Source organism: Dipodomys spectabilis, unplaced genomic scaffold (assembly GCF_019054845.1).
Source record: "Dipodomys spectabilis isolate Male_0828 unplaced genomic scaffold, ASM1905484v1 ptg000297l, whole genome shotgun sequence".
Lineage (NCBI taxonomy): Eukaryota > Metazoa > Chordata > Mammalia > Rodentia > Heteromyidae > Dipodomys > Dipodomys spectabilis.
The window spans coordinates 19,655,076-19,799,254 of record NW_024870974.1 but is presented as its reverse complement, the minus strand read 5'-3'; the positions used below and the strand labels follow the sequence as shown (position 1 = coordinate 19,799,254).

Genomic DNA, 144,179 nt, shown 5'->3' with positions numbered 1-144,179 from the left:
GGATAGATGAGATCTCTGTTGAAGAACATGGACTTCTCTACCATGCATTAGACCAAGCAGATGATTCCTGAAATGTCAGAGGAAAACCAAGGCCAACCAGTCTTGTCTTCAGCAGCCCTGGGAGAACCTCTCCACACCCAAGGACGAAGATGGTCCATTCCAAAAAGGACTCATTCACCCACTTACTCATTTCATGGACTATTTATTGAGGCCCGACTCTGAGCTAGTAGGCCCTGAACTAGATTCCTAAGGGCAGAAAAGAATACACAGAGTGGGTATTTTCAGCTTTGACTTCCTGAAAGGCAGGTTTTAAAAAGTGAATTCTTCTCTTGCATGGATAAACCACAAAGCTGACCTGTGCGTCCTGCTGTCTATATTTAACCCATGTACATTTTGAGAGGTTGAACTATGGGTATGATTTCCTGAACACTTGAAGAAAAACAGCACGAGGTTATAATTGTAGACTGGGAAGATGGAACCTACTTCTTTAAAATAAGATATCTGTTGGGATTCCTTGTTTGTCTATTTCTATAGTCCTAGTGATTAACAAAACAGTCTTCAAGATGGTATATTTTCCACTGTGAATTCTATTTGTACCTCCTAAGGTAACATTCAACTTGCTCTATCTCTTGAATTATTGGCTTTGGGCTCTTACATGTTCATCTTGGAGCCCAGGAAGATAATCTGGATTTTCTCTGAGAACACAGGAAGAACTAGAACTCGGTGAGCTAGAAGTGTTTCTAGAAGAATGATATTCTATATGAGCAATTAAAAAAATCAGGCTATTTTTCATAATGGAGTACTGTATTCTCTTCTAAATCCTAGACAAGGGAATTGCATTGATTGAATTTGATCCCAGGTAACGAAATTTTCCAACTTGGAAATTTCATGTTTGTATAATGAGTTTACTAAGAAAATAATAGCTTTGTGTTTATTTACCAGGGGCCAAAAGCCAAAGTTTAGAACAACAGGCTCGCCTTGCAACAGCTCTGGCTCTATTCATGAAGAAGGTGAGGCCGGAGGCCAGCAGGGAGAAAAGAAACATTGCATTACACGTGAGCATGACCTAGTGGCTGCTTCGCTGAGTGCATTGGCAGTGGGAAGAGACAGGCTATTTGTCTGTTTTCCACGTGTCAGGTTAAGTGACGTGTGTGTAGGAAGGATCAGCACCCTAGGAAGAAAATGTAAGCCCAGGGAAGACATTCTGGACCTCCCCATCTGAAGCAGTTGGGATACACCACCGCTGTCATGAGCCTGTACCCATCAAAAACACTTCTTTGCAGAAGTAAACAGAATGTTCTTACTGATTCGTCACAAGGAACCAAAAATGATAAACTTGGGCTCATACTGGCTCCCAGATACTGAAGGGAGTTTATTTAGACTGGGAGACACTCAGCAGAGTTACCATGCTAAGCATTGATGGCTATGCATCAGGGCACCACTGGCTCGTGGGCAGTCACACCACCGAGCAACGTTATCGTGAGATTTGCCCTTCTGAGAATTAGAACATGCTGTCTTACATTTTACATTGCGCAAGGGAGCACTTCTGCATTTTTCTGACATGACTTCTGGTACTTACCGACATTTTCATTAACTTCAACTACATTACAAACCTTCTGAAGCATCTTTAAACTCTCAAGGGCCAGCACTTCATCTTAATCATGTGGCCTCCTTGACCGCTCACATTCAGCGTCCACACCATATGACAAAACGCAATATTCCCTCTCCAGAAGTGGAAGCGCAGTACATTTCCCTATGATTTGGTTTGAGCAATTCTAGAGAGAAAAAAATGAGGCAATATATACTAAAGTTATCGTTCCACTTAAATAGAAATTAAAAAGTTGGTCTCAAATGCCCAAGGTGAATACTGTTGCATTAATTTAATTGGCATATTATCACCACCAAGTTTGTCTATGTACGTTTACATAATTGGTGGGTCGTATTCCACCAGTTAAGCCACAAACTGGTAAAAAAAATATTAATTATCATATTTCTGATTAGAAGTAAAAGTAGCAGTATTGAAAACACCCATGATCAAGTAAAATTAAACAAAGGGGGTTTGGAGAAGTGTGGAGCGCAGAGGCCTGGGTTTTACTTTGTACTTAGGTACAAAGTTGCTATTTTGTTTCTGAACTCTCCCTCCTATTCTGCATAATCTGCAGTAGTCTGTTAAGACTAATTTTGCTGCAAGAACAGAGGAATGCAACTCAAGTTAATTCAAAGAAGTACTTTTCTAACTAGAGTGTGAGTGTGCTGCTAGGCAGGCTTTAGCGTTGCCTTTGGCTCTAGGGTATTCATGAACATGATTAGAGCTGATTCTCACTCTCCATCATTGGGGTCAGGTTCGTCTTTGGCCCATCTTCCTCCCTGCACCCCAATAGCTGCTTGTGTCTCAGGACACACACATGCATCTGTCTCACATTGTAAGTAGAATCCTTGCCTGGGAAGGCCAGAGATGCTGTGGGGACCAATAGTGTTCCTGCACCTGCACCTGCACCTGGCGGGGAGTGGAAAAATTTGACTTTCCCCAAAGTCTGCCAAAGGAGTATAGGAGGAAAATGCAGCGATGAGTAGACAAACATTACCTCTTGGTAGAAAAAGTCTCTTTGCATGTGCTTTGATCAACCCAAGTCCTTTGAGGATCAGCCCTTACTAGAAACCTATTATCTTGGTTTGCGGATGACTCCAAAGAGATAACAAGTGATCAGAGAGGAAGACAAGAACAACCATCATTTCAATAACTGAATTTATTTCTGAAAGTAAGTAAATCAGAATCAAATAAATATGGAAAGATATTGAAGATGAGGGCCAAAAGCCATACATAATTTGGGTATGTTAATACAGCTGGTCTAAGTACAATGGCACTGAGCCCCTACATGCCACAGGGCATAATCTCAACCTTTCGTATTCTCCCACCTCCATCAAGGCCTCCCCAGATTTTTCTGGAATCTCAATACTGAGAAGCAGACTGTCAGCTAAGTTGGCCAAGGGGCACTGGACATGATTTCTTCCTTTGTTCTGGTCTGGTTACCAGACCCTCTGCTCATTATGGCAAGAAGCCGCTGGCCCGCAGGGCTCAGGCACCCCACACCCAAAGACAAGACAGAGCTCTTGTCTTATCACCTGGGCTCCAAAACAAGGATGCACCAACATACCCAAAGTGAGCCGCTTATAAAAATAATTCCTTAGTATCTGCCCATTTAGTAATGGGCACTCCACTTTATTCCAAGGGGGACACAAATACCGCCACATGCCATGTCCTCCTCCCAAGAGCCCCCCACCTCTGCCTCTGGCAACCAAGTCTTCATCCATCTCAAGACACAGGAGGAGACAAAGAGAGGGACACTGACAGTGTATGGACGCACAGATGTTTCCACAAACTGACCACTTAGCCTTAATCCAATGTCTGATGCACCAAAAGGCCTTCGTGCTACCCACTGGATAAATGATAACTTAATAGTGCTAACGAGCAAATGAACAATGACTGGAAATACAAAGGAATAGGTATTTAAAGACTGACAGGCTACTGCAATAGTTTAGAAGCACTACACAAAGACATCCACAGGAGGGATTTGGGATGTAGCTCAGTGATGAGGTGTTTAGCATGTATGATGTCCTGAGTTCAATTCTCAGACTATACAAACAAAACACCAGCTTTGGGAAACATTTCTGAGAGAGAGTCATCTGATATTTTCAAATGGATTGACTTCTTGAAACTTTCCAGAAGAGTGTAGGTAGGGAAAAAGTAGTGCCGCACAGAAGAGTAGTAAAGGCTTGTGTTGTGGTGGCGGCGGTGACCTTAGTTTCGTTTTTGTTTGTTTTTACTAGTTCTGACCTTCTTCAATCCTGAGCTTCTTGGTCCTCATTCAGAACATTTACAGGTCAGCTGGGTGGAATCTGAAGAGACTCTAGGAAACTTTGGAAGTCTTCAGGACAGCAAAGGTTCCACATATCTGGAAAAGAACCCATGAGAAGGAGGAAATCAGTCACAGCAAAAGGACTGAAGTATGGCTCGAGTGGTCCAGTGCCTGTAAACAAAAGGCCCAGAGTTTAGTCTCTAGTACTTAAAAAATAAAAGTAGTTGAGGTTTTCAGAGAAAGGCACTTTACTTATCCACCCTTTTCTTCTCTAGTACAAATCTCTTTTAACCTTCAGAATAACCCTTAAGCTCCAAATTGAGACTGCAGAGCAAGTAAAGGAGTTGGAAGGTGTCTGCCACCATTGAGTATGGGCTGAGAGCCATCCACAGATGAGTGTGAGATACGTACTTCACTTCCTCAGAGCAGAATGAGCTCTGAGCTCAGTCTAACTTGGGAATTGGGGGGAATGCTGAAGGATGTGAATGTGCATCAGAGAAACACATTCTGATTTGCAGTGACCACAGAGACAGAAACTCCTAAGGTCACAAGAACCTTCTTGAGCAAGGCAAACATTTCCAGAATTGTACAAAACTAAAATTCCATCATATACCTGCTCAGGACTTCTCTCTTTTTTTTTTTTTTGCAAGACTACAATCTTCTCTGTGCTTCTCCATTCTTTGTGGTGCCTTTCAAAGTACCCAGAGTAGATATTTTCTAGGAAAAGAGAAAGCAAAACTTCCAGGTAGCTGTGCATCCCTGGAAACACGAGCATAGAGCATGATTCTGGTTTGTTCAGAAGATCCCTTGTGCATTTTGGAGCTAGGAGCAGAGATCCCAGTGGTTCAACCGTTTGACCCTCAGACCCAGAGGCAGGCTCTCTGAGTAGCTCAGGATGAAAACATCCTTGCTGCATTATGGTCTGCCATGTTCCAAAGGAGAGACCTTGTTCACTTGGGTCCTAACTCCACACTGGCAATACACATATCTGCTTCCAAGTGGGAAAATGTGAATATAACCTGGCCACAGAGCTGAGGTCTGACTTTGACCTCCATCTGCTACAAAATGATTCATTCGGCCATGTGCCTCAATTGGAGTTAGAAGGCAAACGTACTGAAGAGAAAAAAAAATTAAGTAAGAATTTTAAAAGAGAATCAAACAACCATAACAGGATAAATAATCCTGAATCACAAATGAGAACACTCCCATTGGCAAAAACACAAAGGTAATATTTTCTCTAGAATGACTAGTCGTACAGAAATGTGGTCTCCAATCTCAGACACAACCAGCTCACTCTCCCCCTTTCTTTTCCACTTCATCTTCTTGCATTAGCCAAACAAAAATTGAGAAGTAAAAAAATAGTGAAGTTAGTTGGTTTAGGCCCGGCACTTTCTCATCAGTTGACTAACCCCTTGGCTTAACCAAGCAGGGCAGCATCATTTCCTTGTCTTTCATCACCTTCACAATCCCACTGCCACTGAGGAGCTAATTCTATTCTGTTTTTCATTTTGTCACAGTGCAAGAAGCTGGTGCACTGAGGGCACATTAATTTCATCCTGGGACTTCAGGGGTTTTGTACTGCACAGAGGCAGGCTGCTGTTCAAAATGCTCTTTTATTTATTTTTTTTAATGTGTGTCAGAACACTTTAACTTCAACCGCTCTGCTAAGAGGCTGTTGTTTTAGTTCAAAGTGTACACAAAAGAGAGGATCACCACGTATGAACTAATATTTGCTTAACTGTCTTCATTCCCCGGGTGTCCTGAAACCCGAGTGCCCTGTCTCCCTTGCTCCAGCAGTCATGACGGTAAGGGAAGAAAAACGGTGTTGTTTCTAAGCCCAGCACATGCCAAGGAGTCCAGTATTTGGCCTAGAATTTCTCACAGCCCTGTGTTAACCCATCCCTCCACTTTCCTCCTAAGTGAGGCCACAGGGGCAGGCAGCAAAGGCTAAAGGGTGGCCTGGGGGTGAGCTCAGGTGAGATCCCTGCCACCCAGACTCTGCTCTACAGTCCAAACGCCAGAGCCTTCTCTTTCTGTAATAACTTGGAAATAAGTACAGTTAAACAGAAAACAAGCACCATCAAAAGAGACCTGGGAGGGGGAAGGGAAAGGGGAAGAGGGGAAGGGAGGGGAAGAGCAGTGGCGAGGAAAGTGAAGGAGAAGGAAGAGGAGGAGAGAGAAGTGAAGGGAGAGAAGAGGAGAAAGGTGAAGAGAAGAGAAGAAAAAGGGAAGAGGAAGGGAGAAGAGAGGGGAGGGAGGACAGGGGAAAAGGAGGAAGGAGAAGGGAAAAATAGAAAAACTGTCTTAAAGAGAAGATGATATGGAGGTGTGGTTTAGTGCTAGAAATGAGGCCCTGGGTTCAATGGGAAGGAAGAAAAGAAGGGAGGGAGGGAGGGAAGGGAGAAAAGGGAGGGATAGAAGGGAAAAAAAGGGAGGGAGGGGGAGGCAGGGAGAAAGGGAGGGAGGAAGGGAGGAAAAGATTGCCATCTGGGGGGTGCACAAGGTCTCCTACTTGCTATGCAAGCACACTACCATTTGAGCCTCAACCCCAGCCCGGTCAGCCATCTTTGGCAGTAGCTGCCTGCCTGCTTCCTAGGGTGGCACCCACATTGTTCAGCATTCAATCCCAACGTTGGCCTATGACTTTAGGCTGCAACACAGAGCAGCAGTATGAACACAAGTCACACGAGGAAGAACATCCCAGTTCCTTGACCATTCCTGCAGCTCTGCATCTGAAGACTTAAGTGCCCTCCATCACTCTTGCAGCCTTCCTCTTCCCCTTCCCTTGGTTCCTCCCTTCTCCCTCTTCAGGCTCCAGGACCCAGTCTGTGAGTTACTGAGGGGGAAGGGAGACATCCTGGTTACTTCTTCACTCCTCCTCGCCTGCCAGCCCCCTCCCCCTTCTTGAGTTCTCTGTTGCCTTGGTTCACTGACAGTGGCCTCCTCAATACTTGATCTCATAGGAGCCTCACAGGTTCAATACCAGCACTCTCATGATCACTTTGCCATTTTGTCCATTTCAGGAATGTCTTCTTAGGCTGGTTGCAGTCCCCAAAGATCCAATGCCACATCTTCTTCCTACACTTCTCCCTCACTTTTGCAATGCGTGGGTATATTTGGTCTCCAGAGACTCAACCTTTCCTTAGCATTATGACACAATAAAGCTCCCTTTGCAAGATGGGTTCTCAACATTTAGCATGGAGAGAGGTAGGGCATGTCCTATTTACCTTCGCAGTTTCACGCCAGCCATCTCTTTTGGAGCCCTGGGCATTATTGTAGAGCAGAGCCAGGAAGTACAAAGCCTCGCTCCACTTCTGCGTGGAGAGCCGGGCAGGACTGCAGCATGCTCTGTTCTTCAGGGGAGCTAAGCCTGTGGTCTCTGCTGCAGGCCAGATTTCTGGAGGCACCAGGCCTCCCCAGGGAATGGAGCCTAGAACTATAGTTGGGCATCGTGGAGTATAAGTGTTTTACTGTCCTGCCCTGAAGCTCTTTTGGATTTCTTCCCTTGACAGACCCCCCTTTCTCCCCCCCAGTCGTCTCCCCACTCAGTCAACATCAGAGCTGTCTCTGGCTGGGGCCTCTGGGCAGTAAATAGGGACATTGTAATGGAAAGGTCTCTCGCTTGTTGTTATTGCTTCTTGCTGCAGGTGGCAGGCAGGTTCCTGTGGGAGGCTCTAGGCGGGGCCTGAGCTTTGCCAGGGCCTATCTTACCAGCTTTCATGGTCTTTCTTTGCCTCAGGCTCCTGCTTGGTTGCTGCAAACGTTAAGAGTGCCATTTCTGCAACAAAGAATTTCCTTCACACTCCCTAGCAGGTTTGGTAAAACTCCATTACTTTAATGTGTCTTTTCTGCATTAGGAATTCTTTCCAAAAGGAACTACACCACAGATACGATTGGATGGTGTGCAACATCAGGCTTTTTTTAAAAAAATATTTTACTTTTTCTCATTTCTTTTTATTCCATAAGCATTCAAATACTTGCAAAACCTCCAGCATATGAGCCCTGACCCTTGTTCTGGTCCATGCTTGGGCTCTCACAGGCTGTGACTATTCTACCACTTGAGCCACAGTTCCACTTCCAGATTTTTAGTGGTTAATTGGAGATAAGAGTCTTATGGACTTTTCTGCCTGGGCTGACTTTGAACCGTGACCCTTAGATATCAGCCTCCTGAATAACTAGGATTACTGGTGTGAGCCACTGGTACCCAGCTCTTTTTGAAAACTACACTTGCATGAGGAGAGGAATGGACAAGGAGTCAAAAGAATAGCATTCAATTTTGTTTCTGGCTGGTTAATTCTCTTCTTTGGAGAAAGAATTTCTCAGAAACAAACCAAACATAAATTTTATTTTAGAATGATCTCAACATAAAAGCCACTGAAGTATTTGCTTTGGTCACCCAGATATGTACTGCCTTATTAATTCAATAATGTAATGAAGGTACTGTTTATTACACTGTTTATTATTATTTGCAGATGTATACAAAAGTTCAGGCAAAGGTCTCAGCAAGACACCAGCAAAACAGAATTATGGGTAGAGATTTTCACTGAATCCAACTACTAGCTTCCCAGGAAAGGACTTCCCTTGATGACGAACTCACCTAATCTCAGTCGCCCAAACTTCCATCACAGTATTTTAAAATTTAAGGCATCATAGCCACCAGCATCATTTTTTCCTTAATAGCTCCTCTAGCCACGATTATACATATCTAGGCCGCTGCTAATTTCAGTAGGATAAAACAAAACCATAGGACAACTACACATGCTCCAAACCTCCCTTGCTAATGAAAGTAGCTCTGTGTGTGTGTGTGTGTGTGTGTGCATGTGTGTGTGTGCACGCACGCGCACATACATGCAGGCATATTTCTCCTGACCTATCCACTTCATGAAACTCCAATCCAGACCTTTGCTGTAGTACTATAATGGTCCATAAAATGTGCCACTATCCACAGAGGCTGATTTCACAGATTTAAGTTGCTAGCAATCATACATAAACTATAACAAATATGAATGACTTAACCATTTTTGCATTTTGGAATACAATTTTCCCTGCTTGGACAAGACAGGTCTAGAACAACATGCCCTTCTTCCAGATAGACACTTCAGCTTGCGAGGCACAGACTAAAGGCCAATGGGTTCTAATACAATAATGTAAAGGCTTGAGCCTTTACATTCCTTACCTATTTCTAGTAGCCTACTCCTGAGTGACCATCAAAGGTCGTATATCTTTCATTACACCTCCGTTTCACAACCAGAATGCAGTTTCTGTGCATATGAAATAGGCTCACAGGTTAACAGGGCTTTGTCTGATGCTTGCCTTGTGTTCAGCTGCTCAGACTTACCTATCTATTCTCTCTGCAGAGAAAGTGCTTGTGATCACTAGCAGGACTCCTAGTAGAGAGAGAAACTCCATCTCAGATGGTGAAAAACCACCAAATCTCATTAGCATCTTTAGAGACCAAGCTGAAGACTCCACCTCCTCAGCCAACCACAACCCCTAGGAGGGTTATTTCATGGTGGTGGTGATGGCTTGTCTTCATCAAGGTCTCCTGGTCCTCATAAAAGGTTTGCACCAATGTCACAACCAAACCCATTATTTTGTACAATAAGCCTGCTTTAATAAGAAAATTAAAAAGAAGAGGGTGGGTGTCATTGCTCAAATGGTAGAGTGCTTGCCTGGCATGTAAAAGGCCCTGGATTCAATCCTCAAGACCCCCTCCTCCCACAAAAGTAAATAAATGAATAAATGAATAAATAAAAATGCTTCATTCTTCTAGAAAGAAGCAGAGCCAGGCCACCTGGACAGTAGACATGCCTCTCAGACTCCTTAACTGTGAAGAAGAATAACAGACCCGCCTCACAGGTTATTGGCAAGAGTGAAAGAGCTGATACCTTCATAAACTCATCACTCCTCTTTGCAGAAAGGATAGTCCAAACCCTTTAACAGGTCTCTTACATCCTTACTCACTGTCCAGATTCATCCCACCCCACCTCTCTGAAACTCTCAGCTTTGCTCTCCTGAATTTCATTCCTTTCCTTGAACTACTTTTCTAGTGGTTTATTTATTCATTTATATTTATGGCAATACTGGGACTTGAACTCAGAGCCTATTACTTGGCTTGCTTATTAGCCAAATACGCTCTCAGTAAACCACACCCCAGCCCTGCTTCTTACTGATTATTTTGTAAATAGAGTCTAGCAAGTTTTCTGCCTAGGCTGGCCTTGTATCTCCATCTTCTAGGTATTCACCTCCTGTGTAGCCAGGATTACAAGCCTAAATCCTGGCACCCAATTGATCACCACTCTTCTCAATGCATACTCTTTTCTTACTCTTTTCCTCCCTGATTTGTGACTTTGCTTGCATAATTATTTAAGCCTTAGATTTTTCCTCAGTTCTTCCAAGATCTGCCTCTCCCCAGCCAGATCCTAGAACACTGGGAACTTTACATGTAAAAGCACTCATTTATTCACTTAGCAAATATTTATTAAGCACTTGGATTCTGGGTAGAGTGAATGAGAAGTATAAGGTCTTTGCTCTCATTCTTCATTAGGGAGAAGGAAAATGTTAGCCAATGAGCAGACAGAAGTCTAGATAAGACAGGTTCACAACCCTTCCTCAGGACCATTGGGAGTAGATGTATTTTGAAATTGCAATTTTTTATTTTTATTTTTTTTTAGAAAAGTATTACTACAGTAAACACTGTAGTACTACAATGTTCATACTGTCTGTTAAACCCACAGGGTATGAGACAGTCTCCCATAGTCAAACACATTAATGGATCTGCAGTAAAATACATAAATATTCATAATAAATTGAATAAATAAAGGTTATAGCCTCACACCATTTGGTGCTAATTAGCTTGTGCCAAAATGATTGAGGAGAAAATTTTTGGTTTTCAGAAGTGTTTGGATTTGGGGATTGTGGGCGAGGATGATGGGGTACAGAAAGGCTGTGGGGGGAACATGTCTTGCTATTGGGGGATCTGGGAAATCCCTTTTACAAAGTAAGGAAGGAGCAGAGCTCTGAAATCTGTGGTGAGTTTGCTATGTAAAAGTAGGGTTGCTACGAGGTGGCGAATCCTCCAGGCAAGGCCCTTGTACTACTTTTCTAGAAAAGTCCTGAACTTCGAAACCCATCTAGTCACGGTGACTTTTTCTGCTGAAGGACTGTAAACCCAACCCATCCTAAATTTCTGCTGTTTACTCAATAGTACCTTATTTATTGGTTGGCATCCCAAGCAATAATGTATTCTTTTTCTGACCCTTACCTTTGATCTTAGGCTGATAACTGGTTCACTGGTTCACTGTTGCTTTGTGTTCCCAGTGTGGACAGGTACCTTGAACCAGATTCATACTCCAAAACAACATCTGCTGAGATAAATATAATGGAGCAGTAAAACAAACTGAAGTTGCTAATTATTTGGGGTTTAACTCAGGGGAGACAAATAAGGAGTGAGATCAAGGTCTTCTTAAAGCTGGAGGTCTGTAACTTGCCTGCTGTATTTTGTCCACTGATGGTGGGTGCCACTGGTGCTTGCCCATGCTCCCCAGCAAAACCTGTGGACCAGCACAGCCTATCCACCGGCAGACGGCTGGAAAGCAAGGCCTTGCTCTGGGCTCTCGGCCAGGGGGGCAATAAGCAATGTTGGCTGAAGAGCAGAGCAGCTGCTGAGATGCAGTCATAACTCATAGTCCTGCCCAGTGAGAAATGAGCCCGCTTCCCCCCCAGGCAGCCCACGCCCTTCTCCCTTTCCCAGCCTGCTGAGCTTCCTTTTGGGCCAAAGCACCGAAACCACCCAGCCTGCCCAGCAGTGGGAAGACGCTGTTGTTCCTTCAACATATACGTGCCAATCCTTACATCAGAGACGGAGCCTCCATCGGTGGACCACCTTCCTGGAACCATCCAGAGTTGCTCAGTGCTTCCTCTCACACAGTTCATGTTGAGTCTTTCTGATGCTCTAATTCTTTCAAGTCTCTTCTGAAAACCCTGTGGTATGACAGATATGTACATTAGAACACTGGGGGCTGAAAGAGACATGGAAAGGTAATTTATGTCAAATCTATTTCAGACACTGACACATTTAAACAAGGTGTTGAAGATTAGACTCTACCACCTGTAACCTATATTGCTTTAAACCCTGGGGAAAGAAATTCCATGACCTTTCCTAATAACCCGTGTTATTGATAATGATGAGGCTTTGGCTTCATTAAAAAAAATAACTCCAAGAGTTTAAAAAGTTATAAAGGGCTGTGTTAAGGAATTAATGTTACATGGAAGTAAAGTCATAGTATTTAAGTTATTTTGTGTTCCTGGCTACAAATGTCTTCAAGATGATTGGTATTGGAGTCTGAAAACAAAATGATGAGGGTATGGCTCAAACTAAAAAATCATGAAGCTTATTGTTTTGTTTAAAAACAAAATACTTGTTACAATTTCTATCCTCCTGCCCTACAAACATACACACCTGTGTCTCAAGTTATGTTAATAGCACACTTGCTTCATGGGCTAGCTCATGGTATCCATAGCATTATGTGTAGGTTTTCGTCAGAGTCAATAGATATCATTCCTCTTCCTGTCTTAAACTCACAGTTTTGGGTTCTCTTCTTCCAGGGAGTTTGCTAAGCCATGTTTCAGGTTCCTCTTCAGAAAGTTTATTTCCAGTCCTGGAGCTTAAACTCAGGCCTGGGCACTGTCTCCAAGCTTCTTTTTGCTCAAGGCTAGTGCTCTACCACTTGAGACACTTTTTCTGTTTATGTGGTACTGAGGAATGGAACCCAGGGCTTCATGCATGCTAGGCAAGCACTCTACGACTAAGCCACATTCCCAGCCCTTAAAAAAATATCCTTATGGAAGAAAAATTAAATGGGCATGTATATATCTATGAAGCAGAGTCACTGTTCCTCTTTCTTTGAATGATGGCTATAATCCAAACTATGAAAAAGTCAACATCCAAAAGCCCAGAAAATAACAAATGGCTGGTTGAGACTTGTGTCACAGAGTGAGGGGCTATAGAACCCTGTGCAGAGGACTCGCAGTGAAGGAGGGTGCAGTCACTGCCACCAGTCAGCCCTCTTCAGCCAGACCGAGGTCTACGCCGCCCTCTCCCTCTCCAGCAGCCTGTGAAGGGACAAAGCTGAAGCCTGACAGTGCTCTGCGGGGATGGAGAAGAGACCACATATTCACATGAGCGTAAGGACCTGAGAAAAGTATCATCAAGAAGGCGGCATTTTAACTTAGTCTTGAAAGATCTTAAACATTTTAGTATCCTTCTGATGACTTAGAAAGAAAGAGCAAAGACTCAAGACATGCTGAAGTCTGGAAAGATGTTTACCAGAAGACCACGAGCCCGATTTACCATGTTATCATCCTCAACCACTCCACCCTCTGAGGTACTCCTATGCCTGCTGGACACTAGATCAGACATCATATCCAGATAGAGCCAAGCCCAAAGAAGATGAGGGACCGCCTGATTCATTGAAAACTAAGGCCGTCAGCAGCATTGATTTCCTCTGGCAGTATCTCCAGTGGCCAGGGGACCAGATCTAGTTTCCTGAGCCAGCTTCTTTCATAAAGGGTTCCAGGGTTAGATTAGCCTGTCCAGGGGGCAGTCACCACAATGTATAATAGTTAGGAACTAAATAGGTAGTTCCTAAATGGTTAGGAACTAAATAGGTTGGACTAGGCCTTCTCAATAAAAAAGAACACCTCCGATAAAATCAAAGAACCAAGATACCTGGTGTGAAAATGAGAATTTGAATACAAATAAGACTCTGAAAAAAAAAATAGAAAGAGGAGGTAAGGATGGAAGAGGAAAAACATAGTCAAAGCTATCATTTATCCAGTCTCTTGTGACCCCAAATTTACACAGATCGTATTTCATTCTGTGAGAGATGCTATTGCTTTCAGTTTACAGATGACAAAAGTAAAACTGATGGAGAATGTCCAAGTTCACAAAGCTAATAATTAGTGGAATTTGGATTTAACTGCAACTCAATTTTGATTCTACAACTTGTATTTCAAGGGACATAGAAGTCTAAGTAAGCTGAGAACAGAAAACATGGGGAGAAAGCACTGAATAAATCAAGTAAGGAGGTCATTGGGCCTGGTTTGTGGAGGAATTTAATAGCAAAGCAAGGAGTTTGGGCTTTACTCTGTGGCTAACGGAGATAAAGAGATAAATGAACATCTTTGAGTAAAGAAAATCCAGACTAGAAGTGTGACGTGCTTCAGAGGGAGTGTGCCGTAAGTGATTTGTAGGATGGATTATGATGCAAAATCTGACAACCGAATGACCTAAGAGGCTGTGGCACCAATCTGAAAAATCATAACAAAGACTTGAATTAAGTTAATGACAGTGGGGTTAGGGGAAAATAAAAGATGAATTTGTAGGAATCTGGCAACTGAAACCTAGGATATGGGGGATTAGTGAAAGGCAGGGATGGAGTGACTCAGAACTTTGAAGTCTTGGAAGCTGCACCAATGGTGGCATTATCCACATTTGACAGAACATCAAGGGGACTGTATAGATTGGGCAAGGACAGGCAGGGCATTGTTACTTTTTAAAATCTGTCCTTGACAGACTCAACTTTCCAGGTTCTAACCTGAACATTTAAAACAAGAGAGCACAGACCAAAGTTAGGAAGAGCAAGAAAAGAAACGCCAACACCCTAGTTTTCATTTATGTTTTTAATTTCCCTTTTCTTAGTTCTTTCATTGTATGGCAACTCTTCTATCAAAACAGGGAGCAAAAGGAAAATGAACTCCAAGACATGGAAACAAAAGGGTTTTTTTGGTTGTTGTTGTTTTCAGTGTTTTTTTTTTTTTCTTTTTCTCATGGTCCCCTGTTGTCACTGTATTTGATTTGATTTTGGTACCTTGTGTCTGGCATATACATTTATCTGAATTAGGGAAGGGAAGGAGAACAGCAAAATGGTGAGACAAAGGACAAAGGGTGAACCAATGCAATAGCGATACTCACAAGACAATATGTTGGAAATGAACTGTACAACTTGGGGGAGTCTACAGGGGAGTGGAAGTGGGAGAAAAATGAGGGAGGGGATAGCAAGTTTGACTATTTTACATATGTAACTATAACCCCTCTGTACATCACCTGGACAATAAAAGTTAAAAAATGAAACTAAATGTTTCCAGACAGTGGAATTAACTTTAAAAAGTGGAGCAAGTGTGGAATTTCACATGCATTTTCCTAGCATTTGGGAGGCTCAAGGCAACTGTGTTACAGAGGGAGAACTTGTTTCAGAAACACCCCTCCCCCAAATAAAAAGGAATAAAGTATTCAGAGAAGATAGAATTTCAATAAGTCCATTTTGCTATTTATGAATAAAAGTTTTGACAGCAGAAGGAATTTGCTTACGGAAACCTGAGATTCACAAAAATAAGTCAGTAACAATCACATGATAGGCAAAAATGTTTTCTTTCTTTCAAAACAGTTGATCCTAAAAGGCCCTTTTCGAAATTTTTTTCTGTGCTACTTTTTTTTCCCTATTTTTTTTTTAAATTAAATTTACCATATTTAAATATTTGTATGAAGAGGGTTCATCTTAACATGTTAACTTCTGAGTATCATGCATCTTGACCATTGTTCCATGATTGAGGAACACCCTCCCAACAGTAGGACAGCTCAAAGTTCCCTTTAGTAGCTCCTAGTTCTCTTAAGCAAAGCCCTACATGTCATGACTAGGTTCCCTAAGACTCAATTCAACTCGCTGGCCTGCTCAGTTTGGCCGTTGTGGGGGAAATCTACTTCAAAGTTCACCTCTGTTGGCACAATGGAGTCACAGGACTGAAATCCACCCCTCCCTGGCTGGCTACTTGCAGTAACTAGAGGTCATTCTCAGGGCCTGTCCTGTGGCCCCCTTTGGCAGTTCACAACACCTCTGCTTTCAGTCCAGGCCAGTCAGGGGGCATCTTTATGGCTCCTCCTTTTATTGCCAGCCAAGAAAACTCTTTGTTTTTACAGAACTCATGTAATTAGATTGGGCCCACCCAGATAATCCCTATTTTACCATCAACTGATCAATAACCTTAATTACAGCTTCCAAATCCCTTTGTCATGTGAAATAACATAATTACAAGAAAAAAAAGGCACTGCCATCTCAGAATTCTGTCTACATAACACGTTGTGTTATAGCTACTAATATCTAATTTCAGCTGGTATTTGCATTCTTGTTTTTAATGGCGCTGATAAATTCTGAACAACTTAGTCTGTTTATTTATTCTCTAATAACTTTCTCTGTCTTCAGGGAAAGATATTGTCATGTTGAGTGCATTTTATACACATGTATTCTATAATTAGGTTTAATAATATGTTCTACTTCTACAAAGTATCATCAAAAGCTCAAAGTTTACAAGCACTAATTACACCCCAGTGTATTGGGGGGGGGGGGGCTGGCTACTCTGCTTCACACAGGAGAATATTAAGATTCAAAGAACTTGAAACTTAATCCCTAAATCACCCAGTTAGCAGTGAAAAAAGAAGAGCTGAAGTCCAGTGGCGTTTCTTCCTCTGCCCAACTGCTGCCTGTTGGGTGTCTCAGTTGACAACTGAGATCTCCAAACCAGGGAAGTGGAGGAGGCAGGCATGGTCACCCAAGCTCTGCCATGAAATTCTCATTTGACAAGTGATAAAAATGAGGTTCAGCTAGACATGGTGATGCAAGATTATAATCCCAGGATTGCAATCTGTAAATGCGGGAGGATCCTAAAGTCAAGGCCCGCCTGACTGTATGATGAGATCCTATGTCGAAACAAAGCAAATGAATTTGTGGTTCAGTGAAGTGGGGTGGCTTAAACTTTATTCCAGCATGAGCTTGGAGATAAGCCAGGTATGGGGTGCCCAGAGCACAGCCTTTCCCAGGATCTGGCAACCTGGGTTTCTCCTGTCTATTCCCCACTGCCTCCCTGGTGATAAGAGGAGGAAGTAGAAATTAATGATCAAGATGTTGCCATCGATTGTAAATATGAGTCTTGGGTTTGGGGTGGGAAAGGGAGAAATGGCTTTGAAATGAAGGTCAAATGTATACTCATCCAATGCACTTCTAGAGATCTAAGCAGACATGCTGTCTCGTGCCTACCCATGTCACAGAGGGTAACAAGCCCTTTCTCCATCAAATGTGGCTGCACTTGCAAAGAGAAGTTGATCCTACTTTTCCGCTTCCCCCTTTTGGCTTCTCTTAAAATCCTTTTGTAATTTCAGAGTTCTGCATACTTTCCCTATTTTGAATTTCCAGATCCTGGTCTCCAAGTGAAATCCATGAAAGGCAAGAAAAAAAAATGGAAAGGCCAGAAACTTCTGAAGTTTTATGAGTTTATCAGTCTCTTTACTTTTTGTTGTTGTTTACAATTCTTTGCTAAAAGGAATAGTGATTGATTATAAGATACATTATATATTTCTTCTTTTTGTTTTTTGTCGGTCGTGGGGCTTGAACTCTAGGCCTGGGCGCTATCCTTCAGCTCTTCAGCTCAAGGCGAGCTCTCTACCACTTGAGCCACAGCACCACTTCTGGTTTTCTAGTGGTTTACTGGAGATAAAGAGTCTCACGGACTTTCCTGCCCTGTCTGGCTTTGAACCGTGATCCTCAGATCTCAGCCTCCTGAGTAGCTAGGGTTATAGGTGTGAGCCACTGGCACCTGGCTTACATTGTATACTTCTAATATTATCTTTCTCAAATAAGAAAGTATCTCTTCCTATTGAAGATAATTTTTGACAGCACACACTCACTTGCTCTTGCAGTGGAGAAGCGGCAGTGGGGTCATGGGGTAACTACGTTCTCCTGTCAAAGGATGCTCAATACTCAATCCAGAAAATTGTAAAGCAGCACGGAAATGGCAAACTTTGCAGGTTTTCTTTGTGTGTGCCTGAAATCTTAAAATGACCGTGACATTTCTTTTTTGCGTGTGTGATGCCTTAAAAATTTTTTTAAACTATATTTAAGTAGTTGCATAAAGAACATACCATTGAACAAAGCAGTTTATAAGTATAGTGCATTCTGATCATTATTGCTTCTTTCATTTCTTGAATGGAGTTTTGTGGCTTCCCTTTACACTCACAAATCATGGTCTACAGTTATGATCAGCTCAGCATTAAGACTGTAAATGCTCTATGTTAATTCAGAATAATTATGACACTCAACCATTTCATCTAAGGGGAAGAAATGCTTAGAATTTCCTTCACAACTTTCAAAGTCATTGTACATTTCCTCTACAAAGGTTTTCCCAAGACATACGATTAGTGGCATCTAATTGTTCAGCTATTCCTTAACGGCATCTCTACTATAGTTTACATGCTTCTGTTGGTTCATATGGTGTAACTCTTGAAAAACAGCAAAAAAAGGCAGTCATAAATAATATTCAATGTTGGTAGGTGAAAATGGAACTAGAAAACAAGTCTCATGGAATTTCCTGCCCAGACTGGTTTTGAACCACGATCCTCAGTTCTCAGCCTCCTGAGTAAAGAATTGTTTTTTATAAGTTGAAAGAGTATAGTTCAAAATAATAATAAAAAATGTAGTATAAAAATAATAGAAATGTAGTATAGTGACTCCATGAACCAGTAACATAGTCATTATCAAATATCATGTTCCGTGCATCAATTATGGGCCATATTTTTATATGGCCGGCAGCACAGGGGGCTCATCTGCACCAGCACTACCACAAACCCATGAGCATTGCCTTGCACTGTCACCTTTGGATGGCTAGATCATCACTAGGCTATAAGAATTTTAATTTTGGGCCATGACAATTTTATGGGACCAACATCATGACTGTTATAGAATGGCCTACAACCATGGCAATGAGCAAACTCCCACAATAAGAAGTGATGTGTGTAGACCTGAGAACTACAATGCTGAGCATAACAGCCAAACACTGCTGTTATAACTACTGCATAAAAATAACTACTGCATAAAATCTTGTATATAAATTAAACAAGGAAAATTGGCTTATGGTGTCACAAGTCAATATGATAGTTATCTTTTTAGTGGGACAGGAAAATAATGACTGGGAGATACACAAGAAGGATTTCTGGAATGCTGGTATGTTAGTCTTTGAAAGACTATTAAGCTATACGCTTGAGATTTCTGCATGCATTTTGTGCTTCAATAAAAAGCTTCCTTAAATATATGTATATATATCATCATTTAGTGACATGTACTGAAAAGAGACTTAAATGATTTTCTTACAACAGCATACACATGATGTATGAAGGAAATTATGGCACAGGCTTCCAACCTGGCAGAAAAATGAGTCTCTTTTTTTTCTCTTTCAAGCAGGCACTTCATATTACATCAAGTACAAATTGTTAATGGTGGAATTTCTCTTGGACAGAGGAAGGAGGGGAAAAAAATCAAGAATTCCTCATTCTAGAGGAATGTGATGGCTAGACTAGGTTTAGGAAGCTTGAATTATCCCTTCCAGGTCTTACAATGCACAGTTTTGCAGAAAGCATCATAAATTCTCATTAAAAAAATAAGATTAATGAGATAGCCTGTAGATGTTTTAGAATGATGAGATAAAAGCCAAAGACTTGTCCTAGAGACGAATTCCTGAAAAAATATAAGCCTAGATTGAAAAGCATTCCAGTGTAGTAGCTAGTACAGTCCTTGTGGCCATTTCCCCTTCTCTGATTCATGGGCCTGCCTATAACCTTCAAGAGACATTATTATTTTTAGGGTGAGCTCCCATATGCTATGTTATTTCACAAAGTTGTGCTGGCAAGTTCATGGGATGGCACACCATCAAACAAAGGTTTGTAGGATGGTAGGATGGACCTACACCACACATCCACACTCCAGTTCTGTCTGCTCTGGACCAAGTCAAAACATATGCAATGCCTCCCCGCGCCCCCTACATCTACAGAGCAGCAGACAAGCTTCTGGCCAATATAGTTTTCCTCTGGTACTGCAGGGACTCCAAGTGAAATATGAAACACACTAGGTGAAAATCTTTGATATTTTTGCATTTGGCATGCTTATGAAATATGATGCATGTGAAGTCAAAATACTTAAGAAGAGAGATTTTTATGGAATGTCTCTTACTTAAGTGTGTTTGCCAAAATAAACACAGTATATTTCATGTCCAGCTTCATGCCCTACTTAATAACCGTTGTCCCTGTTATAATTAAAAGTCAGCAAAAGTTTGGGCAGTAATTTCTCAATGTCCTGAGTTTTAAGTTATGATTTTGAAGATTCATTTTAACATATATGCTGGCTGGGGATGTAGCTCAGTAATAGAGCACTCACCCAACAGTCACAAAGCCCTGGGTTCAAAATTCAGAGCACCACAAATAAATAAAATAAAATGTACATGTCAATAGCAAATATAAAAATGTCAAAATATATAAAACATAAAGATGCAAACCATAACGATCATATATAGGGAGCTAATAAACAAATTTCTATTTACATAGATATAAATTTCTAAAGAAAAAATATCCTTAAGAAGTTATAATAGCCAGGCACTGGTGCTCACACCTCTGTAATCATCTACTCAGGAGGCTGAGACCTGAGGATCACGGTTCAAAGCCAGCCTGCACAGGAAAGTCCGGGAGACTTTTATCTCCAATTAACTACCAGAAAACCAGAAGTAGCACTGTGGCTCAAGAAGTAGAATGCTCGCCTTGAGCTGAAGAACTCAGGGACAGCACCCAGGCCCAGAGTTCAAGCTCCAAAAAAAAAAGAAGTTATAATATAGTATGTTAGCATATACTTCCTCTAAATAGCTGTCAAACAAAACCAGTAGAAAGTTATGTAACTGAATTTTTCAAAGGAACCAGACAATGTATGATTATATCAAGTAACATTCTAGGGAATATATACGTAATTTATCTATTAAGAGCTTACATTTCCTTTTCTTGTAAATTCTATGAACCTGATAACATGAAAAGGAAGTAACTCTCAAAATGAGTTCAAATATTAGGAATAGAAATATGTAAATCATTTAATATATACAAAGGGAGTTTTTCCTCATGTCAAAAATTGTTTTTAAGACCATTTTAACTGAAAAGGAAGTAACTTTAAGAGAAAGTAGCCATCAAAATGAGTTTGAATACTAAGAATAAAAATATATAAAACACTTAACATATATAAAAAATGTTTTCTTATGTCAGAAGAGTCTTGCATTTGTTTTGTTTTGTCACTGGGGTTTGAACTCAGGGTTTCATACCTGCTTGGAAGGCATTCTAGCACTTGAGCCATGCCCATAGCCCTCTTTGCTTTAGTTTCTTTCCAGATAGGGTCTCTTTCTTTTTGTCTATACTGGCTTTACACAAGGATCCTGCCATCTCTGCCTTCTACATGTTGAGGATTACAGATGTGTACCATCATGGCAGCTTATTTTTTTTGAGATATGGTTTTACTAACATTTTGCAGGATTGCCACTCAAATCATGATCTATGTCCACCTCTTAAATATCTAGAAGTATAGGCATAATCCACCAAATCTGGTTCCAGAAAATGTTCACAAAAGTGTCTTTATATAAGAAAATGATATATTATTTAAGTTGAAATACTAGGTTTCCTTGGACCTTAGTTAAAAATTGTGTTACATGAAAAGATGCTCATGTATTTCATTACTGTCCCGTAGGTCACAAAAAGCTGAAAGCAATCTTTGGGAAAAGAGAAATAAATGAGACGCTAAAACTTTAAGCTGGAGAAACTAGCTTATCTATACCAGCTAATAAGAGTAGACACATTCCTAATGTATGTAATGGCAAAAAAAGAGAGAGACAAATAAAAATAAGATAGAAATAACCTCAGAAAGTCAGTACAACTTAAAGAATTAGAATAACACAAATGAAACCCACCCACACTGAGATTATACTATACTCCCACTGGAATAGCTAAAGCAAAGAAGGCTGACCAGTAAGTGTTGACAAATATAAAGAGAAACTGAAATACATTGCTGGTGGGAATGAAACCCAGAACTATCTTATATGTGCACTAATCACATGACCCAGTAATTCACACCTAAGGTTTTACCTAAGATGATGAAAGTTTATGTCCACATAAAAACTTGTGCATAGGAGTTCATGGCAGGTCTGCTTGTACTCAGCACATCTGCATGAATCCCCAACAGGTAAATGGATGAACTATGACAAACCAATGTATCCATATAATTAAACCTTACTCGGCAATAACAAATGTCTGATTATATCAAACAACATGGGCTAAGGTCCTCATATGACACTACGTGAAAAAGAGCCAGACACAAAAGAACAGATACTATATAATCTCACTTACATTAAAAAAAACTCTAAAAATAACAAATTAATCTACAATGACAGGAAACATTACTGTTTTGTCTAGAGCAAATGTGACTGATTAGAAAGGGAAAAGGAATAGAATTTGGCGGGGTGAAGGAAAATATACTACACCTTGATTATAAGAGTAGTTGTAAGCTGCACACCAGTAGCTCATGCCTGTAATCCTAGCGACTCAGGAGGCTGAGATCTGAGGATCATAGTTTGAAGCCACCCTGAACAGGAAAGTCTGTGAGACTCTTATTTCCAATTAACCACCAGAAAACTGGAAGTGGTGCTGTGGCTCAAGTGATAGAGCACTAGCCTTGAGCTGAAGAGCTCAGGGACAGCACCCAGGTCCAGAGTTCAAGCCCCACAACCATTAAAACAAAAAAAGTCACCTTAAGCCTAGCCCAATTTGGATTTCACCTCTTCCTACCTATGGAGCCCACAGACTTACAATCACCTTCACCTTGAACAAGGCCCAGCCTCCCACCACCACAACCAAGCTTTTCAACCAGCCACTTTTACATGTCTGACCATTGTCCATGCTGAGAAAAAAATGACAACATGAGTGGGAGAGTCTTCACCCTACACAATCTGCCTACCTTAAGAAAACAGCTGTGAGTGTAACCAAAATATTACTTTTACTACCAATGGAAGAAACAATTACAACAGTTATTTATCTACTTTGTTACTATATGCTTTTCTTTCTATAGTACTTGCAGCCCTTTTCCCAATATGCCATTTCATTGAAAGTTATCATATACATTTGTTTTCTTTTTCCTCTTACAATAAAATATAAGCACACAAAGGTAGTAATCTTTGATTTGTTCACTGACATAGTCCCAGTCTGTAGTCTGTAACTGTGTCATAGTAGTAGCTGATATAATTCCATTACATTAGCTTTCTGTATCATTCAATGGATAGAGGCCATGGCTACTCAAATGAGTTAACTAACATTACTGAATAAACTGAAGGCAATGGTCCTACCTGACTACTGGACTGCTTCATAAATTAAATGGGATGGTGTGGTTCAGGTACTTAGAACACATTGCCTGGCATAAAGAGAGAACACACTATTAGCTAGAAACACAAAGAACACAAGCAAAGTTGAACCCTGTTAAGAAGGACAAACTCAAATCAAGCATTTCTTCCTTCCAGTGGTCCTTCGGTCTTTATTTCTCTTCTCGCTTCACAAACCCATTCTTATGAGCTAATGCCTTGTGATGGGGTGAAAAGCTGACGGTTCTCAAATCCTGGTTAGGCTTTCCATAGTTCTTTCTTCTACAGTCTTAGTGAGAGCGAGTCACAATTCTAACAGGGTCTGAATCATATCCTGGCTCAACTTGAAGACTGGCCTCCATTTGAACATTGAAAAAGATTAAGATTACTTACTTTCCTGAATGCTAGCTTACAAAGGAAATTTCAGATAAGAAATGGCATGGAGCATTCTTTCTACTACATATATATTTAATATATAAAATAATATATAAATCGCATAAAATAATATGTATTTAATATATAAACTTGGTACTTCCCTTAATTGGGAGTGGATGTGAGGATAGAAGAAGAAAAAAAATTGCAAAACAATATGGGTTGTACAATCATAGTGAAAAAGGCAACAGCCCAAATGGGGGAGTCATAAACTCCCACTAATGCTTGAAGCAAAAATAAATAAAAGAAATAAACAACAACAAAAGCCACCATTGTGCTTAGAAAGTATCAAAAGGAAAACAGAAGTCTTTGGTATTGTGTGGATACAATATAAAGGGCTCAAGTTAGCCAGAAGAAAAGTAATTAAATCATACAGCTACTCCAGAACCTGCCCGGTGGCGGCAAGATTAAATTTTCTCTTCGCATATTAAAGCACCCTGAGGAAAAGAAAACAATGAGGACCGAGTCCTGCAAAGTTCACGAGCTGTTAGTATTCCTTCCAAGTTTAAATGGATAGATGGCTCCCGGTCCATTTAATGGAGAAATGGAATGGCCCTTCTTTTCAATGAGCTAAGTGTAAATTAACCTGAAAGAAGCAATTTCGTCTTGTCAGTGTGCTGCTAATTTAAACTAGATGACCGCCCCCCCCTGCCCCACGCCACGCAGGGTCCACCCCCCCCCCCCGCCCCACGGGGTGCGCCCCTCGCCACGCAAGGTCCAGCCCACGCCACGCAGGGTCCGGCCCACGCCACGCAGGGTCCAGCCCACGCCACGCAGGGTCCGCCCCACACCACGCAGGGTGCGGCCCACGCCACGCAGGGTCCAGCCCACGCCACGCAGGGTCCTCCCCACGCAGGGTCCAGCCCACGCCACGCAGGGTGCGGCCCACGCAGGGTGCGGCCCACGCCACGCAGGGTGCGGCCCAGGCCACGCAGGGTCCTCCCCACGCAGGGTGCGGCCCACGCCACGCAGGGTCCTCCCCACGCAGGGTCCGGCCCACGCCACGCAGGGTGCGGCCCACGCAGGGTGCGGCCCACGCAGGGTGCGGCCCACGCCACGCAGGGTCCGGCCCACGCCACGCAGGGTGCGGCCCACGCAGGGTCCAGCCCACGCCACGCAGGGTCTGCCCCACGCAGGGTCCAGCCCACACCACGCAGGGTCCTCCCCACGCAGGGTCCGGCCCACGCCACGCAGGGTGCGGCCCACGCAGGGTGCGGCCCACGCCACGCAGGGTGCGGCCCAGGCCACGCAGGGTCCTCCCCATGCAGGGTCCAGCCCACGCCACGCAGGGTCCTCCCCACGCAGGGTGCGGCCCACGCCACGCAGGGTCCTCCCCACGCAGGGTGCGGCCCACGCCACGCAGGGTCCAGCCCACGCCACGCAGGGTCCTCCCCACGCAGGGTGCGGCCCACGCCACGCAGGGTCCTCCCCACGCAGGGTCCAGCCCACGCCACGCAGGGTGCGGCCCACGCCACGCAGGGTCCTCCCCATGCAGGGTCCAGCCCATGCCACGCAGGGTCCGGGCCACGCCACGCAGGCAGAGCTGGCCCTGGGCCAGTGGGCATTCCCCGCCACACTGAAGTAAGGAGGTCGGGTCTGGCCGGCGCCATCTTGGCCACGGGGCGGATGGTAGGGTCGGCCATCTTGTCTCTGCGCTGGAGGAAGGAAACGCCCGCCTCCCAGGTGATGGGCGGACCCGGAACCCGGGAGGCAGGGGCGGGCACTTGGCTGATAGGTTACTGAATCTGTCAGTCCCAGGGCCTGGGGCTGGGAATTTCCGGTGGGCCCGCCCCCTGCGCTGAGCCTGTTTAGGCCGGGACCAGCACAGGCGCCATTGCGCCCTGCCACGCGTGTCTCCGTGATCGTGTCCTGTGTCCTGTCTGCTGGCTAGGCTCCGGTCGCCATGGCGTCCCGATGCAGCGCTCCATCGGAGCTGAACTGGTTCGTTGGTATTGTCTTTGTTCTTTCTTCCCTGTCTGGTTGTTTCCTAACCGCGTTAAGTGACGCTGGGGCCGCAGGTCTCTGTAACGGCGCGCGGCCTGCAGCCCGCTACCCGATACTAAAGACTCCAGTACTCCATCTTCCCAAGTTACTACCTTACCACAACAGGAAGGACGCAGAGCAGCCCGGGACACACGGAGAAGGGGAGGCGCGAGCCCTCGGAGCGCGCGGGCCCTGAGCGCCGGCCTGGGGATCCCGGACTCCTCCCGTCTGGCTGTCCGTAGGGCTCCCTCCTCCCATCGGGCTCAAGCGCCACTTGCCCATCCTCCCCTCGGGGAAGCCGCCCTGCTGGCGTCTCAGCTCTGTTGGGTCTGGTGTGTTTAGGTGGAGTTGCGATGCTAAGCTCCAGAGGAGACCACAGGCCGCAGGGATCTCCCCTGAGGAAGACAGACCGGGCAGCTCGGTGGAGGAGAAGCGCTCCGAACTCGGGCTTGGCCCATGCAGAAGAACTTGAATTCAGGGTGATTCGCATTTGACTCCCAATTAACGATTTTCTTATCTCCTTTCAAACACAGTTGTCCCTTTACATGGACGCTTATAAATTGGTTTCAACGGCAATTCTAAGAAAGAGCATAAAATGCTGAGTACAGGAAGCGTTGGCCGCATACAATACCACCTTTTCAAGTTTAAAAAATAATCATCATGTGCAGGACTCTAGTAGCTCACTCTTAACATCCTAATTATACAGGAGGCTGAGACCCAGTGGATCATGATTTGAAGCCAAGTCGGGCAGAAAAATGTCTAAGAGACTCCATCTCTAATGAACCAGCAAAATGCCAGTCTGGAGGCATGCCCTAGTGGTAAAGCACCAGTCATGTACAAGAAAGCCACATAAGGCTCTGAGTTCAAACCCCAGTACCAGCACCAAAAAGGAAAAAAAAAAGTGTAGCAAGCTTCTTACAAGTTATCCATCCATCATTCTTTATCAGTCAAATAAGTTTTCAGTAAAATAGGGATCCACATCATTGGTTTTCATGTTACTGGTTTTTATCGCAGAACGGGGAATAGAGGATTATTTTGATTTGTGTTTCCTTGGGAGTGTTTTGCATTTTCTATACTGAGGCCATATTTCTTTTGTAATCAGAAAATAAAATTAATAACTATTAGCAAAATAAGTTTATTGACATTATGCTATGGAGTGTTAGGTAGTACCATTATTCTTTCTGAGAAAAACCATAATTTCCTTTCAGAAGGAAAAACAAAAGTTTATAGAAGAATTATATAACCAAACTCTGGTCAGCATCTCACTGAAAGAATTCTCTTCCAATATCTTTTATGACCCCAACTATTAATTCAGCACATTTGCATGTTCTCTGCTCTGGGTGGCAAATTAATTTCCTCCACTGACTTCCAGGGCGTTCTGTGGGTGGACAGGGCTTCTGGCGAGAGGAACCAGTCCGGCCTGGGAGGCCATCAGCATCTTCCTAATTCTTTTCATTGTTTGCATAGCACAGAAATATGATTTATTTTGGCCAAGAAAGCATTTGTTTATTAAATTCTTAAAATGTTGGTGGCCTTCAATTATGGAGGACTTCGTTTAGAAGAAAACACATGCTGGGGGTTGGCAGAGCCCAAAACATTTAAAATACTAAAAGGGATAGCGATCAAAAGCACTTGATGTCTAATGTACTGCATGAGGACAGCAGTCAATGAAATTGTGTTGTGTGCGAGATTTTGGTTAAACAACTACTGTTTCACTGCTGCCCTCCTGCAATGAGGTTGGAAGTGAGGAGAGCCATGGTAACATGTCATGACAGGGTCCATGTCTCCATCTCCGTGACTCAGACCTCAAACAGGCACAATAAAACACACTCCAGAACAAGTAGTCACATTTGTCTCAGATTCAGTCAGGTCACTTGTCCCACTTGAGATGTGCACACGTTTGTTACTTATTTCGTTATTGCTGCTGAGGATGTTTGTAAATGGCAGTCTATTAAAAAGTATTCTACATATTCACAATATAATTTTTTAAAAGGCCTCAACTTCCCTTGGGAACTTCTGATTTATTCCTATTCACCCTGACACTCCTGGTGTGCAGAACAATGTAAAACCAGATGCAAGCTGTCATCCACTAATGAATGAATGAGAATAAAACCATGAGATCCTTCTGTTTTTTTTTTTTTTTTTGGGGGAGGGGGGTCTGGTCGTGGGGCCTGAACTCTGGGCCTGGGCGCTGTCCCTCAGCTCTTCAGCTCCAGGCGAGCGCTCTACCACTTGAGCCACAGCGCCACTTCTGGCTTTTTTCTTTTTGCTTATGTGGTGCTGAGGAATTGAACGCAGGGCCTCATGCATGCAAGGCAAGCGCTCTACCACTGAGCCACCTTCCCAGCCCCTCCTTCTGGTTTCATAATGTTTCACCAACTCCATAAGGAACAATGAAGGATCAATGAGCATTATTTCTCTGAATTTATGATATAATAATTTGTCCTCTAAAAATTCCATAGTCACTTTTCTTTATGGGAACTGACACCTACCTAAATAGAAGGTGCAAAATGGTATCAGCTAAGAAAGTGTTAACATTAAGGGGCTCTGAGCCACTCATAATACACAATGCCAAGGTTGACTCACTTCTCCAGATTCTCACTAATACATACTATTAACTAAGTAATATGTTATGGAATGGAATTATATGCCCCAAAACATGTATAGCCACCACAGTGCAACTTCATTATAAAAGTATTAGAGTTATAGAGACAGGACAGGAACTGATGGCTCACTACTCATGATGCTAACTACTCATGAGGCTGAAATCGAGAGGAACATGATTTGAAGCCAGTCTGGGCAGAAGAGTTGGTGAGACTTCCTCTCCAATAAGCAAAATGCCAGGCTACCTAATGAAAATGCCATGGTCACCATACTTAGGACCATGAAGTGAAATCTCATAGTGCTCTTAATAACATTGCTTCAAAGATTAGTTAAGGACATTTTTATATACCTTTAGTCATTTTTAAACGTTCTTAGGAAGGAGGTGTTTCAGTCCTTTGCCCATTTTTTAACTGGTGTGGCTCAAGTGGCACAGTACCAGTTGTGATTTTTTTTTTTTTTGGCCCTCCACGTGGCTGGGAAAGGCCTGGGAAAGAGAGAGCTGGGAAAGAGAGTGCTGGGAAAGAGAGAAAGAGAGACCCAGTTGTGATTTGTTTAAGCTAAATAATAATTCTGTCCTGTGAGTTTAAGCCTCAGTATTCCCCCCCCCCCCACCTTTCCAAAGGTAGACAGAATAACACAAATAACACATTGGTGGCACATACCTTAATCCCAGCATCAAGAGGAAACAAATTCCCCTTCAGACGGAAGGGGCTGAAGTGAGAGGATTACTAGATGGTAGTGGGCCTGAGTTACATAGTAAGACCTTGTTGTTTGTTTGTTTTTTTAAAGAAGGCAGAGGAAGGAGGGGGGGATAAGAAGGAAGAGAGGGAGGGAAGAAGAGAAGGTGAAAGGAAGGGGGTGAGGGGGGAGGGAAAAGGAAAGGGAAGAAAAGGGAAAAAGACAAGAAGAAGAAAAAGAAAAAAATTCTTTTTCAGGTGGGTCACTGATAATCTGTACAGGTGATACTGCTTTATCCTGCAACTTCACAAACTTATTGATCTGAACCAGTGTTTGTGGAACCTGTAGTTGCCTACATACAGGATCATGTCATCTGCAAATAGAAATTATTTTACTTTTTCTTTCAATTTGGCTTCTTTTTTTGTTTCTTTTTCCTATCTGGTTGCTCTGGTGACTATTTCCAATACTGTGAGGAATAAAAGTGATGCGAGCAGCCATCCCTACCTTGTATTGGGTCTTCATGGAAATGTTTTTAGTTGTTCTACATCAATTATGATGGTAGGTATAGTTTTGTTTTAATAAATGAGCTTTTGTGCTAAAGAGCATTCCTTGTGTGTCTAAATGCTGAGAGTTCTTTTCAAGAAAGCATGGTGAGCTTTGTCAAATGCTTTTTCTGCCTCAATTGAGAAGATTATGTAGATTTTATCTTTCATTCTGATGATAGGGAACATCATATTGATTTATTGGCATTTGTTAAACCAGAGTTGTTTGCCAGTGCCGGATCCCACTTGGCTATGATATAGAATCTTCATGATGTGTTCAATTCAGTTTGCTAATATTTTACTAAGGATTTTTGTGTCAACATTTGCCAGATATTAACATATTTAAATTGAACAATATACTACTGAAAAGCCAGTGGGTCAAAGAAGAAATCAAAGGAGAAATTAAAAGATACCTTGAGACAAATAACCATGAAAACACAATGTTACTAAACCCATGGGATGTAACAAAAATCCTAGGGAAACATTTTCATAACTGTCTACATTAAAAAGAAAAATAACCAAAACAAACAGCCTAACATTTTGACTCAAGAAGCTAGAAAAAGAAAAAAACTAACCCCAAATTTAGCAGAAGGAACTAATAAAGATCAGAACAGAAATAGAGAATAGAAAAACCATAAACAGTATCAATAAAACTGGCTCTTTGAAAAAGAAAACAAATCAACAAACCATAATCAGACTAAGAAAAAAGAAAGAGAAGACTCAAAGTCAGAAATAACAGAGGAGCCATTACAACAGATGCCTCAGAAATAAAGAGAATCCTAAGAGACTATTATAACATTATTTGACAACACACTATAATCAGGAGGAAGTGGATAAATATCCACCTATTAAGATTATATTGGGAAGAACTAGGAAGCTTGAAAAGACCAACTATGAAGAAACTGAAGAAGCATTTCAAAATTTTACAACAACCAAAAACAACAGAGCTCGGACCACATGACTTGATTAGCACCAATTTCTTAAACTCTTCCTTCCCCCAAAAATAGAGCTAGAGGGAATATTTCCAAACATGTTTTATAAGATTAGTACCACCTTGATACCTGAGACAAAGACAAAAAATTCCAAATAATACAAATCCTATAGTTCATATATTTTACAAGTCATTTTGCATTATTATGTTAACATTTTGTAAGATGTATATATGGGTCTATAAGCCTTCTTATTCCTCAAATTAAAACCATAATTTTAGCTGGGTGCTGGTGGCTTGTGTCTATAATCCTAGCTAATCAGGAGGCTGAAACCTGAGGATCATGGTTAGAAGCCAGCTTAGGCAGGACTCTTCTCTTCAATTAACCATCAGAAAATCAGAAGTGGAATTGTGCTTCAAGTGGTAGAGTGCTAGCCTTGAGCAAAAGCATTGTATCCAGGCTCAGAGTTCAGGTCTCAGGATCAGCACACACACACACACACACACACACACACACACACACACACACATAATTTTTAAAAAGTTCAAAATACTTTCAAAAGTGCTGTACTGAGAGGGTCTGACATGTTCAACCTTGGTTGTCTTTTTGCGTACATAGTAAAGAACACTGATGAAATGACTTCTCAAAACTTCAGTTTTGGATTATGCAGGTTTACTCTGAAGTTTAGAGGCCACACATTCTATCAAGGCTGGAGAATGTGCCCATCTTGTCGGTTAGCCAACTACACTTTTGAAACTATCTGAATCGAGTGGTTAAATCACATATCCAAGAATTACTTTCAGTTACAGTGAATAGGGATAAAGAGCCACTTTTTTTTTTTCAATAGCTTCTTACTATTAACCAAATCTTGGTTTTTCAGATGTACTATTTCTGGCATATTCTGTGGACAATTTAAAAAGCCACTAGCCCACCTTGCTCCTTGGCCAACAGGGAACTCATTTGGCTCTGGCCAGTTATTCTACAGCTAGCAGGTACCAAGGGTGTTGAATTTTCCAGACCCTGTGCTAATACTGAGAACACAGTGTAAGATCATCTCAGGCCTACCTACAACCTAAGAGGAATCAACAAGAACAATAGTACCATGGAGACATGAATAATACTTTGAATTCCACAAGAGAGAGACTTAGTCTTGACTTGGGTTGAAGGAAAGGCTTTCTGGAGGAAGTTGTGTGTAATTTAAAATCTAATAGCAGTTGTGTTCCAATATTGGTCTTCCTTTGATTCCCCAGTGGAAACATTTTATCTGGATACATACATATTCTGAATAAAGACTCTCTATCTTCAGTTAAATTAAGTCAAATAATTAATGTTTAACAAATGAAATATGAAGAGGAACTCATGGTGCTTCCAAATTGTACTGTCATCTTCCCTTTCCTGATTTTCTGCTGTCAGGATTGCAGTTGTGGTAAGACATGCTGGACCAAGGCTATTGGCCACGTCTGTATTGATACATAGCTCTATGGCTTACTAACTATATGACCATGGGCCCTTTTCTTCCTTTCACTGAGGTTTTGTTTCTTATTTAGAATATGTATTGATATCACTGTTGTGGTTAGAGGTGATACTAGGTGCAGAATAATTATCACTACATCTACCAGGAATAAAGGCTTGAATCTCGCTTTTCCTGTTGGCTTTTCACTAGAGAAGCTGGCCTTTCCCAAAAATAATGGACCAAATAGATTCAAAGACTGGAAAGAAATGTCACATAGGATGCTAACAAGAGAAAGCTCTTTGAAGAAACAAAACTATGTAATTCTAGGTAGCATAACACAAGAGAAATTGAGACACGACACTCCACTATGTTCCCTGTTGGCCTAAGAGAAGTGGGCTGGTGGCTTTTTAAGTTGTCTACGGAGTATGTCAGAAATAGTACACCTGAAAAATCAAGATTTGGTTAATAGAAGCTACTGAAAAAAAAATCGCTCTCTGTCCCTATTCACTATAATTCACTGAGGAAAAGCTCGTTGTAGACAGAAGTAAAGCTGACTACCACTGATAGAATGCTTCCCTGAAATGAAAAAATATGATCTCAAGTTGCCCCTGAGGAAGTACTAAATTGACCTTCATCCTTCCACAAAATCAACACATGTTAAAAAACTCTCTCTCAACTGAGTATAGCTCTGTTTGGAGACTATCATGACTCCAGTGGTAGTCTTGGCTTCATGCACAGGATCTGTGACTTTTTCAAGATGGAAACTTCTTCTCAGGAAGTTTCTTAGTCTTCTTAAGCCTTTTTAAAAAAACCAGTAAACAATGAGCATGTGACGATTAAGATAGAATTCTTTTTCATAGGAAAACAAAATACATCTCAGTGTGCTTTAGATTTCTACTCATAAGAAAAGAACCCTTGATGTCTTTCTTTACCCTTTAATAAAAAGGAAAATATATTCTGTCTTAAAGGACATGGAGCCCTGAGTTCCATTTGACTAATAACTATTCAAATATACTTGAAATACATGTTTTTCTGATATTTTAAGTAGATAATCGCCTCATAGCTAAGGAAAACAAATGCAAACACCAATGGTTGAATCAAGTGAAACTTATGGTCACAAGAAATACAAATAGATTTTAACATAAGAAAGCATTCCCTTATATTCAACATGTATTCTAAGCTTACGTATATAAAAATACCTGTACTGTCTATAAAATACCCAGGTGTTTGCAACCATTAACAAGTGAAAATGCTTGCAGAACCCCAAGGCCTTGGCCAGGGCATAAAATTTAGACCAGGTTCCAATAACAACAACAACAAAAGAGAACCAAGAATTCCTGTATTAGTATGCTACATAGTTTGAAAATAAAAGAATATATGCAATTGATGAATTTTAGAATAAGGGAGACTTGTGATCTTGAATTGCACCATTACAAATAATTGCTCATTGTATTATGTTCTATTAAATAAGATATATTGTTGCCTTAAATTTAAGCATTCCTTTAACCCAAATATTTTACTGCTAAGGTTTTGTCTTAATCTGTCAGAAAAGTCTTTCAGAAATGTAATTTGTCTCCTTCTAGACTAAGTAGGTAAATACTATTTCAAAATAACATTTAAGGGTCTTACAATAAAGATTTTTTTAAAATAATATAACATGTTCTTCAATGTTTTCTAAATGATGCTTGAAATATTTAGTTTACAACAGTTAAGTGATCATATATTTAGGTTTAATCTAACTGAATTGGTTTGCTTATCTCTCATAATTTAAAGAAGTGTTTTGCCAGCCTGTCAAGTTGCCAAAATCACACACATCTTAGACTCTTTGAAGATTAAGTGTATCTTGATTAAAGTAGCTTGCATTGAATAAGTAAGTCTTGATATTTTATACTACTCTTGAATTTAAAACATCTAGAATTAAAACATTTTTCATTCAAGCATAAGTAAAGACGTGTTTTGGCGGTTCAATTTAGTTGCCACACATTTAGTTAAATAATAAAAACACGTATTCATTGAGGACTTAAACTTTCCTACAGGGTGGTCTTGATATGAGTCAAGCCAAGAAATTAATTCTTAGTTTCCAAAACACCTAACACTTACAAAAGTAATTCTATAGGTGTGTGGGCTTCAATTCTGTGAATTTCTCATATCTTCCATATTGTATTAATTGTTCAGAGTTAAGCATTATTCTGTAAGGCTGAGATAGAGTTAATTTAATTGACATAGTTGTGACCACTCTGTTCATGAAGTAATGTCATGATGCAGGCTGTTTTCCATTATTTTATAATTAAGGACCATTCCTGCACACCCACTGTCCCATTAGCTCACCCTTCCAATTCCATGAAAAGAAAATGGATTTGTAAATCATAGCGATGCAGCAGATTCACATATTATAGGAAATCAACATTTTCTAAAGAAAATATTTAGCATATGCTGTAAAAATCACTTAGATTACGTAATGACCACTAAAGAAGGCTATTTCTTTTCATGTAATATGGACCAACAAGATGCCATACGAGAAGACAAACTTTAAGCTATTTTGAGAAATCCACCCAAGCAATTCGTGTTGCAGGCACCAGGGGCTCCAGCCCAGCCCAGCCCAGCTCCCTCGTGGATGGACTCGAATGTGCAGAGAGCAAATCAGTTAAGTGGGGGCATCCACAGAGCCTTGGGGAGATCAAGCTACATGGACAGAGACTATAGTGACGATGGCAGCTCACAGTATCTGCAGATGATGGAATTTTCCATTGTGATTGACTCATGATTCAGGACCAATTGTAGCCATTTAGCAAATGTACTTATCTGTAAGAAATTCTCATAGATGCCATCTACCAGCTGGTATTGATGTTCTAGGAGTTTTACCTCTAACAATTTTTTGAGTTAAATAAACACAATATGTATAACACAATGAGACAAATATTTCAGTCTTCTTTGTGATGAATTAGTTACAAAATAGCTTTCATAGTTGTAATGAATTATAAGTGGCTTAAATATAAATGGAAGATAAATCAGTTATAGAGTTTATATGAATTAAAGTGTAATTGCATTCACATAGTAAATTTAAGAGAATATAGTATGAGAATGAGTCTTGAGGACAATACAACCTAAGTAAATGTGCCACTGATGGACTTAGTCATTGCCTCTTAACCTGTGTCCTTCTCCTAAGTTCCTTTCCCTGGGCTCAGCACATGGGCCTTCACCTTGAGCAGAGAACATTACCATTGCAGGTGGGCCAAAGACTTCTCAGGATGCTCAGGTTCTGGATGGCAGACATGTCATTGCTGTTAGAAAACACCTGCTTCTGCCTGCCCATCAGCAGTTCATCAGTTCCTTCCTCCATTCTCATCAATGCCAAGACCACATTTTTTGCAACAGCTCTACCCTGAGAAGAATACAATTTCAGAAAATTCAAAAACACTTATAAATGGAAATATTGTCTTTCCTATAGAGTTTGGATTTTATTCTGGACTGAAAATTCCATGGAAGGATTCCTGCAAGAAAGTCACATAAAATGACAGGTGGTAGTGGGTACAATGGAGTAGAGTCAAGGAAATAAGTATGGAAACAGCAAGAAGTTGTTATAATAAGTCTGGTAAGAGATGTCAGATCCTTAATTATGTACCTATTATGTACCTAGACAATGATTACCAATAGCAGTTGAAATCATTGTATGCAAGGTTCTAGCAATCTTTGTGATGACTAGATTAACAAAATAGTACAAAAAGACTCAAAATCTTATTACAAAAAGAAACAGCCATATACTACACATTTCCTTGTATGGCGTAGAAATTACCAACAAAACACGAAAAATTTCAAAATATGTTTTCAAAATATACAGAAATGGAGAAACAGTTTAAAGACACAGAGTAAATCCACAATGTAAAGCATTCTACAGAGCAGTGACCTAATTTGTTCAGCAAATAAATGGAAGTGAAAATGAGTGGGGAAATTCTCCAAACTAAAGAACCAAGGAAAGTGTTGTCAACCAAATGCGTGTGTGGTCTCACTTAGTTCTGGATATGAACTGAGTGTAACCGAATATTAAAAAAAAGAAAAGAAAACCAAGGAAATGTAAACACTTACTGGAAATATGAACACGGTTTTCAGAAATCGTATTTTATTATGGTAAAGATTTTGGGTCTATGTGTTTGAAAATCTTTATTTGAACAAGAATATCCAAATGTTGGCAACTGGTGAAACTGAGTGACCAGTACATTTTGTTATATTTAAGTTCATCTGCAATAAAAAGTTTAAATGTTGGATGAAAGAAGTAATAGCTGAGAGAACATGAAGAGATGAATGATTTCAGCAATAGTTAGGAAGTATGACAGATAGGACGTAACAGCCAGTCATCTGTAATGTGCAGTGAAGATGGTTCCGAAATCTACGAATTGATGAGTAGAATCCTGAAAATGCTTCTCAGATGCAGAAGGTGCATGTGAAGAGACAGATTTAGAAGTGAGATGACAGGCTCAGTTTGGGGTTTGCTGAGTTTGAATACTCTTGGCTATTTAAGCAGAGATGTCGAACTGAAGTATAAAAACACATATAAAGATTTAAAGAGGAAGTAGAGAGCGAGAAATCACATCCAAATGCACAGAAAAAACCTGTTAAGATTGGAGCTGACAAAAGAAGGAAAGACAAAATTAAGGGAGGATAAACTGATCAGTAGTGTCGATGAAAGAAGAAAAAGAGTTTCAGGAAAAACATGATCTCCAGTTTCAGCAAAAAGCATCATCTCCAGTTTTATAAAAATAACTAGCAATCGATTCCAGTTCAGGACTGCCAGACAAGGCCATGAATGAATCCACTACTTCTTGTTCTTGGGATCCTAATTATCTCTCAGTACAAAGAGGAAGGGGTAAATACAGAGTAGGGAAAAGAACAGGAGGGAGTTTGCCCGTGGACGAACTGCTTCCACTTCTTCCTAAAGGTGGAAAGCAAATGGGTAAGTCCAGTGCAATGGTGCACAACAGAGAACACGGCCCCAACCAAACATGGAGCACCCAAAGCCAGAAGGGAAGCATTCCTCCTTTCAGGACTGGAGATAGGCCAGGGAGGAAGGCTAATACTCACCTGTCAGTGTGATGGGAGACATAACCTGGCAGATGCCTGAAAAAAGGGAGCATTTATTGACAATATGACATGGCTTTCATAAATTTAGAAAATAAAGAGTGATCAGCCATTATTATCTGTGTTTAAAAAAAAAAAATGTAGAGCTGGGTGCCGGTGGCTCACACCTGTAATCCTAGCTACTCAGGAGGCTGAGATCTGAGGATCGAGGTTTAAAGCCAGCCCTGGCAGGAAACTCCATGAGACTCTTATCTCCAATAAACCACTAGAAAACCAGAAGTGGCGCTGTGGCTCAAACGGTAGAGCACTTGCCTTGAGCTGAAGATTGCAGAGACAGTGCCAAGTCCAGCTTCTTGCCATGACGACTACTTCTTCTTCTTCCTCCTCCTCCTCCTCTTCCTCCTCCTTCTCCCCCTTCCTCTCTGGTTCTCTGACACACAGTTCATTATCCAATTCCTTATATTTAATTCACTTTTTTGTAACAATGAACAGCTCATTTCTGATAATACTTCTGGCCAAAAACCATCTCACTCAGTAAGAGCTTAGGTCTATAACAGAGCTCATGGGATACTACGGACTGGGCCTACGCTACCTCTTTGCTTCATTCCTGTCATTTTCTCAGTAGGCTCTGCTCTGTCATGCAGGCCTCTTTGCTAATCCTTGAACATACCAAGTGTGCTTACCTCATTCCCTTTGGCTGGCTCTTCCTATGCTTACAGATAGCTGCGTGCACATGGCTTGTTGCTTGAGGAGGTGTGCCTAAAGATCCTCTCAGCAGACACCTGCCCAGACAAAGTCGATAAAATGTGATTTCCTTCACCCCTGTTCCCTCTTTCCCCATGATTCCTTTTCTCACCATCTGGCACATTCTGTATCAATTTGCCAATCTTTAGAACAAGTGTTTGTTTGCTCCCTTCTGTGTTCCTAGTCCTCAGAGCACACAGGTGCTAACTTTCAAAAGAAAGAATATAGATAAAGTCACAGTTGTTATCTATGTATCTATAGAAAATTTATAAAAGATCTATCTACTATATCTATACCTACTTTTCTGTCTCTATTATCTCCCTATTTTATATATCTATCAGCTATCTATCCATCCATCTCCCCTTTGACCTAATGAATTGGCTCTCCTCTATGGGATTACACTGTAGTCCAAGTTCAGGAGACCTGAACCTAGGTACACTTTCAATTGTGCCTTCCCTTCTATTTAACAAAGATTTAGAATGCAAACATTCCTTCCACTTTAAGCCTTCAAAAAGTGTCACATCAAACAAGGTCAGCCAGTCAGCAGCATTTATTGAGAGGTTGATCACTGTAACCACACAAGACTGACCTAGACTCAGCTGGGGTGTAATTCTTAACTCCTACTGACATTCAGTTCACACCTACTAAAGTCTGATGGTTTTCCAAAATGCACAAAGGAAAATCAATGTAACACATACATGCTTGCTAAATAAGATGCAGTGGTCAGAGGCCTCTCCAAAGGAGAATAATGGTTAGAGGAGATTGTGTTAAGCCAAGATTTAAAGAAAGAGGCAAAGATGGATGGGGATGGAGTAGGAAAGAAGAAAGAGTACTTACAAAAGCAAATGACATTTAAATGACAACTGACTTCATTAGCTACCTGCAGTTCATAAACTACAAAACTATGAATTTGACCTCTGATCTCTCTTTTGTCCCTTTAGGTACTTGATTCTATGCCCTCTCTTGAATGTATAGAAATCTGTTCTGAACTCAAATACTTCTATACCTTGAATGGCAGGTGGAGTCACTTCATAAACTCTCCTGTGATTTTCTCTAGGGACTTGCTTCAGTCACTTAATCTGAAGTGGAGGTGTTTTGTTACTCTCTACCTTGGCAAATCTTTCATGGTCATGATCATAATTTATCACATAAATTGATTTGTGACCTTCTCAGGTGTCTTCCTTATCAGATTAACTATCTGGAGACGGGATTGGTACCATTTTCCTTACTGTTTACAATTATTGCTCAGCACCATGACCAACACTCTATAATCTACTGAAATGGAATTCAATAGTACATATTCTGGGAAGGCTATATATATATATACATATACATATATATATGTATATATGGTGTATATATATATATATATATATATATATATATATATATATGGTGTCAAAACCCCAAATAGCTTTATTTTAAACCTTTACCAAATTTGAATTGCCCTAAATTCTTTTACTTTTTAAAGCTGTCCTACTTTTAATGTATAGAAATATATAACCATCTTACTATATATACACACGTTTACTCACATAAATAACTCCCATAAACGGTGATATTTTTAGCTTTACCTAGGAGGTTAATTTCAACTTATATCAAACACTGCATCTTTGATCATTTGTTCATGAGGATCATTCATTCATTCACCCGAAGCCAGGCAAACAACTCTCCTTAGCTCCGGTGGGTGGGGTGGTGCTGTAGGGCTTGTCTACAGTGAAATGAGTACAGCAGTGACCTCTGGTGCAGCTCTATTCTTGCCAAAAGCTTGCAATTCGCTTCTCCAGAAGAGTCTGACCAGACTAGGGTCCCATCTTCTGACCCCTTCTGGAAGTCCGGCTAAGGATGACTTTCACATCCAAGCGAGGGGACGGCCCGGGTCCCCAGTGGCAGTCTCCAAGGGAAAGTCCCAGGGTTCATCCTAGGAAATGATCCAGCGCCCATTCTTGACTCCTAAGAAACTATACTGTTGAGCTAGCTGCGTGTGCTTTCCTGTTTCCTTTGCGGAAGTTGGTGTGCTGGGTAGCGCTGCTCTTCAGAAATTCTATCCATGGTGTTAGGTTCACGCGTGGGCCAAGGCTTTCACGAGGAAGGCAGGCGCACTACGAATGCGCATGTGCTGAAAGAGGATTTTACACGGATCTTTACTTGGGGTAAAGGACACAGCTGATGGGGGGGTGACTAGTGGGGAACACTTCAGACTGGGTTCTGGGGGTCGCGAATCAGAGGCGACCGTGTAAGTGGCTGGAGCCTGGGAATCCAGCTCCGGATCCACGTGTGCTCGGCGGTAGCGCCCTCGGTGATTTACCGTGGAAGTGGCCCGGGCAGGAGGAGCTGTGGCCAGGGTCCGGGGCCCTGCGCCCTGCGGTGACACAAACACCCCGGCAGGCAGTTCTTCCCAGATACTCTTTAAACACCAAATCCATCAATAGTAAATATGAAGTAAAACCTCAGCCACGCGCCCGAGCCCGGGACCCGGGTCTGGAACGTGGGGGTGGGGTGGGGGGGCCGCGCCCGCACCCCGACCGTGCGCAGGGGGTCGGCCGCGCCCGGGGCTCGGACGGCCGCGGGGTGTGCGCGGGCACCGACCGCGCGGGCAGCTCCGGCGACCGGGCAGCACCTCCGTGCGCACACCCGGGAGATGCACCGTGGACGCTGACGGCTCCCGGATTCTCCCAGCAGCCCCCCCCCCCCCCACGGCAGGGACAGGTGTCCGCGGGCGCGGCTCGGCCCCAGGGCGGAGGTGGGGTTCTCCAAGGAGGCGCCGGAGCCCCGCAACCCTCCGGGAGGCGGACTGGGGAGGGGGGACCTGCTACCCCGAACCCCCAACGCTCCCCCAGCCCCGCACGCGCACGGTGGTGTTCGGGCAGCCCCACGCCGGCTCGCGCCGCTCGGGGTCCGCCCGCAACCCGCCCCCCGGGCTGAGGATCAGGTCCTGGGGGACCCTTCCCTCCTCACCTCGGGCAACCCCGCTCTCCCCCGGTCTCCGGGCCGGGATCTCCGGATCGCGCCCCCCCGCCCCGCCTCGGGCTTGGCCCTGCCGGGAGGGAGAGCCGGGCCGGGGACACCCCCGACGGGGCGCGCGGGGGGCGAGGCGCGCGCCCCCGCCCTTCCCTCCTCCCACCTCCCTCCCCCCCAGCCCGGGCGGGGGCGCGCGGGAAGCGGTGACGTCACGGGGCGCGCGGTGGCGGCGCCTCCCCGCGCGCTGGTTAAAAAGAAGAAGAGAAGAGCGGACGAAACATGAGAGCCGCGCGCGGAGCCGCGCCGCCCGCCCAGGACCCCGCGGCGTCTCCCGCAGCATCTCCCGCGGCGCCCCGCGCGGCGTCTCCTCCAGCATCTCCCGCATCTCCCGCGTGCGCCCCGCCGCCGCCGCCGCCGCCACCGCCGCCCCTTCGGTGCCTGCTACCGTCTCACCTAACCGCTCCCGGTCCCGGGACCAGGGGACCTCTATGAGCCGCGGCTCCCCGTCTCCTTCCTCCGCCGCCCCCGCCGCCCCCCGCCTCCCGGCGGCCGCGCCGAGCCCCTGACCCCCGCGGCCACCCGACCCCGCCGCGCGCCGTGTCCCGCGCACACCCCGCGCCGCCCCGCCGCCGCCGCCGCCGCCCGGGGGTCCCGCGGCCGCCCGCGGGGGTCCCCCCGCGCCCGCGCGCGGACCATGCTGAAGATGCTCTCGTTCAAGCTGCTGCTGCTGGCCGTGGCGCTGGGCTTCTTCGAGGGGGAGGCCAAGTTCGGAGAGCGGGGCGAGGCGGCCGCCGCGCGGCGGAGGCGCTGTCTGAGCGGCGGCCCCCCGAGGCGCCTGAAGCGGCGGGAGCGGCGGCTGCTGGCCCAGCTGGAGCCGCTGGCGGGCGGCGGCGGCGACGTGCTGTGCGGCGGCTTCTACCCGCGCCTGTCCTGCTGCCTGCTCGCCGACAGCCGGGGCCTGGGCCGCCTGGAGAACAAGGTAGGCGCGGGCCGGGCCCGCGGGGCCGCTCCCCCGGGGCGCGCGCGCGCGCGGCTCCGCTCGCTCGTCGGGGCGGCCCGGCTCCCACCTCCCGGCCGTGCGCCCCGGGGTGCGGGCGGAGGCGCCGGCGGCCGCGGCCCCCCGCGGGCGAGCGGGGCTGCTGGATCGCTCATCCTGATGAGGAAAAGAGAGGCGGGCGCCTCCGCGCGGGGCGCTGGGCCGCGTGGGACCCGCGCCCCCGGGGGGCTGCGGCTCCTGCGCGCGCGGGCCGGGCGCAGGAGGGGCCCGCGGGGCGGCAGGGGGCGTCGCACCCCGCTGGGGGACCCCTTGCCCCCTCGGCCCGAGGGGGGTCCCCACGCCCCTCAGCACCCAAGACCGGGTCGCTCGCTCCCCCGTCGGGCTGCAGCGCCGTGGGGTCCGGCTGTCCGCGCCGGCCAGCCGGCCAGGGCCCGGCGTCGGGGCGGGGCGGGGGGAGGACGGCGAGTCCCCCCGGGGTGCGCACCGTGCGGGGTGCGGGTGCGGCACCGCTCTGCGGGGTGTGTGTGCGCGCCTGCGCGCGTGTTCACAATCAAACCATCAGGTGTCCCGGCCCCCCCCCCCCCCTTCTCCCCATTTTAGGTTTCTTGGGACGTTGCAGTTGTCAAAGACCTGAGAGACTTGGAAAACTTGTGCTCCAGTCTGGCCGGCCCAGGCACTAAAAAAATACCCGGCTGAATCTAATTTTTATGCTCAGTTCACGGTAGATTTCCCTCCATTCTCATGTAAACAGCTCCGACGAATCAACATATGTGTCTGGGTGGTATCTCACTTTGTTTTGTAACAAAAAGCCATATTGCATCATTTAATTTGCTCAAGTCATGCAAATAGGGAAAAAAATCAATAGGACAAAAAGGGGTCGACTTCTCCTCCTCCCCACTAAACTGCTGCCCACACACGGAGCCCTGTTGCTTATGGCAAAAGAATAACAACAACACCATTGTATTTGTTAGTGGGTTCTCTACTGGGTGAAGCTAGAGAACGTCGTCCTCTTTCAATCCCCGGCTCTGTCCAAATGTCCATGCCTCTTGAGGGAGCGTTTGTCCAGCTCGCTCTATTCCCAGATGAGTGAGAACTGTCTTGCCACAGGGCTTCGGCTGCAACTCACCCTTTATTCTTACCATATGCAGCCGCCGCTGTGAGACCCGGGAACGGATACTAAAAGCGTTGTATTCCAAACAATGTCATTAAGCGCCAGGATTCTAATTGAATTAAGTTACAAAGCCAGCTACATTCAGATTTCTTAAAGGTTTTTCCCAGGAGCCCCCCAAGAACCCGGAAATTCAGAGAAGGTTTAGAAACAGTTGTCAGGAAAGGTCCCCGGGTGTCTCTAGATGCCTGGAATCTTCCAGGAAGATGCAGAATGAAAACTTTGTTCTCAAATAAGTATAGTTGGGAGAAGAGGATGGGTGGTAGGACCGGCAGGGGGAGGGGGAGTTAATCCCTTAAGGGAGCCTATATTTGATTTTCTCTTGAGGAAATCATTTTTTAAGGAAGCAATCTGCCATGACAGCTATCCAAATTCCTTTCTGTTTTATGTGTTTCCAGTAGCCAACAACCCCTACTCTTTTGGAAAGTGTGTCTGAATTAAGTTAGGTCCACTAGACTTTCTTGGTTCCATTGCAAGTGGTTTATAAACGAACAGTACCCAAATTGTTCAAAACAGAGATTCAATAGAGTTGTGCAAAGGCATTCTTGACTTACGTGAGTTCTCAAATTTTAATAGTTTTTAAAACATGTTATTTTATAATAAACATCAGTGTTTCCCTTTTTTTCCATAAGCCTTCCTGGATTATAATATATGTTACGGTCATATTTCATAATGTGTGTACAGGAGAAATGACGATCATTTGAAAGAACCCTATTTTGTTTGTGAAAGAAAAAAATTCGGATTTTTTTTTCATTTCTGCAGCTTTTCTAGAAACTGCAGTAGTAGCTTTTTCCTCAGGAAAGAAATTTCTTAGACATATAAATAGCATCAAACTCCATAGGAATACTGGGCATGCTTAGCTATGCAAAGAAATCTCTACTAACATGTTTAATGAGCTACCACTGAGTTTAAGTCCTTGGACATGGTATAGTATCATGTTTTACATCTTGGTGTATTTCCATCATGTTACGTATTCTAGATTGTTAACTACCATTAAAAAATAAGTTCTGCCAAAAGTTAGGACAAACATAAGTCTTCGCAATATTTTTTGCAGCTCTTATGTGCAGCTTGTGACAAGGATCTAATTCCCATTAGCTAAATGGAATCTGGAATCAACTGAAACACTCTCATTTCTAAAACTTGTAGCCAAACAAGCACAGAAGTTCTCTCTACCTTGGGTGGTTTTGCAGCCAAAGCTGTCAAGGAATGGGTGAAAAGTAATTGTTTTCAAGTGTGCCCTTTTACAATCATTTGTTTGCTCTGGCTCTTTCAGGGACAAAGGCTATTGTTGAACACATCCAAAACTAAACAAATAACTCATCCTGGGGTCCCTTTAACAGCTGCCTTAGTACAATGATCTATTTACATATTAGCCTAAAATTGAAACTGAACTCTGTAATGACATAATCCAGCACTATAGTCCGGAGGGGCATGTGTTCTACCCAACAGCTGAACAACCTTGTAGGCATATGATGTTTTAGAAATAACTTTTCTGTGTGTGTGTGTGTGTGTGTGTGTGTGTGTGTGTGTGTGTGTACTAAGCCATTTTAAGGCAATATCTCAATGGACTGTCACAGATTTTCTTCTCCTGTCCCTTCATTGAACCCGTGTGGGTTACCTTGTTTCATTCATTTATAAATAAGGAGAAATACAGAAGCCTTCTGTTGCCTGTTTTACTGTTTATTGATAAGCTATCGTTGTAGGCTAGGCCTTTATTCTGTATTCTAGTATTTATCTCACCTTTCTTCTATGTATTTCACTTTCATAGTAGGCAGTGGTTAAAGGATGACCTGCCAGATGTTCCAACTTAGTCATCAGGAGCCACAATCATTACTAAGCATGCTGTAATGATGTTTCAAAGTTGTACATGATTTCCAAAGTATATTTAGTTTAAATCACCATAATTTGATGGTTTTTTTTTTGTATTTGGCTTTTAAAAATCAAAACAGGAAATTAGCTTAAATTTCTTCTTAAGATTGATGGCATTGTCAGACATAAAGTTGAAGATCTGCATGAACACAGACACATGGCCAAAAACAAGAAAAGGAAAGGAAAGAAAAAAAATCACTGCCCTCCCCCCCCAACTACTCATCTGTCTAAACCAGTGTTGCAGCTTGGGCTGAGTCAGTTTAATTGACTTCAGTAAGACCATTGGTTCATTGAAACCAAAGCCAGAATGATGGCTCTATCTATCTTCAAATAGGTATGCGCTGCAGCCCTCACACGAAGCAGAATGTGACCATCCTGCTGAGTCGGAACAGCATGCAGCTTTACAAAGAATAATATTATACTTGATTTCCGATACTCGATTTACTGAATCCTCCTTCTGAAACTTTTGATGAGAGAGCTTGTGGCCAGGACACATTCCAAATTGTAAAAGATCAAATTCTTTAGGCACTAACACCAAGCTCCTCCTGAATAGCAGCTGGCAGAATATATAGGGATCATGTTGTGTCAGTAAAAAAAAAAAAGGAAGCATCCATTTTCTCCATAAAAACAAAAGTTATTACAATCTAATTTCAGGCAGCAAGAGGTGGTAGCTTCAATGATCTGCAGTTGTTTTATTCTGAGTGGATTGCTCTCTGATAAACAAACAGAATCAAGATGAACTTTATTAATATTGAACAGGTCTGTTGAGATTTGCCAGAGTATGGAGAATAAAAGATATTTGAAACATTCTTGGAATGCAAATTCTAGCTGTCTGGTGTATGTTTCAGTTTACAAAATTTGAAGTATTCGCCCAATAAATAGCTAAAATAAAAATAGGACCATAACTAATAACTTTTTTTTGAATATTGTAGGTAATTCTAATATATCAATCATATGGTTGGATCTTTTGCCCACCGAGATAGTATAATTTCTACTGGACTTTAAAGTACTGCATATCAGATTTCAACATGCTTGTATTCAATGTTTTTGTTTTTAAGTTGTCTTGCTCTTTTGGATCAATTTTTTTTAATGATCTCTATAATATCCTCATCCAAAAGCCATTGATTTCTTCAAACTAGAAACTTAACTTGTAATGAAATATTATAAAACTTTTAACTTTGGCACATAGTTCCAAAGAAGTCATTTAGTAGAAATTCAAAGTTGGATAAATGAGGAAAAAGATAAATTTAATTCACTTTATATTATCTCATATTCTGAAAAAAAGAATCCATGCTTGAGATAGCATGTTTTCTTCCTCAAATATTGAGCTGACATTGTCTTCTCTATGTATTAAGGAAACCCCTGATCAGGTTTTCAAAATCTAATATCAAGGCCTCTTCTACCTATGTATTGCTGACATCAGTGAATCAGTAAGTCCCTAATTGGTCTTACTGAAATAAAAGACACATCGTTGAAAAAAAAATAAAACTAAAAGTATGCTTTTCCTTTAAAATTCACTGCTATACAAAAGCACTTTCATTAAACTCTTGTGTTTGTTCATGTTTATAACATACCTGAGCAGCTAGTTAGAAAATTTTTCCTGGCTATGATATAATGAATAATAAAATTTGGTCTTAAACCTATTTAATTCAGCTTCGGGTATTTTTATAGAACATGAAAGGCAGTTTAGAAAACTTTCCCCCTGGAGTTTGCAGATTGAAAGTTAAAAATGTTATTCACATATAGGTTTGAGACTATCATATTAGGAATTTCAGGTATGAAACAGATTTTCACCTAAGAAATAAGCCATATCTTTAAAAAAAACTTGTGTTAGAATTGTTGAAGGTTAATAAAATTTAGTATATAAGGCAAAAATGAAGTGATAAATAGTTAAGCGGTCTAGATGGAGTTATCTTTGAATTTTCCTCGCTGGAAAACCAGACTCATAGTCTTTAATTTGCGTGGGTCAGAAGCACGTGTGTGTCCTGAGGAACACACAAGACCCCTGGAGTCCTTATCAAGGAACCCTGTCTAAGGTGGCACAATGAGTCTTTCCAGAGAGTTTCATAGTCTGAAGAAAACTTCCTGACTTAAGTGATTTCCAAACAGCCTGCCATAACCTCATGCATCAAAAAAAGATGTTCAATTTTGATTTTTTTTGGCTTTCAGATATTTTCTGCTACCAACAACACAGAATGTGGTAGGTTGCTTGAGGAAGTCAAGTGCGCACCCTGTTCTCCGCATTCTCAGAGCCTGTTTCACTCACCCGAGAGAGAAGTCCTGGAAAGAGACCTAGTACTGCCCCTGCTCTGCCCGGACTACTGCAAAGAATTCTTTTATACTTGCCGAGGTCATATTCCAGGTAAGAAAAAAAAAAGAAGAAAAGCATAAATTAATCATTGCAATATACCCTGACAAGACAGCTGGTCTTAAATGCTTATCGCTGAGCACTCACCTCTCAGAATCCCTGCTTTGCTTTCTAAGTAACTTTCATTGCTGTGAAAAGTACTCTAATATCAAAAAAGTACTATAATATCAGTCTACAGTGTGGGGGGTAAATCAATATTATAGAGCTGGGCACTTGTGGCTTATCCTGTAATCCTAGCTACTTGCGAGGCTGAGATCTGAGGATCCTAGTTCAAAGCCAGCTCTGGCAGAAAAATGTTGTGAGACTATTATCTCCAATTAACTGGCAAATTGGCAGAAGTGGAGGCACAGCTCAAGTGATAGGGTACCAACCTTGAGTGAAAATTTTTAAAAAAGCCGAGTGAGAGCACCAGGGCACTGCAAGCCGCAGAACTGGTATGCATGCTCGCACGTGCGCACACACAACACGCACACTAATATAGGTGGCAGACTTTACACACATTAGCTTATCAGTACAGATTTCTTTTTTGATTTTTTTTTGACCTAAGGACTGAACCCAGAGCCTTGAGCATGCTAAGCATGCTGTCCACCTCTACCCAATACAAATTTTTTGTTGGAGTCTTCCTTCCCTCCCACGGCCAATATTAACATAGTGTCTTCTATACAGCTGACATGTGACTGGAAAAAGCCCACTGACTTCTAAGAGTTCTCTACAAATTGAACATGCCTAGGAATCTCAAAATGTCACATGTGACACAGCCCTTTCACAGAAAACGCCCAGTGCTAAGTCTCAGAAACCTGTGTGAAGGTTGGAAGAGTGGACAGAGGATAAAATCCGAGTCCCTACCTTATTCAGTGAGTGAGTACACAGAGAAGGCTTTGGATAAATGCAGAGCTTGTGCCCATGGTCTCACAAACACACCTGGCCATCATCATATTTCAGACTCTGATAAACATATGCATCCCTAGGCTGTGATTAAGTTTATCATCAGAACCTTGTGAATGCGGGTTGCTGTTGCTTTAATTGGAAAAATCAACACAGGAAGAAACAAATGTAATGAGACAAATTATGTTTACTTAGGCAACGTTACACAAAGCAAACTTTTATGAACTGTTGCATGTACTCAACAGATTTTTTTGTTTTTCAGTACTGATACTGGGGCTTGAACTCAGGGCCTGAGTGCTATTGCTTAGCTTTTGTGCTCAAGGCTGGATCTGTACTACTTAAGCCACACCTCCACTTCTGGCTTTCGGATGGTTAATTGGTCATAAGACTCATGGATTTTCTTGGCCAGTCTGGCTTTGAACCAGGATCCTCAGATCCCTTCTGCATAGCTAGGATTACAGGCGTGAACCACCAGCACCTGACTAGAGATTATTTTTTAACTGCTCTATACATTTTAATGTTTTTTTTTTCCCTGACATTTTTATGGTCAATAGAATTCTCTTATAAGTGCTTTTGTAATAAAGAAACATTTTGACTAGTAGCTTCCTCCCTTTGGGTATAGCACGAGGTATACCTAAATCCACAGAATGGGAAAATATTATTATTGTTTTTATAAACTACAGCCACGTTCCTAAGACTTTTCTTAACCCAGCTGTTTCTTCCTCTTGACCACATTCCCCAAAGCACGGTGGAGTAGGTCAGAGTTGCTCAATGGCCTGCCGAGAAGCGATAACAGACTATAAACCAGAAAGGTTCAAGTCTGCTTTTCCTGTCCCACCTTGAAAGGGACACCAACCCTCTTCCGCTTCCCTTTAGCTCCCCTCAGAAACCCCCTGAGCTCTCTGCTAGGCATGTGGGCCCCTTCACGGGACGGGTGGGGGGGGCTTTCTGTATTTCGTTCTTTTAGCATCCTCCCCCTCAGAAAGCCCCCATGGCATCCCCCCCAAGAGGAGAGCTCAGCCGACAGTGCAGAGCGAGTCCTGCAAGCAGGCCTGCCGCTCCCCGGGTCAACATATGTGGTGACGAATGATAAATTTATTTTTCTCCAAAGTTTGTATATATGTAAAACTGCTGAAGTGCATCAAGATGTCAAGTGCTCTTGGTGGCCACCCAGGCTGCCTTGAAAGATAACCAGATGAAAGCTCTCCTCTCGAAGCAGAGAGTGCCCGGTGCCTTCTACGCAATGGAAGGCATAGGCCTTAGCAACAGGCAGACAGGGCTGTCTTTCCTAGGCTTACACCAATAATCATTTGAAATACTTGTCCCCATGCATGTCCCCAAGGTGAGCTGCAATAAGGTACTCTATGCATCATTTAATTGATACCCAGATTTGTGTGTGTGTGAGAGTCTGTGTGTGTGTGCATGCACATGCATGTGTCTGCAAGTGTGCCAGGGTGCTTTTCCCTCAAGACTGGCATTCTACCACTTGAGCCACAGCTCTACTTGCAGCTTTTTCCTGCCCCAGCTGGTTTGATCCTCAGATCCCAATTTCCTGAGTAGCTAGGATTATAGACTTGAACCACTGGCCCAGGCTTTGTTAGACAGATTGATCCTTGAAAAGCAGGTTGCCATTTTCTAAAGTAGAATGCACAAGGTGGGACTCTCTACCCCCTCCCACCTTTGCTGCACAGAAAAGTATCTTTAGACTTGTAGAATGCTAGTTTTTCAGAAATGGGTATATGAGCAAGTTTGTCAGAATTTTACCTTTCTAAGTCCATTTAATAATATGGTTTACTTTTCTTGGCAGTTCAAAATTGTGGAAAACAGCTACTTTGACATTTTTTTTTTTTAGAAAGAAAGTTGTCAACCTATCTCACTTCCCTTACAAATGGCCTCTTCTTTCTAGAAATCAAATCCTTGAAGAGAAGGAAGGCATCCTAGAGGGTATTTTTTTTTCTAAAAGAAAAAATTTTTTAAGAGAATTGAGAGAGAGAGAGAGTCATTTTTCCCTCTGTTGCTCAATATGTGAAGAAATAAATATATAAATGACCTCACCTGTTGCTTTTCTTTCATAGGCTAACGATAGCCCGGCCATTTCCAAATACTCTTATAGCCTGAATTTAGTTCATTTCTAGACATAGTAATTTAGAAACACTCATGAGTCACTTATTTCCTACCTAAAAATGGGAAAAGAAATTAAACAGCAATATAAGTAAGCATGCATAAGAATTTTATTAACCTCACTATTCTCTAGTTGTTAGGGAACTCGCATTTCAACATTAGCAAAACAAAACAAAATGCTGAAATGACATTAAGGTAACACAGGAGCTCTATTCTTCATCCCCCCCAAGTTTTTTCTTTCACCTGAATGAGCAGAGTAGAAACTCTGTTGTTCATTAAAAGGTGGCTAATGCTCTCAGTGGAAAGCATGCTAATGGCCACCCATTCACCAGCCCGCCTCCTTTCTCTCTACCTGTTATCATAATGGTTTTCGTCAGTCATCTCTGCAGCCCTGGTTTATTGTAGTGTGAAAGGTCTGCACCCAATTAGTTCAATTGGCTTAATCCTGTCGCTAATGAGGCCAAGGTCAAGAGTTTGAGTCTATTGAGTTTCTGGAACCCACAATGGCTCCTAACTACATCAGATCCCTTACACAGATGTCCTGTTAGTCCCAAGGACAGCAAGCCAGTGGGCATGGACGCACACTCCATTAGAGCGCGCTCTGTGCGTGTGCAGCCCCTTTTGCACAGGGGGCTCATTTCCCTCTTTTCCTTTTCGTGGTGAACACACATATAAGGAGGAGAGATAACTTCTCTAGAATACACGTTGAGAAGGGAAAATTTAGACTACAGAATGCTCCCTAGGGATAACTGCTTTGCATGTCAGTAGTCTGTAGGGTTTTCTATGGTATAGCGGAACTAGAATCCCCACGTCAGGAGCCAGTGGCTCACACTCCTAATCCTAGCTACTCAGCAGGCTGAGATCCAAGTCAGTCCTGGCGGCAAAGTCTATGAGAATCTCATCTCCAGCTAACCAGCAAAAAGCCAGAAGGGGAGCTGTGGTTCACGTGGATGTGAGAGAATTCTAACCTTGAGTGAAACAGCTAAAGAACATTACCCAGGCCCTGAGTTCAAGCCCTGGTACTGGTGCACTCAGACAGCAACAATAAACAAAAACCACTGCAATACTCTGTGAGTATGGACAGTGCACACCCATCACGTTCTACTAATCTGGAACGGGCTGAATCTCGCCTCCAGCCAGCCACTCCTCAGGGAGCCTGTGGAGGGCTGCGGAAGGGTTCATCTTCCCTTGAAAGACATGTTGATCAGTGCCTTGAAATCAGATGTTTTTTGAATCCTCACAACAAAATGGGTCTGTTTCATCACCGTCCACAGCAAAAGCAGATCCTTCAAGAAAAAGGTGCTCATTTTGTAGTAAAAGCCTCCAGCACTAGCTCCCTCCTTCACACTGAGGTTCCTCGCGTGGGCCTGGGGTTTGTGAGATGAAAGGAAGGATTCCTTATTAATGTTTTTTTGTTGTTGTTTGTTTTTTGTTGGTCCTGGGGCCTGAACTCTGGGCCTGGGCGCTGTCCCTCAGCTCTTCAGCCCAAGGCTAGCGCTCTACCACTTGAGCCACAGCACCATTTCCAGCTTTTTCTGCTTATGTGGTGCTGAGGAACCCAACTGAGGGCCTCGTGTATGCAAGGCAAGCGCTCTACCACTGAGCCACCTTCCCAGACCCATTTTTTGTATTTTTATGATTTGTCAAGACTACCTCCTGGGCCACAAGCTTATGGATATAGATGAATGTGTTCTCAAGAGAGACTAATTGAAAGTGATTTCTCATTTCTTTCTATTTGTCCCCAGCTATAAGAAATCCTTTTTAAAATGATATCAGCATCTGGGTGCTGGTAGCTCATGCCTATATTCCTAGCTACTCAGGAGACTGAGATCTGAGGATCACGGTTCAAAACCAGCCCAGGGAAGGAAATTCCATGAGACTCCTATCTTCAATAAACCATTCAGAAACCTGGAAGTGGCATTGTGGCTCAAGTTGTAGACCACTAGCCTTGAGCTGAAGAGCTGAGGGGCAGTGCCCAAGCCCAGAGTTCAAGCCCCACAACCAACAACAACAACAAAAAAATGGTATCAGCCACCAGCATTGCTCATTGATTGCTCTTGAGGTGGTACTGATTGACAGACTACAATGTTGGAATGTACAGATTATGTGCTGAAACAAAGTTGAACTTTCCCTCTCTTAATTTTACTCAAGGAGACTTGTTTACCACCAGTAGGCAGTTGTCATCCAAGTGCTTAGCCATTGAAGAATGGAAGGAGAAAAGTTATCTGTTGTAGTAAATTGCTCAAGACAAACAAATGATGCTACAACCTTTGGTCCTCTCTCCAATTTCTAATGCTTGAATATTTTTTCAAAGAAAAGTAACTTTCCAGTTCTTGGCCCCTTCCTAGGGGTGTTTTAGTTCAATGAGAAGATTAGATAGGGTAAGTTACAAATTGCCATTTATAAAATAGAATTTTCAAATTGCAAAATCATCATTATCTATACATAAAGTACAGGGAAAATGTTTTTTACTTATTTAGAAACAGAGGCCTTAGTACTAGCCTCTACTTACCACTTGAAGGTCACACAGGGAGTCAGTCATTTATTATAAAGATTAAAAAAATATCTTTAAGTAGTTGTTCAGAGGCATTTCAGTTCAACATGTCAGTTTAGGGGTGCAACAGGTCTTGACCAGTGTCACCCTTTATCATTCCTTACCCATCTGTCCCCACCCCACTGGTCCCCTCAATTACCTGATTCCATTTTCCTATGTGTCCCTTGAATAGGATGATTCTGTTTTCCCTCCTTTTCTCTCTCTTATAGGGCTCCTTATTGAATGGCATCTGAGGGGCAACCCAATACGACTTATAAAATACCCCACATTGGTCCTTGATAGCCTCTTCCTTGATTGTAACTTGTCTTTTTCAGGAAGTAATTTAGTAGGGGAAAATGCCAGAGAGGGAGGAAGTCAGCTCACCGCTCACTGAGGAAGCTTGGAATGACAGTGCAGTAGTTACCAAGCATCCCATAGCTGGTATCACGTGCATTTCCTACCAGCCTGGGATATGCCGCGCACAAGGCCACTTTTTCCTGCAGTTCTTAATTTCTTTCTTTCTGGTTAAAGAGGAAATTATCTCCCCCCCCCCCACCCCAATCCTCATGCAATTCCAATTGTCCATCCATCCTTCTATTTCCATTACTTATTATCCTAGCATATTCAGATACTTTTTAAAATAAGACACCAAATGAGGTAGTTCAGCTGCAATGCTGTATTTCTGATGAGTCTTTTCACCATTTTATTTTTTAAGGTTTCCTTCAAACAACGGCTGAGGAGTTTTGCTTTTACTATGCGAGAAAAGATGGTGGGCTGTGCTTTCCAGATTTTCCCAGAAAACAAGTCCGAGGGCCAGCCTCTAACTACTTGGATCAGATGGAAGAATATGACAAAGCCGAGGAGATCAGCAGGTCCATACATATAAATGTTCTTGATTCTTGAGAGAAAAAAAAAAGTGACAAAACTGTGGTTTTAAAAACAGTCCCTCAACTGTGCGTGCTTATTATGTTCAGCAGCTAGCTCTATTCCCCAGTCGTTTGGTGCTTTCTTTTGGGTAGTTTGCTTTTCTAAAATCATAGCTTAAATGCTTTTAATACTTAGACCACTAATCCCATGTTACGAGCTTGGCTTCTCTATGACTCATATGAATTTTATGGGCATAGTTTTAAGCTTGAATTTTATGATTGTTGTAAGCTTATGGTGCTGTGGAAATATTCGGTACAATTATTATTAGCAAATCAGATTTTTATAAATAGATCTTAGAACCTTCTCAGTCCCTTCTTGTAAGGGGTTCATTATTGTCAGTAAAAGCCCATTTTAATTATAGCCACTGCAAGATGAGATAATGAGCCGATGAAAATGTTAAATACTCATGTTTTGGATCCTCACTTTGGCTTTCTGAGAGAAAGCCATTTTACTATTTTCCATTAAAAAGGTGAAAAGGAATCACACAAAGGTGTGAGTTGGGTGAGTTACTCTGTGTCTTTGCAAAACCATTGGTTTCTAGAAGAAATGGGATTTTGGGAAGGATGATGAGCGCCTCCCCTCCCTCCTTTGTCTCTACAAAGACACACAAGCCTTACTGTTGGTGTCATTTTCCATTCGTTTAGGAAGCACAAGCCCAACTGCTTCTGTGTCCAGGAGGTGGTGAGCGGGCTAAGGCAGCCCGTGGGTGCGGTGCACAGTGGGGACGGCTCTCACCGGCTCTTTATTCTGGAAAAAGAAGGTTACGTGAAGATTCTGACCCCTGCAGGAGACATTTTCAAGGAGCCTTATTTGGATATTCACAAACTTGTTCAAAGTGGAATAAAGGTTGGCTTTTCAATTTTTATTTATCTTTGCAGTGGCTATGTTGGTGTTTTGTTTTAGAGTTAATTTTCCTCATGAAGGTATTTATAACAAAAGAAAGAATGTTGAAGGAGAAAGGTAGGCAGCGTAAAAGAACAATACTTGCCGGCCACTAATTGGGGTAGCCACATTCAATGTTGATGCTATTTTCTGGCAATTGGAAAAATGCAATTTGGTGGATATTTTAGCATTTTTTTCCCTAGGCAATTTTCAAATTTAAAATGACTTTGTAAAGAGTTTGTTTAGATATTGTTTAGTGGGCATAACATTTGATGGAACATCACCATTTGTTAGCACCAGAAGGTTTTTGGTTATTTGACAATTCCACATTGTTCTTTACTGTATCTATTTTTGAATCTGTCATGTAAAAATGTTTCTCACGCTGTGGTGTCCATGTACAGTATTTTGCAGGTAAGTCAAATACTTTTATCTACAATTAGTCATTTATGTAGTATGTGAGCACACCTTTTCCCTTCTCTTCCAACCTCTCTCAATTTGGCTTATCATGCTAAATAATCTAGACATGTGAATAAAGATTGTATCCCATGAGTGAAATGGCAATAAGCTACACGTTGTGGCCTTCTAACATCCAGACACATTTAACAGCTCATGAATATTTTAGAATGGAGAAATGGGGAAAACTATCTATTCTGTTTTTTTTAAACTGGAAAACATTAAAGGAAGGATGTGTCTTTTGTAGAAATGAATTCCTTTGTCTTTTGTATTCTACTTAAAGGTCTGATCACCAGAGTCAGGAGAAACAAGTCATGAAAAAAATACAGAGATATTCCTAAGACCTAGCTAGCACCTCTACATTAGGGAACAGTAGAATGAGTCAATTAGAATACAGATAATGCCATAGAGTTTGGAACACCCAGGCTCAAGCTGGTGAAGTGGTAGTATCAAACTCAGCCATAAGAGAAGTAAATATTTTAGCTGGGCTTGGTAGCTGTAAACCCAGCATTAGGAAGTTAAGGCAGGAGAATCAGAAGTTTGAGGCCAGCCTGAGTTATATAATAAGACCTTGCCTCAAAAACCCAACAAAATAAACAAACAGACCTTTTATGGCAAAGGACTTTGGCAGCAAAACACAAATCATTTGGGGGGAAAAAATCTTCCTTAATTCAGTTTAAACATTCTCCCAGTGAAACTTCTCATTAGAATTCACAGCAAGGAATCAGAATGAAGCATTGATATTTTGCATATCAGGGTTCAATAAAATACTTGCTGAGTTGCTTCCTGATAAGTCACTGCCAGGTGTTAAGAGCAAAGTTGAAGATACAAGTGCAATTCCCTAGCCAGGGCCCAGGAATGTGCTCTCTGAAAAGAACTAATGAAGGAAAAGACCATCCTCTCTGAGCCCAATGATTAACAACTACGTACACTTTGATATAGTTCCTTCTTGTTTTTGTATTAAAACTAAATAAATATTTTTCTTACAAAAACATGCAAGCACATGGTAGCAAATGGGAAAACAGACAAGCACCTGTTACTATTTCTATTTTTGAAGGTTTTTCTTTTTCCTCTAAGAAACTTTCAAACAAAATTAAGATAAAAGTCACACACACATGATACATGTTTTCTGTGTGTCTCTTCATAAGTGTTTCCTTTCGTATGTGCATGTGTATGTGTGTGTCTCTTCATGTATGTTTTATGTGTGTTCTCTTCAGCCTCTTCTTTTCACTTAACAGCATACCTTGAGATTTCCCAGATTTGCAGAATTTTCTCAAAAACTTAAACTTTAAATCTTTTGAAAAGGGTGTTACATATTTCCTTGTTGGGAAACATTTAGGGTGAGTCAAGTACTTTGTTCCTTACTTTTTAGCCGTAAAAGCATTATGGAGTTAAAGGATATATACTTTAACACACATATCCAATTTACTTTTTAAAATGTATTTTCAAATACCTGAGAAAGTAACAAACAGCTTTTAAATATTATTTGAGTAAAACGCTAGTATCAAAAAGATTTGTGTGGGTCAGGCATGGTAGTATTCACTTGTCATCCACATACTCAGAATAAATAAGAGAATCAAAGTCCAGGATAGTTGGGGTAAAACCATGAGACCCTATTTGAAAAATAACTGAAGCTATCATTATTAAAAAGGATTTACGTGGCTCAAATGGTGGTGTGCCATAGCAAGTATGAGGCCCTACAAACCTGAGTACTACCAAAGAAGGAGGGAAAAGAGGAAGAAGAGAAGGGGAGGAGGAGGAAGAAAAGGGAAAAGGAAGAAGAAAAAGAGGAGGAGGAGGAGGAAAGGAAGGAGGGGAAGAAATAAGGCAAAAACTAATACATGCAAAAGAGGTTCAGGGTTCTGACAAACTACTTAAGAAATAATAAAACTGATTTCTTACTTCTACTTTAACTTCCTAAAGAATGGGTGGCTGCGTTTTGCTTTAGAGTCTCTCTGTTTTACTTTGTACCCATCCATTGGGCTCATGATTGAAAGCTTCACTGGGATAGTTTGTCCTGACATGGAGACATTTCATCACATAGTAAAATTGTACAGCCTCAGGGTATAGCAGTGCCATTTTCTGTGGTATGTTTACACTGCAGGCCCAAGCAGCGCAGTAGAATTTGGCCAAACCCGTAAGAAATCCTGTAGAGTTTGGTGTCCTTTTTATCCAGAAGAGCTTTAGGGTTTCTAGAGCTTAAACTTCAAAATCCACTATTCTAGTAACTGATAGAACATATTTTCAAGTGTAATATTTAAATTCTCTTGAGTGTTCAGCACTAAAGACGTCAGTGAGTGAGGAATCTGTCGCAAAGGTGTGAGTGTGTATTCTGAGACCACATCGTGGCTGCCTCATTCTCTTTCCAATGCTTAGAAACATTGAAAGAGGAGGCCCCTGCTGCTGGCTCATGCCTGTAATCCTAGCTAGACAGGAGGCTGAGATATGAGGATCGAAGTTTGAAACCAGATGGAGCAGGAAAGCCATGAAACTCTTTATCCCCAATTAATTCCCCCCAAAAAGCAGGAAGTAGAGCTATGGTTCAAGTGGTAGAACGTTAGCCCTGAGCAAAAAAGCTCAGGGACAGTGCCCAGGCCCTGAATTCAAGCCCCAGGGTGCCTCCCCCCCTCTCCCCAAACAAACAAAATAGAGACTTCTGCAGGCAAAGGAGCAAATGCCAACACACTCATGAGCTGATACCACTGACTGTGGCAGTATAGGCTCAGCAGGAGAGCAAGCGAGAGCATTCCCATGGCTAGTTTACAGTGAGTGATTTCTCGGGCTTAAATATATATATGTGTATAAATATATATTTATAAATACTTATTTACATATAAATATATATATGAAGTCGGTATGTCCATGAAATTATTTTTGTGTTCGCCAACTATTATTTTTCATAAGAGATGCAAGTAAGAATTTTCAAAAATTATTCTACATATTTTCGCCTCTATTCTTTAGGTTTTAACATTCTAAGAGAAGGTATAAAGTTGCTTAACAACTTTATGGGTTGCAATAGCCAGCTCACAGAATTAATAACACATACAAAATCCAACTTCTACATGCCCGAAATGAAAACTATATAAACCACAAAGGAGATCCTGACAATTATATAAACCACAGTAGAGATTAATGACTAGTAGGAGTCAATTAAATCAGACATAAAGAACAATCTATGATTGTAAGCATTTCTAGAGGTACTAGCTTTTAAAAATCTGGGATGCTCTCTGATAATTGTCCCTTATGAATTGACAGTGATTTTTTTTCAACGTAGTAAAAAAATAAGCCCCTCCTCCCTTTTTTTTTTGGTGGACAAAGGTCTGCAGTTGACTGATCTCTTAAACTTCTACCAATCCTGAGCTGTAACTGCTGAGTGGAAGGCCATTGGCAAACAGCCAGTCATTAAAGAACTTGGACATGAGTCCTGACTGAAGTTAAAACTATGATGTCTCATTTTTAAACAGCAAGACCAGACTGTGCTGTCTAAAATTTAAGAGATTATAGTATCGTGTGGGCTTAACATATTGTAAGAATTATCTGGAAACTTGTAAAGCATACACTAAGGAATAAAGTATTTCTCTGGTGTAAGAAATAAACTGTGGAGGGCTGGGAAGGTGACTCAGTGGTAGAGTGCTTGCCTTGCATGCATGAGGCCCTGGGTTCCATTCCTCAGCAGCGCATTACCAGAAAAAGCTGGAAGTGGCGCTGTGGCTCAAGTGGTAGAGTGCTCACTTTGAGCTGAAGAGCTGAGGGACAGCACCCAGGCCGAGTTCAGGCCCCACAACTGACAAAAAAGAAAGAAAGAAAGAAGCTGTGGAATTAAAATTAAAAAGAGATTGGTCTGTGAATACAAAGAAACAACTAGGAAAAACAAATGCAGGTGATTATTGAATGACAGGTGTCTACAGTTAAAAGTAAATTAGGTTATTTCCCAGAGTAGCTAGAACACAGGATTTTAAAGGTACTCACCACAAAAAGAAATCATGCTTAGGAGAACAACATATTAATTACCTGGGTTTGAGCATTACCATGTGCATGCTTATATCAAAACATTACATTGTATCCTGCAAATAAGTACAATCATTATGTCAATAAATTATCTTCAGAAAGTAAAAAAAAAAAGTAAATAAGAAATATATTTTTAAAAATATGTAGCAATTAGCCAGACATGGGTGCTCACACTTATAATTCTAGGTACTCAGGAGGCTGAGATCTGAGGATTGTGGTTCAAAGCCAGCCCAGGCAGGAAAGTTCATAAGACTCCTATCTCCAATTTAACCACCAAAAATTTGGAAGTGGGGGTGTAACTCAGGTGGTAGAGTGCTAGCCTTGAACAAAAAGGCTCAGGTACTATGCCCAAACCTTGAGTATAAGGCCCCCGATTGGCCCCAAAAGAAAAAAAATGTAGTTATTTCCTATATTTTTGGTGGCTAATCATTAATACTGACATAAAAGAGTGGCCCAGCGATCAAAATGGTAAGCAATGTCTTCATTGTGTGTGCGTGTGTGTGTGAGTACACACACACACACACACACACACATCATGCTGTTTAATCTCAAAAGTTGAGTTTATATCTGATTTTTTTTTTTTAACTCAGAACTTCTAGCAAGTACTAGAGTCTACTTCTTCTGTCTAAAGTCCTTGGGAAAGAGAGACCAGTGGTTCTCAAGAATGGTTGTCTGGTCAATCTAATATCCTGGGAGTTTTCAAAAACTCAAACTTCTAGTTAAGTCAGAATAGAGTTGGGCACCAGGCCTAAAGCTTTAGACAGTAATTTCAAAGCATAAATAATTTGCAAACCTCCAGTTCAGACTGAGCCACTTCTTGGGTCAGTTATACAAAGAACAAGACACATTTTCTCTGCTTGATCTAAACCATGCTGTTGCTGGCATGACCACTGAAGTACATGGCTGCTCACTGGTTGCCATTTGTCCCTGTACCTTTAGTTATCCACTTAGCTTGTACTTATGATTTTGAATTATTTGAGTAACGAGATGAATTCACTGTGGTAATGTGAAGGCACTTGATATAAAGTTTTGAAAACAGTGTTTTGATAGTGAATTCTAGCTGGGCACTGGTAACTCATGCCTGTAATGCTTGCTACTCAGGAAGCTAAGATCTGAGGATCATGGTTTAGAGCCAGCCTGGGCAAGGAAAATCCATGAGGCTCTGATCTCCGAATTAAAAAACCACCGAAAAGCAGGAAGTGGAGTTGCCATGCCCAGACCCTGAGTTCAAGCCCAAGGCCAAGAAAGAAAAAGCAGGGGACGGAGGGAGGAAGGAAGGAAGAAAGGAAGGAAGGAAGGAAAGAAGGAAGGAAGGAGAAATGAATTCTAATTAGTAAATTGCTTTACCCATTGATTTTGCTCTTTTTTATTTTGTTTCCCACTTCAGATTATGGTGTACAGTTTGTTGTCAAAATTGTTAATTGTTTTATTCTTAAAACACCTGATTTGCTCTTCTATCAGGAAACTTCACAGTAAGCACCAGCATACTCTAAGGTATGCTTGCACAATTTCCCCCAAGTACTCCCGATTACTCAGGGCCCAGGAGCCATCTGTAGCCTTGCACCTGCCACCCTCAGGGATGCCACCCCTGCAGGAAACTAGAAGCCCCATTTCTGGTCCCCGAGTTCTCACAAGTGGGCCCAGGACAGAGTGCACCTCCCTCCCCGCCCCTAGCTGGTAGCACGCAGCAGAGAGAGCTGAGAGACTTGTCTATCATTGGAGCAAGTGTCACTGGACCCCTGTGCTTCTCTATCTACTTGGATCCTCACTTCAAAAGATGCTTTTTTGAAGGAGTCCTTTCACCATGGGAGGAAAGGACAGAAGGCTGAAAGCTGCCGCTTGTCCGGGTGACTGAGCGCATTGAGGTAGGGCTCTTGAGAGCCAGCAGTCTGGCTGCCCGGCAGCCCCAGGGGCATGTGGAGAAGGCTGGGGGGTCCGCCAGGGAGCCCAGCCTGGGAAGCCTCTGATTTCACAGGCCTGTAAATCACTCACATCATTATGACCATTGAAAGTTTGGCGAAATCCAAGGAGTCATCGAGCAGAGGTCTATTTGTGGTGAACTTTGTCAGAGACCTAGCCTGTCATATTTTTCTGATTCTGATGTAGTCCTAGGGCAGCTAATGAAATGGTGGTGGTGTGATTTTGCTTGAGTGAAAGGAGTCAAAGCAGATGTGAGAAACAATTTGCTTTTCCAAAGTAATTTTAAAAACCTAGCATACATACATACTTGTGTTCATAGATATTAGGTATGTATGTATATGCACAGGGCAATGAATGCTTAGAATATATAGGAGATAATTCCAAGGAAAATTGTTGGAACTAAATTTAAACATGCTTCAGATTGAAAGAAAGCACATGTGTGGCTGAAAAGTGAGAAATTATATTTATAAAACCTTATAATAGAAGAAGCACTATTCTCAAGGGTTTCTGTATACTGCATACATTTAAACAGTTTTGGACATACCAAGTTTGCACTGAGAAGTGATTAGACTTCATCAGAAAGTGTGATGCAATGGTAATAACCATTAAAGAAATTTGAAAAGTGGTAGAAATTATCTTCCCCTCAAACAAACCAAAAAAACACCTTTTTGTTTTGATAGTTTATAGAGTTTTGGTTCCAAACATAAACATAATTTAAATCTGAAAGTAAAGTTTGTGACTGAGGCAGTTTTTACTATCAAGGTAGAAGTGGAAGAGTTTGAATCCAGTTATCTTTGAGTGCTGCTGAGACTTCTCTAGAAATGACCTGTAGACCCCAGCATTTTCAACTTCAGTTTTTCCAGCTGAGTCGAGAAAGGCCTACGTCTCCTCTGCATTAGGTCTCATAAGTCATGGGTGAGGTGAAGAAAGTTCTTACATTAATGTCTTTATATTTACCCAAGACTTGAAGGGTAAAGGAAATAGAGGCAATAAATCTGAGAAATTTTAGGGTAATCATGTAGTTGAAGTGAAATGTGAAGTCTAGAGAAGACCTACACCACCTTTGGAAAGCATTTCTCCTGACATGTCATGCACTGGCTCCTACCTACTATGTGACCAGAGAAGTCCTGCCAATGTCAGCTGTCATGGAGCTCCGCTGGCCATGTTCCCTCATGACAAGAGAATATCAGGCGCCACAGAGATGTCTCTAAATAGGGCACAGATCGAAAGATACATAGTATTCTTTTCATGCAAGTTCAATTGTTAAGAGGTACACTGGTCTGTCCTTTCCTCCTTCCTTCCTTCCTTCCTTCCTTCCTTCCTTCCTTCCTTCCTTCCTTCCTTCCTTCCTTTCCTCCTTCCTTCCTTCCTTCCTTCCTTCCTTCCTTTCTTCCCTCCTCTTCCCCCTCTCCCTCCTTCCCTCCCTCCCTCCCTCTTGAACTCAGGCCTTGAGCTTGCTTTTGCATAAGGCTCTACCACTTGAGCCACAGCTCCACTTCTAGCTTTTTTTTGGGGGGGGGTAGTTTATTGGATATAAGAGCCTCACAGACCTTCCTGCCTGGATTGGCTTTGAGCTGAGTTACTCCTCTTGCACCCTCCAGAGCTGCTAGGATTACAGGCATGAACCATTGGCACCTGGTTTTATTTCTAATTAATCAGAACCATCTATTTTCAAGCAGAAACTTTGCTAAACCATTATCTAGAGCACTTCTGTAATCTTTATAGTAACCCCATGAGGAAAGAAGCATTTGCACCAAACTGCTGAGACAGTCCCCAGGAACCAAGTTAATGGATGCAGGTGGAGCAAGGGGGCGGTTCTACAGACTGACATGTGTCCCCAAGAGAAACCACACCTTCCTTTTGCATCGCCCTTTGACATCAGGTGTAAGGCATCCCTGCCTATCTCAGGATCAGAAAGCCCTTCCCTACAAGGGCCTGGACTTTCTCCGACCGCAAGCCTCCTGATGATGAAGCACAAAGCAGTTTACCCAGGAATTCTACCTCAGCATTTAATCATAATTTGCTTGCTTTCATAGTAGTTTTTCCCAACCTGGATATTATAGTAATGTAGGTCTTTTTTGTGTTTATTTTGGAACATGGTTTATGTCAATCTGCCATAGAGTTAATAAATTGTAGGATTTGCAAAGGAAATATAGTGGTGCTGAAAACTTAAGAAGGCACTTTTTTTTTTTTAACCCATGAGCAACTGTTGGTCAAAGTACAGATTCAGAATGTCAGAAGTTGGAAGGGGCAATTGGATAAATCTGCTATAAAATTAATTTGTAATGTCATGTTCCTAAGTGCATTACTCAATGAATTAGTTCCTTAAAATGCTGAGCAGTAAAACAACCCATGAAGTCAGACAAGAACTTTTTAAAAAGGTGCTAAAGTTGAACACAATAGGAGGTAATAATAGGAACCGTACCCATGAAATGTGCTGAGTTCTGTCAGAAATAAGAATGAGTAAAGGGATGCTTTAGTTCCTACCCTCTTAGCCCTCAGGCCAGAACAGACCCTCTTCCCATCACATTAGCTCAGGATTTCATAGACAGTCTCTGAAGTCTCTGTGCATATCTGCTCTTCAGCTTATTTCTACCCTCCATGACCAACCTGGAGAATTTGCTTATACAGCATACAGCTCTTAGCAATTCTTTCTTCCTATTATTTATATGATAAAGATGTATCCCATAATTTTACATTACATATGTATTAACTAGATACACATAATAAAATGCACATATATGTACAATAAACATGTACAGAGATATTTCATCAATTTCTACAATACATTTAAACAATGTCATGGACAGTATATATCCATGGACATTTAGTTATTTAAGAGTGTATAAAGTCTATGATTATACCAAGTTGTCATAAAAGCAGAGGGGTCTAAATTCGGGGCATATCTCAAAGATTCTTAAAAATTAGAGCACTGGCTAGAAATTAAAATGATCATTTCACTTCTCAACCCAAATATGCTTATTTATCAAGAACATCCAGGGCACATGATCACATCAAAAGCTTGAGAAGAGCCGAGCACCAGTGGCTCACGTCTGTAATCCTAGCTACTCAGGAGGCTGAGACCTGAGGATCACGGTTCAGAGCCAGCCCAGGCAGGAAAGTCTGTGAGACTCTTATCTCCAATAAACCACTAGAAAACCGGAAGTGGCGCTGTGGCTCAAGCCATGGAGTGCTTGCCTTGAGCTGAAGAGCGCAGGGACAGCATCCAGGCCCAGAGTTCAAGCCCCACGACCAACCAAAAAAAAAAAAAAAGCTTGAGAAAACGTTTTCTTTCTTTTTCTTTTTTTTTTGGGTCTGGTTGTGGGGCCTGAACTCTGGGCCTGGGTGCTGTCCCTGCGCTCTTCAGCTCAAGGCTAGTGCTCTACCACTTGAGCCACAGCACCACTTCCGGCTTTTTTTTTTGCTTATGTGTTGCTGAGGAATTGAACCCCGGGCCTCATGCATGCAAGGCAAGTGCTCTACCACTGAGCCACCTTCCTAGCCCAGAGAAAACTTTTTCTAAATCACAGAATTTTCTAGCCCCACAAGATTTTTTGACCCCCGGTCAGTGACAAGGCCTGTCATCACTGTGGTGCTCAGTTATCACCAAACGCAATAAAATTTTAATCCTTTAACAAAGATTCATTTTATTCTATCTGGATGTGCCATATACAACTTACTTATAAGTTTATCTTGTCACTGACTTTAAACAATGTTTGGACCTAAAGTCCAAACCAAAAAAAGCCTATTGAAAACAATTTTCTCAAAACAAATAGGTTCTAATTACTTTAGCATCTCACTATGTAGTAGGACAAGAATAGACATGATATGAATTTCATCTAATTCCATCAGTGGTAGCAGTTGAAGTTACTTCATCATAGAACTCAGTCCAGCAAACTGAAGCTAACTCCCCACCCCCCTCTCACACACACAGAGGCAGAAAGGATCTTAAAATTTTACATATTGCCACCAAAATTCTTGAGCAAAAAACATTCAAATATTCAATTATCAGATTTTCTGGCTGTGTCTCATACAATAACTAAATTATTTACTCTTTTTTTAACTTCTGTTAAGCTGTTTCTAAATGACCCTCTTAGCCTAAAGCACCTTTGATCTAAACACCACAAACCTAAATAAGAGACATCTGCCTCAGGCATTTTCAGCTGGGGTGAGCAGGCTGCTCCTCCCCTACCCAGAGAGTTAGAAACTCTTCAGAGGAATTTTTGTTGTTGTTGTTAAAAGGAGAGAAAAAAAGGAAGAACAAGTAGAAAGCATGAGTGCTGTGAATGAATAGAAGATGTGGGAGAGTGCTACTCTGAAGATGATAAAACTAGACAAATGTAACTGGGAATAAATTCCTAGCCCTCCTAAGAAAGATCTGATGATGCCCACTCCCACCCCCCAGAACAAAACATCTTTGGCGATGGATCTGAACACACCTGTTCAGGAAAAGTGAGACACAACTTTAGCCAATTTCTGCCCTCCCCCACACAGGTCACCAAACATCTGTCATAAGTTATCAGTGACTACCACAGCCTAGACTCCAGCCTGTGACCTGAGGTTGAAAAAGCCACGTAGCTCATTCTTTCCTCCAGTGCTGGTGTCTCCCAGTGTCATCATGAATGCTTCTATTTACAGCTCTAGGGATCTTGAATATCAGATGACCCCAGGACGTTAATAATATATTTACACCCAAGTCCTCTGTGTGTATAGCCCCAGGCCTCAGCCACTTGCTGTGGTGGGACTGGTTCTACCAAAAAGGCTTTAACTCAATAGCTGGCATACTTCCTTAATTGCAAACTACACCTGTTGTCTCTTTGTCTGAGGAGGTTTACTGTTGTTTTAAGATTCTTGGCTGGATTAAATGTCAGTATACATAAAACAATAAGCAAACAGAAGGACAAAGTCTCCTGGATGTGTCTGCGTGAGATTCTTCCCTGGGAAGAATGCCTAGAAGGGCTGTTCAGTCACTTCTGCCTGCAGCTTCAGTGGGCAGGATCTTGGGTTCCAGATGGCTCTGCAGTCCTAAACTTAGCACCAGGTTAGGGATGGGTGAGAATGAACCGCTGTGTGGCTGAAATCATCCATCAGCACCTGGCCTTTGCCAAGACAAGGGCACATGTTTTGGCACATGTTGGCTGTGTGGCATCACCTTGCAGCATCTCTACATGCTCATTGTGAAGTCCAGAGGAAATGACAGCCTTAGTGCCCCCTGGTTCCAAAATTCTGTGAAACAGGAAGTCGTCCAGGAGCATTGCGTCCAGGGAAGAGATCAGAGAGACCACGGCTTACCCAGCTTCAGGGAGGGTGGGGCTTACTCTGCTTTATTCTGATTTTTGTTTCTTTTGTAATGATGCAGAAATCCAGTCAACCACTGTCAAGCGAGAGCCCACTGGGTACCTGGTGTGCTCTGCCACATGGGCCACAGCTCCACTTCTGGCTTTTGCTGGTTATTTGGAGATAAAGAGTCTCGAGGACTTTTCTGGCCATCTGACTTTGAAACCTTGGTCTTTAGGTCTCAGCCTCGGGAGTTGCTGGGATTATAGGTGTGAGCCACGCTTCAGCTATGCCTTAGACTTTTTCAACAAGCTCAGGAACGGTCAGGCTGACAGAGACTTGGAGCAGCAAGGAGGGAAGTGGGGCGTGGAGGGTCACATGCAGACTTCTGCCTACTTCCAGCTCTGCTATGAAAGTCTGTGTGCCCTGGAGACAGCGCCTCACCACTCCAGGCCATTTTCACCCGCAGAGGGACAAGGTCAATAAAGCCAGAGGCTGCGTCAGCTTCTGCTTCCAGTGGGTCCCTACGTGAAGGAGTAGTTAGAAGTTTTTCTCATCTTTTACTTATTTATTTATTTAGGTCAGTCATGGGGCTTGAACTCAGGGCCTGGGCACACACTGTCCTTGAGTATTTTTGTTTTTGTTTTTTTGCTTAAAGCTAGCACCCTACCACTTTGAGCCCTAAGAATCTCATGGACTTCCCTGCCTGGGCTGGCTTTGAACCCTGATCCTCAGATCTCAGCCTCCTAAGTAGTAAGGATTCTGTTACAGGCATGAGCCCCAAGCACCTGGCCTATCTCATCTTTGTAAAGTGCGAGTTTTGAAACTCAGTACATTGAAATCATAATATAGTTAATGGACTGTGGGGAAAGCTTGTAAATTACTGGAACTATCCATTGTAATAAAGAAGAAAAGTTTTTGCAGTATCCAGTTGTAAACGCTAATTCATGAAAATGGTAACTGCAGAGACTGCAAAGTGATATATACACCTATGTTACTCTTGTGAAAATGCATGTTTAAAAAGATAATGAGATCCCTTTGCATAACTACTTAAAGATACTAAAAAATGATATAAATAAAAAAATGGAAGCCAGATGTCGGTGGCTCATGCCTGTAATAATGCTAGCTACTCAGGAGGCTGAGGTCTGAGGATCATGGTTCAAAGCTAGCCTGGGCAGGAAAGTCTGGGAGACTCTTATCTCCAATCAACCACCAGAAAACCAGAAGTGGTGCTGTGGCTCAAGTGGTTGAGTGTTATCCTTGAGCTGAAGAGCTTCGGGGACAGTGCCCTGGCCCAGAGTTCAGGCCCCACGGCCAACAAAAATAAATTAAATAAATAAATTAATAAATAAAATGGAACAGGAGGTCAGATGACAACTTTTCAAAAGAACACTTACACTTGGATTGAGTGTATAAGAAAGGGCAAAATCTAGATGTCCTATAGTTACGATTTAAACGACCATGGAGTATAAAACTATAGACTTCAAAAAAGGAGGATATGGAAATATTATTGAAAGGAATTTTTAACTTTAAATGATAAAATAATGAGCTCATAATTCATTCTCCAAAGTAGAGCAGTCAGTCTCAAATATACTCAATAGCTCTCATCTTGGCTGTTGGCACTGGAACAAATAATCTCATCTAACAAATCCAGCTTTTCATGCGTTTGTTAAGCTAGCAAAGAGCTGTCTCCTTTTCTACCTGTGTCCAAATCTACAGAAGTGCCTTTGGTTTTGCACAGTGTAAATTAGATGTGAGAATCTGTATGAGGAAAGAGGGCAGCACTCGATCATTCCCCTTGCACACGTGGGATTTCTGTGCTCTGTTTCCTTGAGAGAATTCCCATGGTGCCAATTAACCTAACTTATTCCAAAACAATTCTCTGTTTGGAAAGAATAATTTTCATTGTGGGTGTTCCTTGAAATTGTATGCCTCGTCCTCTGTTATTACGGCGATGTGTGCTGTGCAATTGAAAGCCCCAGCTTGCTTCCCTGCTCTGTCGATGAGGCTGTATCCCACACACAGTGTCAGAGAATCTGTTTTAATTTTGTCCTATGCACAGATAGTTTAACTTCTCACAATTTTTTTCAACGAGCGCCGAGCCAGCTCTCCTGAATGTGAAACCAAATATTTCATGTCAGAATAATTTAACAGAAATAATGAAAAGCAGGAGATTGGTTTTAATCAGGAAATAGTTCTTCTTGCAGCAGTTTTGTTAAGCCAACTCTTTTGGCTTGATTTAAATGGCATCTTCATTTTCCTTTGAAATAATGTGAATGCACTTTTCTCCAGTGTAAGAGAGCACTGGGACAGAAAAGATAGAAAGGATATAACTAAGTTGGTAAATGCTCTCTGTCTCTCTCTCTCTCTCTCATTGGGTTTTGAGGTTTCTGGAACATTTTGTAAAAACCTAATAAATCAATTAACCAATGTTCATCCTAAGATTCAATTTGGTGAATAAGAATATATGTGCTTTTCATCAGGGCACACATCTTTGTAAGTCTGAAACCACCACACACAAAGAATTTAATTCTGACAGACATTTGTTCTCAGCATAAATACTTTGGGGCCAGTAGTTGTCCCTACTTAATCATGCTTCTTAAAAGTAAATTCCAGAAAACTCAAGGCCCCCGGTGACCCCTGGTAAGGTGAGTTGTCAGTAAATTACTTTTATGATGTGCCCTAGGGAAGCAGGTCTGCTAGAAACTTCGTAGGGAGCTGGCCCCTCTTGCCGGAGGGTGATGACCTTTAACTTTCTCTAACCTTTGCACAGCTAATTCTAAATTTCTGGGAGGCAGTTAGTCACATTGTTGAATATCATATTAAACGAGGCTTCTCTACCCAGAAGACTGTTAACCACACATTTGTTCTTTAACAGATTTTTAGCATGCCACTGAGCATTTTAATTCTACAATTTAATTTTAAATAGCAACATCTAATGAATTGAGAGAGAAATGAGTTCAAAACAGATCATGGTTCAATGATGACTGCCTGAGGTAACATTTGAAAAATAAGGTGGAAAATTTAAATCTTTCTAATTTTTGCTAATTTGAATTTATTGTGGCACTTGAAATTTTATAGGAAACATCGGAAATGAATGAAGATATTGTCAGAATTCATTCATTCACTTATTTTTTTAACCAAATATTTAGTTATTGAAGGGAAGATTTTTAAGGCATGTTGAGAGAGTAACAAATCTAGGAATTTAGATACTTTTAGATGAAAATGGTATATTTATAGAATATGAAATACGAAAGGTTATTAATCATCCACTAATGTGTAGGTTATATATATTAGACCCTAATTTCTGTCTTTAGCTCTTCTTATTAGTTTTGGCTGACATGAAAATGGGCTAGTATTTCAAATTCATTCATAAAGAAAAGTGTTCACAGGCTCAGCTGAATTGTCTCTAAAGTTTATCATATTATTAAAAAAATACCTATGTATACATATAAAACACTGTGTGACTCAGTGAAATATTACTGAAGATAAGCCTTGCCAAAAGTTACACACCTAATTTTTAATCAGACAATGTTTAGAGAGAGGAATGCATAGACTAAATGTCGACTTCTATAATCTCTTTAGTTTATGTTTCATATCGTAGCATAAACAAAGCCAGGCAGTCTAAACTTCTTATTTGATATCAACCTTTTTCAGAAGATCAGCAATAAAGCAGTCACAGAAGCAGAAATACGTCAGTAATTTTTCATTGGCCAAAGAACAGAGATCAGCAAATTCTTGCCTATCAACCAGTGTATTCAATGGCTCAACAATGTATTCAAACATGGTGGATATTCTAAGTGAACCCTGATGCTTGGCAACGCAAAGAATTATCGGCAGAGTAGGGACAATCTTTAAATGATATGGAAAATATTACATTGGTGGCATTAGTGCTGTGAGTACAGTTATGGCTTACAAATAATGTAGCACAAGATCCTGTCCAACCTTAAGTCTTCCCGCATCACCCGCAGCTCCCCAGTTGTTTATCGTTGGATATTGAAAAGATAATTGTAAAATAGAATTTAGATATCAATCTTTGATAGCCCTAAAAAGATTTTACTCAAGAAAATGGCAAATCAACTCAGAATCTTTTTTTTTTTGCTGTTGTTTTTGGTGCCAGTCCCAGAGCTTGAACTCAGAGCTTTGAGCCCCACCGTCCTGCTTTGTGCTGGTTAATTAGAGGGAAGAGTCATTGTGATTTGTCTGCAAACCTCTCTCCTTAGATTTCAGCCTCCTAAGTAGCTGAGCTTACAAGCATGCGCCATTAGCACCCAGCCAAACTCAAAATCTGGAAACTATAGTTAAGTAAAATAGATAACCCTCATGGCATGAATATCCACTCCTCCTTAAGTTATTGGCTTATTTTAATCTCACCCAGTGCATTCAGCATTTATTGTGTACAAATGAAGACGGACTTGTATGGCCAGATGTTTTATTTGTTTTTGTTATGTCAAAAATTTCAAGTGAGAATACTTGGATAGTGTTTAACTATTACAGTGAGCTCTGCATTGTCATTCCCTAGAGACTTGCTGTTCAATTATCATTGAAACCTAGGCCATGAGGTACAATCATCCTGTGGGACAGCATAGAAAGGGCTCACCTCTGAAGCTGTCTCTGGAGCTCAACCCAAAACACAGGACATAGATGTGACAGGCTGCTCCCCACAGCAAAATCTGAGTGCTTTGATCAGAAGTAGAGAAAGAGACAGTGGCCAGGGAAAACAATAAGGATATCAGAAACTTAAACGGGGGGGGGGGGGGGGGGCAGTATGACCATCCCCTAGTAATGTGTCATGCCCCTGTAGACCAGTTGGTCTGTCTGTCTCTCCCTCCCTTGCCTCTCTTCTTTTTTCTCTCGCTCTTTCCCTTCCTCCTCTTTCTCTCTCTCCTGCTCAGATCTCAGCCTCCTGAGTAGCTAGGATGACAGGTGTGAGCCACCTGCGCCCGTCCCCACCCCCTCTTCTGTCTGTCACACCCCCCTTTCTCCTGCCAGTACTGGGGTTTGAACTCAGGGCCTTGTACTTGCTAGGTTATGGCTCGCTAGGCCTCCAACCCTTTCTATAGTTCTACAGATTCTGTCTCACTTTTCTTGTCTGTGCCGGATTGGGAGTGCAGTATTTCTCCTTTATGCTTCTGCATAACTAGGATGACAAGTTTGTATCCCTGTGCCCAACTTCGGACTGGTTGAGATGAAATCTCCCTCTCTTTTTGCTCAAGCTGGCCTCAAAGTGCAGTGCCCCCTCTCTTCACCTCCCAAGGAGGAGGCCTGAGCCGAGGTGCCTGGCTCCTAGCTGCTTCCTTCAGAACACATCCCCGGAGTTGCTGTGACTGCTGTGCTGATCATGGGAGCATCTCCTTGCCAGGATGGCAAGAGAGCTTCAGAACTCAATTTAAAAACCAAAACTCAATTCAGACCAGCCTAATGAAAGAACAGAACAGCTCCGGTCTTTCCTGGATGGCCAGGTGCTTCGCCCTGTACACAGACCATAGCTGCTGTGGCTTCTGTCCTCAGGCGTGGCAGATCCAGGGAAGGAGGGCAGCCCCTCCCTGAGTACCAGTGCAGGACTTGAAAACAGTGTCCCAGGCTTAGGAACACCCATTGTAGGCCACACAGCCTGTACCACCACGAGAGGGTGGGCTGGGTGACTCTCCAGGAAAACCCAGGAAGTGGTTACCTGGATCCCAGGCAGTGGAACAATGCAGATTCACCACTTACTGGGCTGACAGCCACTCTGAGTCAGGGCCTGCACGTTCAGTGTTCCTTCCTGCCTTCCTTCCACTCTAGGCTCCTTTACTGAGCTTGCTCCTAAAACATCGTTCTCAGACTTTGAGGGGTTGTAAAACAACCTGCTGAAGCTTTCCATCGGCCTAGTATACAGCTGACCTCCCAGTATTCTTGTCATCTTCACAAAGTACTCTTCTTACAGGTTTTTATCTGCCTCGTGTTTTTTTTTTCCCTTTTTCTTTTTTCTTTTGTTGGTTGTGGGGCTTGAACTCAGGGCCATGGTGCTATCTCTAAGCTCTTTTTTGCTCTACCACTTTGAACCACAGCTAGTTGAGAGGGGACTTTTCTGCCTCAGCTGGCTTCGAATCGTAATCCTCAGATCTCAGCCTCCTGAGTAGCTAAGATTCCAGGTGTGAGCCACCAGCACCTCGCTGTCTGCCTCATTTTTAAAGACGTGTGGACCCAGGCACTCACATTGGATGCACAATCAAATGTGCGACATTATCACTGAATCTCCAACAGCAGGAAGGTCAAGAGGGATTTGACTTTTCAGTTGTAAAAAACGGCTTATCACCTTGTATGAAATACATGTACACACTGCAGTCTTCTCCCTAATTTTGAAAGACTTTGTGAAATATCTATTTTACTTCCATCCATTAATCACATTTACTTATGAGTCACTGTAGACTTCGCAGCCAAATCTGCAAGAATAACAGAAGTATGTAGCAAACTGCCCCCAAATGTGTTAATAGAGAATATGAATTATCTCATGATAACAGTTTGTAGTACGGTGCATGTCTTCTGGAATATTTCGTACCCTACAGCTTTAAAGTTCACACTTTTTATTCAACACTGTTGAGCTCCATTCTGTGCAATTTAATTAACTTTGGTAAGCAAGTATGACATGTTTTAATTTGTCTTGAGTCATAATAGTATGATTAATGGGCTGTAGACTACTTAATGTGAAAGATGGTCATTATTTCTTTACATTTTGAAATTTGTAAGATGTTCCTGAGTATCCCCATGAGCCTGGAAGCATGCCTTTGCTACATATTTAATGAGCATATTAAAATCTGTTCTCATTTATTCACTTAAGGAGAATACAAGAGAAAGTTTGAAAAGCACGAATCTTGACCCTACCCAAGAAAGGCGTGTGTTTTTATTTTATCTCTCTAACAATGAGGAAATAAAAAATTTAACTAGTTATTTGTTTTCTCTCTGACAGCCTTTGTCACATTTAAACATGTCCTTAAAATTAATGCAAGCTAAAAAAATTAATGCAAGCTATAACATAAGCATTCAAAAGGAAAAAGCGAATTTATTCTTAATAAAAAAACAGAACTAGTTTTGTCTTACATGAACTGGTTTTAAAGAGGAGCCTATTGTGTATGGAGTGACAGACTTTTGCTCTCATCCTTTCTGCCTAAAAGCATGTCTCTGCCCTGGTGGTGCTTTCCTGAAATGTTTAATTGTTTTCTTTAAGGTCTCCTGTATCATTGTCTGTCATAGCCATTCCTTCCAAAAGCAGTATGTAATTGGCCCACTTAGAAAGCGGGAGTAACTTGACTTTCTTCATGTCCACCACCTTGACCCCATGTCCTGTCCATTCTGCCCCGTGGTCATGGCCAGTGATGAGGAGTACATTTTTTTAAATTGGTTCTTTACCATGCAAACTCCACTGGGCTCCAGAAGCTGGCTACCATTTTTACACTTTCTGTTGGATCAAAAAATTGGCAAGAGTTATAGAATTCAGATCTCTTCCAGAGGCCTCTGTAGAGGAGCTAACAGATGTCTCCATGTGCTTTGTAGTTCTGCAGACAGGGCTGTAGGGTGGCCGTTCACTGACTCACTGGTTTGTTCACTATGAGTTCATTCATTGGGCAAATGTTTATTGCACATTGTCTTACTGAGCCAAAGGAAACTAAGGAAAGTCTTGAAAATCTATCTTTGTATGTTGATAAGGGATAATAAATGAACTGTAAATGTTCAAGGAGATTTGTAGTAGGAGAAAGATGACTTGCATCCCACATTAATTGTTTCGCAGTTTCAAATGCCTCCCTATTTACAGGGCACATGTGACTCTGCGGCTAACTTGTTGTCTACACTGGCTTGCAAAATACATGCATATATTTCCCATTTACCTCTAGGAACAGGAACTTCTTGTTAACTGAATATTTTAACTCAATCTCCTTTATATGAAGGCCTTTAAGACTAAATAAGTTGCAAAGTTCAGAGATTCTCATATTTGTGTTAAGCAGATATGATCCATATATATCTTATATATATGATATAATGTGTATATAGGCATATATATACACATACAACAATACACACACACCATATCCACAATACACAGCCACCTTTGTGGACACCGCAAGCTGTGCTGGGAGCCAGGATCTGGATGCATAGATCAGCCTCAGGCACAGGTAGGTGGTGAACCTCAGCAGGGCAAAGCCACAGAGGGCTGGCTGCCCGGCGATGCCCTCTAGCAGCTCACAAGACACAACTCCCACTTTCCAAAACACACAGCAGCAGCAGGAACTCCCTGCAGACCTGATGGCTGCAATCAAACCGGACCTCAAACCCCAAGGCCTTCCCCACGCTAGGCAAGCTCTGTATCACCAAGCAGCATCTCTGGTTCCTGTGAGGACTTACGCTTTAAATACAGCTTCCTGGGCTCTCCTTCCAACATATCCAACATGGTGAGATATAGGAGAGCATTTCATTATCAAAACATTACTTTTCTATAGAAAATGATCTGAATTTTCAGGCTAAATGGAACCATAATGATGATTAATTGCAACACAACCATTCAGAAGTAGTTGTGTTGGTAAATTAATCACACTAAATCTATTTTTATAAAACCAAACCTTTTGCTTTTTTTTTTTTTAAATGGAGGTCTTGGGCTTGAACTCAGGACCTGGTTGCTATCACTGAGTTTCTTTGCTCTACACTAGTGCTCTACCACTTGAGCCATAACTCCACTTCTGGCGTTTGAGTGGTTAATTGGACTTTCCTGCCTGGGCTGGCTTTGAACCGCAATCCTCAGATCTCAGCGTCCAGCGTAGCTAGGATAATAGGCGTGAGCCACCAGCACTCAACATAACTTTTGTTTTTTCAATGTATTTTTAGAGTTCAGAATTCTCCAGAGGGGCTGGGAAGGTGGCTCAGTGGTAGAGTGCTTGCCTTGCATGCATGAGGCCCCGGGTTCCATTCCTCAGCACCACATAAGCAGAAAAAGCCAGAAGTGGTTCTGTGGCTCAAGTGGTAGAATGCTAGCCTTGAGCTGAAGAGCTTAGGGGCAGTGCCCAGGCCCAGAGTTCAGGCCCCACGACCGACAAAAAAATAAAAATCTCCAGCGCTCAGGGACCTCATGTGCCAGGCAGTGTGCGTTCACATCTCATTGTCTGAGCAATCAGATTTCAACATCAGCTTTTGGGGACAGAGCTGGGAAAGCAAAATTGAGCAAAAATAGCTTCTGAGCTTCAAATAGCATTGTATTGTATTGTTGTACCATGTGCTTGAGTTACAAAACCAAAACTTCTAGAAGTGGAAGGGGCCTTTGGAGTCATTTAACCTAGCTCTTTCATTGAGGAAACCAAAGGCTGGAGAGAAAAATAATAATTTCTTGAAGGTTGGCTAGCTACCCTGACACTGAATTTTGGTGTGTGTGCACTTAATTTTCATTGTGCAATAAGTCTGCTGTTTGGGTTTTAGTCTTCCCAGTAGAGCCAGAGCTCTTGTGGTAGTAAGCGTTGGGTCAGAAGTATGGGAGATGTGGAGGGTGCTGGAGACTTAATTCACTAATTCTGGTAGCAGAGTAAGCAGCAGGGCAGAAATACGCTCCATAACATGCTTGGAAAGCTAGACAGCATGACTAAAAAATCCATTCCAGACCAGCAGTACCTGTTGGGTGCTCAGGTGCTTAGAGCCAAAGGAAATACAATGTTTTTCCATGAAAACAAAATGAAGGTTGACATGGTTTGCCAACTCATTCATCCTGGTCCAGATTTATTTCCGTCAAAACATCCCCAAATAGCATAGTAAAAAAAAAAGTATTGCAAAGCATTAGGATACATGGGAAATTTCCATATCTCCCACACAATTTTCCTGTCTAGTAGAGAAAGAAAGCCATGCATTCATTTCTTAGTAATACTGCACTATTACGGTATCTCAATATTACTCAATATTTCATCTCTGTGTGTAAAACAAAAGAGGAGACCTTTTTTAAAAAAATGACACTCAGATTAGTTAAAATGCTATTACCAAAAGAAAGGATTGTGAACTGTATGTTTAAAGATTAATCATCAGCCACTGTTTAAAATTAGCATGATGTCTGTTAAAATGAAAATGTTCTTGAGAAAAATGATACCTCAAATACAGATTTTGATAAAGAGAAAGCTTAGGAAGCTTTAAATTCTGACAGAAAGGAATAGACAACTGTTATGCAGAAAGAAAAGCAAAATGTTTTGGGACTTGGACTTAGAAAAAGTTTATGGTTTTGCAGTCTGGCCCACAGCTTCTAGAATCAAGATCCATTGTTAGGTCATAAGATTTTATGTTCTCCTTCAATATTTCTAAAACTATTAATCTCATTGACTTCTGACATCCAATCTATTCTTCTTAATTTCTTTTTAAAATTAAAAAAATGCTTAGGTTGAATAGTGATGAAAATATTTTTAATCTCAGTCCTCAGCCTTCATTTTTATATAGAAAATAAAGAACAATGGGCCATGTCTGAATATAAAAGATGAGCCCTGGTTTTTAAAAAATGGGCTAATTACAACCCTGTCCTTTTGTTTTAAGAACATTAAGGAATTAACAAAATACATGTGGTTACAGTAGTTCATCTTTCGAAATTAAATTTAAGATTATAGTCAAATAATTGAAATGAAAGACTTAGGATAAATTATACTAACTACTTCCACATACATGGATATTGTATAGTTTACAGACCAAAGTGAAGTATAGTTAAGACATACTAGTGTGATAATGCTTAGAATAGGGGTTGACAAACTATAAAATGAAGCTCAACTACTGCTTGATAGTATAAATAAAGTTTTACTGGAACACAAACAACAGTTTGTGTATTATCTATGTGTGATAATGCACAGTGGTGTATTATCTGTTGTACTACAACAGCAAAGTTAAGTGGCTACCACCAGATTACATGTCCCCCAAACCCTTTAGTATTTACTATTTGGCTCTTTAGGAAAAAGTTTGCGGATGCTACATTCAGATAACCAATTCGTACTTCTCAGTATACTCCTGCGGCCAGTGTTGCTTTAAATCTTTGTAAATACTAAAATATGATTTCTGCAAGGATATTTTAACAAAGTTAAAGACATCTTGAATTGGATTTCTCTTACTGCACATTTTAGTTTTATTTGAAAGGATCTTAATGTTTTATAGTTTATATAACCTAGATATTTGAATTTTTTTTATTTTGAATTTTTATTTGAATTCTGGTCCTGGGCGCTGTCCCTGAGCTCTTTTGCTCAAGGCTGGTGCTCTACCACTTGGAGCCACAGCTTCACTTCTGGTTTTGAGTGGTCAATTGGAGATAAGCGTCTCAAAGAGACTTTTCTGACTAGGCTGGCTTTGAACCACAATCCTCAGATCTCAGCCTCCTGAGTAGCTAAGATTATAGGCTAGGATTACCATGCTGGCACCTGGCTTTGATATTTGAAATGTTTAGAATGTCTTTACAAAGGACTATTTTTTAAGAGTCCAGAAGGTGATACTAGTCAAAAGAAAATAACCTGGGTGCTTTGGAGTGCCATCTGGAACTCTCACTCTAAATGAGTTGGGTATGAGCACTGCCAGACCTTGGCACCCCTAAGCATTTAGGCATTGTATACATCTTTCAAACCCACCTCTTTGTTTTGAATATGCTATTTATTGGTTTATTTGTTTAATTTTTTATTATTGTCTTCAAATAGCCACACAAGGGGGTTTCAGTGTCATGTCCACTTATATGTACAATGCATCTCAGCTGAAGGCATCCCTCCCTTCCTTCTTCCCCTCCTTGAATATTGTTCTCATCCACCTCACCTCCAAGAGACATCAGTATCTTGGTCCCCTGGCTGTATCACTAATCTGTCATTCACAGTGTGCCATCTGTATGCACCTACAACCTTACGTACTGAACGAGGGTCTTCAGATCTGCTGTCTATGACTTGTGCCATAGAGTGGTTACTGTGCTACTCACTGCCTCACCTTGCCATCCGTAGCTTCGCAGGGGACCCATAACCCACCGGAGGAGATACCATCATGTCCCGAACGCTAGCTTTTGGCCCCATTCATTATACAACATGAAACTGATGTTTTTATACAAAAGTACACTTAGGGAATTCTTTTTGCTCATGCTTGATAACTGAAGTATACATCAAGATAAGCTTCTTCTTAATTTGTTATTAAGTTAAAATGTTTTTGCGAAGGTAGGAGAATCTGCAAAGTTTGACTAAAACACAGACCAAAATTGTGTCCAGGAAAGCCAGGACACCTGGTCACTCTACTTTTTGTACACTTAGAACCTAACCAATTTTCTTAACTACATTTGGTCAGTAAAGGACTTTTCATCATAAAATAGACATTGAAGATGGCGATGAAATGACTAAGACCAACAGTTTAGAACGGAAGGATTTCAGGTTACTTGGCAGAAGCCTCACTGGCCGATCCTCTTCCTCCTTGCTCTCCTGCCGCCATAGTTTCTTCCTCTCCACTCTGTCATCAGGAAGAGTGGGGCCTGGTATGGGCTTAATCCCAGCTACCCAGGAGAGTGGAGGTAGGAGGATCACAGTCTGAGGCCAGCACAGGCAAAATCTGGAGACTCCAGCTGGAAAACTACATTTTAGTTTTGAGATAGGAGGGGTGACTCAGTACGTAGTGCTTGTCCAGCAAGAGCAAGGCCCTGAGTTCAAGCTCCAGTCCAGCCAAAAATGAAACAAATCAAAGTAGGTAGCTGCCACTATAGGTAATGGGGGTGGGGGGCGGGTAAGGGGAGAATCTACACACACACACACACACACACACACACACACACACACACACACACACACACACACACACACACACACACACACACACACACACACACACACACACACACACACACACACACACACACACACACACACACACACACCCAGGAGTAAGAATGGGCCAGTGTAGGGTTGTGTAAGGATTAGGAGGTGATGCTGAGTACCAGCCATCTTGTTTCATGTGTTTCCCTTTTAGATCACTGTTTTTGCTTTTTTTAAAAAAAATTTCCTTTTTCTTTTTAAGCATCATGGGGCATGCACCGATCTTGCAGTAGCAGTAGGGCTGTCCTTATACAGTAAAACTTGAGCACATTTTAAATTCTGCAGTTCACTATATTAAGCCTGGACTTTCCAGTCCACCCCAAGTTTCCAGTAAAGTTCTGTTTGACCTTTGTATAAAGACCACCTTTACTAGGTGACTTATTTTTGCTGCTCTCTTGGGTGGTCGAATGAGGCAGATTTCCCTGTTGAACAACATACAACCTTCTTTTTTGCCAACTGAACGTTACACTGGATGTGGCTTGGAGGAGCAGTTTCTCAATACTATAAACAACTGCTTTCTTGGAACAGCTTGTTGCTGAAGCATAGAGGTCACTCTTGGACTCGCCCTGTGTAGCGTATGAATTGGTTCAGGAAGTGAGTGTGGCTGGCCTACCAAACGGCAGTGCCATAATATAATTAAGTTCAGTAGCCTCCCAAGGGGCTTGAGGCAGTAGTGTTATGACACCAAGCTTTAAAAAGAGGACTTTTTGCAGAGCCAAGAAATTACGGAGACTCAGTCTTTGGGACAAATGTGGCAAGGTTTAAAAAAAAATCAGAAATACATGAACGTTATTGAAGAATTAAAGCTGGCTCAAATGGTGCCTCAGTACTGTTAAGTCAGTATTTCTCAAAAAGGACAGAGTGTCTTGATACCAAAGATGCTATTGGAATTTGGATGGGGGAATTAAAAGTATGTTAGAAGAAATAAAGGAAATTAGAAAATGTTCCTAAAAGGAATTACTGGACAGAATTTGTTCTCTGCCTATTCAAATTAGAGTGTACTAAAATTTTTCCTACAATAACAGACAACACTAAGTATAGACAGTGATGTTACTGAAAGCTTGTTAAAAATGCAGATGACTGAGTGGAAAAGAATGATAAAACTCTTCACTAGCACATCACAACCACAGCATTCTTTTTTCCCCCTCGTTCTGGGGCTTGAACTCAGGGCCTGGGCGCTGTGCCTGAGCTTCTTTGGCTCAAGGCTAGCATTCTACCACTTGAGCCACAGCACCACTTCCAACTTTTTCTGAGTATGTAGTACTGAGGCTTCATGCATGCTAGGCAAGCACTCTACCACTGAGTCACCTTCCCAGCCCAAGCCACAGCATTCTTAGCAAAGCAGAATCAGTCAGCAGAGGCTCTCTGATACGGTCCTACCCGGGGCTGTCAGTCATAGAGACAGAAGATTTTGAGAACACAAGTGTAATTATGTGTCTAAAAGACAAAATACAGACAATGCTTAGATCTGTATTTGGTCCCAATTCATTGCTGTTCAAGGCACTACTCTTTATCTTGAACTCTATGACAGGTTGACTTAAAATGATTTATCAAGTACCCATGGCAGGAATGATTCTTTCTTGGCGCTGTGCTACAGCCTTGTCACTCTATGTCATTTTTAAATACACCCAGTTGGCGTCCCATTAGTTACAACTTCACAGTGCAGCAGGCAGTCCTGTTTATGTTTAACTGTCCAGACTTCAGCCTGATATCAATGCAGTAACTCCAGGGATAATCTCATAGTTGTTGTTGTTGTTGTTTTGTATGTCCTGCCCAGAAGCTCTATTGCCATAAACATTGCTTTCTGGTAAGGAGAATGCCTTAGGGTGGAGATGGAATTGGAAAGAAAGTATGAACTCAGGAAATGATTCTGATCCAGCAGATTGAGCTGTAGGTAGTATCTTATAAAGCAAGTCCTCTACTTTGGTTTAAAGTATACATCAATTCGTCAGCTCTGGGTTGGTGTGAGTTTAATGCTGCGCATGCATAATGCTGCTACTTGCTTTGGGTCTACGGACCTCACAGAGACTGTTCCAGCTTTCTGGAACATTTGTTAGATGTGCCTGTAGTTCCATGAGCCTTACATGGGGAAGAGGAAGCCAGAAGCTTCTAACCCTTTGCTTCTATGTGGATTTGGACTAAATTAAGCAGTCACTCAGATCCCTCATATAATTCTATCACCCTCCCAGCCCAGATCTGTAAGAGCTGCTGACTGACACTGTGTCAGTGTCAGTGTTAGAGATAGTTTGTAACCTTTCCACATCCTTTTCCTACTGGCCTGTAAACCATCCCAACATTACCAAAGATAAAGTTGCTACTTTGATACTTGCCTATGCCTTCTACCTTGTTAGGGATGAAGATTGCCTTTGTAAAGTCCCACTATATTTAAGAGGCGGAAAGAACCAAGATTAGTGCCCTAGTTGTATGATTATAATAATCAAGAATGTGGCTTAGTGGTAGAGTGCTTGCCTAGCATGCATGAGGCCCTGGGTTCCATTCCACATAAGCAAAAAAAGCCGGAAGTGGAGCTGTGGCTCAAGTGGGAGAGTGCTAGGCTTGAGCCAAAGAAGCTCAGGGACAGTGCCCAGGCCAAATTCAACCCCAGGATAGTGTTCAGGCCAAGTTCAGCCCCAGGACTGGCAAGAGAGAGAGAGAGAGGGAGGGAGGAGGGGGGAGAGAGAGAGAGAGAGAATATGTATCCATGAATCATCCAAAATCTTAGCTTGCAAACACATTTGAAGAAATTTTGTTCCAGAATCAGGACTGATTTTAAATTCTGCTGTCTTGAACAAGCATTGCACAATAGCTAACACAAAGCTAGACATACACCATGTGTCTGCTCCAGGCAGCTTCTATTCCCCAAAGTGGATCAATTTTGGAATAGCACATTACTGAGAAAGTCTTCGCTTGTTTTGCCCATGAGTAGCAATATGAATTGGAAAGGAGTTAAGGGTCACTTGCTAGAAGGTCCCCAGTGTGATGCTGGTTGTCAGGGGACCCTTCTGGAGAACTAACTGAATATTCTTTTCAGTTCTTTCTTTCCTTCCTTTTTTTTTTTTTTTACTTCTTCCTTCCTTTCCTTCACCTCTCCCTCCCTTCCAGAAATCTTCTCCCCTTCTTCCCTTCCTTCCTCTTTTACTTTCATACCCATCTCTTCAGTAGTTTTTAGCCAGTCAAGAGGTGACATGCATAATTCATGCAACACTTAGGGAAAGGCTCACCTGTGCAGAGAAGGTTTTTCCCCACCCTGGTTGAACAGGAAGTTCAATGTTTCTACCAAAATAAATTGAGAGACTAAATGCTAGAAGTTATGCACATGTATTACCACTTTCAATGAGTGTATTTGAGGCTCTTGTTCCCTCTTCTTGTCAATCTCAGCTCCAAAAGAAACATGCCAGGGGCAGCTTGTTAAATACAAAAAAAAAAGATATGAAAAACAGATAGACACTGGTGAAACGTGCCCGGTGAGACGGTGCAGAGGGGGGCATAAGGAAACGGGTCACCCTAAGAAATTACTCGCAGGAATAGAAAGGTGGAAATTTCTCAGTGCCCTGCGTCTGCTATTCTTCCTACATTGTCATTATTTGCGCGTGGATGAAGGCCATAGGAATTTTTATGAATTTAAAGTAAGAACACCAAAACCTGTAACTATCAATGTCAGTGGAGGGCTTGTTTCTTCAAGTGCCATATGTCATATTAAACATCACCTATGCTCCATATCATATGAGTAGGCAGATACTATTTTGGAGCCTTAGATACAAAACCCATTTCAGTGACAGATGCATTTCTTCTCAAGAGAAAGAAAGAATCTTTTCAGAAACTTCTGTATCAGATGATGGAATTGTTTCTGCCAGTGTCACTAAAACCTATTTCTACATCAGCACATGGGTGGTTTACAAAGACAGTTTGACTTGACTTGAGAGAGTTTATACTAATGTATTTTATTTCACACCAGTGGTGTCCTTTATACCAAATAAGAAACTTCATTAAATTTAATCCAAAGCTTGAGCAATGGAAAGGCACATAGATGATGTCGTACATTATAAATATTTTTTGTACTTGCTGGTTTATTTCAAAGGAAATTATTCAGATGACTTAATGATGATGGGTTTTTATTAATGTTTTTGCTCTGAAATTCTAGGCAAGTAGTTACAAAAAAAACAAATTGTCTAGTGTTATCCTTTAATATGTGATGTTTTCTAACCACATTAATACTGAGAAATGCTTCCAAAACTACTCTATGACATTAGCTCCTTTACACATTTATCATGGGAAAAAAAGATGATGGTAAAGCATAGTATTTCCTAAAACTCAGAAGAGAAAATAATTACCTTTAATTGTTGTCTGAAGTTGGATTCATCTCCAACTTGAAAAGCAATTTTACACTAATATTTTGTAAATCACTACTAGACACTATTGGAAAAAGGTATTTTGCAACTGTTTCTGACAAATTCTAGCCACATATGTCTTTGTTATATTATGTTTTTACTGAAGTCTTTAGTACCTTTTCCAGATAAATGTTTTTAAATTATTTGTTTGATACCATTATTTTAAAAGAGAAAAGCATGAGGTAAAGGCGTATATACTACATGAAATAGAACTACAGGTCTTTTGTATTTGAATGCCCCAGGTTTACCAGTCTGACTTCTGGATATACGCAGTCTAGGTTCTAGGCAGAGTCAAAGAATAATAAAATGTTTTTCCACTCAAAATTCTTTCTTTATAGAGGAGGGAGTGCAGTAGGTAGAATCAATATAAAATAGTGACAGTAGTATAAGGTCCTAGGAATACACAAGAAATGCTGCAAGGAAGACAGAGAGGCCTGCTAAAATTGAGTCAAGGAGGACTTAGTAGGAGAGTACGAATTGGGTCTTTAAAGATCAGTAAGTTGGGGCTGGGAAGGTGGCTCAGCGGTAGAGCGCTTGCCTTGCATGGTCGAGGCCCTGGGTTCGATTCCTGAGCACCACATAAGCAAAAAGAAAAAAGCCAGAAGTGGCGCTGTGGCTCAAGTGGTAGAGCACTAGCCTTGAGCTGAGGGACAGCACCCAGGCCCAGAGTTCAGACCCATGACTGGACCAAAAAAAAAAAAAAAAAGATCAGTAAGTTCTTCCAGAGAAAGTAGAGGGCAATGGCCTTCCAAACAGAGGCACCAGAATGTGAAAGCCAAGGAGGCATTGAAGTGGATTCTCCATAGAAAGATTAAGTACTTGAAGTAGAACCCTGGAAGAGGCTAGCACCATATTGTGAGGGCCTTGTATTCCCGATGAAATAATTTGGGCTTTTTGGATAGGTAATATGAATCAAACAGTTTTGCTTTGTTATTAAAGAGATAAAATGATACAATAAATAAAATGGGGTAAGAGATGGAGTAGTGCCTTATCAAACATGGCGTGACCATGGCGGTGCGAAGCTAGTAACTTGGGAAATTGTGCTTTCTGCGTTTTTCACTTTTCAAAAAGCACCTGCAAAACAGAAGTTATGTTGCCTTTACAATAGGAAAAAATCCACTGAGTGTTAAAATTATTTCCCCTAGGTCAAATAGTTTGTAGGTCATAAGAAGAGGAGGATTCAAACTACCGTGTAATTCCGTGTGAGACCCCACTTTGCTTCTGTTGTATTTACCCATTCTCTCTAGTTCTGACAACAGAAGCATCAGAGAGCGAGAGTCACGCTCTCCAGACTTTTGTGTGTTCCCTTACTTTCCTCTTTTCTCAAAGAATCAATGCTCAGTACCCCGATTGTGTCTCCAGGAGGGACAATATGCTCTCTCTCCCTGGAACTGACTTTCTTCCAGCTCCTTCTTATCTTGAACGTACATCTGCAGAATAGAGGTCTTCCTTGACCCCCTATTAAATCACACACACACACACACACACACACACACACACACACACACACACACACACACACACACACGATTCTTTCCCATAACACTTTGTTCTTTAATGTTATAGTCCTCTCCAAAACTGAACTAAACATTGATTTATGGTCATACTTCTTTTAAAGTCTCCTTCCCCAACTAGAACCCAACAACACAGACTATGGCAACTGGGAATCATGTCTAATGTGGACTATCGGGGGTCATTTCACATTCTTTCCTCACAACTGAAGAGGCAGGAAAGGCTTCCATTTGAAAGTAATGAAACCGGCAGACAGACATTAAGAATCTAGATACTAGCAAGTAAGAAGCCAGCGTGCAGACTGGGGTGGCCTAGAGTCCTGGGCACATGCTTTCAATGCCATGATACAAATGAATGGGACTCGGATGCATGATGACACAGAAACAACTGGTTTACCATATTTCACCCACAACGACTGAGTTGAGGGCTGAAATCTGAGAGCAAGCTCCGTGATGAGTAAGAACAAGGGTTCATGATGCTGCAAGTGTTGGAGGGAGGAGGAGGCTGAGAGGTAGAAAACAACACGTCTACAAATACTGAATCCAGTTTAGAACTTGACTCCAGGTGATGATCCTGGGAATTAGAACAGGAAGCATTTCTTTGCCATCCATTTTGTCCAAATGGAAATGCATGTGGAATCAGGAACATTCTAGGACACACTGGCCTGTGTTTCATGGTTTGGTCCTTCCTTTTATTAACTAAGAATACAGAATTCAGCCCTTTGGTCCCAAATCATATTACCCCTAGACAGTCAAAGTAAAATTTCTACTCAATATATTAAAAACTGTGGGGATCAGGGTTCTGCTAGAAGAATTTCCTTGGAAAGGCGAATGGATGGTGCACGGTGCTATTCTCCTTAAGATAACCCCTGGTGGATTTAGGAAAGGTTACAGGTGCACCTCATTTTCTTTTTCTTTTTAGAATGTACCAAGTCCAAAACCCTCCTGGAGTCATTCTTTATGAAGCCTATTCTGATTTGATAACAACTCCCCTGTCTTTAATCTAGACTTTACCTAGATTATTCCCAGTCTACGACACTAGCAGAGGTCCCACATTTATTTTGTCTTCCTGGAATAGTATCAAAGTTTCCCTGATGAGAGAAAATGGGGATGTGCAGTTCTATAAACATTGGTCTGTAACTAATGATACTTCGCAGTAAGAATGATTTTCAAAAAGTGGAGAAATGACTCACGTAAGCAGAGTGCCAGCCTTGGTGAAGAAGCCAAGCGAAAGCTTGAGCCCCTGAGTTCAAGCCCTAGTACTGGCACTAAAGAAGAGAAAAGGAAAAAAAAGAGTAATTTTTAGCATGAAAACAAATGCTTGTATTTAAGTATTTCAGATGCTGAGTTGCTAAGAATCTTATATTAGATCATTTTGTTAAATAGTGGCTAATGAAAATAGGAAAGATTCAAAGAACCTGATTTTTCTGTTTTGGTGAATTCCAAGTTTAATTGACACATAAATCATGTTAATACAAACTCCAACTCAAGAAAATAATTTTTAAAGTACCATAATTTTTATATGACCTTGAAGTCCCAGCAATCTATTGCATAACTTTTCAAGAGAAGTCACATGAAGGGAACCTCATATTTCCTTAAATTTATTAGTGCTCCTTGGTGGTCCAGGCTGCTCAGGCTTTTCTTTCTTTCTTTCTTTTTTCAAGGTTCCTTTTCAAAGCAATAATCTTACTTAATTGCTTAATGTGTGCTCTCATATACGTCAATTTGAGCTCCTATTTAGAGTAACAATAGGAAATTCATAATGGCAAGAGTAGCAAAACGTGATGGGTGTACCCGTGTCCTGTTTCTACATAATGATGTGAAGATAATGCTTTTATCTGCATGACCACCATATTAGCCACACATCATAAAAAAACCCAAACTTTATAAAAGCAAGGGGTCAAATTCATTAAAAACAATTTTGTACCCTTTGCTGTAGTTAAAAGCATTTATGGTTAATATTATGACATTTTTTTCCCTTTTGTTGAAATGATCCTAGATCCATTTTCTAGCCAGGAAAAAATATTTTTCCATGTACAAAGGTATAAATCAGAGGCAAGTAGGAAGGAAAGATACTTTATATTCTTTAGTTTTAGTTTTTAAGACAAAATAATTAGACTGTACCTTAGAGCTTTTAACTTTAACATGGGAAATGAACTTCTGTGAGTCTATTTTATTTCATTGGTTCTTCACTATAAAAATATAGTATTCCAAATAATTACATAAAATCGACTTTTATACTTACAAAAGTTAATATGTAGTCTTTAGTTTGTTAAAATGGTTACTAATAAGGTAGGAGGAATTCTTAATCTTTATTATTTTAAAAAAGTCTTCTAAGAAAAACATTTCTAAGTTGCAAGACAATAGAGCATATAATTATCAATGATAAAAAGAGTAATCATTACCATTAATGTGTTTTCTAAATTACTCTATTTGTCTCAGAGGAATTATTTAATTTTATAACAAGATTTCCCCAATATTTGTAGATTTGATAATATGTTAACGACTTATACTTTTAGAACTATATTTAAGAACTATCAATAAAGAGTTCTTGAGAGGGTGAGAGGAAAAATAAGTACATGCATCTTGATCAGCATTCAGTCCTTTGTTGTTTATATAAACATGAGCTATATTCATTAGTACTGCTGTGATTTTCACAGCTATTTGTCACTATGTGAATGCACATTTTTTTCTATCATCAATCTTGGGAAGTACCTTGTCTGTAGGGTTTATTTTTGGTGTAGGACAAATGTCATTGTGATTTGCCATCAGTACTCTCAGAGAACACACAAACGGTGGATTGATTTGTTTCTTTGATCTCCTCTTTGCTTGCTAAATAAATTGCTTTATGTTTAACTTGGGAATATATAAACATGCTATTTTTAAAACTGAAATGGAAAAAAAGCAAGTAAATTCCAACCATAGCCTAATGTATATGGTTCAACTCCAGAATAATTATTCCCATTACATTAAGCCTTGCAAATTATTGATAAACTACTCACCACACACCACACACACTCACACACACACACACCCCACACACACCAATATCTGGAGAAGATACATTACACACAGATAGTCTTCAAAACTATGTTGTGAGCCTGGTGCCAAATATAAGTTAAAATCTTCCTTGCCATGCCTGTAATTTTCTGAAGTCCTAACGTGCTTGGGATGGCAGTGACAGGAGAGTACTCCACAGAGCGGGAATGCATTTCCCATCAGATCCAGATGCACACTCACATTCCTCCACAGTCACATTCCCTCCTTCAACGTCTTGCGACTTCCTCAGACAGCTGGATGTGCTGATGGCACTCATCTTTGTCAAGCTTCCTCACAGCCCTGTCTTCAACTCAAATAGTACTTGGAAGGTCCTGATGTCATCTCTCATTATCGTCCTTAGCTGTGTGAGCATCTTAGGAGATGACTAGTTCTCAGGCTTTCAAGTATAACACCCCCACTCCCACATTCAATAACCCAGCAAATTCCATGCAAAGATCTTTGGGTGTTCTGCTCTATTTTGAGGCTGGTGTACTAGACTGTATAGATGTTAAGTCTAAAATCTAGCAAAAAATGTTTCTTGCTTTATGTTTAATTAATCAGTTAACTATTTTAACCCTTGGCATAGTTCACAGAAGGATTTGTGGTACACTGAAAGAATATGATTTTAAAATAGCAGGAGAAGGAGCAGAGCACAGTAATCATGGAGGGAAGGATTAAATCTGGAAGAAAACTGAAGTACTCTACAGTGGCCTTCATGGGCTTTGAAGAGCTCATTATACACATTGCCAGCTAGTGGCATCCGGCTTGTGCTTAGCTTTTTTTTTAAATTAATACCTAAATTTCTTCCCCTCTGAAACAGTAAAGAGCGTTGTTATGCAGAAGCTGAATTACTTGACAGGGTGTCAACAAGAGTAAGAGCATCCTCAGGTACAGAGGAATGAGTGAGCCTCCAGTAAAGCTGTTGGTCCCTTAATCCAGAAGGAATTAATGTAAGAACAGTGTGGCGGCGTTTTGTAATTGTCTCTAAGACATACTTCTACTCTAAGGCACGTTTTTAGCATTTCCTTCACTGTCATTCACCTGTCTATGCTTTGCGTAACGTGAAAGGAAAGAACTCACCAGGTCCACTAGGAACCTGTTGTTTAGAAATAAGAAAATGTCATGGTAGAACTGTCAGAAACAACGCAATACTAGACTGTATTTGGTGTCTATTGCTGCTGTAAGAATCTACTACAGACTTCAAATAAGATTTGTTATCTTAGTCTCTATGTCAGAGACTAACATGAGGCCCACATGTTAAAATATAAGTCAGCAGAGACTCGTTCCTCCCAAGAGGCGGCAGGCGGCAAGCCAACTGCCTCTCCTTTTCCAGTTTTGTCTCCTGGTTTCTGCCTTCTTTCCTCCACCCTCAAAGCCAGCCATGGTGGCATGAAGTAGATTTGGTCTTGTATTACATTTAAGTCATCTCTTGGGGAGGAGTTAGTCTCTTTGACTTTGACTCTATGAAGGGCATTCTAAAGAGATGAGAGAGAGAAGACCAGACAAGTAACTACCTATTCAACGTGCCCAAGGAGGGATTCATGTGTAGAGATACTATATTTAAGCATTCAGCAATACAGTTTTGAGAAGTCATTTGTGGTTGGGGTGGGCCTGTCCAGAGCTGACCCACTATTGGGAGAACTGACTGGAGGAGAAGGAGGATGAAGTGGTAGCTCATGATGCTAGAAGGGCGGGCTGTGGTCGCAGAACTGAATTGATGTATGGTGTTGCCCAGCTGGCTTCCAGTTCAATTCTAGCAGTGTTGTCTGTGTGTCCCAAGAAACACAGTGACACACAGTGTTGAGTGTGAATAATGAAGTATGACATGAATATTTGGGAACATCAGTGCTTTCCACGTGGGTAAGAGTGAACATATTGGACACCGGTTAAAGGTTTTCAAAGGCAGAATGTGAGAAGTCAGTGTGTTTTTAAAATGCATGCTTCCCTGGACCATGAGTCGTCCACTTGCCATTCTACCCATGTACTTCTGTCAGGGTTCTAATGGAGTACATGATTTCCATTCCAGTAACTCTGAGCCTGTGTGAAAAGGGATGGAAAGCCAGTCAGGAGAGGAGTGTGGACTTTGCCACAATGGTTTGGTTCCTTTTTCTTTTTTCTGCCAATCCTCTAAAGCCAGGTTAGCAGCTGTTGAAATAAAATGAGAAGAGAGCCTTAGGAATTGGGATGCTGACATCAGAACGAGGCTGTGGGTACACAGCGCCAGAGCTGGGGTGGAAGGGCCGAGATAACGGGAAAGAATGACTGGAGCCTAGGAGATCTCGCCAGCAGCCAGTCCTGGTTCTAGTTGCCAGCATCGGGTTCCTGGCTCCCGGGCTGACATGATGCCCTGCTGAAGACTGGAACTGAGGCCCTGGAGCTTAACTGTGTGGGGTGCGACCTCAACTGGTCCTGGTATAAAGTTCACCCCTAATGTCTAATCAACCTATTTCTTCACGTAGGCCTTGAAAAATGACCTAGACCTCAAAATAGATGTTTCTGTGTGAAAGTTAAATCATGATTTGTCAGTAACGTATTTTAATTAAAGAGATACCATAAACCCTGACGGCTGACGCAGGGGAAATGTTAACCTATCAACACCTTAATCTCCTGGCAGGAAACTATCTGTCCCTCCTAATCTTCTGAACATTTAGGGGTGCTATGTGGTAATTTTTAAAAAGATGACTTTAAGAGACAGTCTGAGGTATTTGTATAACATGCTCGTTTTTTTAAATCAAGTCATGAAAGTATTTCTTTGAAGTTACTCAGTAGTCAAGTTTCTCAGCCAAACAGAACATCACTCTAACTTTAAAGCTGAGATCATGCAGAATACTTAATTAAATGTGGATCCTATTGGCCTGAAATTGTCAGAATTATTGACATTTTTAACATTGCATTTCTGATTTATGTCCCTGTCATCAAGATGTCTGACTCTGTTTCCGTAAATGTCAGCGATGCTCTTTACTTCATTCCTGTGATAGCCGGGTCTCCAAGGGGACCACTGTCTACAATTACCTTTGGATTTTGTCCAAATCTCAATTCCCTCTGCCCTCGTGGCGTGTGTTAATTTGACATCCCAAATTCCTGAAAAGCAACCAGCACAATTTGAAACCAGGTTGCTATCCAAACCAAATTGTATTTTTAATGATTTGATTGGAAAGTACAAAGAATGACTTTCAACTAAAGCTTCTTACCATGAATACAAACGTTTAATAAAGCAAGGCAGGCATGCGGTACTTAACCTGCCCTCCCAGCTTCAGAGAGAAATATATTCAGGAAAGGAATTAATCACACATGAAATCCCAGCCGGGGCCTGCTTGTGCAATCTGTCAAGGAGGTTTAAATATGCTGGGACTTCTCTTCAGCTGAACCTTAGTCAGACTTCCTAGCTCCCAGAGTCTCCTAGGAAAGTCAAGAGATATTTATTTAATGACAATACAAGAAGAAAAATAGCAACCTGAAATCAGTACTGAAGCCATCATAACAAGAGAACCCAAGACACCGAGGCTCATTACAAGATCGCAGTCATTACAGTCTTGCCCTAGCGAGTAAAAGCTAAAATTAAGTATATGATGATATGCAAAAGGGGTGACATTTTTGCCATGTGAATAGTGATTGAGGGGTTCCCACTTCCCAAAGTTTGAGCGCTTCCACTCTGGATGTTATATAGCTAAAAAGGAGTTAGGGCTGAGGCAGGAAACAAATCCAACAAGGTTTATTACACATTAGTGTTGGTTCCAGATCAATCAAGAATGTCAGTTGTGTTCTGCAGATGGGTCTGAGCGTTGCTGGGGACGCGGGCTGTTCAGTGGGCTATGCGCACCAGCGTTCCACCGCTCACTCAGTGTGATCTTGCAAAGAAATTATGCAGATTTTTTTCCCTCCTCTTAATACTTCAGGAGTAAGCTCCCCTAGCTTTGCGTCTGAACAGATGTGGAGCTGTTTGGTGGGATTAATAAGGTGATGTATCATGGGCAGTCAGTGTTTTTCACCACTGTAGATAACTCGTCAGACTGCGGAGAAAAACGTTCACCGACTTACTAGAACATGAAATTTAAATCTCTCATCTAGATAATTTTAGATGCTTGGATTTCATTATAGAAATTCCTCAACTACTTGTGGATAAAACAAATGCTAAGATCGTATTGAGTTTCACCAAGCTGAATTAGCAGAAAACAAAGATAAAATGCCTTTCTATTTAAGAACATGATGATGTTTTAATTGTTATAGCATTTGGCATGCCTAATGTATACAATCCTTGACATTCAGATAATAACAAAAGAAAGTTGTTTGGGATTTTTCTTTTATTTCTTAGTGTCCGCTTTCCTCTCTGGTGTTTCTTCAACCCCCGTGCTGGGCCTGGCCTTTGCCTCTCCTCCCACCTCTTCATCCTTCTGTAAAGAAAACCCTACACAGTGAAGGGAGTACATGTAAAAATACCTCATTTCTGTATAGATGGGCCAAGGCTGCCTGTTACCTAGCTGTGATACACAGACCACCATCGTTGTGACAGCTGATGTCCGTGCCTCTGGCTGAAACAAAGGTTTACATATTACACAAGCAATTTAACTGTTTTCTAAACAGGATTGCCAAGACAGTGGGAACTGGCAGCCCACACTGGGTTTGGGGTTTGGGAGATGTGAATTAGAAGTGACTGTTGATTATGAACCTTTTTATTTGTCTTCTATCAACTCCAAGCACCCTAGTAACCCAGGAAAGAATGTCTCACAACACTTCAACTTGTCTTCCTAGCTTCCCAAGATCACACACACAAATCACTTCACAAAAGTGGTGTTAAGACTCTTGCACACAGATAACCACACAATCGGTAGAACAAGACAATTGTTCGTAAATTGTCCTTAAAGAGTTCCACACAGTGAAATGTTTTATAATCCTTTTTTGTGTAGTAGGCAAGGAAAGGAAAGGGAAAGAAAAAGAAAAGAAAGAAACAAAGAAAAGAAATGAGGTTGGTTGGGCAAAGATTACCCAGAAGCAAGAAAGAAACTCTTTTGGAGTCTCAGTTGAAACACAATAAAGAACATAATTAACTTCACAATTCTTTGTGTTTTTCATTTGACTGCAGGGAGGAGATGAAAGAGGACTGTTAAGCCTTGCATTCCATCCCAATTACAAGAAAAATGGAAAGCTGTACGTGTCTTACACCACCAACCAAGAGCGCTGGGCCATGGGGCCGCACGACCACATCCTCCGAGTTGTGGAGTACACGGTCTCCAGGTATGGCTGAAAGGCCCTGAGCAGACAGATGTGTGACAGGTGTCGCTCTTCATCTCCTCACATCCTCTTTGTTTCCAAATGACAGCTCCCTAGCCATCAGGCCCTAGCAATGAAAGGAAAACTGCTACCTTGTGTGTATGTTTTTAAGAAGAAAAGAACAATGATGGCCTTTGACCCCTTTCCTCTGGTATCTCCCGAGTTAAATGCTACTTCCAGAGTATAGAAATGAGCAGACTTTTACGGGCTCCATTCCAAGTATAGGTTTCTCATTTCTGGGCTGGATTTGGTTTTCCTGTGTGCGTGCTGCTCTCCGGTGGCTTTGCCTGTGTCTTTAATGGTCACGCTGTCTTTCCCTTCCCCCAATGTAGGAAGAATCCCCACCAAGTGGATTTGAGGACAGCCCGGGTGTTTCTGGAAGTCGCAGAGCTCCACCGCAAGCACCTGGGCGGACAGCTGCTCTTTGGTCCCGATGGCTTCCTGTATGTCATCCTCGGGGACGGGATGATCACACTGGACGACATGGAAGAGATGGATGGGTTAAGGTAAGGGACACTGCGGATGGATGCTGGTGGCCGAGAGCATGCTGATAGGGCCAGGAGAAGGGGGCTGAGCCGGGGAGCCACAAACCCACGTGGCATCACATCACCTGGCTTACGTATCTGGCAGTTATTGTCCCGTGTCCATATTTGCAGAGCGCAGAGGAGTTCAACCTCAGGCCGAGGCGCTGCTCCTCTCCTGGTCACGAAAGGAGGGGCTGCAGTGTCCCCCTGTGCCCGGCCTCTGCTGCCCTGAGCCACGCCCCTGCTTCCTGGGGGCACCTGCTGCTCAGCACCTCCCATGATCCTTCACTTCCCTTTGCATAAAACTCATGGGCTGACAAAAATGGAAGAGGACAGATGTAGGAAAAGAAAAAAAAAAAAGCAGTGTGTTAATGGTGCCACCGTCCGTGGCCAGCTCCAAGCCGAGGCTGGGCACAGTGGAACAGTTGTGTCTCAGATAAGGGAATGGTTCTTCACTGCCTTGCGGCTTCACCACAAGCGGCCAAACTTAAAGCACTCACGCTCTCCCCCCGCCCCCCCATCTCTCAGCGACTTCACAGGCTCCGTGCTGAGACTGGATGTGGACACAGACCTGTGCAACGTGCCTTATGCTATCCCTCGGAGCAACCCCCACTTCAACAGCACCAATCAGCCCCCAGAAGTGTTTGCGCATGGGCTCCACGACCCAGGCAGGTGAGAAGGTGACCCGCTTTGAAGGACCAGCAGGTACTGCTAGGAGAAAGAGGGTGTGGGGTCGCTGGGCAGACAAGGTGAGGGCCAGAGTGTATGCCTCTAAAATCAGACTGTGCCATGGGCTGGGCAGGTACTCGCCCCCTTTCTTCTATGACTGTGTAAGTCATGACAATGCAGATTAGACCAAAAATAAATAAATAAAAGGATAAGTTATAGAGAAAAAAAATGACTTCAAATTGGAGGAGATTATTGCTCGGTACAAATTGCTGGACTGGTGTAATGACTAACAACATCACTCCTTTGCAGAGATAATGAACCTTTGGACCTCTTTCCTTAAGCCCTTCTAAATATTATTTTACTTACTGTGCTAGTCTGTTTTGTGCTACTGTAACAGAAATAAACACTATGGGCCGGGTAACTAATAAAGGGGAGAAATTTATGTGGTCATGGTTCTGGAGGCCGGGAGTCCAAGTGTCTCAGCTTCAAGTCTTTTGAAAGATTCTTGCTAGTTCTTCCCAAGGCAGAAGGCGAGAGGGAAGGAGAAGGAGAAGGAGAAGGAGAGAGAGAGAGAGCGCCCAAACCATCCTTTCCTTGGGATCTCACAGCGGCCTATGGGCACCAATCCCTTTCCAAGGGCAGAGTCCTCATGACCCATTTGATCCTTAACCATTCCACCTCTTGACATTGTTTGCTGCAATCGGGATTAAGTTGCCAACATGTGAACTTTGCAAGACACATTCATACCACAGCCCTTATATAATAACTCTGCTGTCAGGAGGCTGTCAAGACTGGATAAAAAAAAAATCTAGAGACAAAGCACAAGGTGGGGTGTCTGACACCTGGAAGTTCTTATTACACAGCTTCACTTAATATAGGATGATGTAGTGTTAACGGTTTACTTCGGAAAAATTACAAATACTAAAGGAATTCAGGCCGGCTGCTTGCTCTACTATAAAGAAAGGAGAAGTTAAAAGGATGTGGAGTGAGAAAGTTTGGATATATTATTTTTAAAATACCATGAAGTATAATATAGAAATTCTCTGATGAAAGCTTCACCCCACCTGTGGTGTATTATTCATGCAAAAGATACCAGGCCACATTCATTCATTTATTAGCGCAGTTATTCTTGCTATTTAATGTTTATTGAGTGTTCGCTATGTGCAAGGTGAATGTTTCTCAACCTTTTTATTTTTTATAATCCTTCATGCCCTTCATCTCCCTTCCATCAAAGCCCAAATCCACAGTTCATTTCCCTTTTGGCATCTCAGCAGATCTTAAAATCTGTTCGACGGGGAATACTTACGGTGCGCTCAGGATGTGGAGGAAACTGTCACATTCCATTCCTATAGCTCACAGCTCACGGACACCCTCACAAAGCAGCACTTTGATGCTGGGCGGTTCGAGTCACCACGACCCTGCTTGGGGCCTTCTTGTAACCTCCCTGGGGGTCCTGAGCCTCAAGTGCAAAAATATAGGAAAAGGCATTTTATGGACCGTGTTTGGGGCAAAATGGCTGTACAGTGAATTTCTATCTCCACTGGCAGCAGGGAGCAGAGGAGAGCAGTTATATTCTGCCTTCCTCCAGGAGGATCTTAAACAGAAAAAAAAAAAGATGCAGTAAAGCAGAAAAGGAATGAAAATAATTATTAGCAAAAAGTAAAGCCAACTGTTAAGGGCCTTGTTACAGGGTGCTGAGTGAAGTATTTGTCTACAGTATCTCCTCCATGCTTCTTAGGACTAGGTTGCAGTACGCAGCGATCTCCCTCTCCCACATCCTCTCATTCTGTAGACGATGGGAAGAGAAGAGAGGGGCGCTTGAAGCGTGCGCCTCCCCTTGCATGACCTCTCCTCATTTCCTTACCGACACCACTGTGCGACACTGAGGACCCAGCCCTGCTCGGGAACCTCCCCAAGTCTACAGTTTGCACGCGGGTCTGCTATTTGTTTATTTGTTTGGTACTAGGGTTTGAATTCAAGGCCTTGTGCTTGCTAGACAGGTGCTCTAAAGCTGAGCCACACCTCCAGCCCCACTTTACACTGGTCCTTTTTGAGGTAGGGCCCGCCTGCCTTCCTGGATGCACACTTGGACTGCAATTCGCCTATTTTCAGCTTCCCATCACTGCCAGGATGACAGGCAGGTGCCACGGTGTCCAGCTCCAGAGATATGATGGAGTCGCAGTATTTCCTTCCCAAACTCACCTGGAACTTCAGTCCTCCCAGCCTCAGCCTCCCTCATAACTTAGGACCCCAGCATACCATAGTGGCCAGACAGAGCTGAAAGGGGTTCTGCAAACACCTCTGCCTCGGCTGACCTTGAACCTCACTTCTCCATTTCTCAGCCCCCTCAGTAGCCAGGATTACAGGCATGGGCCATCGGCTCCTAGCTAGTGCCCACTCTTGGCAGTATCCATTCACTGGGTGTGGACAAATGGTAACGACACATACCACTACCAGAGCACCACTGTGATTAGTTTCACTGACTGGCTCCTTCTTCACCTAAGAAACTGGAGCTTAGAAGGTCAAGAAGCTGTGCCTACACCTCAGATTTCACCAGAAATAGAGCTCACGGCCCCCCACCCCACCCCAGCCATTCCACATTTGCTGTTTCTTGTTGGAAAGAAATCCAACTTTTTTTAATTTTTGGTCAAGAATGCTCCATCTTCAAAGGAAAGGCGGCAGGGACATGTTCTCATTCCGGAGGGCTGCAGCCCCACCTCACACCACGCACTGCTGCCTCCTGGTCCCTGCCAGGCATTGTATTCTGTGAATCATTGAGTTAAAGAGGACAATGGGGGACTGGTGCCACCGAGCCACTGCCCCCGCCCCACCCCCCACCCCGACTTGGGCAGGCCTGTCCTACAGTTTCCCTGTCATCGGTGGAATCTTTCCGAGCCAAGGGTTGCTGGGTGTTTAAATAATTGCTACATCGCTCTCACGCCTCTGAAGAACAAGCACCTAGTCTCATTTTTTAAAATTAATACTCCAAAGATTTGATTTTGTTTGTGAATAATTAATGTATCTTGCTGCCCTAAAACAGTGATTCTAAATGGAAAATGTTTTCATGTCTGGAAACAATTTTGCTTTTCGCAGCTGGGGATAGGATGGGTGGAGTCAAGGATGGAGTGACATGACTGCTGTCCAATGGGTGGAGGCCCGGGATCCTGCTATAATTCACACAACACCCCCTCAACACATACGACACACACACAATCCAAGGTTGCCTGGCCTAATATGTCAGTAAGCTTGTTTCTCACATTTCTAAGAACTCCACATGTATTATTCCACTTCATTTGTCCAGAACCCTAGTCTGTCATTGATAGCAATATTCAATAGATATGAAGCCCCTCCTACTTATGCACTTTTGAAGTGGGTCAGAGGTTCTAGCAGTAAGGAAGCTAGGGGGGCTGGCCTTCGGAGTTCACAGACAGCGGTTTACCCATAAAGACCTGCAGGTCCCCAGATCAGCGTAAAAGTCCTTAGCACATCACCCCATCCAGCTGCATTTGGTTTCCCTGAACTGAAATGTGGGTTTCCTTTGTTAGAGAATCCTGAGCATTAGAGCATAATTCCACAAAACAAACACCATAATGCTGTACTCAGCATAAATGTGAGTTGATGATGACACTGATGTGTTCCCTTTTTTCTGATTCTTATTCTGTTATTTTGTCAATGTATATGTGAGATATTCCTTAACAACAGGGTAGGAAAGGGTTTGTCATTGTTTCATGGCTGGTATTGTTTGTTTCAGTAATGGCGCTTAAACTCAGGGTATTAGTAGCCTGCTGCTTCTACCACTTGAGCCATGTTCCCATGTGCTTTTCCTTTAGTATTTTTTCATATGGTGTCTTCTGTTTTTGCCTGGGCAGGACCTGGACCACAATCCTCCCACCTTCACCAATCAAGCAAATGGGATTACAGACATGTACTACCTAATACCTGACTTGTTTTAGAGACAGGGTCTTACTGACATTTTGGCTGGGCTAGCTTCAAATTGCAATCCTTCTATGTCTGCCTCCTGAGTATCTGGAATTAAAGGCATGTGCCACCTTAATGACCCAACAAAAGTTTTAAGACACTACGCACATTCATAAGGAGGGAGATACCGAGAGAAACTGAGGAACATACTCCAGGAATCATCAAGTTTCAGCAGAGTAAACAAATGCTTTAGAATGCTTCCTTCCGTAGTTTGTAGAAAAACCTGAATAAATTATCTCACGGGACCTTGGTCAGCCCACAAAAGGTTCCGGCCTACATCAGGAATCCCAGGTAAGCTGGGAAGATGCTCTGAGGGAATTCATGGGTATCTCCCTCTTCTGTCGTGCAGATGCGCTGTGGACCGGCATCCCACTGATATAAACATCAACTTAACAATACTTTGTTCTGATTCCAATGGAAAAAACAGATCATCAGCACGAATCTTACAGATAATAAAGGGCAAAGATTATGGTAAGTCAGGAACGATTTGTTGGTTTTGCTTTGGTTTGAGTTTGCTTTCAGTGTATGCATTTACAATAAAAGAAATTCTGTGAAATAATCATTTGAGAAAGAATACAAATATTGGCCTAACCTGTGCAAGTGCCGCTCTGTGCCAAGTCACTCTCTTTTTAAAGACACAGGGCCATTTATATGCCCCAAGGGTCTATCTGCCTCCCTTCCATGGCTTGAATGGTTCTCTGTTAATGTCTTAATCACTGAATAGCTTCAAAAGTTAGAGATTATACTTGGCTCATCTGAAAACCAAAATGCACAACTTCTGCTTAGTTAGTTTAGAAGACAAAAACTTGTTCTTATATCTTTCATGCAAAGAGAGAGAGGAAAAAAAAAGAAGTCTTAAGGATAATAAGTTTTTCAATACCGAACATGGTAATCGCAGCAAATGGGAAAATTGTGTTTCAAATAAGAACAGAATATTTTAGAAGGTGTTTGTCCTGGAGAAGACAGTACAAAATAGAGTTGTAAAGATGAGTCATGTGATGGGGTAATTAAATATCATTTCTAATGGCCTGATTACTAGAATGCTTAGAGAGAACATAAAAATATAAAGCTGTATATCAATGAGTCTTAAATGCTTAGTATGTTAAACATTTTATATGTGTGTATATATTTCTATATACATATATATTTTGGTCGGTCGTGGGGCCTGAACTCTGGGCCTGGGCGCTGTCCCTCAGCTCTTCACCTTAAGGCTAGCGCTCTACCACTTGAGCCACAGAGCCACTTCCGACTTTTTCTGCTTATGTGGTGCTGAGGAATCGAACCAAGGGCCTCATGCATACAAGGCAAGCGCTCTACCACTGAGCCACCTTCCCAGCCCTTTAATATATATTCCTTCTGAAGGAAGCAATATACTCAGCATGATTATGATTCAGGGACCATAGTAGATTAAGATTATTAATTGATTGCTCTTCTTATTTGCCTATTCAATAAAGTTATTTATTCAGCAGTAGGAATGAAGCAGCTGTGTTAGTTCATGTGGTATTTAGTTATTTTTACTTTACTTTTTCAGGTATTTCTCTGTGTGTGTGTGTGTGTATGTGTGTGTGTGTGTGTCTTTAAAAAGCCAAACCAAAGAGTAATGTGGTCTAAGAAAAGTCTGTAAGCTACCTGCTCACTGGTATTTGGGCTATCTCTGAAGATGAACTCAAATTCTGCAACACATTGAGATTCAAACAAAACCAATTAAAGTGTGACTAGCTACATGTTAATGTCTTTTAAAGTACACTTCAGTGCTTACTCTACTCCAGACATTGTGTAACCACTTAGAAACTTTCCTCATTGCAGTCACAGAAAAAGTGTCCATGTCCATGATGAGCACTGTAATCAGCCAGAGTACACACAGGGAAACCGAGGCATCGGAAAGTCAGTACCACACACAGCATGTGGTAAGGGATGGACAGGAATGGGAGTGGCTCGACCCCAGAGTTCATGTCACACTGTCCCTTGGGTGCTATGTACTCAAAACGTTTACTGCAGGCAAAGAACAGTGCATTTCAAAATTACTGCATTTTCCCAAAGGTTTTGCATAAAAGACTCCCTATTGGTGGCCATTTTCACAATAAATGTGTAAGAAATAATTTTTAGATTAATTTGCAACTGGCATGAGAGCTTTTCCATTACAATTAGCATACATACCTTCAAGTATGTACCCACGTGTATGGAAAGACTGACATATGACTACACACATATAATTGAAAAGGAATTAATGGAATAGACTTTGCTAACCACACAACTGTAAACTAAATGATTTTTAAATGAAGATATGGCTTAACAAAGTGGCAGTGTTTTAAAATATGTAACAAATATGGTTTAAAACCATTTAAACAAACATTTTGTATAGTTTTACAGACAGAGACCTGGTTTGTTAAATATAACAAGAAGCATTTTTTAAAAAGAAAAATTCAATGGTTAAAAATGAAGCTGGGCACCGGTGTCTCATGCCTGTAATCTTAGCTATTCAGGAACCTGAGATTCGAGGATCACGGTTCAAAGCCAGCCTGGGCAGGAAAGTCTGTGCGACTCTTATCTCCAATTAACCACCAGAAAACCAGAAGTGGCACTGTAGCTCAAGTGGTAGAGCGCTCTCCTTGAGCTAAAGAGCTGAGGGACCATACCTAGGCCCAGAGTTCAAGCCCATGACCGGAAAAAAAAAAAAAAAAAAGTGAAGTTGTCTTTTCAAGTAGCTTGGATTTTAAAGTCTATCATCAGGACTTCCAAACTACCCAGATTTTATTGATATATCCTGTCAATTACAGCAGGAAAAAAATTGAAGAACATGCTCATTTCACTAAATTCTGCCCAGAGGTCTTTTACATTTTGCTCCAATTGGCACAAAGACTGGATTCCTACTGACCACCTCTTGTGGTGCAGGACACATTTCAGAGCTGAGGGACAGTGATACCACTGCTTCCCTCCCATTACTGTGCCACGAAGAAAAGACGCTTTTCTGACCAAATGCTCTCTCTTTCCAGAAAGTGAGCCCTCACTTTTAGAATTCAAACCATTCAGTAACGGCCCCTTGGTTGGTGGATTTGTTTACCGCGGCTGCCAGTCTGAAAGACTGTATGGAAGCTACGTGTTTGGAGACCGGAATGGGTATGTTCCTTGATACCACAAGTTGCGATGGCAGATGACCCATCTGTCCGTCCATCCATTCATTCATCCATCCATCCATCCATCCATCAGTGGGTCACGACACTACCATGTCATGGCCGCCTCATGGTGGGGTCAGACTTGGAACACAGGAGAACATTAGAACTTCCTTCCATTCTACTTTATCTGGAGGTTAATTCGAAGGAGATGCCTTTCAACAGGCTTGATCCATAAATAAAATAATGCATAAAAATAATTTTGAGGGAAACTGAGGCAGGACGAGGCCAGCCAGAGTTACCTCGGGAGACACTTTCTTCAGTAAAAATAAAAATAAAAATTGTTGTTACTGTGTAGTAATTAGATATTATATAGTGTATATATCACATTATATTACTTCATAATTTTATTATTGTAAGGACAAAGAAGTCTTCAGATAGACTTTCTATATTGTTTTGGTCCTTCCATTCCTCCTCCCTCAATGTAAATTTACGATTGAAAATGAATACTTTGAAAACTGCCATTTTACATGATTAGACAAATATTTCTAAAACGATCTTGGAAGTCTAAAGAGTCTCAGTTTTGCCAGATTTTCAGCAGAATGTGGTTTGTCCACATGGGTAAGTATACTACGAAGTTCCATGTTTTGAGGTCACATGCAGACAATTATGAGGTACTGCATGATGAGATCCACCCCGAATCCTGGTTTCCAGTCGGCTGGCAGGCGGAGAACCAGCTGGACAGCACCAGGAGCCTGGAAAGGACACGGCCCCGTGGTCATTCTCTGCACCACTGGACTGGCAGGGAGGGCTTTCCTCCTGCCCACATTCCGTTAGTGCCCCTCCAAATGCCCGGCCCCTCTCAGATAGGGAAAATTCACAGTATCGCACACTCTGTGGGCTAAAGCAAGGTCCACAACCCAACAATTATCTTTGCTTTCAACATTTAAGAGTGGACTTTGGGCTAGGGCGTGTTTTCCTTATAGACTGACTGACTGACTGCACAATTTTGTTGTAGGAACTTTCTAACTCTCCAGCAAAGTCCCGTCACAAAGCAATGGCAAGAGAAGCCGCTGTGCCTCGGCACCGGGGGCTCCTGTCGAGGATATTTTTCAGGTCACATCCTGGGATTTGGAGAAGATGAATTAGGTATGGCATAAATTACTTCTATCCAGCTCCTTTCCTGCTGGATTTTTTCCCCCTCCAGAGTCTTGGTTCTATCCTAAAGAATAATACATTTGGCCTCCAGTTATTGGAAATGTAACCTGCAGCAAAGGAAATTCATTGGAAAGTTTGTGTATTCTCTTCCAGATACATTTCCTAACGAATTGTTACATCTTATTTCCAATCTTGAAATACAAAAGTAATAAGACAGGCCAGGCACAGAGAGGCACACCTCTAATTCCAGCCTCTGGGAATCAGGCACAGATCTGGAGGATTGTGGTTTGAGTGAGGATGTTGAGAATACAGAGAGGAGCAAAGACATGGGAAGTTTGGTTAGAATGCTGTTACCATGATCCATGTCCTGCTTGTACTGCAATGCTGTGGGAGACACAGGAAGTGACTGGAATCTGGATGTCTGGTGAAGGGAGTTCCTGAGATGCTGACACAACCTGAGGATGGGTGGGAGGAGGGGATTGTGGGGGGGGGGGAGGAGATGGGAGGGAGAAGAAGGGAGATGAGGGCAGAAAAGGGAGGGAAGGAAGAGGAAAGGGAGAGAGGGGCAGGGATTGGAAGAGAAAGGTAGTACAGGCTAGCCAGTAATGCCCTGCTGGGAATGAAGTTGTTATTTCTCCCCAACAGGCGAAGTTTACATTTTATCGAGCAGTAAAAGCATGACCCAGACTCACAATGGAAAACTCTACAAAATTGTAGATCCAAAAAGGTAGGATTTCTTCTTTAAAAAATCCATGTAAATCACGCGAGTCTTTGCATTGAAGTTCATTCAAATTTGTGATAAGGGGTAGATCTTTTGCCTTGCAAATACAAAATCCCCAGTTCTGAGAAAGATCAAAATAAAAGTTCAAAATAAAACAACACATGCACATGTGAAATACCAAGGGGAAACCCTTTGGACAGTTAATATACACTTAAAAAATGGAATGACAGGAATGCAAAACCAGCCCTGCCTAGGGTGTGTCCTTATGGGAGGGAAGAGGATGGATAGAGAGGGCAAAGGAGGGTGAATATGGTAGAAATACCGTGTGGGAAGGGATTTGGTGGATAGGGCGACTGGCGGAGGGAGTCTGATCATGGCACACCGTACGCAGACACGGACACATCAAAATGAAACCCCAGTGCATAGCTACCTGCATTAACAATTTTAAAACACCAAATAAGTGAAAGCACAACTAGACAATCAGTAAGAAAAAAATGATCTCAAAAAACAACAGTGATAGAGGAGAGTCAGCCAGGCAGCAGCCATCTCAAACAGCTCCTGGGGTGTGACCTTAAACACTCACCCATGTCGTTCTTGTCATCCTAGAGTCTGTTGTCCTTAGGGAACCAGAGCTCTCAGCTAAATACCAGGGGAACACCCCCAGGAGGTGTGGTGGCTTCCGCTCAGGTGCTGGAAACCATAAACCTTACTTTTGCAAGAACAAGAAGTATTCTGGCAGACATTACTCTGTTTATTGTGATTATTTTGTTATTCAATAATCAGGAGCTGTTATTTTGTCAGCTCCCCATCCGAGCTTCATTCCAGAACTGTCTGTCTGAAAGCTCACAGCTCTCATGAAGATTGCTAGGCCTGAACAATGAACATTGAGGGCCCCCCCCCCCCCGACCAAAATGATTTGTTACTCGCCTCAGCAAAAAACCAAGTGTTTTCATCCTTTCAAGAATATGTTTAGTCAGTATGCTGCCAGTAGCTCACACCTGTCATCCTAGCTACTTAGGAGACTGAGATCTGAGGATCATAACTGAAGCCAGCCCAGGCAGGAAAGTCCATGAGACTCTAATCTCTAACTACTCAGAAGCTAGAAGTGGAACGGTGGCTCAAGTGGCAAAGTGCAAGACTGGAGCACAAAGAAAGCTCAGGGACAGTGCCTAGGACCTGAGTTCAAATCTAAGGACTGGCACAACAACAACAGAAAGAATATGCCTATCTGCTCCTGTTCCTTCCCATCCTCACATCTCCGCATGGACACGCCTGCAGCTTTCATGAATAATGTCAACTTCACATGTGAGAGCTGAACGGTCAGGGTTGCTGAAATCTCAGGCAGAAACTGAAATAAAACAAAACCTCCGTAATCCTCACAGATGCAACCAGGTAGCATTAGAGACAATATCGCTGCCCACAGCACCAGTGCCACACATCTCACGTTCTTTCTGCATTCACTTATTTGAGTTTCCAGTCTCTTCCAAGAGATCCTCACAATCCAAAAAAGTTAACCAAGTCATTGACAACATTTGAGTTGAAAGGTGTTACTCGGAAGGTGTCAACCATGCGTGCCATCCTGAAAATGACAAGACAGTACTTCCTGACTGGAATAGGAGTTGGTGTTGGCTGCTGCAGAACGAAAAGTCTCTCCGCAGCACCCCATGTCATATGTCGTCTCCGGAGGACGTTCCTTCTCTGTTTAGTAGTCTGTGTTCTCACAGTAAGAGAAGTACCTGTTGGCACAGGTATGGGGATGGGACGTGTTCCCATCTTGAGTAAAATCAAGTGTTTTCTTTGAGAAAACTCACAAAGTGGTCAGACGATTAGGTGATCATTGACGTGCTTCATGGGCAGCATTAAGAATAGAAGTCAGCTGGGCATCCATGGCTCACATACGTAGCTACTCAGAATGCTGAGATCTGAGGACGGTGGGTCGAAGCCAGGAAAGTCTGTGAGACTCTTATTTCCAATAAACTGCTCAGAAAAAGCAGGAAGTGGCGCTGTGGCTCAAGTGGTAGAGCACTAGCCTTGCGCACAGAAAGGCTCAGGGACAGCGCCCAGGCCCTCAGTTCAAGCCCCAGGAGAACAGAAGCCAAACTAATGTTAGCTCACAATACAGGCGCATTCTAATGACGCATGATGAGGTGTTGGGATTTCACTCCCATCCCATGCAATTAGCTGTAAAAATAGTCGTCGTGGCTCCATTATGCTGTCAAAGCTGATGTGCTTGCACAAACTTGCCAGCAGTGCTCCAGTGAATTCTCTCTCCTCACACAAGGTCTTTCTCTCTTCATCTGGATTGTTTAGTCTGTTGGTGAGTGGAGGTGAATTTTACACCTTCAGCCCATTATTAGGGTCTAATTACCAGGGTTGCCATAGGAACATTGGCTTTGTGATCTTTGCGCCCCGTCTAGTAGGGTGGTCTCCGAGTGACACCTGAAAACCAGCTTCTCACCATGGTGCCTGTTTCCGGTGAGTCACGTCACGCGCAGGGCCGGGGTGAGGGTCTGTGTTTGCTTTTGGGGAGGTGGGGGATGGTGCAGAGGCCCGAAGACACCGTCCTTGCACACAGGCACACATTCCTAAATTAAACTGACTACAAGAAAACGAATGTTCTCATTGACCTTTCTGACAGTCTCATGCCTACGTCGGTGCGGATGCCAGTGTTTATTATTACAGTCCTTCTCCCTACATGAGCTGGAGTTTGCATAAGCATGTGCTTAAGTGTGTGTGAACAGGATGAGTTTGGAAACGCGAGCTAATTAGTAGCATGGTACTGCTCAGGATGTCAAGGCAGAACTGTTTGAGAGTGTGGAGCCAAATTTGAAAAAGAACCTCACCCACTGAAAAATACAATGTATGGACTTACTGCGACGTGCAAGATCTGACTCGCAGTAAACAGCTGTTGTCCCGTGCAGGGCCATCAGCCTCGTTAGCATAATGTTTCCTAATAACTTTCAAACATCAACTGACTAATGGCCCTAGGGGAATTTCTTCCTCTACCAGATTATAAGGGTTTTATTTCTATATTTGGTGTCAGTGAAGTTATATTATGTTTTTAAACATATATATTAAACACACACAGGGGAAGACAGTCAGGAAATCATATGTAAGATCTCACAGATGAGGCTCCAACATTACTTCCAAAACTGTGAGGATACTTTGGTCTCAGGCTATAAATTACACCATCGTTTGCATAAATGCAAGTCATTTACAGCAGGACACATCCCTCCAAAAAGAATGGTGAGGTAGCCTGTTAATAACTACCAGAAGATATCATTCCTAATAAAAGCAAAAAAAAATTCAAAAATGAAAGAATCCAAGCCAGGCTTCCCTCAGGCTGACCTAGGACTCCTAAGTTATTTAAGGAAAACCCTTTCCTATGGAAATAGCCCAGGAATGAGCAGACGCCATGTCAGAACACTGAACACACCTCAGTAATAGCTGTAATGAGAGAGCAAGTAATTGTGTCTCATGGCAGAGTGGAGTTGGGGTCAGGTCAGCCTCAGTCACCCAGCTGGCTTAACCAGCCTAACAGGGTCCAAAAAGTCTCTAGTACTGAGCTCAGTCCTCCGGAGTGCCCTGGCCTTGGAGACTCCTTCAGTTAACAGTTTCAGAAAAACAGGTTTCCATGGACTGAGCACAAGATCTGGGCAGGGATTGCATTTTCACTTAGTAGCACCACCTATGAAGAGGCCATCCTGGCAGGATAGAGAGGCAAAGGATCTGGTCAGGTCTCAAGTCGTCCTTAGTGTGGGACACTGCATATGGTATTTCATCATATTGTACCGCTTTGCCCATCAAAAAAATAAAATGCCCAGAAAGGACAGAGGATCCTTCTTTCTCTGCCTCATTTCTACCAAGGGCTCTGAAGTGAGTAAAGTCATGTATTTAAAACATTTTAGGGCCGGGTGCTGGTTGCTCAAGCCTGTAATCCTAGCTACTCAGGAGGCTGAGATCTGAGGACTGCAGTTCAGAGCCAGACCAGGCAGGAAAGTCCATGAGACTCTTATCTCCAATAAACCACTCAGAAAACCGGAAGTGGTGCTGTGGCTCAAGTGGTAGAGCACTCACCTTGAGTTGAAGAGCTGAGGGACAGTGCCCAGGCCCAGAGTTCAAGCCCCATGATCGACAAAAATAAATAAATAAATAAATAAATAAATAAATACATTTTAGGTTTTCTAATATTGCTGGTGCTCATTCCATGCATTCCAGAATTATTTTCAGAGACCTCTCAACCATTGAAGTTTTCTCTGTTCCAAAACTGGGATAAAGATATACATGGATCTTTAATGAGTTTTTAATACCTAGTTCTTAAATATTCAAGTCATGCCTTTTTTTTAACTAAATTTTTTCAGAATTAAATGCTCCTGGGGGTAGAAATCTCAAATACCTAACAGTTATATAATTTCTAAGTTTTCTTTTCTATAGAACAGAGCTTTTCTTTTCTCTCAACAATCATGGATTTTTTTTTTAATTTTGGAGAAACTAAATGATTTTTTTAAAAATCCAAAATGTTTGTAGGGTTTATTTCCCTAAGAATATGGAAAACAAATTCTTCTTCGTCCTTCTGATCCACTCGTTATGTTCCAAGCCTCACTCTATCTCTGCCGCACTGATCTGTCACCCAGCCAGGTCACATGCACGATTCTCCTCTGAAGTCTATAAGTGAACAATGCCAATTCCAGGCCCAAGCAATCCTTCTCTCTCTACTCCTCTGAGACCAGTATCAAAAACTGACCCTCCCACCTTCTGCCCACCCTTATTAACGCTGGGTGCCTTAGAGTGCTTTTATTAAAAAGAAACAAGAATCACTCTTACATAAGGGGAAATCAGTTCTGTTTATGCTTCACATATGTCCCGGGGAGCAGGCAGGCAGCTCTGTCATCCTAAAGAAAGCCATACATAATAGAGCAGCTTTAGCCTCGTAAGCCAGTCTAGTCCCAATTCATCAGTCAAAGTTTTATGCGAGTGGCCCCCTAAGTTGATAAATTCCCACAGTGCCTGTTGACCCAGCTGCAGTCCTCTGCAGCAGGTGGCAGCCCACGGCCACCCTGACAGTAATACAAACTGTTTAGCAGCTCCATTGACCTTTCAGCTGTTAACAGGGACACAGGCTCCACGAGGGGCTAGTTTTCAAACATGACAGAATTTCTTAACACTAGAGGTCATGAACAAGTATATGCCCTGTAAAAATCCATTCAGCATGGCGAGTTTGAAGGCTAAAAGACAAGGAAGCATTTTTTTTCCACATTTTTGCTATGATCGCTTTGCATATCCAATAACCAGAAGTGGGTCTTAACACCTACCTGCCTGCCCTCATTTTATTCTAGTTGTACTCTAGATCATGTGGGAAGTGAGTCTACACCTCTCTGCCTACTTTTATTTTATTCTTACTGTATTTTATTTCATGTGTGGTAGGAATATCTTTTTAACTGATAAATCTTTCCTAAGCTGTGACACAGCATCTGAAGCTATTTTACAAAATACTTGGGCAAGATCAAAATCAAAGCTGAATGAGTGGATCAAAATGCATGTATAATTTTTTCTCTTTTTATAGGTAGTGGGAGGCTTGAACTCAGGGTCTGGGCGCTGTCCCTGAGCATTTTCACTCAAGCCTAGCACTCTGCCACTTTGAGCGACAGCACCACTTTTAGTTTCCTCATGGTTAATAGTAGATAAGAGTTTCACAGACTTTCCTGCCTACGCTAGCTTCAAACCTCAATCTTAGATCTCAGCCTCCTGAGTAGCTAGGATTACAGGCGTGAGCCAATGGCACTCCACTATATAATGTATTTTAACAGTTTAGTATAGCTAAAATTCTGTTTATACTTTAACAAGAGTTGCATGTATATTTTACAGATATAAATATTTTTAAGTAGTACATGCAATGTTACATAGGCCAAAATACATACAAAATGTCACATTTATAATTTTGAAGGTAAATTGAATATTGATCAAATTATATGTTTTCTTTGGGAGTGGAGAGGCTTCTGGAGATAGGATTGCTCCTGTATAGCCCCAGCTGTCCTCGAACTCATGATCCTCCCTCATTTATCTCCTGAGTGTTGGGATTACAAGTGTGCGCCATCATGCAGGTGTATCCTTTTAAAAAAATAACCATTTGCCTTTATTGAAAATGCTTACAGATGCAAGACTAATTCTGTTTTTCCCCACATGAACTCTCTCGCCAGTTTCTCAGAGTCGTAAGATGAAGCTAACGCTAATAAGAACGGTGTATGCTTACAGTCTTCATTCTCCTCCATTCTCTGAAGGATATGTTCCAAGACCCTCATGGGGTACCTACAGTATAGGCAGCATAAAACTACATGTGTGCATAGCTTTTCCAACATATACATATGTGTTATAAATTTTAATTTACAGGTTAGGCAAAGTAAGAGATTAGTAACAACTAATAATACAGCAGAACTGTTATAACTATGTTGTAAAACGTTCTTTTCAAATGTATTAGTTGCTTACTTCTGGAATTGCTCAGTTAGTGTTTTTGGACTACAGTTAACCCCAGACAGAGGAAACCACAGAAAGTTTTTGGGAGGAGGATACCTGTGCAACATCGTGTTTTGTAAATATGTATAATACACAATTTATATAATTTATATCAATACTAGAAAGGGAGTTTAATGGTGAAAACATATATAAGACTTCTTATATGTATAGCCTATTTCCTAGGGATAGGACCTATGGTAATTCAAAGGAATTTTCTGTTTGATGGTAATTATAGTCCCTCTTACCTAGCAAGTTTAAATATTAGAATGTTCACCTCTATACTGACTGCGTAGAGATCCCCATGAAAACTTGATCGAATACACAACAGTATTTGTTTTAAAATATGGAAAATGGAAGTAATGGAGGAATATGTTTTTCAAGTTAAGATTAATTTATTAAGACTCAAAATCTCTAAAAGGGATTTTGTTTACTTGTCATGTCTACCCTCCATGCTTACGCTCCTAGTGGGCAGTGTGGGAGCTGATATTAATAGGCCTGCGAGGACCGTACGCTTTGATTCTAAGGCAAGGTAGCATCGCATGTTGCAGTGTCTGAGAGGTCAGACGGATGTAAGTGCTGGCGCTGAGTGTCCCTCTGTCCGCAGGGACACCTCGGCCTGTCTGTAGTTTGTTCGGGACCTGAGTTCAGAGCTCCACTTCTGGGACCACTTTGTTTTTGTATGTTTCTAATCGCCAGTGATGACAGAGCAGCTCACTGAGTTGCCAAAATCATGCCCAAAGTACCAGGGCCTTGTTTCAGTTAGCGCTGCAGCTGTGCCACGCACAGGTCCGGAGGGGCGGGCATACCTGTGCACACGCACACATGCCCAGGGAACGCACAATCTGGATCTTCCCTTGTAGTCAGCTGGCTACTATAACAAGACACTTGAGTGACTTCAATGGCAGATTCCTGATCATCTTGCTGTTGACTCCTCTTCGTTCTCCAAGCTGGGAAATTCTATATCAGGTACCCGCATGGTTCCGGTGAAAGCTCTCCTAGCTTGCAGACAGTTCCTTCCTTGGGGTGTCCTCTCAGGATGGAGAAAGGGGCGGGGCACAAGGTCTCTGGTGACTTTTTTCCCCCAAAGATTTCCGTATTGGAGATTAAGTAACTACATAAATTTCACAGTGCTGTGGTGCAGTTATACATAGCTAAAGTCACAAACACCTGGTGAGTAGAGTCCCTGTGCCGGTCATCTCCCGAGTACCCCACCCCTCCTGTCCATTAGGGACCAGGACCTGAACGTGGGAATGTGGTGGGACACAACGGGCACTCCATAACACTACCAGTGTTTCCAGTCTGTGATCTTGGAGAATACAGGGTTTTCAGGAAGGGGTGCTTTGAATTAAATAAGCAACATCTTTTTTTAAAAAAATACTCATATCACTCATGCATATAGTTGACCCGTTTCTAAATTGTAGAATAGTGCACACGTCATGTGGCACACAGCTAAGGCAATTTCATAAGCTCTAGACTGTCTTTGTGTCTAACCGCAGCTGACTTTGGTATTTACTTTCATTGACCATTCCTAGGGTTTCCCTTTAAGAAATCTCACAACTTCCCATGCTCTGCGTTTCCCATGGGAATAGAGACATTCACTGACACAGTTCAGTAGAAGAGATGCACACGCCCTGTATAGCTAGGTGTGTATTGGGCTCATGGTAGATCTGAAATGTGGGTCCCTTTCTGTCTTTTTCTTCAAGAAAGCCAGTTGAGTGGGCAGAATGGAAAGCGTGGGCAGTAATAGCTGTACAGAGGCCTTTTAACCTCTCCTGTGACAAGGCCGGCCCCCTGCCATGGGGATAAAGTTAGACGTGACAGTTAATAGAAAATGTAAGCGGCTTCACAGTTTGCTTTCATTAGGGCTGCATCTTTAACCACAGCATAAAACTAAAAGGGCATTTGTGAAATTCCCGATAATCTTAGGAGCATGAGACTGCCAAGGAATATATTCAGGAACATATTAGCAGGAATATATTCAGACGTTCCTGCAGCCCACGTATGGCATGGTATCAAGGAAGGTCGTGGCGAATGAAATGCACTCAGCTCCTCATAAGGCATTCAGTTTCTTGTTCTAGTTCAAACAGGAAGGTAACGTGAGGAAGTGTATTGCTATCTGCCCAGCCACGAGGCTCCAAGATCAACACTGCATGGCCACACAGGAAGACTCCATTTCTTCCCTTCTACCTGGATATGAGTTCGCTAGAGCCGCACAAGAATTCTCACAGCCAAATGGCATTTGTAAATGTCAAATCCAGTCTTAAAAGCTGCGAGAGCCAGGCAAGGTGGTAATCCCAACTATTCAGGAGACAGAGGCTCGAGGATCAAGGCTAATCTGAGCAAAATTCATGAGACTCTATCTCAGAAGCAAAACAAAAACAAAAGCGCTGGGGGCTGGCATGGCTTCAGTGGGAAAAGACCTGTCTCGCATGCTTGAGGCCCTGGGTTCAATCCCCATAATGTCTGTTACAGATCGCCTATGTATAGTCATACATGCACTATAGAACATTGGCATTTACTAGTCTACTGACTTTGAAAAGAGAGATGTTGAGATGACCCTTGGGCAACCAGACTAAAGACAAAAAGGGAAGAAAAAATAATGTCTGGAGGTTGACCTTGGAGAAAGGCACTAAAATGATATTTATAAAGTGACACAACCACCTGTAGACCAGAGCTTATCTCTGCCTTGTGCTCTACAGATGGAAAACACTCACATCTATCAAATCCTAAGAAATTTTCCACTTGCCTTTCCCTTGTTTGAGGTGCTGAGTAATTGGCTTTAAAAAAAAAAAAAGAGTAGTCAATAATGCTCACTATTACCCTGTATCCTGCCTGAGGAAGTTCATTAAGACACAGGAGCTGCTGCAGCACAAAAAGATGGCTGCCGGACCCCACCACCTAGAAGGTGTCAGAGCACCCTGAGCTAGGAAACTTTTGAGCATAGTAATTAATAACTACTTTTGGCTGGGAGGTGGCAGAGTTTAGAACAGTGCCTTTGAAACTTAAATATGCATGTACAAACGTCTCAAAATACAGGCTCAAATTCTGAAGCTCTGAGGATAAGGCTCTGTTCTCTCTGTCTGTCTGTCTGTCTGTCTGTCTGTCTGTCTGTCTGTCTGTCTCTGTCTCTCTCTCTCTCTCTATGGCCCAGACCCAGTACTTGGGCTTGAACTCAGGGCCCTGGCATTGTCCTTTAGCTTTTTCTCTCAAGGCTGGCACTCTACTGCTTAAGCCACGGTTCTACTTCTGGCTTTTTGGTGGTTACTTGGAGATAAAGAAGCCAATGGACTCTCTTGCTCATGAACCATGATCTCAGCCTCTGGAGTAGCTTACAGATGTGAGCCACCAGCACCTGGTAGATGCTGTTGTTTTCTTGAAGACTCTCCCCTTGTCCCGTGGGCACTGCAGGTCTAGGCCTACCCAGTGAATGCAATGAGGATGACATTTCCTGGGTTTTTTGTTTTTTTCTGAACTTAGGAAGATGAGGGAAAGCCTGGAGGAAAAAATAGCCTTGTACATGTGACACGCATCACCCAGTGATTATGGCTAATGGAAGAGGGCAGTCCATTCGTCATCGTCCCCCTAAGGAGATTACTAAGAAGGCCACAGGTGGTTACATCTTCTAACACCTCCCAGCTAGCATTTTACAAAGGAGTACTACTTAACAGTCTATGCATCTTGTTTTACTATGACATAAATTTAAAGTTGTACACTTAACAACCACCTCAGAATGCACCCTTCTGCAGAAGTTTTGTGAAAGGCAAAGTGGATTTCTGCATTGCTTATTCTGCGAGGCAGCATTTATCTGAGTACTTCACCCAAACTCACCAGGACTTTCATGTATTGATTTATTTACTCAGTTATTAGATTAAATGTGACTAAATTAGAGCCACCATTAATCCCCCCACGCAGAGACACTCATCAGCTTCTCCTGGTCACAGACAGCCATCACGTGCGATGTATTATAAATTCCTTGTGCTTCCCCACATTCCTGTTTCAACAAGTATCCAAACCTTTCCCTCACTACACAAAGCCAGCCAAAGTAGGCATCTAAGAAAATGTCTTCAGTCTGTGAAAACAATGCTTTATATATTAAAGAGTGTTGGGCAATTTTCTACGCTGTCCCCTCTGTGTGTCATTGTCATCTGAGGATATTAAGAAATAACTTTTTTTTCTGGCTTAAATTAAGTTAGAGTGCTGGGGGGAGGGGTAGCTGTCAACAACTGGGCTGGATATATCCTCTTGCCTACACTGGCTAGTATGAAAGCTACTTCTGACTCCATTCAGACAGCTGAGGCTCCAAAAGCTTAAAAAGTAATTGTTCAAAAGAACAGAACTATGTAACTAGACCGTGCACAACCTTCCAATCCAACAAAAGTAAGCATTAAATGAGATGAACCTCCAGAGATACATACTTTAGATGATTGTCCAGGCTGTATTCTGGTGCCTCTGGGTAGTACTCTGGTACTCCTAAGATAGGCTGTTTCAAGGTAGCAACAAAAATAAAGCTCAAGCGTATGCTTCATCTCCTTTCCTCCTTAATTTATGGGTAAAGGAAGCCATCATCTGTCAGTTGAAAGGAGAATGTCACCATCGCAAACATCTGGAGAGAAATGGTGGGGATCACTAAAAATCATTGTCATGAAAAGTGAATTTAAGGGCATTGACTTTAATTCTCAGTACAGAAGGAAATAAGCAACTCTTTAGTCCATGTCTGCCTTGATATTTTAGCCTTTCTTTCCTTTTCTTACAAGGATTATAGTTAGCATGAAATGCACCACTTAAAACGAATCTAATTATTCCTTTGAAGAATTTTGTAAGTATTAGAAATACATAAGTACTTTGAGTTTTATGCTTAGAATCCGAAAGTATAGCAATTAAAATTTAATGATATCCTTCCTTCCCTTGACTGGACTATACTCCTAATATCCTTACCTAACAACATAAAAAAGAAATACCCTTTAAAAATTTCATACTGTTCATTCATTCATTCATTCATTCACTCAGTGAGTTTATGGCTTACATACTTTTGTTGGTCTTGGGAGAGATAGAAAACATGCATTCTTGTGGTTTTAAGAAAGTTACTAAAGTATGCATATAGTGAACATTTATTGACAGTATTCTCTTAGTTTCTAATGTCACCTCTGTATATAAATAGAGAACATTTAAGCCACCAAGGTATTTTATCATCATCATTTATAATTCTGAACTTTAGATAAAATGGTAACATTTCACTTGACTCAAAGCGATTACTACTGCATCTGTATTCTCATGATGCTTCTGGACATCTGTTTCTAGCAAAGGCCACACGGCACTATCCTGTGGTGTTTTCATGTCTGTCTCTGAAATCAGAGCCCGGTTTCATTCATATCTTGCTTAAATGAAGAGACTTGACGACGATTTGGTGCATGGCTTCTGCACTGAGAAAACGTTCATTTGAGTGCAGGAGGGGAGAGGGAAACAGCATTACACAAGGGAAGGCCGGCAGCTTTCATGTGAGTCTTCATCTCAAGGGAAACCCCATAGAGTAACAGCTAAAAGAAAGGGAAGTGATTGTTTCAGACACTAGATGAGGAACGTCAGTGACTAACTTAAGAGAAGAACTAGGTTCTTTTCCCCAAGTATTTGCATTCAAATTTGAGGGGATCACATTGTTTATATGCAGAGCCTCATTGTAGGTAAACCAGTGATAAATGAAGAGAAATTAGATACACAGAATTCTACCATTTCATCCACTAGTGAGATATGAACAGGACCTTTCCACAGAATGTCACCTACTAAATGATGATGGCCTGTGAGCCAGAGACTTCCGTAGATGTTTTTCTCATGGTCAGAAATGTCACCATTCTGTCCCAAGCCAAACGAATTTAATATGAGGAAAAAGTGGAGAAGACATAGGCTAGAAGATAGTCAAGAGCAGCAAGCAGGCAGGGAAGACAATGGGTTGGCTTTTCTTGGCATAGTCGTTTTAACTTTTCTCTTATTTATCCCAACCATGCCCTTATTTCCCAAAAGCCTCGCTGAGGGAACACATGGAAAAAGTTTGTTAATGTGTCCTGCATGGAGGACGTCCGGTCTCCAGGACATTTTACATAAATTGGCCATTTCCAGATTTAAACAAGAGGTTGAATAAAACTAATGGATTTTTCAGAAATTGCCACAGGAGTTGCAAAACATAAGCGCTTTCAACATCAAGTGGGACTCTCATTGGGAAGAGATAGTGGTGGTTATGTAGTTAGTGTTTTTGTTTGTAATATATATGGTTTTGAGTCATGGTAGAAGCAGCTTGAGGCCAGGCCTGAAATTATTACTGTTCATATTGCCATAGAGACATAACAAGATAGCCAAGTTCAAGAAAACTAGGACTGTTAGGACATAGGTACTGACTTTTCTGCCCAGTAAATTGCAAGCTCTGCCCTGTGTTCTTAAGGACCTACCTGCTTTAGCTACCCTAGTGCAGGTGACTCGACTGATGACATCTGTGTATATTCCATAGCGAAAGGGCCTCGCCCTTCCTTCACTGCAGCACAGAGACCAGTGACTGAGGAAATCCCACTGCATATCTTCTCCCTCTCTCCCCCCACCCTCCCACCTCCCCACCCCGCTCCCCCAAAACTGTGTCATGAGCAGTGAGGACTGTGAGCCGGCCCTGGTCCAGCTTGAATGGCATAAAGAAACAAGAACCATAAAAAGACTTCTTAGGGCTTTCTCTGTAACCGGTGGTAGTTGGAGAATAATTTTAACGAAGCCTAAACAGCACATAATAGCACATGCCTGTAATGCCAGCCCCTGAGACACTAAGATAGTAGTATTGGGAGTTCAAGGCCAGCCTGGATTACAGAATGAGAAACTGTCTTAAACCAACTCTTTTTGTCAGATCATTCTGATACATATGACAAAAGTTAACAAGAATTGAAGCCTGAGCAAAATTAATTTATTCCAATCTTTGAGACAATTCATTTACATGATTTAACTAATCAAACTCCGTCATTAAGAAAAAGTCCATGACCTTTTCTTATATTGCAAATAAGATGCCTTCCTTGGCTGTTATTAGATTTGTTTTTCTTCACAAAATAAGCAAAGATGCATATTACAAAATGATGTATATGTACACAAAATATTATATATGGCCTTTCTTTACATGGAGGTTCTTTTGCTTCAATAATACAAATATACCCATGCATAATACTGTAATAACCTTTCAAGAAAAATGGGTTTGAAAAATGTTATCTGTGAAAAAGGCATTAAGATAAAAACAATAATTAAATTCTGAGTATATTTATTACAAGGGTTTATCTTGACCAATGCAATCAGCCTTGTGATATTGCCACAAGCCAGTGACAAGAGAAATTAATTGGTATATCCAAGTAAACTGCATTTTCAGAGAAGCTTTAATTGCTTTAAAAAATCTACCTTCCAAGTATAAAATACTGCTGTAATTATCTTTGATACATTTTGATTGCTATAGAGTTTCTTAGAATGTCTCATGTGCTTGTTTGGGTTATCATTGCTTTATATTTTTCTGTTCTTTCAAACATTGAGCTGCCAGTCAAAAGGAAAGGATCGGCTGGGAAGGTGGCTCAGTGGTGGAGCGCTTGCCTAGGATGTACAAAGCCCTGAGTTTCATTCCTCAGCAGCACATACACAGAAAAAGCCAGAAGTGGCGCTGTGGCTCAAGTGGTAGAGTGCTAGCCTTGAGCAAAAGACGCTCAGGGACAGTGCCCAGGCTCTGAGTTCAAGCCCAAGAACTGGCCAAAAGAAAGAGGAAGGAAAGAAGGAAGGAAGGGAGGGAGGGAGGGAGGGAGGAAGGGATTATAGTGTGGTTCATGCTTGTAATCCTAGCTCCTCAGGAGGCTGTGATCTGAGAATTGGGATTGGAAGCCTGCTTGGGCAGGAAAATCAGTGAGATTATCATCTCCACTAATTACTAAAAGTTAAAAAAACAGCTGGAAGTAAAGCTGTGATTCAGTGGTAGAGCACCAGCCTTGAGCACAAAAGCACAGGGACAGTACCCAGGCCCTGAGTTCAAGCTCCAGGACTAGTACCTACGTGTGCACGTGCGCGCGCGCACACACACACACACACACACACACTGATCCATTTGAAACAAAGGTCTCTTGAAAGCAGTAAATACACTGAATCACTGGGTTTCCTTCCAATACTGACTCACAAGGAAAGTGCAATTCCCTCTCTTGTCTTGGCTGCAGACCATTGATGCCTGAAGAATGCCGAGTGCCCGTGCAGCCCGCACAGACGCTGACGTCCGAGTGCTCCCGGCTCTGTCGCAATGGCTACTACACCCCCACGGGCAGGTGCTGCTGCAGCCCGGGCTGGGAGGGCGACTTCTGCAGGATCGGTCAGTATCTCCGCTGTCACTCAAAAGACCAGAAGGTGGGACTGCCGGGAGGAACTCAAGAACTTAGCATCGGGTGTTTCCTTTAGAGTCCGCAAGTGTGCAAAACTGTTTAGATGTTTGCAATTACCTTCATGCTCACCTTTCCTGCTTCCCACTGTTAGCTGTTCACATAGGTGAGTTCATTATGAGTATGAAGGACCTATAAATGACTGAAGTCTTTCAAAAGGTGAGAGAGAGAGAGAGAGAGGGAGGGAGGGAGCGCTGCCCAGCTACCCAGCTATGTCATCTCCATGGGGTGTTCAGCCCTGAGCCCTCACACCAACCAATGACTTAGTGTTTGCCAACTCCCTCTCCGAGTGCTAGCATTTTCCAGACACCCCATAAATGCCTTCCCTGGCTTTACTGCTGGCTTTCTTGCTGAAGCACGCATGTGCGCATGCACACACTGTTTTTCAGTGGGTGTTACTAAATAAAAAGGGAAAATGCAATTATCTAGAGGTGTACTGGGAGATTTAAACATTCTGTTTGTCACTCCCTCATGAACCGTCAAGCAGGTGTGTTGCTGCTGAAAGACAGCAAAAGAGACATATTTGTTCAGGGTCACTCTATCCTTTAACTCGAGATTTCCTCCATTTGGTTGAGTTGTACTTGGTATGAAATAAGAAAACTGGATACATTCAGAAACTTAAGAGCTGAAGATACCCATGTTAGACATGTATATTCAACAAAAACCATGTGTATTAGAAACATTAGTAATGTTTTTGTTCTCCGCTTTTTTGTTTTCACACATTGAAGTGGCTTCTGCCAATGAAAATTCAAACTCCAAATTAATATTTAGTAGGATTCTTACCCTATAAATACCTCTCTTTATTTATTCTGCAGGCACATTTCATTCCCAAAATTGTAGCCACAACCTGTCTACTTTATACATTGTCTAACAGAAATATTCAACATAAAATCACATATTTATATTTTAAGCTTGATTTGGCAATTTACTAACATAACTTCATTAACTGATCAAAAATTGTTCATAATACAATCAATAACTATAGATAGGTATCTAGGAGGAAGCTTGCTTAAAATCCAAGAAGTTAAGTCACTATATTAATTTAAATTAATACAACCTATTGACTTATTCTCTTCCCTTCTTGTTAGATGACCAAACAATGAATATCAATGTCAAAATATAATATTCAAATGTCTGCTAATATATGATCCCTTGGCCTCTTTGGATGCCTGGCAGTGTCTGCTCACTGTCACTTTGTAATTAAGCCATCCATTCTGTTCAATTTCTATACTTCCTCTAACTGCAGTGTCATCTCCAATAACCAGTTCACAAATTCGGAGTGTCTTTTAGTTTGTTTAAACTAAGGGTGAATAAATTATTTTTAATACTGGTAGCAATATACCTATCTTAGTAGACGTTAACAATAATATGAGAGATGAATGAAAATAGACATCTTTGAGGTGACATTTGTGTTTATTTTAGTAGAGTACTTTACTTTTTCCAATGAAATTTTCTTTCTAATTGAAGTATTTTTTATGGATGAGATAGTCCAAAACCGTCTCATAAACGCAATCTGGGACATTTTGACCCAAGCTAGACCTTTATTCATACATCTAATGGTGTCTTTGTCTCCTATAGTTTAAAAGAGAATATAGGCAATCTCTTCTTTCCCTCCCTCCCTCCCTCCCTCCCTCCCTTGCATAAGCTCAGACACCCTGATACTGTTTGGCAGCACGGCTTTGCCCTGGGCCTTGCCCTGCTTGGCAAGTGCCCCACCTCTTCAGCCATGTCTTAGTCCTTGCTTTTATCTGCTAATGTGTGAAAACACATGGCACTGCCTCTGCCGTCCACCTTGCGATGTAGCAGCTCGCTGGGCTCATGGATGTGTGGAAGGACGGGCTGCGGCTCCTCGAAGGCCGGGATCGGCACGGCCCTCTCCGTCGGTGCCGTGGGCGCCGTGGGTGACCGGCGGTGCGCTGACGACCCAACGCGGTCCCCGGCCCCCTGGAGCAGCCGGGCCTGCCTCCCACCGAGCCTGCGTGCGAGGATTCCTCCATGCGGGGCTGCCAGGCCTCCCGCACTGCGCATGCTCCGCCCCTCCCACACCAGCCCGACCTCCTAGGTCGGTGGCTGCCTAGGTCTCCGGGCTGGCCTGGGGGGGGGCCCCGGAGGGGGACCCCGAAGGCTTGACATGGGTGTGATAGGAGTCCGTTCTGCAAGACCGGCTTCTCGTGATCTCTCTAGAAATGGCTTTCATTCTGTGTCTAGTTGTGCCTCCCCCCCCCAAAGAATGATGATGATGATGATCGTGGCGATACGGGGGCTGGAAACCTCCCTCCCCGGCTGTGCGTCGCGTGGCCTTGACCCCCCCCCCCCCCACCTCACACACACAGAGCGGTCCTTGCTTTCTTTCAGCCAAGTGTGAGCCGGCCTGTCGACACGGAGGCGTCTGCGTGAGGCCCAACAAGTGCCTGTGCAAGAAGGGGTACCTGGGGCCGCAGTGCGAGCAGGCGGAGCGGGGCGCGCGGCGCGCGGCGCGCGCAGGTATTCTCGATCAGATCATTGACGTGACCTCCTACTTGCTGGACCTCACCAGCTACATTGTCTAGGGCCCGCGCGCGGCGCATGCGCGCGCCGTCCCTTCCCTCGGGCCCGGGCTGCTTACCCCGCCATTAGACAGCGAAGACCGCTCCCCGCTCCCGATCGCGTCCTCGCGAGTCGCGCGTGCCCGCGGCGAGGGCCGGCGGGAGGGCCCACCGCGGCCGGCCGCCCTCCCGCCTCCCCCTCCTGGCGCGCGTGGACTCCCGCAGGCGTGGGCGCGCCAGCCGACGGCCCCCGCCGAGGAGCCGGGTCCGTGGAAGGACCCACGCGGGCGGCGCCACGCGGGCGACGGGCCCGCGCACCCCCCCGCGCGCCCCCCGCGCACCCCGCCGGGCTCGGAGGACAGCGCGCGGCCTCCTTTGCCTCTTGGGCCGCGATGGAGTCGCTTCAGCCCCGCGTCTGGGTTGTTCTCAGTCGTTTTCAATGATTAAATCATTTCAGCGCGTTGTGTTTAAAGCAGTCTTCCTGCAAGGCCTGTCCTCATTGTACATTTTATTTAACAATAGGCACTGGGTTCGTGTTACCTATTTATATATTTTTATTTTATTTTTATAATATAGACGTCACCTAGATGAAACACCTCTACCCTCTCCTGTAAAATACTAAAGTTACACTTTTCACCACCTTACAGTGGAAAGAAGGGGAGTGAGAAGGCAGGCTTTAATGCGCTGCGGATAATCTAGCCTTGTGTCCTTTTGCCAACCTGTAATCATTAACAACGGATGAAAAAGCAAGAAAGCAGCCAGTCCCTATAAAATCGCAGCCTTAAACATTTGTAAAGTGCCTTTCACCGTCGCGAGACTGCTCAGAGTTTGTGTAGAGTTCGCACTGACTCCACCCCACTGGCCAGGAGCTCGCTTGTTGTTAAGCAGATCGTGGCTGTGTAAGCTGTCGCCCGTACAACGCTTTCACAGAATAATTCTTGGCAAGTATGACTTAATGCTGTGTGTTCTGTCAGGACTCCATGAAAATAGCCTTTGGTTAATGTATCAATAAATTTCCTGTTAATGTTCTGTTCAGGTTTTGAAAAGAAATGACATGTCAGTCCAACCTAAAGCTACAAGTCTGATAGACATTTTTCTCACTGGCTTTCCAGGCCACCTCTCCACATTTGGATTTAAACAAAATTCTAAGGCCTCACGGTACTAGCCCCAAAGCACACACCTATAGTCCTTTGTCCTTAGATAAATGCCTAGGCCTCTACAATTTCAGTTGTAGCATTGTGTAGACAATGCAGCAAACGCTGACCTTCCAGATCTGCTCCCAACCTTAGGAATAGGAGCCTCAATTAAAAAAACCAAGTGTCACCGTAGCCAGCATTTGTGTCTGGTTTTCAAGCGAGAGATTGGTAATTAAAGCCCAGTGGGCATTTGTAGAGGCGCCATCATGGAGAAGGGTTGGTTAAGTACACTGCTCTTGTCTTTCCATATATGATTACTTAAGTTTCAAGTGACCTCATGCCAAATGGAAATGGGTTGAGAAACCTTGGTTCAGTGCTTGGTGAACAATACCCTGCATTAAAAAGTGCATGCATAATTTTGCACAATTTAGGTTCAATTGACAGTCTATTCAAAGAAGTCTCAGGATTAAATGAGCATGGAGACCAAATTGCCCCCTTACCCCAGAAAAGGGGTGGTCCCTTCTAGTCTCACTAACACTCCATTGGCCAAGACTGTGACAAATCTTGCAGTGAAGCATGCAGTAGCCTGCATCTGTAGGTTAATAGCCATCCTTTGTCTCCGTTGCTTTCTCTTCGTAGCCTTTTTACTGAATTCCATCACAGAGAGTTTTATAATTAAAAAAAAAAATGTCCTGACAACCATTTTTGTAAATGGACCTTACCACCTAGCTGTCCCTTATTCAACGAGGGTGAAAGTAACAAAACGTGAACTTCTTGTGAGGGAGACAGCTGTCTACATCTGTCAAATTGTACAGTTTTATTACACATTCTCCCATTCATAGCTGGAGTGAAAATAATAAGGATACTGCTATACATTCCGTATAACCTTAAAAATGTAGCACTACTTCTTACAAATTTAATCTCTCCCTCTCTTCCCCTAAATAAGAGGTGTTCTATTGCTGTTAGTCCTATTATTTATTATTATAGCTGTATTTAAAATAAAGCTATAATTAATAAATGGACCAGACCCAGAGTTTTTTTTTTTTAATCTAGCCTTTTCTCAAATCAAAGGTTTGAGATGACTTAGGGAGACACATTCTTCCAGGTGATATGGGATTTCCTGTTGTGACTTGCCAGAAGAAAAGGCCAAATTCTAAAAAGAAGAGAGTTAAGATCCAGAGATATTAAGCCTAAGAAAGTAAATTCACTGGAATCATTTCCTTGTTTTCTTAGGAGAGATGACTAATTGATGGACACATATCTTGGGCTAAGTAGCCAACACAAACAACTCTCTGATCTTTGGCTTTCAGTGGATTTTTTTTTTTTACATGCATAAGTAGAGATTTATTTTCAATGATTCGGTGATGATAGGCAGCGTAGGAACTAGTATACTTGTGTGGGCTAAGGAAACCTTATTGTTTATCACGTGAAAGGCAAAATATACCCAGCTTATAAAGCAAGCAACCTACAATGGAAGGAAAATGTCCCCTCTATGAGGCCAATGTGTAAGACAAAGATGAAATTTAAAAAACCACAAATACATGTATTATGACCCCTTGTACATTCTAGGGATTCAGCTTTGGGTGACAAGTGTATGTGAAATGGAGCTAGGTAAGCTGGAGCCATCAGAGATAACCTTCCTATCACTATTATTTCCAGACTCTTGCCCTAGTCACACAACCTTATTTTCTTCACAGTTATATAAAAGAAAAAAGAGATGAAAGCTGAACCAACAGATCATTTAGTTGAAAAGGAAAAAAGATCTAAAAGATTTAAGTGATGATAACAGGGCTCAAAACCTTTTCTTCTTTGCAATTTTATTTCAGCGTAGTTATTGTTATTTTATCACAAAGAATACTCAAATCAGTGCATCTTATCTCATGAAGAGCAAAGAAATCTACACATGCGACATATACAGTTACTCTCTGTCATTTCTGTCCCTTAAAGCAGTCATTTTTTCCCTATTTGTTTATTTGAAAATAATTACAGAACAGTATACCAACAATTTTTTTAATTTATTTTTTATATTGTCTCCATCTCTTAATCATAAACTACAACAATTGGGTATAAAATAATGAGGTCAGATGCTTTATCTAGGGTCTTTCAAAGTCAACATTACTTAGACTTCTATTAGTCCAACTTTCCGTTGACTCTTAGCTTTCACAAATAAAAGAGAAAAGAACTCTAAATTTTTAAAAGGGGAAAATCAGTCTGTCACAGGAAGTTGTAGTTGGCTGATTATGATTGCCTTCCTGTAGAGCATGCTCCCTAAGCGTCTCTGTCCTTGCCTCTCTCTCTCACTGTCTCTCTGAACATCTTTCCTGTCTCCATACAATCAATCTACCTTGAACACGATGATCCCAAGGCTCTGAGAGCTCAAACAAATAGTTCCTCACAGACTTCAGAATCGTTCCCCACCCCAGGAATGGCACTTGAACGTGCAGAGATCTCAGGTCAAAACAGAAATTTTCTTTTATTACCTCCAAGAAATTGGCACACCTCTTACTAGGAATACTGACGGATTGGCATCCACATTTTTATCTTTGAAAAACCCTTACATGTTTGTTGTCATATCCTCTCTCTCTCTATCACAGTAGTACGAATTGGTCACACCTCCAATAATGAATACAGTATTCAAAAGCATAGAAGCATTTAGATATTAAAATTACTCCTTGAAATGAGTTTGAGAAATTGGCTTCCAATAACTTTTTAGAAGAGCGAGCTGTATTCGTGGGCGCCTGTGGGGGGCTGTGAAGTGGCATCCTCTCCCCGTGATGCCTTGCCAGCTGCTATAGAGAGGTTTGCTCCTCTATGAGATTAGCACTTTCTTAAATTCCTTATTAAATATGAAACCAGGATACGCTCATCATTTACCTTGCTTCTCTATACCACTTCTACAGGATAGTTACCAGTTGCAAGAGAAAGGACAGATCCCTTTCACCAACATAAAGCCTTATGCCTAAAACCTGTTACTCTGTTTAGTTTTGTTTTGTTTTGTAGCCAGACAACTGAGACATTTAAAAAATGGTATCAACTCAACATTAATTGTAAGATTACCTGTCAAGTATTTCATAAAGTATTTCATAAAGCCACGCATTTCATAAAGCCAAGTCAAGTATTTCATAAAGCCAAGCATTTTCATTCAGAGTTTTACTCCCTTTTGCTGGAACATACAGATCACTTATAGCTTCATTCCAAAATATATATGAACATATATAGGGAAGTTAACATTCATATGTGGAGTGTTATCTCAATGGACTAGAGAATTTTTTCACGTTAAAAAAAAGCATATGTAGTGCAAAAATACATATAGTACAGAAAAAAATTACATGTAATAAAGAAAAAAAGTACATGTAGTGCAAAAAACAAACATTAACAGTGCCTGGGCAAAGATAAGTTTTTCCTTTACAGTTAGAAACTAATTCTTAAACATTTCCTTCTACCCTAAAAAGTAACTCATCTAGAGTTTCTATTCACAGGAATGAACAAAGGTATGATCAGGCATGCTATGTTCTGAGCTAAAATTTATGTAACATACTTCTTCGTATACTTAAATCTGAGACATGACTTTCCTGGAATAAGGTTATTCCTGTTAAATAGGGTCCATTTCATAAGACTACTATTAAGAAACCAAACTGACCACACATTTCCCATATCTCATTGTGGTCACAGGACGTGTTTGGGCATATATCCCACCAAGAATATTGCAAAATAACAAGATAAGTAATGCTGAAGTACTCTGGAATTTCTGAAACTTAATTTCCCAGTACACACTGCAACAGGCTATTTATTGAAGAGAAACCCTACTAATTACAATGTAAAAAATATCAAGTCATTATAATTAGTAAATAGGGTAGAATACTGAAAGCAAAAGCTCATATCTTCCTTGACTTTACCTGTGGTTGACTTTGTCCAGTGTTAATGAATTCCCTTAATTTCTCTAAAATATTTTGCTTTTCCTAGTTGTTCATTTCTTTTAAGAGGTTGAAAGTTAGAGCAGTTGGTGTATAACCTTTTTCCCAAACGGCGCTAGGACCAATCCATACTTAGATTTCTGCTAATCAGTCAGAAGACCATTGAAACAGTGAGTAAAGTCAGTACACATTTAAAAGATCAAGGTAGATTTATGAACTGGTTGCAATTTCTTTGAAATAACATGCAGTGTTGCTGACTAGCATGGTCTGCGTTTGACTCAATCTGATTTATCTGATCTAGTTATATGATATAAAATTCTGGACCCATCTACTATTCAACCAGCCATCCATTCCTTATCCCCCCCAAATATGTACTGAAGTGCCTACCATGATTGAATGCCATAGAAAAGACAAGGACTGGGTGATATGAGTTTCTGAGTATAATCAACACATTTGAAGCAAAAGACAATTTCACTTCTAAGCAGCTCCCACTCAGCTCAACATTAGACTCCAGCAGTAATAGATAGTACAGATGGCCTAAAGAACACCTGTGTGTATCTGTATGTCTACACACACCCATGTATATATATTTATCTCTCTGTACAAACACTGCATATGTATACACGCTATCTATGTAATATATAATATATGTATAATGCATATAAATTCTAACAAGTGAATTTCTGTTATCTTTAAAATAGAACAATTGTGTCTTGAAGTGGTAAATGCAGAGAACTGGTTTTATTGTGGATCTGTGGATTTAATGATTTTTAGGTGAAAAGGATGTTTAAGTGTATAATTTTTCTTAATTTAATATATTTATGTAAATGCATGCCTGAAATTTGGTTAGATTGGCTGTGTTTTGTGTCTTTTAACGTGATCAAATGTATTAAACTTTATCTTATGACTTGATGTATATGTGCTATTTTAAAATTCATTTTTTATATTTTAAAATTCTTTTTAAATTCCTAAATGTGCAGACCGATTATATAAACACTAATTTCTAAATACTGTATACCTAAGCAACTTCTAAAATTCCTTGTCTTGTCATTTTTCAGTGTTCTGACTTTAACATTTTCTCCCCAAACATACACCAATGTCAGTCTGTTTCAGTGTGTAGATGTATTAGGCAGCTCTGAAGATGTCCATTAATTTTACTCTGTTATAAATTAATGGCTTACACCTGACTCTTTCAAGTAAATAAGAGCGACCAAGACAAGGGTGTAGAAGAGCATTTTGAGTATTCATTGCCTACATTTCTGAAGACTGTAAGTGGGGGGGCGGGGGAGGGAGGGGAAGGGAGAGAAAGGTGACTTCAATAACACCTCACACTTCTGCAACCTCACCATTTGGCTCTCAGTTAATCCTACCATCCTGCCCCTGTTAGAATAGCAGTCTGCTCTCCTCTAAGCCCTATTTCTTCCTGGGGGGAAAAAATGCATCTCATTGACCCACTGACAGAAAAAGCTGTCTCTCTGAAAGAGGCTGTTATTTCTAATAATAGATGCGTGACCAGGTCCTTACAGACAAAGTGTCCCAGACTTCAGGTTGCTCCTAGAAGTTTGGGCTGGGAAGGTGGCTCAGTGGTAGAGCGCTTGCCTTGCATGCAAGAGGCCCTGGGTTCGACTCCTCAGCACCACATAAGCAAAAAGAAAAAAGCCGGAAGTGGTGCTGTGGCTCAAGTGGTAGAGCGCTAGCCTTGAGCTGAAGAGCTGAGGGACAGTGCCCAGGCCCCACGACCGCCCCCCCCCCAAAAAAAAATAGAAGTTTGAATTCAGGCAAAATGACACCATGAAAATTGTCCTCTAGCTGAGACCCACAAGGGCTCACGAAGCCCCCGGCGACCTCCTTCCAGCCATTACACTATGCTCCCTGGCCGTCTGTCATTCCTCACATACAGTGAATGATTTGCACTTTTTGAGTTCCTGCAGACCTAGAAAAGTGCTTCCAGCCTTGAATAAAATAATAATATGTATGCGCGCATGGTGCAGTGATGGAAGTGTGTTCTTGCTCATCTCTCTGAGTTCCTTCCCTGTCCCTTGTTTGGCTTTTCAGCTCTGTTTATTACTGTGAAATCAAATCCCTGCTTTAAATTCCTTGTGCCATAAACATATAAAGTGGTTTCCAGGGCCCCTTTTCATATCGTGATGGACAAAGATATTCATAACAGTCTCTTCGCCACAGATGAGGAGTGTGGGGAAGTGATAGAACTAGAAAGCAACAAGTTCGGGCTGCACAGGTAGCTTAGCGGTGGAGCACTCGACTGGCATGCACAAAGCCATGGGTTCCACGACCAGCACCAAAGAAGACAAAATTAAATGGGACATGATGCGAGTTTTTAGAGGAACACATGAATAAGCCGCATGTTGGATCCCTGTGTGGCCAGAGTAAACTGCAGTTTGGGTATTCCTGCTTTCATACCTGATGTGGAGAACATTGATGTGGGACATTGTTCCCTTTATCACCACCGAGAATTCTCACAGCCCGTGGCGACACCATTGCAACTCTCAGCCCCAGACCTCACACCTCACGTGGCGGGTATTTGCATGCACTTGCTCCTCTACACTCACTTAATGAGGAAACTCTGAAGCTAATGAGCTATTTCAAATGGAAATACAATTTAACACACCAGATGCATTTAATCCCATCAGATTTTGTTTTCAGAATTGAGTTGGAAGGAAAAACCACTTGGATGAAATATTCCAATTTTCACAAGTTCACCTTTAATTGATTTCCATGTGATATTTTCTATGATTAAGACACATAGAATTTAAAAGGGGAAAGGAGGGGACGGGGCAGGGAGGGGAAGGCCGCGTAGCGCCTGACTATAAAACTCATTCTTGGGACCACGCCAGCATCAGAAACTACTTGAGCTCACGCTTGTAACTTAATAAGATGTTGTCAGATCCCTTTGACATATTTATAGCCTTATAATTAAAACCCCTTGATGCAAAATCCATGTGCTTCATGTAAAGTAATTTAGCTTATCATAGACACTCTGTTGTATGATCTATGACTACCAAAAGCCACCCATGCCAGCTGGACTCGCAGGTATCAGGGCTAAGGCCAAGGGTTATGGATCCTGGGCCTAGGCCTTCAACCAATCAGGCAGCCTAGGATTCTGTCCACCTCTCAGCCCTGGCAATAGATAAATAAACACCAAGAAGAAATGTACCATGAAATATCTAACAGGTATCATGAAATATTACTAATTCTAAAATCCATGTAGAATGAAACGTCTTAGCCAGGAATCTGTGACCTACTCCGTTGCACACTCTGACTCACTTTTCTCTGTTCTTCCAACCCTCTCCCCCTGCTCCCTGACTCTCCCGTGGTTCCCTACCGCTTTCTCTGATGTGCTATCTGAATGCTCCCTTTCTGTTCCTCCCATGGTGGGGTGGTTCAACCTACATTTCCCATCACTAGCTGGTCTGTGTCCATCATGTCTTTCCTGCTGAGGAAGTGTCCTCTACAGGAAGCTGTCACGCTCTCCAGGATCCTTCCTGTCTGGTTTGGCAACTGTCACAAACATCAAGGCATGGGGTTTTTTGAACTATGTCCACAGAGGACTGCTCTCAGCACCCTACCTACCAGATAAAAGCATGATGGCACACAGAAGGGCACAAATGCCTGATTGATGTTATCTAAAAGGAAGGTAACTCAAGATCCCAAAAAAGCACAACTGTGATCCATCTGCTCAGACTGCCCTAACCAAGTACCCCACACCGGTGCCTCAGACCAGGGGAACTTATGATCTCACAGATCTAGAGGCTGGGAATCTAAACTCAAGCCATCAACGGGACTGGTTCCTTAGAAGGAGATGAATGAAGCATCTGACATCCTTTCCCTGCATCTCTGCACCTTCTCCCCATAGGGGTGCCCGCCCTGTTGGACACAGACACGGGTCATATGAGATTGTGTTCTACCCTCATGACTTCACTTTTAACTTGATTCCCTCTACAAATCTTGTCTACAAATAAGGCCACATTCTGAGGTTCTGGGGGCAGGGGGCTGGACATCAACATAGGAATTTGAGGGCAGGGAGAGGAGGGAACACGATTCTGCCCCATAACACCAAGTCTCCAAAATGACTACAGACCTAGGGGAGGTCTCACTGTAAAGCAGTGCTTCCCAACATCAGGATGCCATCCGTCTCTCAGAGACTTGGCTAATGTACGCGTATTGATTCCGTAGGTCTGAGTCATACCCAGATTGTCTTTAACAAACTCCAAGGCTGTACTAAATCTGCTGGCCTATGGGCCACACTTAGAGGAGCAAAGATACACAAGTTCAAAGACGGACTCAGTGAAAACATAACCTTCTGGAAAACCACGATACGTCTGGGCTATCTGCTACTGTAACAAAATACTCGACACAAGCAACTAATAAAGAGGGAAAGATTTTTTTTTTTGACTCACAGTTTCAGGAGTTTCAGGTCATGGAGAGTTGGTCCGGTTGCTTTGGGAGCCTGTGGTAACATAGCACATGGTGGAAGAATGAGGCAAAGGAAGCTGCTCTCCTCTGGCTGGAGGGGAAAGAGAGGAAGTAAGAGACCACATCCAACGATCTCCTACAATCTCCACTTATCCACCTGTTGAAGTGTCTCCACTATCCCAATCTGCCAGGCTGAGGACCAAGTCTTTACCTAGGGGACATTCCAACATGGCCTAATTGTTAACTTGCAGACTTGGGCTTAGTTGAGTAGAGGACTGCAACGGCACTGAGCGCACGGCTCTGACAGAGGATGCTGGGTCTGTGTGTTGTCCCAACAGCTGCTGTTCCTATTTCAGCAAGAGCATCATGACCCAACTAGGAAACTCCCATGCTGCAAGTTGCCTGGCTCTTCAGATTACACTTTAGCTGGCCTGCTGAAGTAATGTATACTCTAGCAAAGTAAAGGTTAACTTTAAGCAAGAAACTGGGAAGGACTGTTTAGAGAAAAAAGTTTTCAAATGAAAGTATTACTATGAACCTAAATGCCAGTGGCTCAAGCCTGTAATCCTAGCTACTAAGTAGGCTGAGATTTGAGGATCAAGGTTTGAAGCCAGCCAGAGCAGGAAAGCCCATGAGACTCCTCTCTCCAATTAACTACCCAAACGAGCTGTGGTCCAAGTGGAAGAGCACTCACCTTGAGCAAAAAAATCTCAGGGACAACACCCGGGCCCTGAATTCAAGCCCCAGAACTGACAAAAAAATCACTATGAAAAAATATATTTAGATGGAGACATAGATTTTGAAAAACAAAAACAGAAAATGGGCTTCTGTATTATACTGAATTTTACTACCAATTGTTACCTTTTGTATGATTATTTATTAGAAGGTATTAATTTATACGAAGGGAAGTTTCATTGTGACATTTCCATACATACACACACAGAGCTTTAGGCTAACAGCAACACTGAAGAGAAGGTATGAAAATACTCTATATGCTCCCTTCCTACATACCCTTCATCTCTGCAATCATCAGCACCCCACCAAGTGGCTTAATTGTCACATCCAATCATGTGACTGACATACATGTCTACAATGGCATGTCATAGTCACCCAAAATTCATGGCCTGGGTTAGGGTTTACGCTTGGTGTTATACATTCAGTGTAATACATATTCTATGGCTTGTGATAAACAGATAAGTAGTTCCACTACTGTAAAAATCTGCTCTGTTTTTTTTCATTCCTCCCTACTGCTCTTGAGCTGCAATCATTCGGCACATGGCTACTAAAGACTGGACTCTTTCTTCAGTAATATCCATTTAAGTTTCATCGGTTCATTCAACAACTTAAGGATACCTTTTGGTTCCTAGTTTAGCAATTATAGGTAAAACTGCTATTAGATCTGTGACTAAGTTTTGTGTGGACTTGTTTTAACTCTGGGTTAAAAACAGTTTAATTGCTGATCAAAGTTATAAGATTATATTCATAAGAAAGAAAACATGTTGAGCTGGCACCAGGAGCTCACACCTACAATCTCAGCTCCTCAGGAGGCCAATAGCTGCACTCAATCACTCCTCCTCCAAAGAAAGTTTAGTACAAGTATACACAATTTTAATTAAGTTCATTGTTCTATTTTAACTGTTCAATAGCCAGCTGGGCCGGAGGTTCATGAAACTCTTATCTCCAATTAACACCCAAAAGCTGGAAGTGGATCTATGACTCAAATGGTAGAGTACTGGCCTTGAGCAAAAAAGTTCTGAGACAGTGGTCAGGCCCTGAGTTCAAGGCCTAGGACTGGTGTGTGTGAGCATGTACATGTGTGTGTGTGTGTGTGTGTGTGTGTGTGTGTGTGTGTGTGTGTGTGTGTGTGTGTGTGTGTGTGTGCTGGTATTAGAGCTTAAACTCAGGACCTATGTTCTCTCTCAGCTTTCTAACTCACAATCTCTACCATTTGAGCCATGTATCCACTCTGGCTTTTTGCTGGTAAACTGAAGAAGTCTTGTAGACTTTTCTGCCCAGGATGGCTTCAAACCATGATCCTCCAGGTTTCAGCCTCCTGAATAACTGAATTACAGGCATGACCCACCAGCACCCAGCTCCGTGTTGCCTTTCTATTACTTGTGATCAAGAGTTCCTACTGCTTCAGATCCTCAGTAGTAGCTAGATTTGTCAAGCTGACAAATCTATCAATTCTGACAAGCAGAATTTTGTCACTTTGTTATAATACAAAGATAAAATGATGTTGCTTTGAGTTGTACACATACCTGAAATGAGGTCAAAAATGCCACTGAAGCAAATTGAGTGCTGTTTGCTGAAGAATAATAGTTTCTAGCTAGCCATTGGTGTTTCCTGCATTGCACAGAGTAGCTTGGAAGCCACTGCCCTCAATCCCTCTGTCTCCAGAGAAAGCTCAGCATGAATGTACACAACCATGTTCACTCGGCTCACTGTTCTATTTTAATTGTTTTATAGGATCAGCCCCAGAGGTTTGCTGAGAGAAGTAGACAGCATACAACACAGACGGAGGACCAGCTCGTGCTCAGGAGGACCTGGTGGGCTCCATGCTCTGCCACTACTGTCCTTTCTCCACGGTGTGGCCAAGAACATTATTTATGGACCTTCCTGGGCTCTACTGTCTCCATCTTTGAAGTAAGGCAATAATCACCCTCTAAGGACAAGACACGATGATTTACGTAGGGACCTGGCACGAGGTTTGGCACATAGTTCATGTTAAGTAAATGTCATCATTGTTGGTAACTAGAGCCTATTTAGCAAGCAAGACCAAACAAGAGTTTGGTAGTAGGCCATTGCAAGCTGCCATTTGTTTTCTGAGGAGGGCTTGCTCACTTATCTGTACGGCCCAATGTCACCCTCTAGTGCCAAAAACCTTGAACAGCAGACATCACCGACCAATCCACCAGAAAGCTACGTTGCTGAAATGATTATTCAGGTCCTCCACTCCAGACACTCTGTGTGACCCAGTTCCATTCTACAGGTCCTGTTTTAGACCAGACTTTAATGTCTCACTTCCCAGTCACTTGGGGAGCATGTTAAGATGCAGGGTGGGATCCTCTTGAGTAGAGAGGAGATATTACTTTTCAGAAACTCTCTCAGGAAATCCCAGCGATGCAGTAGCATCCAGTGCTTTTGAGCACTGGATGTTCTAGGCAACTCTATCCACCAGCCAAACTCTTTCAAAAGAAACTGCCAGAAATTATAGAATTATGTGATATGAATAAGAGGAAAAGCCCTAAATGGGTACTCTAGCTAAAATATCCCTGGATCTTAAGAGAACAAGAGAATGTGCTACAGGGAAAGTGCTTCAGAAAGGTCTGACCGCGACGGGTGAGATGTGAGGTCATTTTTCACGTCTTTGAGGTCAGAATGAAATAAAGGTCATGGGCTAGACTATGACTTAATGCTGACGTTTCAAATCAGTCTGTGTCCATAGTTTGAAGCCCTCTGTAATAAAGACTAAATAGTGGCCCAGCAAGAAGGTCTAGAAGCAGCTGTGGAAACTGAGTCAGAGTCTTAGCATGTTTCATATTCAAGAGACACTGAAAAATCAACTTGTACAAGAAATCACATCAGTGCTTGGTTTCATATTTGATCAAATAAATAGGATAATTGCTACAATATCTTATATCCAGGGAGATAATCAGTGACAATATCCCGTGGACACACACTTTTGGGGAAATCTGATACATCAAACTGTCTTCTCTTATTTGCATAGCAACCAATATTCATAATTTCTAGACACAAGAAAAGGGGAAAGGGACCTGAAGTTTATTTAAAGTTGTCCATTCAAAGAAGAAACTAATTAAGCCTAGGATGACTTAATTACTCGAATTTTCTAGATATTTGTGTTGCCTCCCAAGTATGACTGCCAAGTTAATGATAATATTTATTTTCATCTTTGTTTTTAAACATTTATTTCTGATGATGAGTTTAATAGGCAACCACACAGTCACATTTTGTTGTAAGTTTGCTCTTATACTGCTAGACTCACTGTGTTACCAACTTTGGTAAAAATGAAGTTCACACAAATTTCCAAAGGCAGACAGAGTAGCACACACAGCCATCATGTGCATAGGCTCTTACATTCAACTCACAAAGCAGAGTGGTATCATGCTGGATGTGAACTCTGAGTTTAACCTACTTTCAACATTCCCCCCCTCCACCCTCCTCCCCAGCAAGATCCTTGAAGACTAGCCTCCATATTTCTTTGCTTCCAGTAAAAAAAAAAAAAAATTACCAGGTTTGTCTCTATTGGTAGGATAGACGCTGGTTTGTAAAGGCTTGTCCTTTTATTTTATTTTATTTTGCATATTTTGACTTAGGATCTTATGCTGTGCTCCCACTAATTGATTTTCCTCTCTGTAATATTAGATTAAAACCAAAAAAAGCTTTTCTGTCAATGTGATACAATGACTACACATAGTGAGAATAAAGTTTAATTAAAACAAAAGCAAAATAAACATCACCCTATATTTCTACATGGGGTAAAAAGAAGATGGGGAAGAGAAGGAGGAGGAACAAAGGGACCAAGGGCAATGGTAGGAAAGGGATAGGAAATAATTCTAGAGGTGTCCTTGCCGTCATATTTTCTTTTCCTTGACACAGCGAAGCCTAACATTGGGATGGGAAACACTGTGGGCTCAACATAAGGTCATGTTAAGAATACTTACAATGCATTATTTGACTGATAAATCTTTACTAATGCTTAGACTGGGCTCTATTGGGAAAGTAAGCTCTTCATTTTCACATATGCTCAGAATCTGAGAGGAGAAACAATATCCAGACATTGAGATACCACTATTAGTGTATAAAAGTATTTAGTAGGCAAAGACATTTTTGGCTTAAATCTAGTCCTCTTTGGTTATTTATGTAAGGCCTATTTTGTGGGCCTAGGTTAAGAGAAAAGGGTGAGATCTTAATTGCATCACAATTAAGATTCCAGGTGAGGTTTTATTTGGTCCACTAAGTGAGTGCATATCATTTGTCACCCTGAACATTGTTAAGATTCCAAACTTTTGCTCTAATCCCTACCCCAGATTGCTGGACAATGGGGCCAGGCAAGCAACCCACCCACCCACCATCAACATTAGTGTCCCAAGCTTGGAATTTAAATCTCTTGGCCTATTTAACAGTAGAGCATTATTGCTGCTCCTCTATGGGCTTCTGCGCTACTTTTCCTAGAAGCAGAGATGGCACCACAGGATAAATACTCAGATCCAGAAGGATTCCTGCAGGCAGGTAGGCTTGGCCAATAACAACATGGCCTTGGTGGCCTGCTCCAGGTGGAAAGTAGTCAGTCAACTTTCTATACAGTCAAACTCCCTTGGGAAATGATGCACAAGAACGTTGCCACAAAAGGAGACCCAGCAGGTGCAGTTAGTCACGAACAGCACTTCAGACTTACAGAAGGAAGGTAAGCAGTAGTAGTACTATTTGTGAAGAATTTCCCTCTGAGAACCCCCCACATGACAAGACATCCTTCCTACTCCCCAGGGAGATGAGTAAGTGCAGTGTTAAACGTGTATCCCTAGGATCTCCAACTAGAATTTCAGAAGTCCACTTGGAAAGTCTTAGCTGGATTTACTCATCCTCAATTCTACCTGTTTCCAAATGCCTTGTACAGGTAATTGAACAAACACACTTGAAACCAACATGGTAGAGAGTTAGGCTCTTGAGGAAAACCAAGCGAGCCCTCAAATGTTCTGAAAACTGTTTTACAGCCAGAGCTGAAAAATTATATGGATGCATCATCAGAAAACCCAAAAATGATATGGATTGTGTGCTGGCCAAATGTCTCAGTCTCCAACGAGGTGGTCAGGAATCAATCATCATTGCATCTGGCACCTGCACTGAGGAGTCCTTCCACATAATCACTGTGCTGCAGCGCCCACAGTTTTGCTGAAAACACTCGGCCAGGAAGAAGAAAATTGGATGGGAGTCTCCAAGAAGTGGGCTGGGGTCATGAGCCCCTAAGGCCAGAAAGCCAAACAACAAAGGGTGTGTGTATCTTTCAAATGAAAACTAAACAACACTGCCTAAGGGCCAACTTAAAAGGAAGAAAGGGGAGATGTCTTACTGTAGCTATATAGTTATTGCTAAATCCTCCAGAAAAAGGGTGGATCAAGGAGAGACACTATTTAAAAAGAGTTGTAGTTCCATAAAAATAATTGAACAGAAACATAATTTATCTTGACCTTTGGGCATTTTCTCCCACACTGAGCTAATCAATGGTTGCATAAGGAGGCAGAAGGAGGACTCTGAGGTAGGAAGAATGAAGATGGATGGGACTCCAGCCCTATACAGAGAGATCTCATACACGAATTTACAGTAGGCACTGTCATGATCGATCTCATCAGTTACATTGGGACAGATGACATTGGCCCAGGTTGACTTCAATAAGAACCTTCTATCCCACAAGCTCTCCTGGAGGCATTCCTGACTCACACATGCAATCTTCTTCCCTCACTTGTAAGTGTGAGCCAATAAAAAGTAGAAATGGTGGGAAGTGACTTTGAAAGGTGATGTACTGTGATACCTTGCTCACAGAAACTCTTGGCTTATGAAGACTTCAGCCACCATCTAAGCTGCTGCACCACTATGATGATGTTACGAAGATGCTGAAATGAGCCCACCTACAGAGACCAGGAGAGCATCGGGGTGGTCAGCCTGCCCAGACAGCGTAGGCACAGGCTGTTCCATGCCGCTCGCCACCTCCTGCTACGATTCCATGGGAGACATGGAGAAGAAGCCACTCAGCCAAGCCTTGCTCAACTCCTGTCCCAAAGAAAGGAGCTCTAACTAATGATTGCTTGTGCTGTGAATGACTCCATTTTAGAGCGAGTTTTTGCATTGTGATTGGTAAATGGAATAGTTGGGAAGGAAATGAACAGGGTGATGACAGAGGACAGCGTTACTGGGAGCAAGAGCCACGTTCAACAAGGAGGCTACAGAAATCTCGTCTCAGGAGAAAGAAATGAGGAGTGAAAGGAAATGCATCTCAAGCAGAAAGCAAAACCAAGACCGGGAGGAAGAAAAAGACCGGTCACAGAGAATGAAGGATAACTGAAGTATTGGGAGAAGAAAAGAAGCTGGAGGCATGGGTAGGAAAAATGAGTCAAGGTCTTGTGGGACCCAGGAGGAGTTTGGTTTCATTTTAAATACATTAGAAAGCCCTTGGACAGTCTACAGCCACCAGCACACAGCGATCCACACCCATCTCTCCCCAGCTTCGCTTCCAAGGCTCTGCTCATCATTGCCATTCCTGTGGCAAACGAGCACTGACGCACAAAGGGGCTTCCGTGTCTATTAGAAAGTGAAGAGGAGGGACATCAGAACAACAGAGTGCTAGGCACAGAAAGCCGAAGATCCCCAACCACTGCCATTAATGTGTTCTGCCCATGGGCCTGTACATCAGAAACTGCACCTCCAATCCGAACACGGTCTATTGCTGACCCAAACATCTGGTCCTCAGATCTCTCAACCTGGCCCTCTGATTTTCGTTAGTACGTTTGCCTGTTTACTAATTTATATCTATTTTCCTCTGGCAGGAGTTTCACTTTTCTTCCTCACTGTCGGGCAATGTGGGTATACTCATTCGTAAATGAATGACTTGCTAGAGCAATGCAGAACAATGACAGACACACCAAAGGTTCGGTTTTCTAGAAAAATCTACACGTGTAGTGAACTCGATCTTCTAATCCCTCCCTTCTGGTGTGGGGAGGAGCTCTGCAGGCCACCACCTGCTGTGTTGGAGGTTTGTGAGGTCTAGGTTGTTGTGTTTTTTTTTCTGAAATCAGTCTTTGTGGTTCTAAAGGCCCTCACAGGACTTCAAGCTCTGTGAGCAGAGAAGGGGGTGGGGCGGTAGCAAGATGGGGGCTGGGAGGTGAGCTGGGCCTGGACTGGGTGGTCCACTGGTTCCTATCATAACTATTTGAGTTTCATTTACATTTTTCTCTGGGTTGGGCAGGTCCAAAGCAGTGTTATTTGATGTTGAACACCTGCCTCTGTACACAGAGAGCGGCGGCCGGCTCTGCCAAGAGCAGTATTGACATTTCTGCTGTATGGAATTTATAGAATCGCACACTGGGGCCAAAACCTGGATGACCATGGCCTCCATCTGGTTCAGGGGATTCTGGCTCCAAAGGACTCGCCTGTTTCTGATGACACAGTCCCAGTCTGTCCTCGGGCTTCCAGCGCCTGGGGAAGTAGGAGCAAGCATGTCGGAAGCCATTGGATCGCAGTCACTGGCCATTTTTATCAAGGCCAGACCCTGTGGTGCTAGCCAACGTCTTGGGGGTTCCACAGCCACAGTCAGAGCTGTAGTCCAGCTCAAAGTTCCAGGGCTCCAAAAGCTCTCCATTCTGAAATGCCAGGAAAAACTCAGATAGCAGCAAACCTACAGGGACTTCAAGAGGGGCTTCTCAAATCCCAGTATCTACACCCGTCACCTAGAGCCTGTGAAACTCAGGTTCCGATAGGAATGTGTCTGAGTGGGGCCTGAGCTGAGTTTCCCCACACAGCAAGGCCCTGGTCTAAGATCATACTTTGTGTTGTGTCAGCCACATCCATACCCCACAGTCCACAGCCCACGACCCTCACACACTCAGGACCTGAGGCCACAGCTCTACCCAGGGATTGTCTTTCTTTCATTTGTTTTGTTTTTCCCAGACCAGGACTCGAACTTGGGGTCTAATGCTTTTCACTCATTGGCTGGTGCTCTACCCCCTGAGCCATGCCTCCAAGGTAAATAACTTCTCAGGCCCTACTCTAGACCTCCTGGATCAGAAATGCTAAGAACAGGAGCCCAGCAATGGGTAGGTGAATGAGCTCTGGGAGATCTGAACTGAGGGACCCCGATGCCTAAGAAACCAAGGTATAATCGAGATGCAATCGCAGGCTGAACTCAACATCCCTGGCTTCAGTCTTTTGAAGCAGACATTCAAGAACTGCCAAGACCCTGTGCGCCACCTAGCACCTCTGAAAGTGCAGAAGGGAAGATCACGCCATAGGTCGCCAGAGTAGGTAGAAGCCACAGCCTGTCCAGGCCACATCTACCACCTGGAACAGCTGGGAATGGGTGCAGAGCCTTCATACCTACTCCAGCTTCAATGTTCACAACTGGGACCACTTGGCAATTTCAGCTTTAAGAGTAATCTTGGGGAGAAATACATAAACCCCTGGCTAATTCCTCTTCAACTCTAACTAGGCTTGTACAAGAGTGCAGCAGTTTGCGTACCGCGGACTAAATCATGTTAGACTCTGCTAACCTTTTTCACCGAGGGGGTCTCAAAGCACCCTTCCCCTCACGACCTCATTAATTCTTGAAAACAACTTCTGTGAAATATATGGGAAATAGCATCATCTCCAGTGCTCAGGAGGCAAGAAAGAAAGCACCTAGACTGTCCACAAGTCATTCCCGGGTCCTAACTAGACACAAGGCTCATTAAGAGCAGCAGAGAGATTTGGAACTATGGAGGGGCTCAAGAAGAAGGAGCATAGAAAAATGACAACTTTGGCTGTAAGATAAGCAACTTTAATCTTGGTATTAGCAATAATTAACCAAGAAACAGGAAAGAATTGACTTTTAAATATCCTGCCCCAGGTCAAGTAAAGGTATTTTGGTTGTTTCAGTTCTGGTTCTGAATACAATTTTTTTTTATATCCTCAGCTTTGCTTTCATCTTTATTTGGATTAATGTAGCTTTGGAAGGACAGGAGGAAGAAAGGGCCTGGCTTTCTCTCTCCTCTTTGCTCAAGTTCATCCGGAGAATTTCTGCCCAGAGGTCAGTAGCTTAGCTTCTACTTAACATGCTCATCCTCATTTCCTGCCAGCAGTTCCTTGCCTTTAATTTCTTTCTCCCAATACTGCTTTTGTAATCCACATTTTATTGATGCAACAATTGCAAAAAGAACACTTTCCCCCCCGGGGCTCACGGAGGAGATGGTTGAAAGTACCTCAGAGCTCCTGAACTGATAAGCTAACATTTAAACTGTTCAGCACTCTGCTGATGGCCATTTCCCCCATTTCTTTCCCATCCAAAATGTCAGGGGCTTCCTGACAGGCTCTGGCCATGAAAATGGAACATATTTTCTCCTTAGGTTAATTAATGGCTCTGCTTGGGTGGCATAATTTGGTGTAAGTTTCCTTTTAGAATTCTGTCATAACTAAAAAGGATCTTATTTTTGTTATGTTTTGTGGTGTCTTTAAATTTTTATGACTTCTACTTTGTTTAGTCTGTGTGTAATCCTTCTTTTGAAACCTAATGTCCTAGAAAATTTACAGTTTTCTCTCAAAACTGGCACTTTTTTTTTTTTTTTTTTACCTTTTACAGTGATTCCCATTTCTTTAGTTCTTGCTACAACTTCATTTCAAGTCCTTAAAGGTGTAATTCGCAGCTCCGGGAATTTATGATTACATCGTCAAAGTAAACTCCCATAGTGCAATCTATTAAACCTGACAAGATGCTGTTCATTAATCTTTGAAATGCAGCCAGGTGTGATGGAGTGCGGAGAAGCTTCCAGCTAAGAGCGGCTGAAGAAGTGCAAGCTGGGCCCTGGAGAGGACCCCTCCCCGGGGCTGCCGGGGCTGCCTGGGTGGGGATGCAGAGAAGGGCCCTTTCTTTGCCAGCCCTGGTGTTCCCTGTGCGCTGCTGCTCCTACAGCCCAGCAGCTTCTCATCTTTCCACATTCCTTCACTCAACAAATATTTACTGAGAGCCGACTACCTGCCAGATGCCAGGTGGGCCTGGAAAGACAATAGTGTCCCAAATGGCTACCCCATTGGGGCTTCTGACTTGTCAAGCTGTGAGCAGAAGCTTCAAGGATCCTTCATTAAAAAAAAAAAAAAAACCACCAAACCTATGTGGGCCAAACTGCACTGCTGTTCTTCCCACGCCAGCCCTCCTGAGCGAGAGGGAGTTACAGCCGGCAGAGCTCACTGCTGCAGGTAGACCGATGGCATTGTCAAGGAGAAGCAGGAAGGTCTATCTTGGGGAAAGCAGTGCTCCATCAGAACAGCTCATCACTGTGCAACACTGCTTCTAGAGCAGCCTGGAAAATCCAGATAAAAGGCGGTAGCTCTGAGAGTATTTGCGAGTCTTTACTGGGGCCTGTTTATTTACATGCAGCAATGGGCTAATGCCTTCTGGGACCCGGGAGTGGGTCCTGAAACGGAAAAGGATGTAAATGGAGAGATGGGCGAACCGTGTGCGATGCCCAGAATTTCCTTCGTTGTAACACATCTTAGATTTGACAAATGGGCCGTGTAATGTGAATGCTAAACCCGGCAAAGCAGGTGTGCATGACTTCCTTCCTAGTTTGACAACTTTTCTATAATTCCCAAAGCACTCCAAAATTTAAAAAATAAAGGTTATCTTTTTCAAATTGCTTATGAAGCAGGATCTGTAGAATATAAAATAAAAATTACTAAAATATTTTTTAAAAAACACATAGTAAGCATGGGGAAAGGATAAAGCTCCCGATGACAAGCTACAGATCTTTCTGGAAATTAAGAACAAACAGACCTAGAAACTCAGAGCCCAGAAATGGCTATTCTTCGAAGGACAAAATTCTCATAGGAGTTTCCCTCCTTTCTCCCATGTCACTTGACTTTGTCTCATTGGGTTTAAGATCTGCTGTAAGTACATGAGAAAGAAGCGCATAGGGCAATCACAGTCCCAAGTAAAAGAAGCAAAATGCCTGCCATCTTATTTCTTCACTTAAAGGCACTGTTCCTTAGATCACTGTCAACCTCTCCAATACAAACACAAAAGCACACACATACAGACACACCTACACGACACACACAACCTAAGACAGCTAACTCCCCTATCTACACACACACACTTCATTTGCATAACTTGTATGTGACACATACTAGTGTGTGCAGAGGGAAGCTATTCCTGGTTTAGGATTCCATTCAAGAAGAGTTGGCATACAGTACCCAATGAGTGACTCCTGTTTTGTTAGACTTGTTTCACTGTGCAGTTACACAATGTGAGCTAGACACACGCCCATCTAAGTCTTTTCATGGAGAATTTTCCGTTTCAAAATAGAGATGATGGTGATGAAAGCAATATATTTTTTTAGTTAGCTGCATGCTTGAGACGATAATGGTTATGTAAACCAAGTGTAAACATCTGAACAAACTGCTGGCTGGGATAAGGGACTTTCTCGAAGCGCAGAATCCGCTTTTCAACATCCAAGTGGTGCCTTGTTAAGATGAAAAATTTATCTTCATCTAGGGAAATGGAACTAGACTATTAGCGCAGGGAGGATTCTTACAGATGATCTATTATAACTTTATTACATTAGAGATGTGAGGAAAAAAGAAAAACTAGAGCCTGGGCTTTGTTGCTATATTCAAGACTTCAGTGATTGAACTGAGTACCAGATGCCCGCGCCCAGTGCCTCTCTCTGAGCCACACTGGCTACCTCCTGTAGCGTACATCCTGGGGCTATGCGTGTGTGCAAGAAGTGTGCCTCATGCTCCATATCATCTTTAGTTTGGAAAGAACTGGAAAGGCTACATACAGATTCCTTGTAATTCTCACCACTAGCATTATCATTCTATCTATGCTTGGCTTTAAGAGTGATGGAGTGAAGCTGGGTACCAGGGCTCACACCTGTAATCCTAGCTACTCAGGAGGCTAAGATCTGAGGATCGAGGTTCAAAGCCAACCCTGGCAGAAAAGCCCCCCGGGAGACATATATCTCCAATTAACCACTCAAAATCCAGAAGTGGAGCTGTGGCTGAAGTGGTGGAGTGCTAGCCTTGAGCACAAAGTGGTTCAGGGAGAGCACCCAGACCCTGAGTTCAAGCCCCATGGCTGACCAAAAAAACAAGCAAGCAAAAAGTGATGGAATGATGCCTGCCAATTCCCCAATGTCTACATGGCATAGAAAGGCAATTGTGACAAGTCAGCCGCTGTCTTGTGTTCTGTCTTTTCTACTGTGTTTCTGTAGGGTTACATTTTCTTGGGGTCCACTGCTCTCTTCAAGAATGTACTTCTTAAAATTCCTTTCCTTCTTTGGGACTCTCACTGTTTCTTCCTTAACATATATAAGCTAACAAGGAGGGCTCACTGAGGAACAGAGCCCGGGTTTCTAGAAATGCTCTGCAAATAGGAAGTAAAACCACATCACACCATGAATCTGCCAACAGTAATAAAGCCAGCCCGCCTCAGCGCCCTCTGGACTTGGTCAGCAGCTAACGCTCCTTATTTCTCCCTTTTCCTTGCGAAGCAGAGAATGCCAGGCCAGGCAAAGCATGGGAAAAATAACACCTTCAAACTTAGGGCAGAGCTCCCCTTTCCAGTCCTGTCTGCAGATGTCCTGTCCAGCGTGCCTGGCAGCAAGTCTGCTCTTGGAACAAGATAGAGAACACAGGTTAGAGAGACGTTGGTCAGAGAGGGCCTGTGAACCTTTAATTCATAGTTGTAAAGTCCAAGGAATCTCATTATGATTCAGCTTTAGGCAATAAGCAAAACCATCCATGCCACTGAAATTTCCTCCTCTATCTTTAAGGAATGGATCTCCTGATGTAACAACAACAACAACAACAACAACAAACTTATTTTAATGACTCCCTCAATTGAGTCAGTATGCACTTATCACTAATTGGGAGATCAAAGGGCAAACCTTAATATTCTCGTGTCTGTTCCAAGAAGAAATTGCTACAGATACATAAGATGTCCAGCCTGCAAAAGCCAGGCTTCACTGTTTTCTGTCTTGCCACATGTCTCTCCAGGAGGACAAGGGAAAAAAATATCTATCTTCCTAATATTCGCTTTGTCCAGTCAAGTTAAGGTAGCAACTGAGAGGGAGATGAGGAGAAAGAGGAAGACGAGGAGACAGAGATGAAGAAAAAGACCATGAAACATCCTTCCTGACATAGAGTTGGATGAATGTCAAGGACGGTGAATTTGAACCCCTCTTCTTCTGTGAGCTTGCTGCGTGGCATCTCTAGGTTCTCAAACTCCTTCTAGCCTCCAATATTCTTTAAAAAAATAATAATAATATGCATCTAGTCTCTTCCAGTAGTAACATTCTGATCCAGTTATCCTGACATTAGACTTCTATAAAAATAGGCATGTGTTTAAAACAATGGCTGCCACGTGTGGGAAAAGG

At 42.3% G+C, this 144,179-nt stretch overlaps 1 protein-coding gene across 1 annotated transcript; it reads left to right on the top strand.

Annotated features, from left to right (window-relative positions):
• The first annotated feature begins 41,207 nt into the window (after positions 1 to 41,207).
• On the top strand, positions 41,208 to 120,578 carry LOC122127204 (hedgehog interacting protein). The gene is made up of 13 exons (XM_042701817.1): positions 41,208 to 41,492; positions 46,717 to 46,909; positions 53,170 to 53,326; positions 54,026 to 54,227; positions 92,749 to 92,900; positions 93,269 to 93,442; positions 93,989 to 94,132; positions 98,457 to 98,578; positions 101,101 to 101,224; positions 102,236 to 102,366; positions 103,021 to 103,102; positions 117,814 to 117,962; positions 120,385 to 120,578. The coding sequence occupies exons 1-13, from the start codon at positions 41,208 to 41,210 to the stop codon at positions 120,576 to 120,578; spliced, it is 2,109 nt and encodes a 702-aa protein (XP_042557751.1).
• The last annotated feature ends 23,601 nt before the right edge of the window (positions 120,579 to 144,179 follow it).

Excerpts from the sequence above, each read along its gene's own strand:
- LOC122127204 (XM_042701817.1), top strand. The coding sequence starts at position 41,208 with ATGCTGAAGATGCTCTCGTTCAAGCTGCTGCTGCTGGCCGTGGCGCTG. Across the intron at positions 41,493-46,716 it reads TGGGCCGCCTGGAGAACAAG|ATATTTTCTGCTACCAACAA; the intron begins GTAGGCGCGGGC and ends TTTGGCTTTCAG. Across the intron at positions 46,910-53,169 it reads TTGCCGAGGTCATATTCCAG|GTTTCCTTCAAACAACGGCT; the intron begins GTAAGAAAAAAA and ends TTATTTTTTAAG.